The 137,987-nt window shown below is 43.0% G+C and overlaps 2 protein-coding genes and 1 pseudogene across 3 annotated transcripts in view; 2 read left to right on the forward strand and 1 right to left on the reverse strand.

Moving 5' to 3' along the window:
- Window positions 1-33,302, forward strand: part of LOC141128137 (multidrug and toxin extrusion protein 1-like) — a 228,124-nt gene extending 194,822 nt beyond the window's left edge. Inside the window, exons 14-17 of the mRNA XM_073615236.1 lie at window positions 6,213-6,342; window positions 8,862-8,956; window positions 26,911-26,974; window positions 29,462-33,302. Of these exons, the coding sequence (XP_073471337.1) occupies window positions 6,213-6,342; window positions 8,862-8,956; window positions 26,911-26,974; window positions 29,462-29,664 (492 nt within the window). The 3' untranslated portion in view covers window positions 29,665-33,302. The remainder of the gene's footprint in view (window positions 1-6,212; window positions 6,343-8,861; window positions 8,957-26,910; window positions 26,975-29,461) is intronic.
- Window positions 18,881-18,996, forward strand: LOC141130304 (5S ribosomal RNA; annotated as a pseudogene).
- Window positions 33,303-39,771: 6,469 nt separating the features above from the next.
- Window positions 39,772-119,261, reverse strand: ALDH3A2 (aldehyde dehydrogenase 3 family member A2). 2 transcript variants are annotated; one of them, XM_073615237.1, is made up of 12 exons: window positions 119,107-119,261; window positions 100,986-101,161; window positions 97,165-97,396; window positions 96,679-96,764; window positions 93,118-93,326; window positions 89,029-89,146; window positions 84,707-84,848; window positions 82,810-82,976; window positions 52,005-52,104; window positions 49,089-49,324; window positions 48,253-48,367; window positions 39,772-40,972 (listed from the first exon to the last, which is right to left on the reverse strand). In XM_073615237.1, exons 2-11 carry the CDS (start codon window positions 101,139-101,141, stop codon window positions 48,302-48,304), a joined length of 1,512 nt encoding a protein of 503 aa, XP_073471338.1. In that variant the 5' UTR covers window positions 101,142-101,161; window positions 119,107-119,261; the 3' UTR covers window positions 39,772-40,972; window positions 48,253-48,301. The 2 variants fall into 2 exon arrangements, with proteins under 2 accessions (XP_073471338.1, XP_073471339.1); XM_073615238.1 differs by lacking the exon at window positions 48,253-48,367 and having other exon boundaries at window positions 39,774-40,972.
- Window positions 119,262-137,987: the final 18,726 nt, after the last annotated feature.

The following is a 137,987-nucleotide window of genomic DNA, read 5'->3' on the forward strand; positions in this document are numbered from 1 at the left end:
CTATATATAAAAAATGTGAAAAATTATTATATGCAGTAAACACACACATATGACAATGATGTCAAATCAGTATAATAGATTACTAGCAAAGTTCGTTAGTGTAAAGGAAACAAAAAGAGTCCCCTGATAATTCTCCATGAGAATCTAATGAAAAATGGAAAGCAAGTACACCATGCAAAGTGAGCCTCCACCACCAAACGTATGCGCTTACCAGATGGGAAACGCAAATAAGCACATCTCAGGGTAGCCTCCAGGTAGAGCTGCAGGACAGTGGAGACAATCCTCTAGACACCCCTATGGATGGTGAGCATATGAGCTAGATCACGGTATGCTGTCTACGATCTCCCGCTGTGCAGCGTAGCTCCGACCAACCAGCAATCCAAATTATAAACATGCAAGTGGAAGAAGATGGAAAAAGTGGAAGAAGGGCAGTAAAGGAGCAAACGCCGGGCATTTGCTCCTTTACTACTGATGTTTTGTAAGTGTTTTTACCTCATTTTAAATAAATTTTTATATCGGAATTACACTATGGCTGCCCTTCTTCCACTTGCATGTTTATAATTTGGATTGCTGGTTGGTTGGAGCCACGCTGCACAGCGAGAGATCGTAGACAGCATACCGTGATCTAGCTCATATGCTCACCATCCATAGCAGTATCTAGAGGATTGTCTCCACTGCAGCTCTACCTGGAGGCTACCCTAAGATGTGCTTATTTGCGTTTCCCATCTGGTAAGCGCATACGTTTGGTGGTGGAGGCTCACTTTGATGGTGTACTTGCTTTCCATTTTTCATTAGAATCTCACGGAGAATTATCAGGGGACTCTTTTTGTTTCCTTTACACTAACGAACTTTGCTAGTAATCTATTATACTGATTTGACATCATTGTCATATGTGCGTGTTTACTGCACATAATAATTTTTCACATTTTTATATATAGCGCAGTTTTTTCTGTTTTCCTGTCTGTCGTGATTTTTTCACGTTTGAACTGCTTCTTAGTGGAGGGTTTTTTTATGATAGCGCGGTGATTTTTTGCTTGTTCTGTTTACCTTTTATTTTTACACTGTTTTTTTTTTTTTTTTAAATTGTCACTTTTATTACTATTACAAGGAATGTAAAAATCCCTTGTAATAGAAAAAAGCATGACAGCACCTCTTAAATATGAGATCTGGGGTCAAAAAGACCTCAGATCTCATATTTACACTAAAATGCAATAAGAAAAAAAACAAAAAAACAATATGTCATTTAAAAGAAATCATTTACAAAAATGGCCCTTTAAGAACTGTGGGCGGAAGTGACGTTTTGACGTCGCTTCCGACCAGCAATTGTATGGAGACGGGTGAGGGCCATCTTCCCCTCACTCATCTCCATACCAAGTAGGAGACAAGACCCGATCGCCTCCACCGCTGCCGACGGCTCCGGTAAACGGCGGAGGGCATCGGATCGCGGCGGGAGGGGGGCCCCTCTCCCACTGTTGATAAAAGTGATCTTGCGGTGAATCCGCTACAGAGACCACTTTTATCTTGTAGTGGACCGCCCGCTGAAGAAGAGGATACCGGGGTTATGGCAGCTAGCTGCTGCCATAACAACGATATCCTCCTTCAAACCACCAACATAAAACTGTGGCAGGCGGTCCGTAAGTGGTTAACTCGGCCATTGCAGAATATTCCACTTCTTTTCCTTCAAAAGCCCATGTGTTGCTTTTGAAGTGTGTTTTGGATCATTGTCCATCTGTACCGTGAAGCACCGTCCAATCAACTTTGCTGCATTTGGCTGAATCTGGGCTGACAGTATATCTCTAAACACTGCAGAATTCATCCAGCTGCTTCTGTCTTCTGTCACATTATCAATAAACACCAATGACCCGGTGCCACTGGAAGACAAGCATGCCCATGCCATCACACTGCCTCCACCATGTTTTACAGACGATGTGTGCTTTGGATCATGAGCTGTTCCAAGCCTTCTCCACACTTTTTTCTTCCCATCGTTCTGGTACAGATTCATCTTAGTTTCATGCGTCCAAAGAATGCTTTTCCAGAACTGATCTGGCTTTTTTAGATATGTTTTGGCAAAGTCTAATCTGGTGTTCCTATTCTTCAGGCTTATAAATAGTTTGCATCTTGTGGTGAACCCTTTGTATTTGCTCTCGTGAAGTCTTCTCTTGATTATAGACTTTTGACAATGATACGCCCACCTCCTGGATGTTGTGAATGGGTTTTTCTTTACCATAGAGAGTCCAGGCCTTTTCATGTTGCTCAGCTCGCCAGTGTGTTCTTCTTTCCTCAGAATGTACCAAACTGTTGATTTGGCACTCCTAATGTTGCTGCTATATCTCTGATGGATGTTTTATTTTTGAAGCCTTACAATGGCCTGTTTCACTTGCATGGACAGCTCCTTTGAACACATGATGTAGGTTCACAGCAGCAATAGATTCCAAATGCAAATACCTACTTAGAATCAACTTCAGTACTTTTACCTGCTTAATTGATGATGAAATAATGAAGGATTAGCCCACACCTGGCCATGAAACAGCTTTTGATTCAATTGTTCAATTACTTTTGGTCCCTTGAAAAAGGGGTGTGTGTGTGTGTGTGTGTGTGTGGAGGGGGGGGTATTCTTAAGAGCTGTAATTCTTAAACCCTTCCTCTGATTTGGATATACATACCCTCAAATTAAACCTGAGAGTGTGCACTTTCAGTCCATATCCATTATATAACTATAGCTTGAATATATTTTGGTAAATACCTGAAAAAGTAAAATTGTGCCTGTGTCCAAATATATATGGATCTAACTGTATGTAACATACTGTATACTGCTGTAAAATTGATGATGTTGAACTGATCATTCTGTTGTGTATTTACTGTAAAAATATTTGTATGGTCCTTCCTTGGATGCTATTAAAAAAAAAAAAAAAACACACACACAACTCTGTTCAGTTTATTTAGGGCAGCAATTTCTTTTGTTTACAAACGTTTTTTATTTATTTTTATTTTTTTTTGAAGAAGGTAAAATAAAAGAAAATTAAAAAAAAATCTTACAATTATGTAACAGTGTACATCATATAAATGATATCCAAAGAATGACATAAAAAAATAGAAATAAAGAACAATCCGAAGCATACAGTAAAAATATCATAGATAGGGTACATACAAAGGTATCAAGCTGTTAAGACATACCAGCAACCCTGATAGGGCAGCAATTTCAAGGTTCTTGAGGGAACAGTTTATGACACTGTTGGGGGTAGCTTTTAGTTAAAAAACTGAAAGAAGAAAAGAGTAGTTGAGGACTAATTTGGGAAGAAGAAGAGGAGAGAGAATGCAGAGAGGTTCAGTTCAGATGGGACCTATTCTATATTTCTACTGAATATGTCTGTGTATATGTATATACTGATACCTACTACTTTTTGAGTCAAAGTTCATGCTTTGCTGTTTCCTCCTTTCATGCTGGGTGTCTTACTTATCTGAGTATGTTGACATAACATATACAGTACGTTTTTAGGAAGCTTCATTACACTAGTAGTCGCCAAACTTTCTAACCTCACGGACCACTAAACTCACAATTTTGAATCCCACGGACCACTAACGTGAATTTTACATGCCTTATACATACAATGCTCCGGCTCTCTGCCCCTCTCCCCCTGGCTCACACTGCTGCCTTATACACACAATGCTTCGGCTCCCTACAACCCTCTGGCTTCCGCACTCTGCATCACACTGCTGCCTTACTCATCATTGGATCTCACCTCCTTATCCAGCCATGTGCTTGAGCTCAGTGCCCCCTCCTACAGTCTGTGATCAGCACTGCCATTGGAAGTCCCCTCCTTCTTCACCTCCCCCTCTCTGTACCACTCCTGGTGCTTCCCTCTGAGTTCACAGGAGCTGTACCTACAGAGGAGGCATTGAGTATTGACTGTCAGCTCTCATTGAGAACAACACTGGAAACAACATTGGGCAGTATACATCTGCCATGATGTTGATTTGCAGCAGAACCCCTGGGGACTAACAACATTTTCTCGTGGATGATCAGTGGTCCACAGACCACTGGTTGATCACCGCTGCATTAGACTACAGGGAAATGCAGATGTTTTGCTGTAGTCATGACACAGTCTAATTCTTTTAATTTCTTTAAAGATTATTGCAATGATATGGAGGAAGAGCAGTTATTACTAATCAGAAGTTACCATTAAAGTGTCACTAAACCCACATCATAATAAAACTATGAATAAATGGTGTATTACATGGTGTTCAAACTCGCTCAGTTACTATGAGATTAGTTTTCTGTATTCTGCAAAAAAAAATGGTTGATCCTGCTGCTCTCTATACCCCCTTCTGTCCCCAATTCAGGTAGGGATTTTGTAGCTGTGGGGGCAACTTTGCACATGCTCAGTTTTCAGTGAGTTTCTATCCTGAGCATTTCCTCCCTATCTGAGCAGCCCATGTGACTATAGAGTCACACATGTGCATGTGAGTGTATACACAGTGGTAAATGACAGCCAACTCCCTCCCTACTCCTCCATGCCCACTAACCAGCTAGATACAATGGAGACGGGATATTACATGTTGAATAATGGTGACTTCACCAGGGGTGTGGCAGCCTGTGACTGGCAGAAATCCGCTCACACCATGTTATTTCCACAAAATAATAAAGATTTAATTCCAAATATATATTTGTGTAGCGCCCTACTCCTATTGAGCAGATGCAGTTTTTAAAAAAATTTAAATTAGTTGAAGCTACAGTTTAGGCTCAACTTATTATTGCCTAAATTTTATGGTTTCTGTGTCAGATTGGCTGGACTATGAAGATTTCCATCTAACCATGGGTGGTGCTGTCATCATTGGTGGATCGGGAAATACAGTCTGGTCAAACACATTGACTACTCGTTGCTCAGAGGCTTTTCGGTGGGAGTGGTTCACACACCGGACATTTCCGGGTAGGGGTATTTAAGGCACAGACGCCATCTTTGTGGTTTTGTTTGTTTTGCTATCGGTTGGTCCACGCTTCCTGACCGCCCGGGCTCGGGGGTGGGGTGGCGCTCACCACCTCATGGCCCTCCTTGCCTGGGAGACTACGAATTCTTAAAGTTCTGCCTTGAGCTTGGCAGACCTAAGGCCTAGCTACTAAAGCAAGGATCAGAGTCTTGGTGGCCTATGGGTCGGCATGATGGTCTCTTTGCTGTCAGGCCTGCGGGAAGAAGCAAGGAACTGCAGTAACCAGGGGAGGACTCTTTGGGAGAGGACCGAGCTTAAGGCTCTTCTCAATATGGTATCTTGAGAAGAGCCTGGGAACTCAGAGACGCATCTTGGATTAGTACCACAGTCAGTTCTTTCAAGACTGTACGGTCTGTGGCAGAGACTGTTTATAGCATCCACAATTTGTTCACCCAGAATCATAAGGTCTGTGGCAGAGACTGTGTTCGAGCATTGCATCGGTTGCTAGGTCAGTGAGAGGGGCCTATCTGGTGATTGCTGAATCCAGCTGTGGAAGTGTTATTCGCTGGATGTAGAAATTATCTCCAACCGCAACGTCTAAGGTACCTGAATCCCTTTTCACCCTCTGTCTTTCTATTGCGTATGATGTTACTAAATAAAACTTGGGAAGAAAAAAAAAAGGACTAAGTGTTGGAGCCAGTGTTTCAATTGAACGAGTGATGAGGACCCCTAGGATGGACACTGAAAAGAAGGTAATGGTAAGCCCGAAAGAAAATAATTAGCAGTTGCTTTGGGGTGAAGAGATTAAAGTAATAATCTGATACCTTGGCACCCGGGTAACGCTACATTTGTATGACAATTTAAAACAATTTATTGATATTAATTATTTTTACTTTCTAAGCCCTCGTTCACATTCAAAGTAGCATCATTGTGAACCAGGACTAAAGGCTGTTTTTTTTAACATGTGACCAGCAGCAGAGGACTAGAAGCTTCTCCTGTTTTTTTTTCCCAGCAGACAGGCTGGAAAATAGTTGGGTTGTGTGACAGCTGTATATCAAATATTAAAAAGGTACTTAGATGGGTTTTTTTTATTAAAATAACTACAGTGCCATTATCCACATACAGAAATAGAAGGGACAGTGTAAATTAAACAGTGTGTGTATTGTATCAATTTAAATGTGCCACTTGTTGTATATGTATTTTATGGTCACTGCAAAAAACATAATGTATAATATATATTCCCTGATATAGCATTCCTTCAATTCTGTATGTTCTCTTTTGTACAGGCTGTTTTCAATGGACTGCTTAGAGGCATTGGGAAGCCAGAGATTGGGGCATTGGCACTTACTGTAGGTTACGGCCTGAGTTTTACAGTTGGTGTACCCATCATGTTTCCATTGAAACTAGGTATACAAGGTAATTAAAAAGTAATTTTATTAATTCTATTACAATTTTACTGTAACTTGCAGCGTTATTTAAGTGACTTGAAACTGTAAACTGGTATTGCTCATGTTCTTTTGTTAACATTTGGTTTTACTGATCAGAACAAAACATTTAAAGTCACTCCCTGGTAAATGTAGAATGGCAATGCGAGGATACAGACCAACAACAATAAATGAGTATCCTTATTCCTTATTAAATTAATTGTACAGTAAAACCTTGGTTTGAGAGTAGCTTAGTTTCAGAGTGTTTTGCAAGACAAGCAAAATTTTGTAATAAATTTTGACTTGATATACAAGCAATGTCTTGATATAAGAGTAGTGTCATGTGACAACTGAGTATAAAAGAGAAGAGAGGCGCCTCTAAGTGTAGCAATATGGTTACATTTAATGAAGGTACAACATTTAGCAACTCACATGATTGAGAATTCAAAGAGGCACATCTAAGTATGCAGACATCCGGGCTAAAGATGTTCACATAGACCATCCTCCCCCACATCATCGACATTGTTCCTTCTACGCTGCGCTCCACGAGTGCTTCAAGCCTCGCTTTCAGAACGCTCTACTGCAGGGTAGTCTTCCTGGTCATGATTGCAGACTGACAGCGGTGAGAGCCGGCGGTTCGGAGGGTAGTCTATGTAGACAGCTTTACCCCGGATGCCTGCATATTTAGATGTGCCTTTTTTAATCAACCATGTGAGTTGCTAAATGTTGTACCTTCATTAAATGTAACCATATTGCTACACTTAGGCTCGGTTCACACAGGGGCGTGTTGACTCTGGCCGCGACTTTGCGAGGCGACCTGGACACGACCTGAGGGCGACACCACAGCGCGACTTGGGGCGACTTCAAGTCGCCTCCAGGACAGGCGACTTTCCAGTGGCCAATCAAACAACAATCAGCTCTGTGGGAGGGAGAGGGGAGGGAAGGGTTTGCTTGAGAAAACCATCTTTTCTTCCTGTATTGTTGCTTCAGTTAAGACACAATCTGACTTTGGAGGCGACTTCCATTGAAATCAATGGGTACAAGTCGCCTAGAAGTCGTATTGAAGTAGTACAGGAACCTTTTCTGAAGTCGGAGCGACTTCAGTAGCGTACATTAAGACGGCTCTCATTAACTTGAATGCAATTTCTGATGTCAAGCGACTTGGGGCGACTTGAGGTCTGACAAGTCGGATCCCAAGTCACGGTAGTGTGAACCGAGCCTTAGAGGCACCTCTCTTCTCTTTTATACCCTGTAGATCCTGCTGGATTTTGCTTCTAATCCCCTTGTTGAGGCTGCCATTTGTGGATGGACATTTTATGGTTCCACAACTATCACATTGCTGAAATCTTTTTATATGGACTATAAACTGAAGGACCTATGAATAAATGGTTGTGGAACTAATCATTTGAGTTTCCATTATTTCTTATGGGGAAATTCGCTTTTATATACAAGTGCTTTGGATTACAAGTATGTTTCTCGAACAAATTATGCTCGCAATCCAAGGTTTTACTGTAAACCCTTGCATATACCCAGTGAAGTGACTAGCCTCAGGTGATATACAGAGATAAAGCAAATCTGTCTACATAAGTTGTACCTGTTTATCTGCCATGATCTCTTCTCTACAGCCTTCTAAAGCAAACATTTTACATAGCATTTCTCACCCAGAAATGACTGAGAGAGGTTCCATAGCTCTCAGATTGAAAGAAACTAATCAAGTGTCTTGAATAGCATATTGGCTTCAAGAAAGACTCATTTACAGCTATAAAAGTGTGAATCCAACACTGACAATAGGAATTCTGAAGTTTATTTCCAGCCAAGAGTTGGTCAAGAATATAGATGTAGTGTAAGAACAGCATGTTTAACTTCAAAGAGAGGAAATCATGCATGACTCAGGACATGCAGTACTTTTCCTAAATGAGGCATCAACAGAATGTGCCATACAGCATTAATTGGATACATAGGGGTTTATTTACTAAAGCTAGAGAGTGCAAAATTAGTCACAATTCTGCATAGAAACAATCAGCCTCCAGGTTTTATTGCCAAAGCTTAATTATACAAGCTGAGGTTAGAAGCTGATTGGTTTCTATGCAGAAATGTGACTAATTTCTAGTTTTAGTAAATAAACCCCATAATGTCCTTCAAAAATTGATTGCACTAATGATCATTTTAATCAGTAAATTATTGTTTTCACTTAAAAGGACTAAATCGGTCTTGGTGAAAATCAGAATCCAACCAAATCAGTCTTTTTCACTTGGATTAAACATTTCCAAGTGAAAGATTGCTCATAAAAATGAAATCTATGGTCAATGGATCATTTATCACAATGCACAAGAAAAATGGACATTTAATGGACTGTGAAAATGTGGGATTTACTTGTTGTAGTCCAAATGAAGAGGTCATGCATGTTGTATTGGTATATTTTGTCTATTATGTATGTTATGTATTCAGAAATATAACTGGAAATTCCCTTTTTTAAATTATGAAAGTAAAGGTTAATATTTACTTTAACAGGTTTTTGGATTGGAATGATTTCTGGGTTTGCTTGTATTGATCTCTTCTTTTCCATGTATTTCTGGAAAGTAAACTGGAACCTTGTGACAGAAAAGGTATTTATATTTTATAATCTTTACATGGTATTTAGAGAGAATTTGTATTAGAGACCTTCCAGTCTCTTAAAGGATAAGTTCACCTTTTGGTAAAAAATAATAATGCACATATTTTTGCAGAAAAAAAGTATTTTTATTAACCCCCTCCCCCAAAGGGACCTGCAGAGCATTGCACCTGTGATCAGTGGAACATAACCTGGTGTAATGTCAGGCTCCTGCAGACAACCCCTACAACTTTCAGCCTGTAACTCTGTATGGGCTGTCTGTTTGAAAGCTGCAGAGCTTGGAATGAACTATGGAAGCACTCTTCAGCGGCCTCACAGTTTATTGAGAACCACAGGCTGCCTGCTTGCCTGGCCTGTCAGTTTAGGTGGATGGCCATGTCTTGGTAGGTTTGCAGTTGCGCCATATTCTTTCCATTTTTGGATGATGATGATGATGATAACATTGCTAGATGAGATATTCAAAGCCTGTGATATGTTTTTATAACCTAACCCTGCTTTAAACTTCTCCACAATTTCAACCCTGACCTGTCTGGTGTGTTTCTTGGCCTTCATGATGCTGTTTGTTAACTAAGGTTCTCTAACAAACCTCTGAGGGGGTTCACAGAACAGCTGTATTTATACTGAGATTGAATTATACACAGGTGGACTCTAGTTACTAATTACAGTAGGTGACTTCTGAAGGCAGTTGGCTCCACTAGATTTTAGTTAGGGGTATCAGAGTAAAGGTGGCTGAATACAAATGCATGCCACACTTTTCACATATTTATTTGTAAAAAAAAATTGAAAACCATTTATCATTTTCCTTCCACTCTACAATTATGTGCCACTTTGTGTTGGTCTATCACATAGAATCCCCAACAAAAAAATTTACATTTTTGGTTGTAACATGACAAAATGTAGAAAATTTCAAGGGGTATGAATACTTTTTCAAGGCACTGTATATAAGATAAATTCTTAGGGCAGTGTAAAAAAAAATTCATATATTTTGTAGAGTACGATAGGATAAATATATATGTGGCTTCAGCTTCATTGTATTTCTCCTATCAATGCTCTTTACAAATAAACAGGCTCAATAATTATTAAGCAAAACCCTGGCTGCATCCATTTTGTCTTCCTACAGTGACTTGTGTATGTTTCAGCAGTGCCCTGGATTACACTGTATAAATACAATTCCCGTATTGGCCGCTCTTATACATTTCATTTCAAAAGTAGTTTTGAATATTGTTAAATCTGCAGCTTGCATTAACATAATATCTGTAGATCCTGCAGTTAAGGTCCTTGCTCCTGTCTGCCAGTTGTTCTGATACTCTGTCCTCCTGACATGTGCACTTCCAGTGGTGACCATAATCAGCCATGCCAATGCTCACTGTGCAAGCATGGTTCACTGCTGTCACCATAAGGAAACTTGCCTTCAGAAACACAATACAGCCATTGATAGAGTGTATGCATGTATACAGGAAGAAACTGCAAAGAAACTTAAGGAGATCAACAGCACTGTAATGCAAAAATGAGTGAAAAAAAGAAATAAAATTAAATTATTAAGTAATTATATATCCAGCACTATAACTGCAATCTGTATTAACTTAGAGGTCTATATATAAGAAAGTGTTGTGAATATCTCAGTATTTGAGCAAAAATCACAAATAATACCTGTAATGTTTGTAATATGTGTGAAATGTCAATTCATACTTGTTGCCCTTTGCAGGGCATCCTACTGACCTCTGTACACTACTCTACATCCTACTGACCTCAGTACACTGCCCTACATCCTACTGACCTCTCTACACTGCCCTACATACTACTGACCTCTGTACGCTGCCCTACATCCTACTGACCTCTGTACACTGCCCTACATCCTACTGACCTCTCTACACTGCCCTACATACTACTGACCTCTGTACGCTGCCCTACATCCTACTGACCTCTGTACACTGCCCTAAGTGCTACTGACCTCTGTACACTACTCTACATCCTACCGATCTCTGTACGCTGCCCTACATCCTACCGATCTCTGTACGCTGCCCCACATCCTACTGACCTCTGTACGCTGCCCTACATCCTACTGACCTCTGTACGCTGCCCTACATCCTACTGACCTCTGTACACTGCCCTACATACTACTGACCTCTGTACGCTGCCCTACATCCTATTGACCCTTGTACGCTGCCCTACATCCTACTGACCCCTGCACACTGCCCTACATCCTACTGACCTCTGTACGCTGCCCTACATCCTACTGACCCCTGCATACTGCCCTAAGTGCTACTGACCTCTGTACACTACTCTACATCCTACCGATCTCTGTACGCTCCCCTACATCCTACTGACCTCTGAACGCTGCCCTACATCCTATTGACCCTTGTACGCTGCCCTACATCCTACTGACCCCTGCACACTGCCCTAAGTGCTACTGACCTCTGTACACTACTCTACATCCGACCGATCTCTATACACTGCCCTACATCCTACTGACCTCTGTACGCTGCCCTACATCCTACTGACCTCTGTACGCTGCCCTACATCCTACTGACCTCTGTACGCTGCCCTACATACTACTGACCTCTGTATGCTGCCCTACATCCTACTGACCTCTGTACACTGCCCTACATACTACTGACCTCTGTACGCTGCCCTACATCCTACTGACCTCTGTACACTGCCCTACATACTACTGACCTCTGTACGCTGCCCTACATCCTACTGACCCCTGCACACTGCCCTACATCCTACTGACCTCTGTACGCTGCCCTACATCCTACTGACCCCTGCATACTGCCCTAAGTGCTACTGACCTCTGTACACTACTCTACATCCTACCGATCTCTGTACGCTCCCCTACATCCTATTGACCCTTGTACGCTGCCCTACATCCTATTGACCCTTGTACGCTGCCCTACATCCTACTGACCCCTGCACAGTGCCCTAAGTGCTACTGACCTCTGTACACTACTCTACATCCTACCGATCTCTGTACGCTGCCCTACATCCTACTGACCTCTGTACGCTGCCCTACATCCTATTGACCTCTGTACGCTGCCCTACATCCTACTGACCTCTGTACGCTGCCCTACATCCTATTGACCCTTGTACGCTGCCCTACATCCTACTGACCCCTGCACACTGCCCTAAGTGCTACTGACCTCTGTACACTACTCTACATCCTACCGATCTCTGTACGCTGCCCTACATCCTACCGATCTCTGTACACTGCCCTACATCCTACTGACCTCTGTACGCTGCCCTACATCCTACTGACCTCTGTACGCTGCCCTACATCCTACTGACCTCTGTACGCTGCCCTACATCCTACTGACTTCTGTACGCTGCCCTACATCCTACTGACCTCTGTACGCTGCCCTACATCCTACTGACCTCTGTAAGCTACTCTACATCCTACTGACCTCTGTACGCTACCCTACATCCTACTGCCCTAGCTACTAGTGCGCCCTGGACCCTGCCCTACATACTACTTACATTGGCCAGAAATTAGAGCAGCTAGCCAGGCCTGAAACTTGTCAAGAAAATCAGCCTGCAGTACCAGATGTTCTGCTTTCATAAAGAACTCCAGACTTGTAAGGGTTAACCAATTACTCCCCAGGCCTGAAATGTGAATGAAAGTGAATGCCAAGTTTCTCACTGAAGCTAATGTTTAAGGTAAATGTTGCAGAAAGGGAACAGATAAGTGTACTGCACTGAAACTCTTTACAGATCACTAAGGTCAGCGATGTATTTTTGTATTTGTAACATTGTATCATTATTGTACACACCTGAGCCTAAATCTCGATCCAGCTCTGTGCATTAGAGCAGAAGCTCTCTCCGATCACTCTCTCCTCATTGGCTCCAGCTGCTGTCAATTCCAGCCAGTGATGAAGGGGCGTGTCAGAGCTATACTCGGTGTGTCCCTATAGCAAGCAACTTTCTATGGTGGGCACTAGATGGGGGGGCGGGGGCAGGTGCACGGGGACCCGAGAAGAGAAGGATTGGGGCTGCTCTGTGCAAAACCATTACACAGAGCAGGTAAGTATGACATGTTTGTTATTTTAAAAAATAAAATGTGATCCTTTACAATCACTTGAAACAATCTGCTTCTAGCCACCACTTAATAGTGATGTTAGGAGGTAAGAGATCTGCTCTGCTTTGGGCTCGATGAGCAACTCCTCTTCCAAGGGCAGTAGCAAAGCAGAATGTATTCACAAAGCCAGGAGACTGAAGGCATATTGCTGGTTATAGGACTTCAGCAGTAGTGGCTGGTGTTTTTTTATGGGGGGGGGGGAGTGGCGCCAAACAACCACACCCCCCCCCAGGTGGCCGGCATTCCGGCACTTACCCCATCTAGGTGGCGGGCTGTGGGCAAGGTCTCTGGTATCCTCCAGTATGGCAGGCAGACCCCATCTAGGGTCTGAGGGCAGCGGCTCCGGTGTCCGCTCGTCCAGTGGCTTCCTCCATGCGTCTCCACTCTCTTCGTCCTAAGGATCGCCTGACGTTTTGGCCAATCAGGAAACGGGTTTCACGAGCCGCCTCCTAATTGGTGGCGAGGTGCGGGCAACGACTCCGGTGCCTGCTCCCTCACCGTCTTCCTCTATGGTTTCCACCGTACGTCTCCACTCTCTTCCTCCTAAGTACTAGGAATCCAATAGGATCGCCTGATGTTTTGGCCAATCAGGAAATGGGTTTCACGACCTGCCTTCACAACCTGCCTCCTAATTAGTGGGGAGGAAATTTAGTGTGAAAATAGTGACTATTCATTCACTATCGTCAGACAACTGGGTGGGATCGGGTGCAGTGCCAATATATTTATTGTATTTATTGGTGTATAACACTCACTTTTTCACCATGCAAATCGGGTGCAAATAGCATGTCCGTGTTATATGCCAATACTTCAATTTTAGCTGCCTCAAAGGGGACAGGGATGGGGGTGGGACGAGCTCCATCAGATTACATACAGTGAGAATCTCCTGTTTACTTGGTGGCCTCTGTAATAGGCTGCACTGATGGCAATAGTGAGGCTGCTGCATTGATGGCAATGGTGAGGCTGCTGCATTGATGGCAATGGTGAGGCTGCATTGATGTGGACTGGTGAGGCTGCATTGATGTGGACTGATGAGGCTGCATTGATGGCATTTGTGAGGCTGCAGATGGGTATTGATCAGGCTGCATTCATGGCAATGTTGAGGCTGCAGATGGACACTAACCCTTATTTTGCTTCAAAGTTCCTTATTTAAAATGTAAGTTTTTTTCCTGAAAATTCCCTCTTAAAATTAAAGTGCGTGTTATACGCCTGTGCGTGTTATATGCCGATAAATACGGTAATTTTTTTTTTTTTAGGCTAAAAAAGCATTAGTTATAATAAAAGTGCTATTATTCTTTAAATGTAATTAATGACTTTGATAGTAAAATTTATGAAACACCGGTCAGGTCATGAACAAATCTTAGACAACCTTTTTCTTCCATATTGCACAAATCCCACATGAACTTCATGAGCCATAAGAGATTATATATATATATATATATATATATATATATATATATATATATATATTTGCTACAATGTAAAGTAGTGAGTGTACACCTTGTATAACAGTGTAAATTTGCTGTCCCCTCAAAATAACTCAACACACAGCCATTAATATCTAAACCGCTGGCAACAAAACACCCCTATGTGAAAATGTCCAAATTGGTCCCAAAGTGTCAATATTTTGTGTAGCCACCATTATTTTCCAGCACAGCCTTAACCCTCTTAAACATGGAGTTCACCAGAGCTTCACGGGTTGCCACTGGCGTTCTCTTCCACTCCTCCATGACGACATAATGGAGCTGGTGGATGTTAGAGACCTTGCACTCCTCCACCTTCCATTTGAGGATGCCCCACAGAGGCTCAATAGAGTTTAAGTCTGGAGATATGCTTGCCCAGTCCATCACCTTTACCCTCAGCTTCTATAGCAAGGAAGTGGTTGTCTTGGAGGTGTGTTTGGGGTCGTTATCATGTTGGAATACTGCTCTGCAGCCAAGTCTCTGAAAGTAGGGGATCATGCTCTGCTTCAGTATGTCACAGTACATGTTGGCATTCATGGTTCCTTCAATGAACTGTAGCCCCCCAGTGCCGGCAGCACTCAGACCATGACACTCCCACCACCATGCTTGACTGTAGGCAAGACACACTTGTCTTTGTACTCTTTCACCTGATTGCCACCACACATGCTTGACACCATCTGAACCAAATAAGTTTATCTTGGTCTCATCAGACCACAGGACATGGTTCCAGTAATTCATGTTCTTAGTCTGCTTGTCTTCAGAAAACTGTTTGCGGGCTTTTTTGTGCATCATCTTTAGAAGAGGCTTCCTTCTGGGACGACAACTATGCAGACCAATTTGATGCAGTGTGCAGTGTATGGTCTGTTCACTGACAGGCTGACCCCCCCACCCCTTTAACTTCTGCAGCAATGCTGGCAGCACTCATACATCTTTTTCCCAAAGACAAGCTCTGGATATGATGCTGAGCACGTGCACTCAACTTCTTTGGTCGACCATGGCGAGGCCTGTTCTGAGTGAAATCTGTCCTGTTAAACCGCTGTATGGTCTTGGCCACTGTGCTGCAGCTCAGTTTCAGGGTCTTGGCAATCTTCTTATAGCCTAGGCCATCTTTATGTAGAGCAACAATTCTTTTTTCTTTAATCGTACATAACGGGACACAGAGCCATAGTAATTACTATGTGGGTTATAGTCCACCTTCAGGTGCTGGACACTGGCACACCCTAAACAGGAATTTGCCTCCCTATATAACCCCTCCCATACCGGGAGCATCTCAGTTTTTTCGCCAGTGTCTAAGGTGTTGGTCACGAGTGAAGATGTGCTGTGCAGAGCTCCACTGGAGCAATCCTTGCTGGGGCTAGCTATGCAGCCAAAACCATTCAAAGTGTCTTTTAGGCCAAATTGAATGGTACCTGGGCATCATGCCTGAAGAAAAGAGGTTTTGCTTGTAAACGCTTCTCTTTTTAGAGAGCTGGACCCCGGGATCCAGTACTTTTGGTATTAAGGCCATAAAGTTTTACTGGCGGGGTGCTATTACAGGTCCAGGATTGTGGGTTCCCCGAGGGTCCCCGGTTCCTGAAGGTTTGTTAACGGAACTCACCGTGAAGGGTGAAGATTGGGTCTGTTGTTTTTACCACAGAAAACCCTGCGGCGGGAAAGGTAAGTGGAGTTTTCTAAGGAATTTTTAAATTTTCTTATGAAATGTCTCCTTTAAAGTAAATGTTGTAAAAGTGTCACCACTGGGGGCTGAATGGAGCACGTGCCTTCACATGCTTTGCTCAGAGATCACACTGTCACAGAAGCAGCAGACTTTTTTTCCTCCGGCTAGCAGGCAGACCTCCGGTAAGTTTGGGGGGTTTTGCTTCCTCCAGACACCCCCACCTGGGCTGAACTCTTCCCCTCTTCATGAGGCTGAGCATAAGGGAGAACTGAAAAAAAAACTCCATTTGTGCTGGCTGCAAAATTGTCAGAGAGACATAAGAGCAAAGAGGAGCATGAAAGAGGTTTTGGTGACACAGGCATTTCCTATTTGACACATTTACTATTTGCATCAGGCTGAGCATTAATAGCAGTGGCTGGACTATTGCTCAAGCATTGGATGCAATTTCTTCTGGTAGTACCTCTGCTTTGTGCATCGGGCTAAGGTCAGAAAAAAAAAAAAAGAGCTAAAAGGGTCTCCCTCAAGCTCTGGAAAGCCTACTCATTTCTACAAATGGCATCCTCACCTGAGAGAGAGTGGCTGGTCAGAGTGAGCATCGAGGCCATGAAATGTTTGCAACTGTTTTCAACACTGCAGCCCCTGTTTATTGTACAAAAAAGATCTTTTTTCCTCAGCCATGATAGGTTTAAAAAAAAAAAAAAAAAAAGTTTAGCGACTTTAATCGCATCCCAGTATGGGTCAAAATGTGACAGGTTCTCTTCCATTGCCCAGGACCCTCAAACTGAAGAACTAAGGGTGGGAGAAGATGAATTCCCTCAGGGGACCATGGTGAGGCTGATGACTCCTCTTCTGAGGTGTCAAATGTGGGAGAATCAGCTGTTTCAATCTTAAGATCAATGGTGCAATTTCTTGCTGAATGGTCCGCTCCACATTTATGTACCCTTAACTGAGTGTTTTGGGTTCACTAAAGCCTCCTCAAGCTATGCATGCCTTTTTCTGTCCATTCATTGTTGGCAAAGCTTTTTTGTATCTGAGAGGATCACCCAGATAAGCATTATTTTCCCTCCTAAAAAGTTTTCACACTTTATCCTATGGTGGAGGAAATTCACTAAGTAGGGTATACCAGCAATTAATGCTGTTATATCCTCTGTGAATAATTGATTGACTTGTCCAGCAGACAATGCTCAAATCCTTAGGGATCCAATGGATAAAAAGTTGGAATTCCTTTTTAAAAAACAAAATAAGAAAAAAACACTTTTCTCTCTGGCAGATTGAATGTCTCAGCCTGCGCTGTCAGTAATTGCTTAATCGTTGAGAGACCAGTTTAAACAGGTGTTCAAGGTTATCCTGCTCAGCAGGTCCAGGATCTGGCAGCTTTATGTTTGCAATAGTTGCTTTGAGAGATTGTATCCTTCTGGCCTTGCGCCCTTCGCTAAGCACCATGCAGAAGCTCCTGACTAGTCTTCCTTTTGCGGTAAAATAGCTATTTGGGGATATTTGGTTAATACATCCAAAGAAATTCTGGTGGAAAAAGTACCCCTTTTGCCATTTAAGAAAAGGAGTGAATGTATTTTTGTTTTTAAAGCTCCTTCTTCTGCGCCAGGGGCATCAGCCTCCAGGCAGTCACGACGGTTTCCGCTGTCAGGTTCAAAAGGTAATCCTCAGGGTTAACCCCAGGGACAAAAGAGGTCTTGGAGGAGGAAACCTACAAGATGCTGAAGCCTCCTTATGAGGAGGCGCCTTCGCTCGCTCAATGGGGGGAATTCTTTTGCAGTTCTCAAGGATCTGGCAGGAAGAGTGTCAAGACGAATGGGGGACTTCCTCAATAGCTCCAAGGTACAAACTGGAGTTCCAAGAGTTCCCGTCTCCTCATTTTCTCAGATCAAATGTTTCTAAGGATTCAGAGAAAAAGAAGTTTTTCTCTCAAGCATTGGACCATCTTTTGGCAAAAAGTGATCATGGTGGCCCCCATGTAAGAGCAGAGGTTGGGGTTTGGTTAAATCCAAATGGACATTCTGGATCTCAAAAATCTAAATTCAATTCCTGAATATAATCACTCTTTTTCGCATGGAGTCAATCCAATCAGTTATCTCCATCCTACAAGGGGGAGAACTTCTGGCGTCAATCAACATCAAAGATGCATACCTTTATATGCCTTTGTCTTTTATTTCCTCGCTCACTAGTAATATCTACTTTTCAAGGTGGAAAATCTTCATTTTCAGTGTGTAGCTCTGCTTTCCGGTCTAGCTACAGCACCTTGAGTGTTTACAAAGGTTCTGGCCCCTCTTCTAGCCAGATTAAGGGCCCAAGGTATAACGAATATGGTTTACCTGGACGATCTGTTCTTGATAGTCCAGTCGGTAGCCCGCTTAGACCAAAGTATGGTCACCACATTCAACTACCTGGATTATCTAGGTCGTTTCTCAGCCTAGGAGAAATCTTCTTTAAAACCATGAAAAGGGCTAAGATACTTGGGTCTGATCATAGGTACACCCAGAAAAGGGTATTCTTGCCCCAGGCAAAGATCAGCGCTATAAAGGAACTGATTTAGGTGGTCGAAGCAAGATGAATTCTTCTATTCAACTTTGCATGAGGTTGTTGGGAAAGATGGTGGCTTCATTTGAGGCGGTTCCTTATGCTTAGTTTCATTCGAGACTGCTGCAAAACATTATCCTATCGGCTTGGAACAAAGGGTTCAAGCTCTAGATTTCCAATGTGTCTGACTCCAAAGCCTACGGCCACATCACCCTGAAAGCGCCCGATCTCGTCTGATCTTGGAGGCTAAGCAGGGTCGGGCCTGGTTACCACCCGGATGGACCACCTGGAAATACCAGGTACTGTAGGCTGGGTACGCCAGAGCCTCAGTTTGTGGTTAATATCCAAAAATCCGCAAAGGGGAAAATCCTTTCTTCAGTTACCATGGAAGTGGCCCAGATCAGAAATGACCTTGCCCATTATCATCCTTGAAATTCAGGCAGAGCACTTGGTTCTAAGGGCCTGAACGTTCAGTTTACAAGGGTTTCCTGTCAGGATTCCATCCAACTATGCCACAGCAATGGCCTATATTAATCACCAAGGGGGCACAAGAAGTTGTGCAGCCCAGAGAAAGGTGAATCATATCCTATCTTGCCCATTATCATCCTTGAAATTCAGGCAGAGTACTTGGTTCTAAGGGCCTGAACGTTCAGTTTACAAGGGTTTCCCGTCAGGATTCCATCCAACTATGCCACAGCAATGGCCTATATTAATCACCAAGGGGGCACAAGAAGTTGTGCAGCCCAGAGAAAGGTCGCCAGCAGTTGTTCCCAGGAAAATGGTTCCTTCAACCCAATATCTTCCTGTCAATATGTCAAAGATGGGGGATCCCAGACATAGATCTGTTTACGTCCAGGTTCAACAAAGAAATTGTTTTTGACACAAAGTTGTCAAAGGATCCGCTAGCATGTGGAACAGATGCCTTGCTATTCCCGTGGAATCGGTTCTCACTGATTTATGCATTCCCTCCTATTCTGCCTGCGTCCACGACTTCTTCGCAGGATCAAGCAGGAAGGGAAGTTGGTGATTCTTGTGGCCTCCAGCGGGGCCCAGGAAATCTTGGTATGCAGGGATCATAAAAATGACAGTAGGGGACCCATAGACCCTACCGCCACGGCTAGACCATCTTTCGCAAGGTCCAGTATTCCATCCTACTTTACAAATGCTAAATTTACCGGTTTGGCTATTAAGACCCACACTCTGAAGAAACATGGGCTGTCAGGTTCAGTGGTTTCTATCTTGATTGATGCAAGGGAGCCGGCCTCCATAATTATATATTATGGAGTCTGGGAAGCATATGTCTCCTGGTGTGAAACCAGGGGTTGCACCCCAGGAGATAGGTCAAAGGTAGAATCCTTGACTTTCTGCAGATGGGGTGAGAAATAAAGCTGGCCTTGAGTGCTTTCTAAGGACAGGTCTCGGCCTTATAGTTATTATTTCAATGACCACTTGCTTCACTTTCGTAACTTTATTCAGTGGGTAACACGGCTTAATCCCCGGTTAGGTCACCCCTGAACCCTTGGGACTTGAATTTTGTTTTTGGCGGCATTGCAAAACAGCCTTTTTTTGGACCAATACAACATATTCCCTTGGTCCTTTTTTTGATAAGGAAACTATTTTTTCTGGTAACCATATCTGCTGCAAGAAGGGTATCAGAATTGGCTGCTTTTTCTTGTAAAGAGCCATATTATTATTGTTCACAAGAATAAGGTAGTATGGTATCTTCATCCTAACTTTTTACTATCTAAACCAGGATATTATTATCTTCATTTTTTCCAGAACCCTGTTCTATGGAAGAAAAATCACTACATTCTCTTGATGTGGTGAGAGCAGTTTACTTAAAGACGACTGCTCAGATTCGGAAAACTGATGTTTTGTTCGTATCGCCTGAAGGTCCTAAAAGAGGACAGGAAGCATGGAAATCTACTATTCTAAATGGATTGGACAAGTAATCGTTCTAGCTTATGGTTTAAAGAGGTAGTTTCTACTCTCTCAAATCAAAATGGACTCCTTTAGGGCTGTTAGTGCTTCATGGGCAGTGCATCACCATGCCTCCATGGCGCAAATCTGCAAGGCCGCAACTTGGTCTTCAATCCATACATTTACCAGATTCTATCAGGTGGATGTAAAAAGACATGAGGATGTCGCCTTTGGGCGCAGTGTACTGCAGGCAGCAGTATAAGTCCTCTGATCTCATGGTTCCCTACTTTTGTTGTGTCTCCCTCCCCTCAGTTGGCATTGCTCTGGGACATCCCACATAGTAATTACTATGGCTCTGTGTCCTGTGATGTATAATTAAAGAAAATAGGATTTTTATAACAGTTTACCTGTAAAATCCTTTTCTTTTGAAGTACATCACCGGACACAGAGGTCCCACCCCTCTTTCTAGTATACACGTGTATTGCTTTGCTACAAAACTGAGATGCTCCCGTATGGGAGGGGTTATATAGGGAGGCAACTTCCTGTTTAGGGTGTGCCAGTGTCCAGCAACTGAAGGTGGACTATAACCCACATAGTAATTACTATGGCTCTGTGTCCCGTGATGTACTTCAAAAAAGGATTTTACAGGTAAGGTGTTATAAAAATCCTATTTTTAAGATCCTCAGAGTTCTTTGTCATGAGGTGCCATGTTGAACTTCCAGTGACCAGTATGACAGAGTGAGGGCGATAACACCAAATTTAACACACCTACTCCCCATTCACACCTGAGACCTTGTAACACTAGTGAGTCACATGACACCAGGGAGGGAAAATGGCTAATTGGGCCCGATTTGGACATTTTCACTTAGGGGTGTACTCACTTTTGTTGCCAGCGGTTTAGACATTAATGGCTGTGTGTTGAGTTATTTCGAGGGGACAGCAAATTGGCACTGTTATACAACCTGTACAATCACTACTTTACATTGTAGCAAAGTGTCATTTCTTCAGTGTTGTCACATGAAAAGATATAATAAAATATTTACAAAAATGTGAGGGGTGTACTCACTTTTGTGAGATACTGAATATATATATATATATAGATCTATATATATATATCTATATATATATCTATATATAGATATATATATAGATATATATATATATAGATCTATATATATAGATCTATATATATCTATATATAGATCTATATATAGATATATATAGATATATATATATATAAATAATCTGACACTATAGCACTATGCACTTCACACATCTGACAGCCACTAATGTTGGGGTACTTGGTAGCCTCTGTAATGTCCTGAAATACAAAATATGACTCAGTACTTGGTGGAAAAACCCTTGTTGGCAAGCACAGAGGTAAGACATCCCTTGTAGTTAGTGACCAGGTTTGCACACATCTCAGGAGAGATGTTAGTCCAGAGTTACTCTTTTTTACAGATCTTCTCTAAATCCTTAAGGTTTCTTGGCTGTCACTTGGCAACTCAAAGTTTCAGCTCCCTTCATACATTTTCTATACGATTATGGTCTGGAGACTCACTAGGTCACTCCATGACCTTAATGTGCTTCTTCTTGAGCCATTCCTTTGTTGCCTTGGTGGTATGTTTGGGGTCATTGTCATGCTGAAAGACCTATCCATGACCCATCTTCAGTGTTCTGGCTGAGGGAAGAAGGTTCTCATCCAAGATTTTACAATACATGGCCCCATCCATCGGTCCCTCAATGCGGCAAAGTCGGTTTGTACCTTAAGCAGAGAAACAGCCCCGAAGCATGATGTTTCCACCTCTGTGTTTTACTGTAGGGATGGTGTTCTTAGCGTCAGAGTCAGCATTTTTCTTCCTCCAAACACAGCAAGTCCCCCTCCTCAAGAAGGCACATGTACAGTGATGAATCAAAGAGTTAGCAAAGCACCAACACAGGATGGAACTGTGGGAGCCTAAGGTAGCGCAATGCCATGTCCTAAACGTCAATTAATTAAATAAACAAAGTGGGGAAAAATTGACTTTCCAGGCACCAATCATAGAAAATAAACAGTAACTTTTTATTAACAATTAATACATAGAGATAAAAAAAATTTAAAAAACTGTAAAATAATTGCAGTAGTAACTATACCTCTCCAATATGGATCATGAATGTCAGAATCATGCCATAATAGACATGTATGACTGTAATAGATTATAATATTCAAATAAGCTCTACATGTTTCGCAAAAATTGCTTCTTCAGGAGCTTGATAAACATTCTAAGGAGAGAAAGAAGCAATCAGTAATTGTAACAATTATAATGATGTATAACATGGGTATAAAGTCTCAAAATATGCATAGAACACCAAGACTGCACCCAGGGGCGGCCAACCACAGGGCATGCAATGTGTGCAGCAGGCAATATGCGGGGAGGTGCCAGATAGAAAACTAAAAACGTGTATCTATATAGAAGCACCAAGAAATAGGAGTAGACTATACACAGTAATAAGACAACCAGCACCACAACAGAATGGTATTGTGCAATTGAAAAGCACAGGGAGCCTATCTAGGCCTACCTTAACACAAGACATGGTTAAATAGAGGTTGTATCTATGAAGTATGACTGGGATCTTTAATTTTGGCTGAAAACTGTGCTTAGCGGCAATAAAGTGCCACCCAAAAAATATAAAAGTAACACTGGGAATAGCTCTATACAAAAGCAGTTCACAAAAGATGATAACTAATGGAAATCTTATCATTAGTCTCACCTGATAATTATATTTGGTATAGAAAAGAGATGCCAGGGCCAAAAAATGGACCAATATTAGGCCCAAAGAGATTACATCATAAGGGAGAAATAAAAATGGTGTTGCTGTAGCAGCACAGAAAGCACAAAAAGAGCTTCAAATCCACACCATCTGAAAAGATAGGAGTATCACCAATAAGTCCTTCAAAAGTCATAAAAGTGCCATCAGATACTAATTAGACAACATGGATACATACCAGACTAGAAAGGATTATAGAGTATGGATGAGTCCAGAACGGGATCAGCGTTTGGAGTGGTTGCCATGATATAAGCAGGGCCGTCTTAATAGCATCATGGGCCCCTGGGCAAAGTAATGCTCAGGGGGCCCTACAATGGAGACAGCGCAGGTAAACAGACATCAAGTAGGTAGGAGGCAGACAAGTGGAGGTTCCCCATTTTGGATGGAGCTTTGCAGTAACTACATGAACAATCATTCTGTACAGCAAAGAAACAGTGGGAAAATACTACATATATAAAGTAACAAAGCTGTTCTCTGCATATAATATATCTGCTAGACTGATGCCTCCCCAGCACTATGGCCCCTCTACACATAGATATATCCCCAGCACTCGGACCCCTCTACACCCTAGATATCCCCCCCAGCACTCTGACCCCTCTACATCCCAGATATCCCCCCAGCACTGTGACCCCTCTACATCCCAGCTATCCCCCCAGCACTGTGACCCCTCTACATCCCAGATATCCCCCCAGCACTCTGACCCCTCTATATCCCAGATATCCCCCCAGCACTGTGACCCCACTACATGCCAGATATCCCCCAGCACTGTTACCATATACCATAAGATACCCCTTGTATTCTGAACCCACTACATCCCTGATACCTCTAGCACTATAAAAAACACAAGCTACCCCAAGCATTGCGACCCCCATACACCCCAGACCCCCCCTCAGCATTGTTTTCCCCCATACACCCTTGATATCCCCCAGCACCATTATTCCATCCATGTAGGACCCCCTTTTCCAGTGGAGATACAGTACATGTAAACTTTTTGCTATGTGCCCACCTCCAGCACTGGACTCACCTATACCAATCAAGCAGGCAGAAGGAGGGGCGGAGGAGGGAGCATCCCTCCAGGCATTCCAAGCCCTTCGGTTCAAACGATGCTGGACAGCTGAGCTCACCATGACACCATCCGCAATGCTACTTCTGTAGGTGGGCTCTCAGTGCTGCCGGCTCAGAACTCCCACTCCAGCTCCTACCATGCAGCCTTCGAGTCATTCAAGCTGCATGGGGCGGGGTCAGAGCATCACTGGCGCTGCGGTCCTGCCCCTCCCTGCTGGCTGTGAAATAATAGGTATCATTCTGCACAACACGGCGCACCGCTGCCAGCCTGCCTCCCCTGTGTATCCATCACTCTCAGTGCCATCATGGGGCCCCCAATTTTGGGGCAATGTGGGCTCAAGGACCAGCTGCTTTGGGGAAAGTGCAGGGGACCCCATGCAGCTGGGGCACCTGGGCAGTGCCCAGGTGTGCCCACTCATTAAGACAGCCCTGGATATAAGGCTCAGATGGTTGCCTTATATGCACGTCCCAATCAGGTGTGCGGAGGGACTTCCACCTCACCTGACTCGGCCATAACAGGGTGCGTGCACAACACCACTCGGCCGCGCATGCGCAGTCCGCAAAAGCGGCATCGGCAGACAAGACCGAGCAGGGCGAGTGTCCCAGTGGGAACCGCAGGGCTGAGAGCTCCCTCAAGTGTGACCTCCGGAAATAGCAGTGCAAATAATGCACTGCATGGGTCAGCATGGAAATGCCCGGGACTGCTGGGTGCAATAGCGGCCAGCCAGGAACGACAGCTGAGGGGAGTAAACAAGCCCAGGCCCACAAACTCTGCAGAACTGTCCAATGGGATGAGAAAAGACTGCGGCTTACTGGCCGCAAATATGACCCGCAGTGCTAGCACGCCATGCAGAGCCAGTCCATCGGTGCCGTCAGGCAATCCCACGCATAGTAGAGACCAATTAACTAGAACAATGTAAAAAAGTAGAAACTACAGATATAATAAAATTTAACATATACATAATGTAAATAACTTGATACAGAAAAAACATTTGAAATAAAATTCGGACATTGAATACATAGGCAGGGAATGCCATAGACAGAAGGACATTATTACATTGATTTTTAGCATCAAACAGAAACGCCTGCAACTGCAGAAATCGCATCAGAGGGAGAGATAGATAGATAGATAGATAGATAGATAGATAGATAGATAGATAGATAGATAGATAGATAGATAGATAGATAGATAGATAGATAGATAGATAGAGAGCAACAATACAGGATAGCATATACAGTATATAGAAAAAGCAATCACTGTTGGTAAAGCTACCCAATGCCTTTACAGGAATGGGGATAAAAAAGGGGATAAAATGGGGATAAAATGGGGATAAAAAATGGGGATAAAAAAATGGGGATAAAAAAGTGCCACATTGGGCAGTTTAAATCTAAAGCCCATAGATACCCAAGGACAAAAGGTGGAGTGACCACATCAGTGGATCCCTTTTTCCTGGGTACCCTGCCCGCAGGTAGGGGCATAATGGCTCTTGGTAAGTTTGTCGTGTAAAGAAACAGCCCATTTGAAAACAATCTCAGGGCGATCACAGATGTATTTATTAAGAATTGGATCATCATGTAAGGTATGCTTTATTAAATGCCTTGCGTGAGAGCAATTTCGAATAACTACGCAGTAGGAGTCGCCCCCTCAGTAGATCTGCGTGGTATCTGAAATCGCTGTCACGGGTACAATTCCTTCTAAGTCTAATGTATTGGGTATAGGGAATGCTACGGATGAGTGTAGTAGGGCGTGCACTTGAGGAATGGAGGATAGTGTTCCCAGTAGTCTCCTTACGGTAGAGTGTAGTGGCTAGACAGTTGTCATGGTCTTTGAAAATTAGAAGATCAAGAAACTAAATTTTACGCAAATCACTGTTTACAGTAAATTTGAGATTGTATGTATTGTTGTTAGGAAGATCAACAAATCTGTCCACTGCTGGTTGTGTGCTGGTCCATACAATAAATATATTATCGATATACCTAAGCCACACCAATGCATGGCTGGTGTGGCTGGCTAGGGCCCCACACTGCAATGCATATCCTAACACTGAACTTCTCTTATTTGCTCCTTCTATTGGTCTGTTAAATAAACTGTGGAAAGTGTTTTGTTATTTGTTGTTTTGTTATTTCTGTTTCCTAATGCAGAAAAAGACCTTACAGAAAACTTGTGAGTTTATAACATCTGGTGCTACACATTACATGGATTTAGACATGCTTTATTAATCACACATCACCAGTTTCAATTTCAACTTATTCTCAGCACCTTTTGACTTGTTTTGCTACCATCCTTCATGATGGAGTATGGTCCAGAACTAATATCATTTAAACCAACACATTTCACCTGTAGGCTGACTTGTCATTGTTGCTTTCTTTCTTGATGTAAAATATTATTGTCAGTTTATATTTTACTATATCATACATTCTTTGCTTTTTAGGCTAAGGAACGTGTAGGCTTGAGAAAGAACCTTGGATATTTTGACCATAGTATTGATGCCACAGGTATGTAACTTTTGTAATATTTTGACACTGGCCAAATAAAAATATACATAACAAAGCATTTAAAGTAGAACTAAAGGCAAACCTTTTTTCCAATGTTGGATAGAGTAGCAGAGGGTTATAACCCCAGTCAGGATTTTTTTTGCCATCTGTGTCTCATCGGGGAGATTTCCCTTCATTTCTCAACCCATAGCCAAACAGGAAGTGAGAGGAAATCCCTCCAAAGTGATGGAATCCCTCGTTGTCAAAAGAACTAGCATACCAAGTGGAAGTTTTGTGCTCTCTTGCTTTTCCAGGGGCAACCCAAAATTTGGGATTTTCTTTTATTTTCACTTTTGAATATAATGGTAAGCAGGACAAACAGTATAGGTGTGCGTACGGGGTGTGCCTGGGCACACCCTAATCCAGAAGTGCATTTGTGAGGTCAGGCACTGATGTAGACGAGAAGGGGTGGCAGCATCAGTGCCTGACCTCATAAATGCGCTTCTGGAAGAATGGTCAAACATTCCCATAGACACTCCTAAACCTTGTGGACAGCCTTCCCAGAAGAGTTGAAGCTGTTATAGCTGCAAAGGGTGGGCCAACTCAATATTGAACCCTACAGACTAAGACTGGGGTGCCATCAAAGTTCATGTGTGTGTAAAGGCAGGCATCCCAATACTTTTTACAATATAGTGTATATTGCTCAATTGCAGCGCAGTTTGCATAGAAGCCTCAGGAATCCAGGGCCTAGTATTGCTATCTGGCAGGGGTGCCTGAAAAAAAAAACCCTGTTGAAGAAAATTACAAATGTTTTTGACATGTAAGACAGTATGATTGTCTTTCAAACCTGTGATTGGCTGCGGATTTAGAATGTCCTTATACTATACCAAATTTTTGTCCTTATACTATATCAAACTTGATCAATTTAATGTAAACAATGTTATATACATCAATGCTTTGTTACTGAGTTTATTATATACAGATATGGGAGAGCTATATCTTGTTCCATATACACATTTATGTTTAGTAGAGCAGCAGAGAGATACTGTGCATTATTTGCTAATTTTATTGATCACATTTTTTCAGTTCACTAAGTGCATTGTATTGCCATTTATTTTAAAGGGAACCCCAACACACATTTACTGTAGAAAAAATGTCCACAACACACAGATGTAAATGCTCTGTGGATTGTGGTGGACTGCATCGTCAAAAAATGTATTGCTCCTAAATACTGTACAGGAAAACGTTTGTGTTAAAGCACTAACAGTGGACCCTACATGTACAAGCCCACTGGCTTTATTGTAGATTTTGTATGGAAAAGTCAATTTAAAAAGAATATTGTATTGTTTGTGGTAAAATGCCAATGCCTCCTGTCTTGGAAAAAAAAACACCTTTTAGAATTTCAAAGAGAGCAGCAAATTGAGTTCAGGTAGTAGTAACAATTAACAACAAAAAAAAAGCATTCAATAATTATCCCTTTCATGTAGAAAAATACCAATCCCAAGCAGTCCCCCAGTTCACTCAATCAGGGTGAATGAATAAATTGCAAGTCCCGTCTGCCACAGTGGGGGACAGAATAGTTCCCAATACAACTGCAAATGATCACTGCACTCAGTCCAGTGACACTTCCTCCAGCTCTCCAACTGGAAACCTGTACAGAGGCATGGACAGAAAGCAGGAGGAAGTTTGCAGGAGCCTGACGTTGCACCCACGATCCATGATGATTGTGGGTGCAATGCTTTGCAGGCTCCTGTGAAAAAAAAAAATAAATGCACATTTTTTTTCTTGCAAAAACATGTACATTTATTGCTTTGTCTTTTGTGTTGTTTTTATAAAGGTGAACCTGGCCTTTAAAAGATGTAGCTTTCACTGGAAAACTAGTATTCTCGCTGGTGCTGTCCTCTGCAGACCCACCCTTCCAATCTTCAGCACCACTCCTCTTTCTGGTTGAATGCCACCCAGCCAGAGGTGAATTTTCATCACTGGAGCCTAGAGGCACACAACTTTTTGTCCTTCATAACAACTCTGAGTTGGGATCAATCCTTATATATTTTCTTGGCACATCTGACCCTGCATGCAATGTCATTCAATTTCCTTTTTATGAGCCCAAGCTATCATGGGCACATCCCCTGAGGAAGCATCATTACACCTACCTGGCCTATTGGTAACTATTCAAGGTGTTAAAAAACAGTTTCCTTTTAATTAATGCCTAATGAACGTGATATATTGTGCCATTCCAATATTGAGAATTTTTAAACTAACCCAATTTTGAGCTGCCTCTGAAGTAAAGATTTGCAAATTTGAGCGTGGTTTTGCATCCAATGTGGACTTTGTTGTGCTAGTCTAAACATATTCTGGTAGATTAGGGACAGAAATCCATGATTTGCATACATAGTTCAGCCTTGGTAGTGGAAGACATGCAAACAATAAGTATGTATTTCTGCCTTTTGCTTATTCTTTAATACTATCATAGATTATATAGTTAATGGTCTCCATTATTCCTGACAGATGACAAGGAACTGACCAACTATGCTGCCCTACATTCCAGCAGTAGTGAAATTGAGCTCCAACAAAAAGATACTCCTGATGTGGCAAAAGAGGACCGGCAAGCTTTGAAGTGGCTCATCATCCGACGGAGTTTAGAGGCACTTGCGGTTATTTCAACATTGTTTATTGGACTTATTATAAAATTCACTGTTAAACAGCACTAGCTGCAATCCCACCAGCAATAGTGCAGTTATGCATGCCATTCTGTATAGTAAGGGTCTTTTTACACTAGTGCTGTGCATTAAAAAAGATAAAAATGTATACACACTGACAACCATGGGATATATAACAGCTAAAGCTTGGCTGTTATATAATTCTTTGTGTCTGGGATCAAAACTAGGCTCTCTTTGACGCTACCTAATGAAGAAATAACAGGAAAACTCTGAGGCACCAATGGCCCAAAAAAAGAAAAAAAAAAAGTTTGGGAACCTTGCACATTTTTGCCTGCTGCTCTTTACTAATGCCTACATGAACTATGATATGGTTACTATACCCCTACTCTATGAACTTGGCTAATCTAGACCCCCACCCCATTTAATTCATTGTACACTTAGAATAATGTTGACTTTGTAAAGCTAACTGCAGCAACTTGTGTGCTTCTTTCCTTAAGACCCCTTTCACACTGGGGCCAACCCTGCGTTAGCAGTAAGGCGCTGCTCGTTTTAGCAGCGCTTTACCGCTGTTTAAGTGGCACTTTTTTGGCTGCAAGCGGGGCACTTTTAACTCCAAAAAAGGTGTTAAAGACTCCTGTGTTGCGGCGTTTCTGAATCGCTTTCCAGGCGCTTCGGAAGTGCTGCCCATTCATTGCAATGGGCAGGGACATTTTGGGAGCGCTGTATACAGCGCTCCCAAACCGCCCCAAAGATGCTGCTTGCAGGACCCATTGCAATGTATGGGAGTAAGTTTTCAGGCGCTTTACAGGCGTTATTTCTAGCGCTAAAACGCCTGAAAACTGCCTCAGTGTAAAAAGGGGTCTAATAAAGATGATTTTTTGTTGCAGTTTCCAGCAAGAGCTTATTCCATAGAGGTGACTAGTCATATATTTAAAATGCAGTGCAATATGAAAAATGCAGAGGTGTGCAAGTGCTTCTCATTTTCATACTAGCCATCCAGCAATATTGTTCCATAGTGTTGGAATACCCTTACTGCTTATGACTGGGTTCCCCCTTGTGGCTGTCTTCTAAACTACACACTTTTCAGGTCCTTTAGTACCTCCTGCGATCGCTAGAGAACCACTCTCTTGCATAAACTTGAGGTATACACTCATCACTTCATGCTGATGATCAACTGTTTAGTTGAAGATCGACAGGGTGTTCTCCTGAGCAAAACCTATTGGGACTGTTAAAGTGGCTCTAAAGCCTTAAAGTGTAAGTAAACCCCCCTATCGTTTTCAGCCAGGGAAGCAGCCATCTTAGCCTCTGTTTAATCTATAACTGCCATGATGCTGCACATGTGATCTGTTATGACACCAGCCATTGGATAGTTTGACAGTTTGGTTGAGAGCACAACCAATGGGAGTGTTACATTTCCGGCACGTGCTGGAAATGGAACTGTTTTATGGATGGGATTACTTCCACTTTAAGGTTTTTCACCTCAATGCATTACAGTGAAAAATTTTCTGTGCTGCAGCTTCTCCCCCTTTTTCTTGTGACCCACGGTTTGTTTAGTGTGCCGCTCAGGCTCGATCACTATGAGGAATAGTGTGAGTGATGCTACAACCACTGCAGGAGTGCCAGCAAAGGATGGAGCTCATCCCAGCTCCTGTAGTCAATGGAAGGAAGAGAGGAAAGATCCCTGGTGATGCACATCTACGGAGTCCTATGGTGGTATGAAATATAGAGAAGAGAGACCCCCGATGGGACTTTAAAGGCAGTAGGTAATAAGGTAATCAGTGTAAAAAATATCAAATTTTATTACAAAAGGTTAAAAAATAGTAGTCAGTTTGTACAATGGTCAATAAATACAATAAAGAATCACCATATAGAAAACGATATACAGTACTCTGAACTTGAACAGGGAACCCTAGGTTGGTCTCGTGTGGATATGGACCCGAATAACAAAGGTTCACCCAGCGATTCCCAACATGTTTCGGAGATGCAGGGTAGATTCCTTCATCAGGGAGAATAGAGAGAAAAGAGTAAAATCGTAGTGTATGGTTGCTTAGCAAGTAGAAATGGCAAATGACCCATAGGCATGCACCCCTTCACACTAACCATAACCATAGATGAGCCACCCATGTCCGCAAGTGGGGAATGGTGATTTGTTTCCCAGGACCTAATAGAAAGGGAAAAGTGGCTGACTGGTAAGCACTGCCCAAATGGTGAGGGGAAGAAAAAAAAAAAAAAATCGCTCACAAGGATCGCATATAGGCGCCCAACATTAACATAGCGCATAGCCTTGTGTGGGTCCCAGCATTTGAAGCTCAATGAGTGTGGTTTACCTCCCCATGACTAAGCTCCTTGGGGTGGAGTGAAACGAGCTGAGGGCATGGCCTGGTGGGAGCCCAGGCTCAGGTTGTCTCTCTCATACCACCATAGGAGTCTGTGGATGTGTGGCATCAGGGATCTTTCCTCTCTTCCCCTCTTTTTCTTACCTGACACCGATCCGATCCAGTGACGTGCACGAGCGCAGTGGCTCCAGCTACTGTCCCTCTCCCTCTCCTCATTGGACAGATTGATAGCAGCAGAAGCCATTGGCTCCCGCTGCTGTCAATCAAAAGCTGTGACACGGGAGCAGGGGGCTGCGCCGAGTCTCGCTGCCTGTGTCCTACAACGCAGCAGCGGGACTCAGGAGCGAGCCCTCACGGATGCCCCTATGTAAAGCAGCTTTCCAAGGGGGGCACCAGATTAAGAGGTGGGGCCTGGAGCCCCGGAAGGGGACCCCAGAAGAAGAGGATCGGGGCTGCTCTGTGCAAAACCATTGCACAGAGCAGGTAAGTATAGGCATCTTTGTTATCAAAAAAAAAAAAAAAAAAATCAAACGTTTACAACCACTTTAACCAATTGCTGACTGCGCTATATCTGAACGATGGCTACAGCGTGGCATGCTCATATGACGCCTACGTACTTTGTGACTGCAGTGTCTGGAGGACATTGGCTCTTTACCTCTATATGTGATCAGCAAGCAGCGGCTCTCTTTACCACGTGAGCAGATGTGTCCAATCACAGCTGATCACGGATATCAACAGAAGCGGGTTATAGGCATGCCTTTCCTCATGCTGACAGCATGAGGAGAAAAGAAGACAGCCGATAACTGGCTTCTCTCAAAGGGACATCTACACTGATAAACAGGGCACTGATTATCAATGTCCTGATCATCAGTGCAGTCCCAACCGTGTTCACCATTGTTGCCAATCAGTGCCCCCTACCAGTGCAGCCTCATCAGCACACATCAGTGAAAGAGAAAATTTACCTGTTTATAGCAAACTATGAAAGTTTTTTTTTTCAAAAATTTTTGGTCTTTATTTAGCAAAAAAAAAACCCAGGTGATTAAATACCACCAAAAGAAAGCTCTCTTTGTGTAAAAATAAATGCTAAAAATTTTGTTTGGGTACAGTGTTACATGACCACGCAATTGTCATTCAAAGTGTGACAGCGCTGAAGATTGGCCTGGGGAGGAAGGGGCTAAAAGTGCCCAGTGGGCAAGTGATTAACATACCGCTGTGAAATGACGACTATGAGACCATACTAAATGAGATATTGTTTTTACTGTGGAACATTTTACTTGTGTTATTCAATAAATTGTAATGATTTTAATAGTTTTGTCTGTCATTAAAAGCACCTTTAAAGTAAATTTACTTTAACTGGGATGTGGTGTGATTATGTGTTTCAATAGGTTCAACTACCCATACCTACTTGTATACCACAGTAACCTTGAACAGGAAGTCTGTACTGACGGATGTGAAGCAAATCAGTCTCAGAAAGAACAGCCAAGGCCAATATTTGACTCTTAACCATACTCAAGGCCACTCCCTCATCTACTTCTGATAGAAGGAAAGGCAGAATAGTACTGATGGGAAGTTCGAATCTTTTAAGTGAATCGTTTCATTTCGAACTACTCACTGAAATGAACCGATTCAATGAATCAATTCTTCAGTTCACTTGCCGAGTCTGCTGACAAGCAAGTGAACCAAAGCTCTGACTCAACCTTATTAAATGATTAGAATCAGAAGACCGATTCACAGAAGGTTGTCAGGTCCTGGGGACGTTTACTTGGATTTAGTTCCTTGGCTCAGAGCACAAGCCTATTGTGTCAGACCACAATTTGTCAGATTAACCAGTGTCATCAATTTTGATGACGCGCAAACACCTGTGTAAGGCTAGGTTTCCACTATTGCGACCTGAAAGTCATGTGTTTTTGCAGCGATTTTGATGCGACTTGAAACAGTGCCTGTGTATTCTTGAGGTCTATGGACCTCAAGTCGCTGTGACTTGAAGTTGCGCGGATATGAGCGGTACTCATTGGAAATCATGGGGGTACGACTTGTCATGCGACTTTGCAGTCCCAAGTCGCATGACAAGTCGCACTGGTGGAAACCGAGCCCAAATGAAAAGCGGATTTTTGTGCATGTGAACTGCATTCTGATCGGCCAACTTCACAGTTAACATTGGTAGCCATCAGAATTGTCTGTAGTCTTTACAGCGCATGCGCAGGAATAATGATCAGATTTTACTACCGCGGGTGAAGTACCCACAGTAGTAAAAATCCAAATGTTAAGCCCAGGTTCACACTGAGCTGCGGGAATGAAAGCGTGCGAGTTCAGCTGACCTTGCGCGCTTTCATTCCCACGTCAGTCCCAAATTCAGGGGGAATTCCAGAGACATCTGTGCGGGTTTTTGCACAGATGTCAATGGAAATCTCACCCAGAAATCACCAAAATTAGTATAGAAACTACTTTTAGAAATCGGTGCAGCGCCGCATATGCAGCGTCACACCGATTAGGACATGTCAAATTGCATCAATGTGAACCAGGGCTTAGGCTCCTTTCACACTTGTGCAACTTGAAAGTCGCGTGATTTTGACGTGACTTGACGCAATGCCTGTGCCTCTGCCTCAAGTCGCATGAAAATCACAGGGACTACTTTGAAGTTGGACAGATATGAACGGTACTCATTGGAAATCATGGGGTACGACTTGTCATGCGACTTTGCAGTCCCAAGTTGCACAAGGGTGAAAGGGGCCTCAGGCTGTACCTTATCACTGCTGCTACCTGATCATTGATTTAGTGTATTGTTCTACTGGTGGTGACTCATGGTTCTTTCAGTGTACTGTGTTCTAACAACTCATATGATTCTAGGACTCAGTAACTCATATGATTCTAGGACTCAGTAACTCATATGATTCTAGGACTCAGTAACTCATATGATTCTAGGATTCAGTAACTCATATGATTCTAGGACTCAGTAACCCATATGATTCTAGGACTCTATGTACTTTGTACTCTTGACTCAGAACTGTATCCAGTTCAGTGTGCTGTGAGCCGACCAATTGGTTGCAGGGAGGGTCTGAGCTCTCTCACTCTAGGTTCATATTATCAGACCTGCTATGCTATTGACTCCATAGTGAAATGTTTCAAACGGATCAGTTCAAATGAATCGATTCATCTAGTTCACTGAAAAGAATCGATTCAAAGTAACGATCTTTATAGAATAGGACTGACCACTGAGTCTCACACCAATAGAACTATATTTTCCAGGTTGAATTATACATTTTCCTTGAAGTTAGCCACTTTCATATAGACATGACCATAACCTTCAGAAACTAGCAAAAACTGGAGTCTGACTGACAGGGAGGGGTTATATCAGGGGAGGGGACACTTTTTCTTTTTTTTTGGTAGTGTCCAATCGCCTAAAAGGTGTCAGCATTACCCTATCGTTATGAATTTGAAGATACTCTACGTCCCAGAGGTATGAAAAAGAAAAAACTATTTGCTTGCGATCTGCATGAATGTAGGTTTAAAAGGTCCCCGATTCTGGAGAAAACACCTCACAACTCCTTGTAACTTTTCTCCTAACCAATCCAAGCAACGGTACATTGATTAGCAGGCTGTTTTTGTCTACAGCAGCTGTGGCCCCCCTTTTTTTTTTTTTGCTGAGATGGGCTTAAACAGACAGAGAAAATCATTTTTTCTTTCCTTATAATCACACCAACACATATGGCAGCTGAACCAAAGATAAGTGTAAATGACAAAACACATATATAACAAATAATAAATATATTGGATGTAAAGTGTGTGTAAATAATTAAAAAAAAAAATGTGTATATATATATATATATATATATATATATACACACACACATACACACACATAGGCGTAGCTTGTGGGCCCCGATGCAAACGTTGACCTGGCCCCCACCACCACCACCACTTCCATCGTGTGTGCAGATACACCCACCACACGCCAAGATACTCACAGTGGCTTAAGAGTTTAGAGTTCCCAGAGTTCCTCCTTACATTAGAGGACAGGTGTCACCGCTGGAGAATCAGAGGACAGGGATCACCGCTGGAGAATCAGAGGACAGAGACCCCTAGCAGGTCACTTGGCAGAGCTCCTTTCCCATCCCAGTACTGTATACAGCTCTCCCCCACACACTACACAGGGCTGGAATCACATTCCTTTACACACAGTCTATCAGCCCTTACAGGGTGTATCTGGCTTTTATGTTGCAGTTTTGACCTGTGAAATTCTCTGGTCGGAACGGCAGTGTAGTTGCAGTAGGCAGATACACCCTGTGCAGATCATGGCTGACTGGCTGTGTTGTAAAGGAATGTGATTTCAGCCCTGTGGAGGAGGAACAGTATAGAGTGCTGTGATGGGAAAGAAAATCAGCAGCCGGGCATAGCATGCAGGGTGGAGGGGGTGGTAAGGGTATTTTTTTGGGGGGGGGACACTTAAACCTGGGGGGGGCAAAGCCATGTGACATGAAATCTGGAGTCTGCAGCTCAGGCCTCCCCCTGAGGAGGTGTTAAGGGATTTGTTTTAGCAATTTCTAAAGGTTTCTCTGTCAGTGTTGGCAGGTGTTGGGGGAAGGTCACCTCCCGAAGGTGCATGTCTTTTCCCCAGTTGTCAGGGAAGTGGAGTAAGCAGACATCTCCGAGTGGGGGGTACAAAGAATCCCAGATAGTGACTAGAAGACACTGAGCGGTGTCATACCTCACCTGTAACATCCGTCCCATCGTGGCTACAGGACGGAACTCTTCTCCTCTTAACTCGCTGAGCTCGGTTACCATTCCATGTTGCCAGCACACAGCACAGACACTTCCCCATCCTGGGATGTTCTCACCCCATGCTCCTCTCCGTTTAGGAAATGGCTCACAACGTCTCCCCAGCCAATGAGAACAGAGGGGTGTGGACTGTAGAAGGCAAAGTGGAAGCCCAGTACTGGAGCGTAGCTGTGGGGCCCTAGGGCAGATCGGAGCTGGACTTTGTGGAGGATATGATAATATGACAGGGAGGCTGCAGGGGCCCACTGGAGCTAGGGGCGGGGTTGCAATTGTGACCCCTGCAACCCCTTATGCTACGCCCATGTATATATACAGTATCTCACAAAAGGGAGTACATCTCTCACATTTTTGTAAATATTTTATTATAACTTCATGTGACAACACTGAAGAAATGACACTTTGCTATAATGTAAAGTAGTGAGTGTACAGCTTGTATAACAGTGTAAATTTGCTGTCCTCACAAAACCTTCTCAACACGCAGCCGTTAATGTGTTAACCGCTGGCAGCAAAAGTGAGTACACCCCTAAGTGAAAATGTCCAAATTGGGTCCAATTAGCCATTTTCCCTCATTATGTCATGTGACTCTTTAGTGTTACAAGGTCTCAGGTGTGAATGGAGCACTTTGTGCCCAATTTGGACATGTCACTTAGGGGTGTACTCACTTTTGTTGCCAGCGGTTTAGACATTAATGGCTGTGTGTTGAGTTATTTTGAAAGGAGACAGCAAATGTACACTGTTATACAAGCTGTACACTCACTACTTTACATTGTAGCAAAGTGTCATTTCTTCAGTGTTGTCATATGAAAAGATATAATTAAAAATTTACAAAAATGTGAGGGGTGTACTCACTTTTGTGATTATAATTAATATATATATATATATATATATATATATATATATATATATATATATATATATATATATATATATATATATATATATAGAATTTGATTTGATGCATATTCACACCCCCAACCCATTTCATTTTTTACTCTAATTGTAACATTAATCACACATAAATGAAAACAGAGACAACCATAGTTGTGACAAACTTTACTTTGAAATTGTTAACAGCTTATAACAACAATCATTAGAAAACGCTCTTATTTATATTACATTGTAGTAAAACACTCTGGGTGTAGATGTTAAAATACATTTATATTCAATTAAGGTCATCAGGTTTATATTTTCATGAAGTTCATTGACAGCAGGAATGTTATATTGTTAGAGTACAAACAATTATGAATAATGACATTTCTTGTATTTATAGAGGAGTGGAAGTATTACTTCTCATTTTAATATGAAGATTCTTAGCTCACTTTTATAGTTAATTATTCAGCTTGGTTCATGGCTGGCTGGTTGAACCAGTCAACCTCCTACATAAAGTGATCTAGTTCAGTTCACCACTATAGCTATTTTATGCTCCCTGCAAAATTTCAGATTCATTTTACATTATGCAAAAAAAAAAAAAAAAAAAAAGGAGAGAGAGAGAACAGAAGCTCCATGACTGGAGGGCAAAGCTCAGTGAAAGATTTCACCAGCAGAATTCCCCTTAAGATGTGACAAGGCAGGTACACCATTCAACCTATCAATATGTATTCATAAACAAAATAAGTATTGGCTGGACTGACCCATGAGTAACATTTTAAATGCTATTGATAACCTGTGTTATCAATACAGGTTATAACTGAAGCATAGTAAACATTGTTTACTATGCTTCAGGTTGAGAATGAATAGGAAACCTCTGTACAGAGCACTTCCCGTTCATCTATTCTGTGCAGCCGAGGTGGCAGATAGAGGGGGGGGGGGGTGCACCTAAGCGCGCCCCCCCCCCAATCAGGATAAAAAACCATTAAAAAAACGTTAGAATAAAAAGAAAGTGCTACCGATTTTGTAGGTAGGTTTTTAGCAAAAATGACGCTTTAATAAACATCTGTACAATTATAGCGGGACCTAAAAAAATCAGTAGCCCCATCTTTTTATACTATTGCTTTCAGAAAATGCATGGATTGGGGGGGGGGGGTTTACAAACTATGAAAGCTGTAAGTGAAAAAAAATTTACAAAAAAAACAAATGGCAAAAAATTGCAAATGTGGTCTGACCACTGTGTAGGCCATCTTAAAGTGGTTGTAAACCTTACACATGAAATTTGAACAAAGCACATCCTTCTACACTTTGGACTTGTCTCTATCTAAAGCACTGAGTGTGATTTCTCTCTGCTGCCTTGTTCCTCTATTTATTGCATGAGTTACTTCTGCTTTTCCCGACAAAGAGATAATTGGTGAGGGGAAGTGTTCCAGCACATAGCCTGTGATTGACAGCCACAACTGTGCATGTTCTGTGTACTGTGAGGAGGGGGGGGGTGTCTCTTCCCTCCAATCAGGGCTCAGAGCTCTCCTCACTGAGCTCTGCAGTGTGAGACTTTAGATCCCCACCCCTTGCTTTACAGAGCTTGGAGATGCTGTGTAAAATGTGTGCTTTGGAAGACTGTAGAGAAGAGAGCTGTAGATAAACAGATACAACTTCTGTAGGAGGATTTGTTTCATCTGTGTGTATCACCTGAGGCCAGTCACTTCACTGGGTATATATAAGGGTTTACAGCCACTTTAAGCTATTTCTGAAATGGATACTGCTTATGAATTGGTTTATTTATCAAAAGTTCAAGGGACGAGCTCTTGAAGATTGGATTTCCAGGCATGGAACGCATCAAGATCAAGGTCCAACCTTCCTTCACAGGCTCACTCATTCAGACTACAAAGGTTGAAGAACTGGAGATTTTGAGATGCTACATACAGCAGTAATGTGTCTTGCTAATGTAGCAAAGGTCAGTGTAGGGCTAATAAGCAAATTCATTGCTTAACTAATAGTGGATGCATATGTGCAAGACCATGCAAAGAATAAGGATGGCATATATATATATATAATATATATATATATATATATATATATATATATATATATATATATATATATATATATATATATATATATATATACACACATACATACATACATACATACATACACACACACATATACATATACATATACATACACACACACACACACACACACACACACACACAGTAAGGCCCCTTTCACACTGGGGCGGTGGGGGCCTCGACGGTAAAACAGCGCTATTTTTAGCGCTGTTTTACCGTCGTTTTTGCAGCGGTATTCGGCCGCTAGCAGTGCGGCTCTAACCCCCGCTGGCGGCCTAAAAAGGGTTAAAACCGCTCGTACAGCGCGGCTATAGCCGCGGTATTGCCACGCTGTCCCATTGATTTCAATGGGCAGGAGCGGTTTAGGAGCGGTGAACACACCGCTCCTTCACCGCTCCAAAGATGCGGCTGACAGGACTTTTTTTACCGTCCTGCCAGCGCACCGCTTCAGTGTGAAAGCCCTCGGGCTTTCACACTGAACAAACAGCGGAGGCTGTTTAGGGGCGGTTTGCAGGCGGTATTTTTAGCACAATAATGCCTGCAAACCGCCCCAGTGTGAAAGGGGCCTAATACCTCAGATTGCAAGTAACACGGTTAACAAGTGTTTCGCAATACAAGCTACTTTTTTAAGATTCTGACTCGGTTTGCGAGCATTGTCTTGCAAAACGAGCAGGATTCCAGCCTTTGCGTTGTGCAGTACCGCATTTGGCCAGAGGTGCGGGGGGCGCCGGTGACATTCGGAGCCGCTCGGATGCACTCGGAGCCCCCCCCACCTCTGGCCACATGCGGTACTGCATACCATAGAAGTCACTGTGGAACAAATTATCTGAGTTTCCATTGACTTCTATGGGGAAACTCGCTTTGATATACGAGTGCTTTGGATTACAAGCATTCTTCTGGAACAAAATATGCTCGTAATCCAAGGTTCCACTGTACACACACACACACACACACACATCAGTAGCAGCCCTCAAGGAGCTTACCATCTAAGTTCCCTAACTTACATTCATGAATACACATACTAGGGCCCTGTGTAAATTCACCTTACCTGCCAGCATGTACTATAAACTAGAAAAGAACTATTAGGTGCACTGACCCTCCAAGGTTATCAGCAGGTCTGTAGGTGGTTATAAAAAGCATGTTAGACCAGACTATTAGAAGGTAAGGAAACCGTTCCACAGGAAACCATATTCATGTAAAAAAAAAAAATGCTCAATAAGTACTTCAGTAAAATGCATAGATTATCTGGAAATAAGCATGGATAGATGTCTTGGAAAATTCATATCCTGCTTCCTTTTAGAGTACCTGAAAAACAAAATACTTCTTTTAGAGAAATCAAATGAACTTAACACTGCACTTCTACCTTTAACCAAAAACAATAGAAGGTAGACGTCACTGCTGCTGGCCTAACAATGATCCATATACAGCAGGGGTAGGCAACCTGGGGCCCTCCAGCTATTGCAGAACTACAAGTCCCATCATGCCTCTGGGAGTAATTGTAACTGCCAGCCTTGCAATACCTCATGGGAAATGTAGTTCCACAACAACTGGCAAAATGTATACACATGAAAAATGCAGAGCTTCCAGTGCCAATACTATCCACAATTTCTAGTGTATTAAACGTGTCTCCTGACTGGCTATTGTAGTTCCTCCTGGCGACCTCTATGTCACTGTAGGACAGAATAGTGACATGGGAGTTGGAAGGAGAGACGCAGAAGCCCCCAACTGGAGACATGCTATGCCACACATTCAGAAGCATAGGGGTGTTGTCCTGAGCTCTAAGTGAGAGCGAAGTTATAGCACACCAGCTGTTAGGAGAGGAAAAAAAAAAAAATAAGGGTATTAACCAGTTCAGGTCCACCCAATAGCAGTTTTACTGCTACAGGGCAGCACCTGTGCGTCGAATCATGTATATATAAGTGATCTGGCTCCTCCGGGTAGGGGAGGCACATGATCACACACACACACACACACACACACACACCGGGAGCCCAGTGGCAGGTACCGTGGACTTGATACCTGCCGATTGTTCGGTACAGAGGTCTAAATCAAATAAGACATTCTGACTCCTGAAGATATCATGAATACCACACAGAGCAAAAGAACTAGAAGCAGCATATCTGTTCTTGAAAAAGTTGGTGGAAGAGCTTTTGAAATATTTCCATGGACCTACACCAATAGATTATCAAGAAATAACTTTTCCCCATGACAAAATGTTGTAAAGCTGCAAAAAGCAGGTACAGAGGTGCTATTTACCTTTCCAGGTCTTGTCAAGCTCTCCAAGACTCCTGAATCTAAAACCTCATGCACTTTGGACGTTTTGCCAACTAGACTCCTTTCCTTCTGGCAGTAGAGTTTTGGAAGAAAAAACGCTTGGCGCTTGTAAACTGTTTAGTGCTTGGGCGTTAATTCCATTGGCTAGAATAATTATTTATTCTGGCCATTGAAATTAATGATCAAGCCCTAAACGCGCCTAGGGCATTGATGCATTTACACACATTTAGGTGTTTTTTCAGCCAAAACTTTGTTGTTCCTGGATGCACTGGCTATGGGATTCCAAAAGCTCCTGTCCCCAAAATGTGTGCATGGACACATTGGCATTTTTTTTCATGCCTCTGCATGTTAGCCTGACTCCCCTGTGAGCAGTAAATTGTATATACTGTATTTTTATTTATGAAAATTGAGTTACCCTTTAAGAAACCCCTTTTTTCCTTTATTTACCAAACAGATGGACAAGTAACTTTACTATGAATCAAACATAGATTTGAGACCCTTAGATCATAGGATTTTGACCTATGAAAAAATGGCAGAACCAATACAGAGTAAAGCCAGTCAATCAAACTAAAATGTGCACATTTTCACATCAGAATGGCAGCCATTACATAGACTTCAAATAAGAAATTCTGACTCCTAAAGAAATCATTAATACCACACAGAACAAAAGAACTAAAAGCAGGATATTGGTTCTTGAAAAAATTGGTGGAAGAGCTTTTGAAATATTTGCATGGACCTACACCAATAGATTGGTGAAAAAATGTTGTAAAGTGGTAAAAAGCAGGTACAGAGGTGCTACATACCTTTCAAAGTCTTGTCAGGCTCTCAAAGACTCCTGAAACTAAAGCCTCATGCACACAGGATGTTTTGCTATCTCTCCTTGACTCCTTTCCTCCTGGCAGTAGAGTTTTGGCAAAACAAAAAAAAAACAAAAAAAAAAAAAACGCTTGATGCTTGTAAACTTATGTAACGTGTTTAGGAGCATCAAGCGATTGGGCGTTATTTCATTTAATTGGCCAAAATAATTTATTCCGGCCATTGAAATTAACAGACGCTCAAGTGCTAAAAGGTAGGGCTTAAATGTATTTACGCACATTTAGGGTTTTTTCTGTCAAAACTCTGCTGTTCCTGGATGCACTGGCTGTGGGCTTCTAAATGTTCCTGCCCCTAAACTCCTCTAAACACCTATGTGTGCATGGACACATTGGCATTTTTTTTTTCCTGCCTCTAAATGCCCCTGCTGTACAGTGTCATGCGATTCTGTGCATTGCGATAAAATGCAGCATGTCTGGATTGCAGTGTGACTGGGACACACAGGAAACAATGGTTTTCTGTGTGTCCTTGTAGTGACAGATGTTTTACAATGCAGTACCACAGCACAATGTGTGATTCAGCCCTTAATACAAACACTGATGCAGTGTACACACGGTTGGACTTTTCGACCGGACTTGTCCGACGGATTACGACGGACAATCCGATCGTGTGTGGGCTTCACCAGACCTTCAGCGGACTTTTCCAGTCGCAAATCTGACAGGACTTTAGATTTGGAACATGCTTCAAATCTTTACGTCGTAACTCCGCTGGACCCAGAAATCCGCTCGTCTGTGTGCTAGTCCGACGGACAAAAAACAACGCTAGGGCAGCTATTGGCTACTGGCTATCAACTTCCTTATTTTAGTCCGGTCGTACGTCATCACATACGAATCCGTCGGACTTTGGTGTGATCATGTGTAGGCAAGTCCGTTCGTTAAAAAGTCAGTCGAAAGTCCGCTGGAAAGTCTGTCGGACAAGTCCGGTCGAAAAGTCCGACCGTGTGTACGCGACCTGACTTTGAGAAGCAAAATCGAGAGCTGGAGAGCCCTTTTGGGACAGCCCAAAAGAACCTTTTGTTAATGAACTCACCTATCCTGCTAAGAACAAATAAAGAAGGGGAGAGTGGGTAGGCCTACTAGGAGGGGCTGCTAGAAGGTACATGCTGGCACCTAAGAATAACTGTTTTTTAATCATGTACTATAAAATCTTTACAACGTTTTTGTATGGAACAGTTTGCTGTAATGTGTATACAGTGCATCCAAAAAGTATTCAAAGTGCTTCACTTTTTCCACATTTTGTTATGTTACAGCCTTATTAGAAAATGGATTAAATTTAATCTTGTCCTCAAAATTGTACAAACAATACCCCATAATGACAACATGAAAGAAGTTTGTTTGAAATCTTTGCAAATTTATATATAAAAAAATATATAATCACATGTACAGAAGTATTCACAGCCTTTGCTCAATACTTTGTTGAAGCACCTTTGGCACCAATTACAGCAGCAAATCTTATTTAGTATGGTACTACGAGCTTGGTACACCTATTTTTGGGCAGTTTCCTACATTGTTCTTTGCAAAAAATGTTATTTTTATTCATTCTTTTTATTCACATTTATTTTTGATTATTATTGTTTATTTATTTCATTTCCTATTCTTCATGTATTTCATTTTAAATTTTATTACATTTACTTTTTCAATTGTTATTTTTCATTTATCAATTGTTATTTTGTTTTTGCAGGCTTTCATTTTGCGCCGTTCATGCTGTGGTTTTAGCATTTTTCAGTCATACTTTTTCTGCTGCGGTTACAGTGTTGTCCACTAGATGTCCTCAGTATGTGGCTGTGGATCTCTTTGTGCACTACCTGGCGGGTGGGCTCCATCCATCTGGGCCGAACATGCCGACGTATCTGTCAGGTGTCTCCATGGCCTACTTTTGGGGAGGAGCTCCTCCTTTACCCTGCCCGCACTGCAATTGCGGTTGTGGCCGGGGAAATCTAAGGTCGACAATGTCATTATGCCCCTGCGGGCGTGGCTATGCCACACGCCGTTGCCTCGGAAAAGCGTCCCAGGCCTGGCATAAGCTGCATTGTCAGCAGCTGATAATGTCAGGCCTCCAGCACTCCAACTGGGGCTTGGCTCCCCCAGTGTGAACATTATATAAGACAGCTCACACACACACTGCATATCAGTCTCATTGTTATGTTTTTTATTATAGGGCTAGGTTTGCCCACTCTGTATATGCAATGTACTATTAAAAGTGGCACAACTGCCTTTTAAAACTTTCTATATTGTTATTACTCCCATTTCTGCCTTTAAAGTCCAAGGGGATTATTCCAGTGCTATGCACATGCTATTCTCACATTGCTCTTTGCAGAACCTCTCGAGCTCCCATCAGGTTGGATGGGGAGCTTCGGTGCACAGCCATTTTCAGATCTCTCCAGAGATGTTTAATCGGGTTCAAGTCTGGGCTCTGGCTGGGCCACACAAGGACATTCACAGAGTTGTTCCGTAGCCACTCCTTTGTCATCTTGGCTGTGTGCTTAGGGTCATTGTCTGTTGGAAGATGAACCTTCGCCCCAGTCTGAGGTCCAGAGCATTCTGCAGCAGGTTTTCATCAACAATGTCTCTGTACACTGCTACATTCATCTTTCCCTCAATCCTGACTAGTCTCCCAGTTCCTGCCGCTGAAAAACATCCCTACAGCTTGATGCTGCCAGCACCATGCTTCACTGTAGGGATGGTATTGGCCAGGTAATGAGTGGTGCCTGATTTATTCTTGCCATTCAGGCCAAAGAGATCAATCTTTGTTTCATCAGACCAGAGAATTTTGTTTCTCATGGTCTGAGAGTCCTTCAAGTGCCTTTTGGCAAACTCCAGGTGGGCTGTCATGTGCCTTTTACTGAGGAGTGACTTCCGTCTGGCCACTCTACTATACAGGCCTTATTGGTGGAGTGTTGCAGAGATGGTTGTTCTTCTGGAAGGTTCTCCTCTCTCCACAGAAAAACACAGTCGCTCTGTCAGAGTGACCATCGGGTTCTTGGTCACCTCTCTGACTAAGGCCCTTCTCCCCCGATCGCTCAGTTGGCCGGGCAGCCCACTCTAGGAAGAGTCCTGGTGGTTCCAAACTTCTTCCATTTATGGATGATGGAGGCCACTATGCTCATTAAGACCTTCAATGCTGCAGACATTTTTCTGTACCCTTTTCCAGATCTGTGCCTCGATACAATCCTGTCTCGGAGGTCTACAGTCAATTCCTTGGACTTTATGGCTTTGTTTGTGCTCCGACATGCACTGTTAACTGTGGGTCCTTATACAGGTGTGTGCCTTTCCAAATGATCAGTGGAAACAAGATGCACCTGAGCTCAATTTTGAGTGTCATGGCAAAGGCTGTGAATATTTATCTACATGTGATTTTTCATTTTTAATAAATTTGCAAAGATTTCAAACAAATTTCTTTCACATTGTCATTATGGGTATTGCTTGTAGAATTTTGAGGAAAATAATGAATTTAATCCATTTTTGGAATAAGGCTGTAACGTAACAAAATGTGGAAAAAGTGAAGCGCTGTGAATGAACTGTACATCAGATAGTAAGGTCAAGAGTCTCATATTGATAGTAAAGCCTGAGTAAAAATATAGCTACTCCTGTCCTTGGAGAGCACAGCTACAAAGCAGTAATTGAACACAGTGACATTGAGCCAACCCTAGTTGTTTGATGTATGCGGAGAAGCAGCTTCTGTGGCAGAAAGTTACTTAAGCTGGCCATTGATGGTGCAATTTTCTTTCCTGTAACCACAGGTTGCAGGAGAGAAAATTGCTCCCGTGAAGTTGTGTTCTCCCAGCGGGTAGAACACAGTGATTATTGCTAGCAGTTATAGCCGCTGGCAAAAATCGTATGAAGAATCTGACAGAATGTCTGTATCCAAGCTGATTGATCAATCAACTCGGGTACAATCAGCCTGCCCATTAAATGGTTTGAATCTAGAGTCAAACTGTCTATGACCGGCTTTGAATGTACAGTGACGCCGCGTACACACGGGCAGACTTTTTGACCGGACTGGTCCAACAGACCGAGTCCGGCAGACAATCCGATCGTTTGTGGGCTTCATCGGACCTTCAGAGGACTTTTTCAGTCAAAAATCTGACGGACTTTAGATTTGAAACATGCTTCAAATCTTTCCAACGGACTCGAGTCTGGTCGAAAAATCCACTCGTCTGTATGCTAGTCCGACGGACGAAAACCCACGCTAGGGCAGCTATTGGCTACTGGCTATCAACTTCCTTATTTTAGACCGGTCGTACGTCATCACATACGAATCTGCCGGACTTTGGTGTGATCGTGTGTAGGCAAGTCCATTCGTTCAAAAGTCCATCAGAAGTCCGTCAAAAGTCCGTCGGACTAGTCCGGTCGAAAAATAAATTAGAAGGAAATACTTACTGTAATACATGCACCGTTAGTTTAAAGTATAACTAAAGGAAAAACTTTTTTTTTTTGGTTTTGAATAGAGTGGAGAGAGATCAGAACCCCTGTCAGGTTTTATTGCTGCCTGTGCCCCCGTTAGGGAGATTCTCTCCTCTCTATTTGTCCTGTTTACAATTATCCTTGAAAGTGATAGTACAGAAAACTCAAAATTTTGGGTTTTCCCCAGAAAAGTAACAGAGGGGAAATCTTCCAATGGAGACACTAGTTTTGGTGACCTGGGAGGTCCCCAAGGGATTCCTTTAATTTGCAGGGATTTCCCTTCACTTCCCGTTTGGCTTTGGGACAGGAAGTAAAAGGAAATCTCCGAAATGGGACACAGATGGTGGAAAAAAATTTTGACAGGGGTTATAACTCTGCCTTACTCTAAAATGAAAAAAAACATTTTGCCTATAGTTCTAATTTAAAAGCCAATGGTGTTATACTTTACAGAAACTAATCAAGAGCTCTTAAAAGTGGTTGTAAAGGCAGAAGGTTTTTTATCATAAATTCTATCTATGCATTAAGATAAAAAACCTGTGTGTAGCAGCCTCCCCAGCACCCCCCAATTACTTACCTGAGCCCCATCTCTCTCCAACGATGTTCAAGAGTGTCTAAGCTGTCTGGGACACTCCTCCTGATTGGCTGAGACACAGAAGCGGCGCCATTGGCTACCGTGGCTGTCAAAGTCAGTCAGCCAATCAGGGCAGAGAGGGGGCGGGCCAGGTCGGGGCTCAGTGTCTGAATGGATACACGGAGCTCTGATTCAGCTCGGGTGCCCCTATAGAGAGCTGCTGGCTGAGGGGGCACTCGATAGGAGGGAAGGGGCAGCAAAGAGGGACCCGAGAAGAGGAGGATCCGGGCTGCTCTGTGCAAAACCAACTACACAGACGAGGTAAGTATAACAAATTTGTTATTTTTTTTTTTGTTAAACGAGACGTTACAATCACTTGAAGCTACATATAGGGAGCTGCAAACCTGTAGCATAGAAAAAGCACAAAACACTGGGCATGCTCCCACTTATTGGGAACTGCATACCTTGCTGTATCAAAGAGTGCCGTTGCCTGTCATCTGCTACCCATCTTGTTTAAAACAGCCTCTGAAATGCCAGCACAAGCTGTATTCCTCTGCTTGTCAACTCCCAGCGGTATTTCTGAGAAAACCCAAAATGTCAACAAAAGTGTAAAGAATTATATATGTGCATAAAAAAGCAAATGATACTTATTCAAAGATACAAGCACCCCTGACAACAACCACATCTGGACATATCCCTGTGGCAGGCCTGTCATGGTCATCCCTCTGGTGTCGATTTTCTTTTGGATTGAAGTAGATTTTTCATATAACATATACAGTATAGCCTGAATGAGAGGTCTTTACACTCACTGCCATTTACCATGTTGTAGAACTGCAGTCTAAAGAAAATAAAGCCTAGTGCTGGCTTGGAGCAGCTTCTGCACAAAAAAGCATTTTAAGCGTAGCTAAACATAGTAGTTCCGCCAGTAACCTCATGTCAAGGGGTAACAACATTTATTCCCTGTACTGTATCCATGGAAAAGCATTGTTGTCATCCTAAGAAAGAATTTGGGTTTATTCGTTGATGAGATTTCTGGCAGGATTGGTATTTTTTTGCACTCATCTCACATATACTGTATTAAAAAATGCTGTATTAGATCAAAAGGGATAGAATAGGAAAACATCTTTGTTGGGGTTCATGTACCATTTAAGTTGGCAGGCTGCAGGCCATGTGGTTAGAAGCCTAGATTTTTAACTATCAAGATAGCCAGGCCACAAATGAAAGACTACAAAGACGTGTAAATATGGCATTCTTAGTAAAAGAGTTGTTACCCTTTTTCCAGAGAAATCTAAAATCTTACCTTTAAAATTACAGCTACCACCACAGCCACCAATGGGAGGAGCACAAGACCCAGTGTTTTCTTGCTGAACTTGGTTGCTAGTAGAAACTTGGCCCAATCCAATTTCTTCTGAGTATAAGGGGGATACCTGAGCTTGTTTGCACTTTCCATACCTAAAGACTTGATGAGGCATGACCGCTTATGGGAAAAGGTATCAAATGTGTGTTTGCCATGATAGCAACCCATGCCACTATGTCCTAAAATGTAAAGGGAATATATGAATGTATACTAATCACTACTGGCATTAATCAACAGCTCATATTGTTTAGTCCAGTAGCGCATAGATTTAATCTGTGACCTGGAACAAGTATACCAGTGGGCAAGCCAGATTATCTAGCTTCAATCCTTGTTCGGGTTTACGGACCCAATAAGTAGAATAGCCATGTGATAAAAATGTCAGTAGGGAACATGTCCAAAATGTTTCAGCAATAACAGCACATATACCTAGCTGCAAATTTCCCTGATTTGTAGATAAACTGCTAGCAACTTGACTATTTACAAAAACATCTTTTGCACTGTATGTTCTGTTATAGATTGAGTGCAGTATTTGGAACACTAGACTACTTTTCACGTTTACCAAGCAAACCCAGGATCAAAACTATAAGGTCAGTGAATTTATTTTTAGTTCTCGCTTAGGGTTATATATAATTTTTTTTATAGAAAATACAGTAGGTCCTGGTCAAAATTGTGCTTTGCAATGCACAGAGCATTAGCATCTGTACACTGTGGTGCATAATACAGCTTGGGTGCATTATAGCACACTGCACAGCTTGTTGTGGAATCTCATATTAGCCAATGTATTTCATATTGTATATATTGATTTGCATATATTTTATTGATAATAATTATTATTATTATTATTTATATTATTATATAGTAGTGGTTTTATCAATATTATTATTCAATAAGTAAAGCAACAATTATTAATCTTTAATAATGTATACTGTGTTTTCCAGATTTAGAAAGTCTTAATTTTTAAGTGTTGAACTTTAAATGACCTCTGCTTTATGACAAGTACTTGTAAACAGGTGTTCTCGAAAATGTATTAAGATAGTCTACTGGATGAAAGTTCATTAGAATAGATTCAAGTTATGTAGAATTGTCTCAGACAGATAAGAAAACAGGTGGTTAAAATAATTAGGTGGAATACAGGAAAGTTATGTACAGAACATTAATTAAAGCGTTTGTAAAGGTGTTTTTTTTTTTTTTTTAAAATAACAAACATGTTATACTTACCTTCACTGTGCAGCTCGTTCTGCACAGAGTGGCCCCGAACCTCGTCTTCTGGGGTCCCTCGGCGGCTGTTTCAGCTCCTCCCCGCAAGCATTCACCACCTTAATGCGAGTTCCCTCGCACGGTGGTGAGTGCTTGCGGGCGCGCTCCCGTGATACAGCCGGCGGCTATAGCCGCTCGCTGTATCACTCGGCCCCGCCCCCCGGCGCGCCGCGTCATCGGATGTGATTGACAGCAGCGCGAGCCAATGGCTGCGCTGCTTTCAATCTTTCCACTGCAGCCAATCAGCGGCCAGGGTGAGCGGAGGAACAGATGTCGGGAACGCGAAGCTGACTTTCGAGGCGTCAGGTAAGTAAAACGGGGGGCCTGGGGGCGGCGGTTCTGTCAGAAGTTTTTTCACCTTAATGCATAGAATGCATTAAGGTGAAAAAATTTTTACCTTTACAACCCCTTTAAGTTTGACAGGGTCAAACAAAGGTCTGCTTGTGCCCTCATTAAAACTGTTAAAATACATGCATATAGTGAAACATATAAAACATCTGGTGGGGTTATTGAAAGTTAATTGTCTCAATGTTGTATATCTGCAAATCCTTGAAGCTAGTTAAATCTTATCAAGATAAGGAGAGTTTGATAACACAGCTGGGTGCCAGACTGTCTCTATACAGGTGTTTTTAATTGGACAAAAACAGTTATAAATCACTTTAATGAACATATAGGAATTTTGGGAATAATTAAGTTTATCTGGTTGTAGAACAGGTGTCAGATTTATGGTTGGTTACTTTGACGTAGATCTTAGCGACCAATCATATGTAAGAGATATGTTAAGATAAAACTTGTAAAAGAGTATATAAATGCAAGCTCTGCAACTGTTAGACGGACAAGTCAGATAGGAGCTCATAAGGCTGAACTCTATGTATGCTGCCCTATTGCACGGGTCATAGAGGTCAGAACCAATGGGCAAGTATCTGTCCTAACTTGTCTCCTCGTACGAGTCAGAGAAGACTTCTTAACTTGTTCCAGAGTATGGTCTCAGGTGAATTTCCCTCACAAACTTGGTTGAGCTGGAACCCAGAACTCTGTGAGGAGACCAGACCACCGGCCAATTGGCTGGTCCCTATCAGGTGAGAGGTTCCCAAGAATTGGCAGTAAAGACCCATTCTGGTTCAAGGTAAGAACAATTCACAATTGTATCAATTGGGGTAGAGGATAAGAATATTTATATCTAATATGCATGCATGGTAAGAAACTGTATAAATTAGACCTGTATATTGTAATATTTTGAACATAAACCTGTATGTTATCAGCTGTTAATAAACCTGCATTGCTGAAGTTCTGCCTGGTTCAATACTTTACTATTCTACTTCAAGCTGCATGCAAGAAGAAAGTGTATGAGATGCTAATAGAACAATCATTGGCCTTGTTATGTAAATTACAATTTAAGGGAGAAAAGACCATGACTTCACCCAATTTTGAAAAATTGTCAACTAAAATTGACAAAATTACCTCAAAACAATTAAAGTTTTGGTTTACAGGCAAGGCATCGGTCTTAGCGATACGTTTGTAAGCTGATGTGCATACAGTCTAAGATGTTGCTACCAGCTATAGTTAAATATAGTAGCAACAAAAAATATAGCAAGTACTTACCAACACCTCCAAAAGGTAACGCAACAACTGTAAAATGCATAATGACATCATTGCCAGTTACTCCACCACTTGATGTTTGAGAAATCATCTTTTTAATGACCTGAAATAACAAAAAGATTTATTGTTAAAGCAATTGTGAAGCCAAAACATTTAAGTGGATAGAGTAGGGAAGAGTTATAACTGGACGGTTTGTTTTTTATTGTCTATGTCCCCTTGGGGGAGATTTCCCTTAAACTTCCTCCCCCTGAGATGCTACAGGAAGTGAAAGAAAATCAACAAAATTTCCCTCTTACACAATTGTCACACATGTGAACATGTGTCCTCTTCACTGGAAGATTTTACCACCTCTTGGCGTTAACTGTAAACTTTGTGATTTACCTTTACTTTCTGTCTCTGTAACAATGGTCACTAGGACAAATATAGAGATAAAAATAAAAATTTGACAAATCTTGCCCTACTCTATCAAACAGGACAAAAAAAAAAAAAGAGGAGGATTTTTTACTTATCTATAAAATCCCTTTCTTGGAGCACAGTACAGGACACAGGCTTTCATTAAAGCGATAGTAAAGCTTCATTAAAAAAAAAAAAAAAAAAAAAAAAGAATTAAAATAACAAACATACATGTTGTTATACTTACCTGCCCCATTCTTCTGGGCTCCCCCGTCAGCACTCCAGGCTCCTCCTCTTCGGCAAGTGCCCCTGTGGAATGCAGCTTTCCATGGGGACACCCGTGTGTGCTCGCTCCCGAGCCACCCTGCCTGCATCTATTGGCACATGCACACTGGCACACAGAATGTATGAAGGTGAAAAAAATGTAAGGCTTTAGAACTACTTTAATCACGACAATGGATTATATGCTGTCACCTTCAGGTGAGGATGATGGCAAACAAAGCTGCTTGGGACAGCACATATAACCCCTCCACTCCGAGCAATCCTTAGATTTTTCTTTTTATCAAGTAATAAGAATATGCCAGGACAGAGGGGAGGGTGACCTGTATCCTGTACTGACTCCGATAAAATAATTTTACAGGCAAGTCAAAAACTATTGTTTTTTAAGCGAACAGTACAGGACAGCCATTAATCAAGACTTTAGGACATTTCCAAGCAATACAACCAGGGGTGGCCTGTCCTTTAGAGGTGCCTGGATGCCCCCCCCCCTCTCTCCAGGCCACCCCCTATATGCAATGGATAGATTCATGCATAGCATGAATCTATCCATGGCTGCTGCGGCCACCCCCTATTCATGCGTCTGGCCCCTTTCAGGGCACCGGGCAGATGAATTACAGCGGCCAGGTTTTTTTTTTTTTTTTTTAAGCACCCGATTGGAGCCAGAGGCTCTAATAGGCTTCGAAATAGGGTGGGCTCGGGATGCAGGGAGTGAGACCAGAGCCCATCCAAGTGTGTTGCAACAGCGAATGAATATTCGCTGTTGCAACACTGATCCTCCTCCCGGCATCGGGAAGCAGGTCTGATACCCATCACCTTATTGGCTGAAAGGACAGGCGATCCTACTGGACGCCTAGGAGGAGGGGAGGAGATGCACGGCGGAAGCGAGAAGGAGAAGAGCCGCTGGCGGATGCCTGGATGCCCGGACACAGCCGATGCCTGGATGTAAAGCTAAAGTTTAACCAAAATTAATCTATAAAACTTTAGGTGACCTATCTTAACTGTGATGAAGTACATCATGAAGGGATGCCAACTCCACTTCCTGCTGCTGATCTTCCAGCACTCCAATGATTAATAGCTCCGTCTTCTGTAAGGCTGCATCAAACCTGCTCCTGGTAGGGAGCAGGATTCTTTTACAGATACGTACACTAGAAAACCAGCAACCAGAAAGCCAGCAAAAACCCAGTATACATGAGAGCATGGTGAAGGCCCCAAAAATGTATACACCACCCTAGGTGTTTGTGGAGGGTAAGCACACTACACTTCAACTTTAATGGACATGTGAAAAAAAGACAAGATTGCAGCCTTGCAAATCTGAGAAACCAAACGCCTAGTACTGAAAAGCCCAAGAGGTACAGACTGAATGTGTTGAGTAAGCTTTAGCACAAAAACTTTTCTGAATTCTGGAAGCAGCTGATTTTGCTGTAAGCACCTTAGTTTTCTTCTTACTAGGTAAGAGTGTATTAGGGTTGTCCCGATACCGATAGTAGCAGTACTTGTACTCGGGCAAATGCTCCCCATGCTTTACCCGATACCTGGACAGGAATCGGTGAGTGGGGTGCTTGTAACTCTCCCACACACGATCACCGCTGACTGTCACCGCATCCTCCTCCAGTCCCCCTCCATGCCCCCTCCGTTCTGCTGTCCCACTCCTTTCTTCCTCCGTATCCCCCTCCGTTCTGCTACTGTCCCCCTCCTTTCTTTCTCCGTGTCCCCCACTGTTCTGCTGCTGTCCCCCTCCGTGTCCCCCGCCGTTCTGCTGCTGTCCCCCTCCGTTCTGCTGCTGTCCCACTCCAGTTTTCCTCCGTGTCCCCCTCCATTCTGCTGTCCCTCTCCATGTCATCCTCCTTCCTTTGATTTATGAACAGAATCAGTGATCACTGACACTGTCCATTCACATAACTGAAAGGTTGTAATCTCCTGTGATTACGACGTCTCAGTTTATAAATGGAGAGGAGCCGCTGTCTTCTCTCCATTCATTTTCAGTGCAGCTGAGGCTGCAGAGAAAGGAACTGGGCAATCTCTATCCTCGGTCTCTTTCTCTGTCTCAAGGAGGAGATTTCAGGGGTCTATTAAGACCCCTGATATCTCAAAAAGCCCCCCAACAGGGCCGATTAAAAAAAAGTATTGCAATAAATAATAAAAAAAAAATGATTGTAAAAAATAATAAAAATTAAAATAAAAAACACAGACACCATCCACCCCCTCCCTCTCTAAAAAAAAAAAAAAAAAAAAAAAAAAAAAAAAGGAAAAAAAAGAAAGCATTGTAAAAAAAGAAAAAAAAGAAAATTGTAAAGACAATAAAAAAACACTGTCACGTGACATTAAAAAAAAAAGTATCGGTAATCAGTGTGGGTGAGTACTTGAAAAAAAGTATCGGTACTTGTACTCGGTCTTAAAAAAGCGGTATCGGGACAACCCTAGAGTGTACCCTTCTGCTTGTACCTTCTTTGACAAAAGGTGTCTAAAGACTTTCCAAAGAGTTGTTCTCTATCAATCTGAATCTATTCCAGACCAATTCCACAGACCAAGATGAATGTTGTATGTACCCGCCCTATCCACAACAATGCTCCGCGCTTAGAACGATATACCCAACAGTATATATAGCATATATATAAATGAACACATGAATGAATAAATAGCAGCCGTTTAAATAATAGGTAATATATATATAGGCAATAGTGAGTCAGTTAAGTCAATAGCATTCCTTCAGTATTGCAGCAGCGCTGTGTGATCCCAAAAAATAGGGTCCTTTTTTCCAATCAAGTTCATAAAGTGCGAAGACGGGAAACAGATGATAAAAATCCCCCTAGTCAATAATCTCGTGTTCTGTGAGGGTAGTTAATCCATCCCCCTAGCGATACACCACGTGCTGGGATCCCCAATGAAAAACTCACTCACCAGAAATTTAATCAATATGAGCCTTGATTAGTATTAGTTGGTCTGCACCAATTTCCAAATGACCACCAGATGTTAGTCTAATTCTCGGTAGTTCCAATGTGGGAGAAATAAATGTCCACATAGTGTGATACCGCTAAACACTTTTATTAAAACATTTAAACATTTCCCTTTAAAAACATGGATACCAGATAATCATTAGATAAGAGCAAAGAAAATTAAGTGCACTGTGCCTGTTGCGTCCTTCAATCCGACAGGGATGATAGGAGCGCTCACTGTGTGTAGTTACAGCTGTGCGCTTCCTGATTCCTCGGTCGATGGAGCGCATGCGTCACTTCCGGTGCGTCACGTCCCTGACGTTTCGTCCTATTCTGGACTTCTTCTGAGGGCGTGCCACACCAAACAGGAAGCCGGTATTTATGTGTGTGATGGGTGCAGCTACCAATCAGCAGAGCCTTAGGTCCGGGGAAGGTTATAGGTTCCCGCCCCCATGCTCAATACTGTCAGCAGTGGGAGAATCAGCCAACTCCGGTCCGTCCCTCCCCTAGCTTGCACTGAACACATCTATACCGTTTTTTTATGTGGAAGGTGACCCATTCATAAAAAACAAGTGCCTACAATGCTCAGATTCACCCAGTATGTGCGCTGCGATTATTGCTCCGCAGCGCAACCACCGGAACACCCACGGAAGCACTACAGACATTCCTTAAATTGCCATAAACATATTCTCTCCTATATAGTGCAATCGTCCACACCAGCATTACATAGCATTAATTCATCATGCCGAACCCTCTTTTAGCATAATGACATAATGTCTAAATGAATAAAATGCATAGTGATTTTTTGGATATACAAAATCCTATCTGGCCAAAAAGGTGAATTACATCTAAACCAGACAAAAAGTAAACTACATACTACTAACTGATGATTATACAAAAATGGTATATCTTAATTACATACAATAGATTGCACTTAGTAAATACATTTAAAAATGGTCTTACTGAAAACATGGCCAAAAAAGATTAAAAACGATCCTTAATAAAATGATCAGTGCTAATAAAAAACAATAAAAATCAATAATAGTACATCAAATGAAATTGGAAAGCGTTAGAGAGTGTTAAAGTGTATATATTGAATATCAAATAACACAGAAATTATATACCCCAAGTGTACCTAAGTGTCACTGATGAAGCAATTAATGTCGAGTTCTATATTGAGACCCTTGGGCGAAATCACATCCACAGAGTAAATCCACCGAGTTTCGCGTTTGGATAACTCCCGGATGCGATTTATGCCTCTCCAATAGAGTTCGAGGTGTTCTACCTCCCAAAATTCTAATCCTGTCGGATCCCTATTATGTTTTAATTTAAAATGCAGTGAGACGTTGTGATCCTTATAGCCTATTTTTATGTTGTGTATGTGTTCAGCTATTCTCACCCGCAATAGTCTTTTGGTGCGGCCTATATAAATTAGACCGCATGGACATTTTAATGCGTAAACTACAAAGGTACTATTGCATGTAATAAACTGTTTAATTTCAAAGCTGTGATTATTCAGTGGAGAATGGAAATTATCAACACCTCTAAGGGGTCTTGAGACCTCTCTGCAGGCTTTGCATTTCCTGCATGCAAAGAAGCCATTACGGTCCCAAAATGTCGGAGGACGCTTAGGAGGATCAATCACTTTTTTTACTATTCTGTCCCCAAAACTCATGGTTTTCCTATAGATAAATTGGGGTACAGGAGGTAGTACTGTGGTGAGTTTCTTATCCATCAAAAGTATGTGCCAGTGTCTTTTAAAGATTTCCTCCACTTCCTTGTATTGAACATGGAATTGGGAAATAAAACCCCATTCTTTATTCTGATTTGTTTGAATTTGTGATATCTCAGATCCTACTGGACGTATTTCTTGTAAACATGTGGATCTTGGTATTGTTGCCACTTCTTCAACCACTTTCTTCAACATTAACAGGTCATAACCTCTGGCTTCAAACCTATCTGTGAGGACTTTAGATTGGGCCAAGAACTGTGCATCTTCAGAGCAATTTCTTCTTACTCTCATAATCTGACCCTTCGGAATATTAAGGAGCCATAACGGATGATGACCACTTGAGATGGGCAAATAACTGTTCCTATCAGTTTTTTTGAAATAAACTTTTGTTTCTAGTTTATCGTTCACTCTATAAATGGTGACATCCAAAAAGTTTATTTCCTCTTTATGCCAGTCTGAAGTAAGCTTGATGTTGTTATTATTATTATTCAAGGACTATATGAATGTTTCCAATGAATCGGATGTGCCATCCCAAATAAAGAACAGGTCATCAATAAAACGCTTGTAAAATATTAATTCGGGCCTTTGTTCTCTGAAAATGGTCTTATCCTCCCACTCCGCCATAGATAAATTGGCGATGCTGGGTGCGAATTTCGCGCCCATCGCAACGCCTCTTTGTTGTGAGTAGAATGCACCGTCATACCAAAAATAATTATGACTAAGGCAAAAATCCAGGGCATTCCTTAGAAAAATCTTTTGGTTGTGGGGGAAATCTTCTCTTTGGCTAAGGGCCCAATTAAATGCTAATAAGGCATCATCATGCTGTATAATGGAGTAGAGAGAGGAAACATCAGCTGTAACCAAAATTGCCTGCACTCTTCCTAGCAAACTCACATTTTGCAAACGATTAAAAAAATTCTTAGTGTCCCTTATATATGAACGAGTTCTAATAACACTTTTATGCAAGAACCGGTCCAAATACTGGCCCATTCTGGCAGAGACCGAGTCAATGCTGTTGACAATGGGCCTAGCCGGAGGGTTGGAGGGGTCAGATTATGAGAGTAAGAAGAAGTTGCTCTGAAGATGCACAGTTCTTGGCCCAATCTAAAGTCCTCACAGATACTGTAGGTTTGAAGCCAGAGGTTGTGACCCATTAATATTGAAGAAAGTGGTTAAAGAAGTGGCAACAATACCAAGATCCACATGTTTACAAGAAATACGTCCAGTAGGATCTGAGATATCACAAATTCAAACAAATCAGAATAAAGAATGAGGTTTTCTCATAAAGAATGGAGGAAATCTTTAAAAGACACTGGCACATACTTTTGATGGATAAGAAACTCACCACAGTACTACCTCCTGTACCCCAATTTATCTATAGGAAAACCATGAGTTTTGGGGACAGAATAGTAAAAAAAGTGATTGATCCTCCTAAGCGTCCTCCGACATTTTGGGACCGTAATGGCTTCTTTGCATGCAGGAAATGCAAAGCCTGCAGAGAGGTCTCAAGACCCCTTAGAGGTGTTGATAATTTCCATTCTCCAGTGAATAATCGCAGCTTTGAAATTAAACAGTTTATTACAGTACCTTTGTAGTTTTTATGCATTAAAATGTCCATGCGGTCTAATTTATATAGGCCGCACCAAAAGACTATTGCGGGTGAGAATAGCTGAACATATACACAACATAAAAATAGGCTATAAGGATCACAACGTCTCACTGCATTTTAAATTAAAACATAATAGGGATCCGACAGGATTCGAATTTTGGGGGGTAGAACACCTCGAACCCTATTGGAGAGGCATAAATCACATCTGGGAGTTATCCAAACGCGAAACTCGGTGGATTTACTCTGTGGATGTGATTTCGCCCAAGGGTCTCAATATAGAACTTGACATTAATTGCTTCATCAGTGACACTTAGGTACACTTGGGGTATATAATTTCTGTGTTATTTGATATTCAATATATACACTTTAACACTCTCTAACGCTTTCCATTTTCATTTGATGTACTCTTATTGATTTTTATTGTTTTTTATTAGCAGTGATCATTTTATTAAGGATCGTTTTTAATCTTTTTTGGCCATGTTTTCAGTACGGCCATTTTTAAATGTATTTACTAAGTGCAATCTATTGTATGTAATTAAGATATACCATTTTTGTATAATCTTCAGTTAGTAGTATGTAGTGTACTTTTTGTCTGGTTTAGATGTAATTCACCTTTTTGGCCAGATAGGATTTTGTATATCCAAAAAAATCGCTATGCATTTTATTCTTTTAGACATTATGTCATTATGCTGAAAGAGGGTTCGGCATGATGAATTAATGCTATGTAATGCTGGTGTGGACGATTGCACTATATAGGAGAGAATATGTTTATGGCAATTTAAGGAATGTCTGTAGTGCTCCAGTGGGTGTTCCGGTGGTTGCGCTGCGGAGCAATCATCGCAGCGCACATACTGGGTGACTCTGAGCATTGTAGGCACTTGTTTTTTATGAATGGGTCACCTTCCACATAAAAAACCGGTATAGATGTGTTCAGTGCAAGCTAGGGGAGGGACGGACCGGAGTTGGCTGATTCTCCCACTGCTGACAGTATTGAGCATGGGGGCGGGAACCTATAACCTTCCCTGGACCTAAGGCTCTGCTGATTGGTAGCTGCACCCATCACACACATAAATACCGGCTTCCTGTTTGGTGTGGCACGCCCTCAGAAGAAGTCCGGGATAGGGCGAAACGTCAGGGACATGACGCACCGGAAGTGACGCATGCGCTCCATCGACCGAGGAATCAGGAAGCGCACAGCTGTAACTACACACAGTGAGCGCTCCTGTCATCCCTGTCGGATTGAAGGATGCAACAGGCACAGTGCACTTAAATTTTCTTTGCTCTTATCTAATGATTATCTGGTATCCATGTTTTTAAAGGGAAATGTTTGACCCTATTTATTGGGATCACACAGCGCTGCTGCAATACTGAAGGAATGCTATTGACTTAACTGACTCACTATTGCCTATAAATACACATCTCCACAGACCAGCCAAGAATTTTGGTGCAGAGAGCCCACCAAACCATCTACGCAGCAGTGCAAGGCTACTGGGAGGTGCTCCAATTTCTGGAGTACCGAAGGATCCTTCAGGATTAATCCGAGGTTGCACATCATGCTTTTGGTAGAGACTATGAGAGTTTGGCATACTGCCATAGAAATCACCAGCAGTTGTATGGCTAAGCTTGACAGAACCAAAAAGGCTTTATCCTCCACTGGGTGTTTGAAGACTGGGACATACTCAACCAGAACCAGTTAGAGATTTGTCGAGACAGGAAACAGACGGATCCACAACTGGAACTTACCACTTTGTGCTAAGCCTCCTGTGGGTAATGTTGAGCAATCCAGTTGGGAGGAGTATATACGATGTCTGGCTGCAGCCAGTTTTCGTACAGAACATCCTGTACTAAAAGGTGAACCAGAAAGGACTAAGTATGTTTTTTGGATGTGGGAAAAGATACTATACTGTTGAATCTAGGTGGCTCTAACTTCAAACAAGAGCATACCTTATCCACCAGAAACTTTTTTTTTAATCAAAACAAACTCTTTATTGAAAATAGAGACAAACAATTAACAATGCAATAAGTACCATAATTGAAAGATAAATGGTGACAGTTTCATACAGAGTAAATGTGACAGAATTACCAGCACATGTGATACCAAAAACACAAACAGTGGGTAATGGCAGTGATACATGGATAGTCATCGATAACACCTATAAATATAGATCGTATGCAGATCATCAAGTAGCAAGTATACAATGAATAGTGCATTGTACCCTTAAGGTAGATGTTTACAGAGTGGTTTATTCATCCACTACACATGTAGAGGTAATCTCTAAACCATCAATCCCATATCTTATGGTACTTATTCTCCTCCGAGGTGGGAAGAAGGCACAATAAGCACTGCTTAGGGCAAAGGGTTAGTGGGGAGCCCATTTGGTCATGTAGGAATTTGACCACTTGTGTCCAGTACCCTTGCATAACAAGACAAGACCTGTAAATGGTAAAAGGTGCCACTGATCTCACCACATCTGGGCCATGCTGGGTTGTAATTTGGCCGATATTTAGATAAACGGATAGGGGTTAGGTAGGACCTATTTAAAATGTGCAGGTGAGTGAAACAAAAAGTTTGGGATAACACTAAATTTACAGGTTTCTAAGGCCTCATGCACACTGCTGCTGGTAAACTGATGTTTAGGAGCAGTTGGGCATTTTTTTCAGCTGCCCCTGAACTCTCCTCTATGTTATCTTATCAGTACATGTACACAGGGTCGTTTCTAGGCAGTTGAGTTTAGAAGCATTTTTTGGAACACAAAAAAAATGGGTTCAGAAGTATATTCAAAAGCATTTGAAACGCCAAATGCCTGTAAACGCTGCTAAACGCGGTAACTCGCGTTTAGAAGCGTTTCGTTATCAGACTTTTTTCTTTTTTTTACAAGCGCTTCTAGATGCAAACGTGCCATGTAAACACGGCTAAACTGATGTTTTTAGGCGTCGGTTTCTAGCTATCAAGTTGATTTGTTAAGGAGAGGTTAAACAACATCCCGTGTACATGAAGCCTAAAACATAAACTTAATAGCTTCTCGTAGATTGGGAGAGATTAAGGGTGAATGCTCATCCTCCCTGGAGGAGTTCTTAAGACTCAGAAGATCCAATGTCCACTCCCTCATATTCTTCCTCCTCCTCATTGTCATTGGGAAGCAATGCTTCTGCTATGGATGAGTCAGACAAGCATTCAGCAGGGGTCAACCAACTGGTGATGCTTTTGCCTTGTGCATTCTGTGGGTTTTGTTCCAGCAGTGGGACAGAATGTCCCCATCTTGCAGCCAGAATACAATGCTGAATACTGTATGCACCTGTTACTACATACAGTTTATACAGCTCAGACAGCAGGCATCTGTTGGTGAACGTAATAGTTGGCTTGGACTAGCTTGTTCAAAACCAACTAGTGACTAGTGTACCAACTAGTGACAGAAAGCTGGCGTTCAGCTTAAGGGCACTTTCACACTGGGGCGAGGGGGGCTTTAGCGGTAAATATATTTGATATATATTATATAGTGTAATATTAGTGGCGCTTTTCGGCCGCTAGCGGGATGCTTTGAACCCCAGCTAGCAGCCGAATAAAGGGTTAAAAGCGCCCGCAAAGTGCCGCTACGGAAACGCTTTGCAGGAACTTCGGCAGCGCTGTCTATTGATTTCAATGGGCAGGAGTGGTGTATACACCTCTCCTCCACCACCCGAAAGATGCTGCTTGCAGGAATTTTTTTAACGTCCTGCCAGCGCAGCGCCCCAGTGTTTTAGACCAAAAGCACATGAAAAATGCCCCAGTGTGAAAGGGGTCTAATGGAAACCTGCGTCCTGAACTGCATACACACTTTAACAACAAAAATTAATAACTTCACGGGCTGCAATAAAAAGGCATTTTAAGTAATACATTAAGGTATTTAGCAAAAATGCCTTAGAGAGAACCTGACTGTCAAAATGCACTTTGTAAAAGGTCAGAACATGACATTTCTTAGCTGACTGGTGGTCACATTTTTCTGCATGTGGTAACTGTTTATGGAAAGAATTTACTAAAAAGCAGGATACTAGACCTGGTTTTCAGTGGCAGACTCCGATTTTGTGAGAAGAAAAATGGAAAATTGTATACTCACCTTTCCGTAATTTTCCTTTCCTGGTGCATCTTCAGGGCAGCATACATATGGGGTTTTGACTCCGCCCCCACAACCTGATAGGACTGGTTAACTATAAATCAAAGACAGACCTGGCTCACAGCATTCTCTGTAACTCTCACCATTTGGGTGGGTATCTATATGCTGCCATAAAGATGCACCAGGAAAGGAAAATTACGAAAAGGTGAGTATACAATTTTTCGTTTTCCTGGTGCATCATGGCAGCATACATATGGGGACTAACTCGCCATACGGGAGGGTGCAAGAAAAATCTTGTAATCATCAGTAGCGCAAGTATGCACCATGAATTTTTCCAAATTTTACTGTCGCGAGCCGGGTTCACCTATGAAAGTGTAATGAAGGTGTCCTGGGAGGACCATATTGCTGACTTGCAAATAACCTCAGGAGACACTCAGTGGTGAGCTGTCCACAGAGCTGGCACTGCCCTAGTTAAATGTGCTTTTAAGACCTCCAAAACAGGAAGGCCTTGAAGAGTAGGGTCTTTTAATTGTCTTAATCTAGGAGGTGACTGAACGTGTTGATGCTGACTGACCCTTCCTTAAGCCATGCTGGAACCAAGTACATATTTCAGCTTTCCTGAATGAAAGGGTAGCTGCCAAGCAGGTCACCAGCGTTAGCTCAACCTACAGGGGATGTGGTTCCCACTCAACCAAGACGGGAAATTGATTTCCTGGTTAAATTGGAAGGAGAAAGACACCCCATGGATAAAAGCAGTCTGGTGTTTTAGGACTATTCTGTTCTCTCCGGGTATAATGTTAAGTGAGGCTCCTTGAGTGCAAAGCCTGTAGTTCTGACATCCTTCTTCACAGAGGTTGTAGCAACCAGAAATACAGTCTTTAGGGTTTGCAGAGTGTAGTCAATTCTGTAGGATAGAAATGAGTCTTTGATAGAAATGGGGACCATAAGCAAGTTCCACATTGGGAACAATAATTTCCTGGGAGGCCTATAACTTCATGCAAGCCTTTTAAGAATTGCACTGAGCATACTTGACTTGGTAACCACTGCCTCTCAACTTCCATACCGTCAAAAGTAGTCTCTTGGAGCTGGATGGCAAAACTGTCCATGAGAGAGTGAATCCGTCATCACTGGAAGGGGCAGTGGTGATTCAATGCGTAAGAGTAGGAGAGAGAGAGCCAAGGATACTCCGGCACTGTTCTGCTGGAAGAGACTTCACTCCCAAAGTACCTTTGGCTTTCTCTATCAGAGGATGGAAATTCCCTTGAGGATGAATTGGGACAAGTAGGTGTCTGATAAACCTACAGGAGAATCCAGTCTCACAGATTCACGAATATTATAATTGATTGGAGGTTTTCCATCTTGCACGACTAACTTCCTGTTCTGCTTGTCAATTTTTTTTTTTTAAACTTTAGCACTGGGCACAGATTACCTGGTTTTCATTTTTTATTTTTGCTAGGAACAGGTGTGAACCGAATCCTCCAATGGGTAACTGGAACCTTCACGATTGCTCGTTTTTTTTTTTTTTTTCTATCCAGCTACAAACGGGAACAGAATTTTTTACTTTCCCATCAACTCTGGCAGCCTGGCTGACTGGAAGAGATTGAAAGGTGGACTTCCCACCTGTCAATGTTATATGATCGGTATGCTCATTGAATTATGCCCCTGCATGGGTGAGTTTGTCATGTTATACTTTTTCAATAAAAATTATTGTACCAGAAAGGCGGACCTCCCTTAAACTTCCGCCAATGTCACGCCAATATAGCTGATATGGCCCATTGATCATGAAGGTTTTCCCTCCAGGTGTGTGCATAGGCACCCCGTGGATTAGTGCACCCTTAAAAGGGACTTCCACTGTTCTCCTAAGACAGGAGCCTTAGAGCTTTAAGGCTTCAATAATGAAGATTGGGTACTTCTCCAGTTCGTTTACTAATCTTTTTCCCGGTCTGTAGGATCTTGCCTCCTGGTGTCTACTTGGGAGTCACCACCTGTATGCTGGACCTTTGAATTTTCTGTTTTTTGTCAGATGATATTCGCCCTGACCTGCTAATGGTCACCCTTGAGGTGGCTGTATCCTGTCTACTCCCAAATAGATTGGATCTGTGTTCTGGTGTCTTGCACCATTTTTTTTTTTTTTTGGCAGGATCCACCAACCATGGCTTCAGCCATAATGCACTCCTTGCCATGACCACAGGGAACACCGCTCTTGAAAAGCATCAATTAATGTCTGACACATCCACCACAGAGTATGCCGCCAATTTCAGCTCTTACAAAGCTGTTACCACCTTGTCTCTTCACTGCTTCCAGACGGGCTTATTTAAAGGGTTACACCACTTTTTTTTTTTTTCCAGGGCTGCAGTTTTCTGTAAATTGAAATTAAACATGAGAATGTGTACATAACACCCCCCTAAACATAATTTCCCAGAAGTCTGCACCAAGATAAAAGTCAGATTCCTTGGCATCTACCACAATAAAAATTTCATTTTTGATAAGATACTCCCAAAAGGGAATCACGTCTAAAGGGATGCAGACCCTGCCACTTTCCTCAGAGTCCTGCAGGTACAGCAGCTGGTTGACAATTATGAAACCACTCCCATTAAGACTCATTCAGCACATGGGCTGGTTATTGCTGGTGCGCCAGCACCTGCAGATGCTACAGTATGAAGTAGCACTTCAGATCTAGATCTAATTTTCGGACTAGAGCCTCCTTGAATGTGTCATGTCTTGCCAGCTACATTCATGATGCATCCATCATCGGAGAAGACTGCATCAGGTTGACCTCTAGCTTTTTCAGGGTATACAGTCTGTTGATAAGGGCATTTTTCTCTGACCCCTTTAATTCTTCCTGGATTAACTCTTCCAGTTGTTCAGTGAAGGAAATTAGTACTTTCTAACCTTGTGGAGAGTTTCTTCCACTTCAACCCAGGCAATTGCGTCCTTAGCGGTCCTTGCAAAAAATTAAAGTTACGTACCGGTAACGTCTTTTCCTGTAGTCTTTCAGGACAGCCACAATAGAGAGATAGTCTCCTCCCCTTCCTCTGGAAACACTGCGCCAGCCCATAAATTCTCTCCTCCCCTGCCGGACCTCAGTTCTTTCAAGAGTACCTCCGGCCAGCTGGGGAGACACAAGAACACATTAATAACATACCAATCAATATCATTACCATATTGCGTTCTGGTCTTTAATAAGACCCCCCCAAGCTTAGGGTGGGTAACTAGGGCTGTCCTGAAAGACTACAGGAAAAGACGTTACCGGTACATAACTTTAATTTTCCCTTTTCGTCATTTCAGGACAGCCACAATAGAGAGGATAATCGAGCACTTACCAATTAGGGTGGGACTACAGCTTGCAGAACTTTTCGCCCAAAAGCCTGCTCACCTGCCGCCACCAAGTCCACTCTGTAATGTCTAACGAAAGTGGAGTAGCTGGACCAGGTTGCTGCCTTGCATATTTGCTCTGGCGTTGCTCCAGCCTTCTCTGCCTGGGAAGTTGCCACTGCTCTGGTGGAGTGTGCCTTTATGCCTCTAGGGATCTCCTTCCCTGCTAAAGAATATGCCTGCCCAATAGCTAATCTAAGCCACCTGGCAATCGTGCGTCGGGACGCTCTGAGACCCTTTCTGGCCCCAGAAAACAAAATAAATAGAGAATCAGACTTCCTTATTGTTTTAGTCATCTCTAGGTATTGTAGGATACACCTCCTTACATCTAAAAAATGAAATTTCAGTTCCCTTTCACCTGAAGGATTGGGACAAAACGAGGGTAGGACTATTTCCTGGCTTCTGTGAAAGCCTGACGCCACTTTAGGCAAAAAAGCTGGATCAGTCTTAAGGACTATCCTGTCTGGCAAAATAACACAAAAAGGAGGTCTAATTGATAACGCCTCAATTTCGCTGACCCTCCTGGCAGTTGTCACTGCTACTAAAAATACTGTTTTTAGGGTAAGCTCCCTTAACAGGCACTTGTCCAATGGCTCAAAGGGATTTCCCGTAAGGCTCTGTAAAACCAGAGATAGGTCCCACCTGGGAAAGGGAGGACCCCTGGTAGGTCTCTGTCTTGACAGTGCCTTAAAGAATCTGACCACCCATGGATTGGTAGCCAGAGACTTCTCCAGATAAGCACTGAGTGCTGAAACCTGACTTTTAAGGGTACCTATAGATAAACCCTTGTCCGCTCCACACTGCAGAAACTCCAACACAGCTACGGGACTCTGCACCGAGAAGGAGTTTTCTATGCACCATTTGTTGAAAAGGAGCCAGACCTTTTTGTAAATCCTACGTGTCTCCTTTTTCCTACTGTTGAGGAGGGTAGAGATTAAGCTCTCCGAAAACCCCTTGGATCTTAATATGCCCTCCTCAGTAGCCAGGCCGCTAATTTCCACTGCTGCACCTGTGGGCAGAGGACTGGACCCTGTGACAGAAGATCCTTTCGAGGTGGAAGGAAAAGGGGCGGCTCCGCTGCTAACTGACTGAGGATTGAAAACCATGCCCTTTTCGGCCAATGTGGAGCTACTAGAATGAGAGAGGTGCTCTCTAGTTGAAACTTCCTCAGAACCGCCGGTAACAGCACCGGAGGAGGGAAGGCGTAGCATGTCCTGAAATGCCAATTCTGAGACAATGCGTCCACCCCCAGTGCTCCTTCCCCTGCATTTAGGGAGAAAAACCAGGGGGTTTTCGCGTTGTCTTTTGAAGCGAAAAGATCCACTTCCGGGGGTCCCCATTTCTTGGATATGAGATTGAAGACCTCCTGGTTGAGGGCCCAATCTCCTTCCTTTAGACTCCTCCGGCTGAGGAAATCTGCGATTATATTCCTCTCCCCTCTCCAAAAAACTGCTGAGAGTGAGAGGGTGTTGGACTCGGCCCAGCTTAGAATATCTTTTGCTAGGGCCAACAGACTTCCGCTCCTGGTGCCTCCCTGCTTGTTTATATAGGCCACGGTGGATGAGTTGTCCGACCGTACCTGTACATGGTGGCCCTGGAGTTCCTTTTTGAAAAATCTGAGGGCTAGGCCTACTGCCCTCAGCTCTTTCCAGTTGGAAGACCTTTGCAGTTCGTCGCCCTTCCATGTGCCCTGCGCTAGAAGGGATCCCAAATGTGCCCCCCAGCCTTTGCCACTTGCGTCCGTGGTTACGATCTGCGGGACTGGGATAAGCCACAGACGTCCCTGTGACAAGTTCACTTCCTTCCTCCACCACCAAAGAGATCTTTTTATTTGATGGGGAACCTGTACTAAGGTGTCTAGATCCCTCTGACTGTGGTCCCATACTCTTAGTACATATGACTGCAGGGGACGAAAATGTAATCCTGCCCACTGCACCGCTGGAAGAGTAGACGTTAGAAGGCCTAACGTTGACATTATGGACCTTTTTGACACCAGATGGTTGCACTGGAGGGAGAAAACTGCTCTGTCCAGCTTTAGAATCTTTTCCCTTGGAAGGAAAACTCTCAAAAGCGTAGTGTCCAGCAGGTATCCCGGGTACACAATGCGCTGTGAGGGAATGAGACTGGACTTTTCTAAGTTCAGCAGCCACCCCAACCCTGTTAGTACCCGCTTTGTAAGATCGAGGTCCTTGATCAACTGTTCTGGGGATACTGCAAATAGGAGCAGGTCGTCCAGATAGGCTATGACTGACACCCCCTGGAGTCGCAGGAAGGCCAACGCCTCTGCCAGTACCTTTGTGAATATGCGGGGCGAGGAGGATAGCCCGAAAGGCAGTGCTTGAAACTGTAGATGCAGTATTGTACCTTTCAGGTCTATTGCTAACCGGAGAAACTTTTGGGAGGTTTCTGCGATAGGGACGTGTAAATATGCGTCTCTGAGGTCCAGAGACACCATGTAACCGTTGTGTGGCAGCAGGGCCCTGACCGTAAAAATTGACTCCATGCGGAATCTTTTGTAGCAAATTGACCTGTTTAAGGGTTTTAAATTCAGAATCAACCTGAATTTCCCTGAGAGTTTTTTCACCACAAATACGTGGGAATAGAACCCCTCTCCTTCCTGCCCCTTTGGTACTCTGTGAACTACGTTCTGAATCTCCAGTTCCTTCAGGGCGTCTACCAAAGCTTCGGCCCTTGCTGTGCAGGTGGAAAGCTGCGTAACAAGGAACCTTTGCGGGGGGGGGGGGGGGCTTTGAGAATTCCAAGAGATACCCCCTTCTTATGACCCCCAGGATAAATCGATTGGGTGAGAGGGTCTCCCACTGTGGAAGGAAGGCCCCCAATCTTCCTCCCACCGTGCCTAGAGAGTCATTGATCTTTGCGGGCTTTCTCAGGAGGGCGAAAAATCGCCCCTCCTCTGCCCTTGCCTCTTTGGCCCCAAGTTTTCTTCCCTCGTTTGGGAGATTCCTTGCCTTTTTTCGGACGAAACCCCTTCCTTGCCTGAGCTGGGGCTTTCCGTTTAAGCGGAAAGGACTTCTTTTTGTCCGCTGTACGGTCTAAGACCGTCTCTAACCCAGGGCCAAAGAGTAGATCACCTGTCAGGGGTATCCCGCACAATTTGACTTTAGAGGCGGTGTCCCCCGGCCAAGTTTTCAGCCAGAGCGCTCTTCTGGCCGAATTTGCCAGCGCCGCTGATCTGGCCGACATACGGACTGACTCTGCCGAGGCGTCTGCAATGTATGCGATTCCTCGCAGAATCGTGGGGAACGAAGCTAGGATAGTTTCCTTGGCTGTGCCAGCTTCAATATGCTCCTGAATCTGGAAAAGCCAATGTTCTAAATTGCGGGCTACCACAGTAACAGCCATTTCTGGCTTTAAATTACCCACAGTTGAATCCCACGTCTTTTTTAGAAGTGAGTCTATCCTCTTGTCCATGACATCCGACAAGGAACCCATATCCTCGAATGCCAGGTCTGTGTGTCTAGAGACCTGAGAGAAGGCGGCGTCCAATTTGGGATTTTTATTCCAAATGGACCCTGGATCCTCTGAAAATGGGAACCTTCTTTTAAGGGAGCTAGAAAAAAAGGGTTTCCTCTCAGGATCCTGCCACTCCTTTTTAATCGTTTCCACCAGAACTTCATGTACTGGAAAAACTTTTCTTTTTTGGTCTCCCAAGCCCTTATACATAAGGTCATGGAGGGATAGGGGTTTCTTATCCTCGTGTATACCGAGGGTTGTATATATTGCCCCTAAGAGGTCTTCCACCTCATCCAGGGACAATTTATACCTGGAGATTTTTCTGGACTCCCCGTCCTGGTCTTCCCCTTCTGACTCCTCATGGGAGTCAGACGTGCCACTGTCCGGTTGCCTCAGCTCCACCTCGGAAGGGCCTGACATTTCCTCTGCCATAACTAAATTAGAAGATCTGGCAGGTGCAGAGCCCTGAGCATGAGGCGGGGTTGTATCCTGCTGAATGGGTTTAGAGGGAAGCTGAAACGTCTCAAAAAACGTTTTAAAGGATGAAAAGGTGGATGACAGCTCCTTCACAGAAGCTGCCAAACCAGACTGCTGTTCAGATTCCCTTTCCTTAACCAGGGAGTCTATGCATTCTTTACACAAAACCTTAGTCCATGCTTCCCCTAAACTGTCTCTGCAAGAGGCACACTTCTTTTTAGACATGAGTGGACTTTGTTTTTTCTGTAGATTTCTGAAATTACATACAAAAACCACATATTACATTCAGCATGTTTAAGTGGAAACAACCCTGGGAGTGTACCAGAACCACCTTAAGGGAACTGTGCACACCCCCCCACCCCCTGACCACCCAGGGGGTCTGCCCCCCCTCTAAGTAAGGAACCATACATGAGGAGGAGCAATCCTTAGATAGAGAGGACCCTTCCCCAGGGAACTCTTACCTTTGGAAGGCTGGAGATAGCGTCCGTATGAGTTGCAGCATCTGCCTCAGACATGACTGCAGGTGGTTGCCTGTGTAGAGTCTCACACTGTCTCCACGTGTAGCGACTCACTCCAGCCTGAGCCTGGCCCCCTATCAGCACCGCGACCCGGAACCGGAAGTCGCGGGTCAAAGGGAAAGCGTCCGCCCCCCCCCCCCCCCCCCACCGGAAATGACGTCACCCGTCGTCCGGCCCGCTGGTTCCAAATTTTGCGGCCTGTACAGAGTACAGGGAGAACGGACAGTCTCCATGCTGCGGCCCTATGGACGCGATAGGGGCCCCCCACGACCTGATGCTGCGCTCAGCAAGGAAGGGGTGGCTTCAGCTGCGGTAAGCACCGCCACTCTTTATCCTGGAAGCCCCTGCTTCCCTAGGGATGTTTCTTTAAAAAGAAAGGCCACAGTCTCCCTGACTGCACCCGGCCTGGTTCCTCTGTACAGTGTCTCCCCACCGGAGGAAACACTAATAACTGAGGTCCGGCAGGGGAGGAGAGAATTTATGGGCTGGCGCAGTGTTTCCAGAGGAAGGGGAGGAGACTATCTCTCTACTGTGGCTGTCCTGAAATGACGAAAAGGGAAAAAGTCTCTATTGGGCAATCTTCAAAGCTTGTGCAAGCTTTCCTATTTGGACACCACCTACTGGTTCTGGTTGGAAGTGCTAGGCAATTTATGCACTGTAGCTTGTCAATGACTTTCCACCACAAATGCAGCAACCATTAGGGCTGGTAATCTGTGCCATCTTGGAAATGGCAAACGCCCATAACACAGATAAAAGAAGTAAAAAACGGGGAGCAAACAAAATGAGAGGTGAGAAGGTGACAATGATCAATGTTGCCTGTATGTCTGTGCTTTGAACGGTGACTGTTCTGGCTTTTAGCAGGATCTCTTCACCTTGAGGTCCTTGCAGGGCTGTATAGTGCTTGCTCCAGGCAGATTTGACATACTAGCTTGGCAGGCAAATGACCTTCCACCACAAATGCAGAGACTATTAGGGCTGGTAACTTGTGATGTTTGTAAACGGGGAGCAATGATAATGAGGATAATGAGGAGTGAGATGATGAGTTGAATCAACATTGCCTCGATGTCTGTTCTTAGATGGTGACTTTGTCTTGACTGTCAGAAGGCTCCCTCCATCTTGTAGTCCTTACAGGACTATAGATATTGGCTCTCTTTTTCTCATTCTTCACTACTTACCTAATCCCTATACCTTAAAAGCAATGGGTGGTCTGGCTGGCTGGTCTGGCTGGACAGCAATTCCCATAGAAACAGAGCAAAGCAGCAGACTGAAATGAAAAACAGCATAAGCCAAGTCTCCACTATTGCGACCTGAAAGTCGCAAGATTTTGCTGCAACTTGAAGCAATGCCTGTGTATTCTTAAGGTCTATGAACAAAGATATGAACGGTACTCATTGGAAATCATGGGGTACGGCTTGTCATGCTACTTTGCATTGACAAGTCGCACTAGTGGAAACTGAGCCCAACACAGTGATCCCAGAGCAAGCATAGAAAAGGGGATAGGAAGAGCCCAGGTGAATGCCATAAAAAGGGAAAACATACCTGCAAACAATGACCACATAAGCATCCAGCATGCATGAGTAGAGAGCGCCACCATGTGTTGCCCAAAAATGCCATAAAACCATTTAGAACTCACATTTGCCATTAGCGATGATATCAGTGCCTGAGCATGATCAGATCACCATCCTGGAAAAGCTCTAACCAGGAAACACAGAGGCCGCATCACTTCCTGCCTCTCATGCTCAGAGTGTACTTGCACTGCTGTAGCCATCTTGGAAATGGCAAACGCCCATAACACAGATAAAAGAAGTAAAAAGCATATGGAAAGCAAAAGGAAACGCTGTCACTTACGTCAAAGCTTGTTTAAAGCTTTCTTTGAGAAGCCTGCACCACCAGAATGGGGCTCCAACCATCTACCGTGTTTCCCCGATAGTAAGACACCCCCGATTGTAAGACGTATCGGGAGTTTCAGAGGGGTCAGCTAATATAAGCCGTACCCCGAAAGTAAGACATATGTCTTACTTTCGGGGAAACACGGGGGGGATTTGCCTCCAGTGACGTGCGGTACAAAGAGTGGGGCTGGGGGTGCGGGCCGCTGGGGGTGCGGGTCTCTGTCCCCCTCCGTTCTCCCCCTTCGTTCCGCTTTCCTCCTCTGTGCCTCCCCGCTGTCCCCTCCGTTCCCCCCTCCTTCTCTGTCCCCCTCTGTTCTCCCCCTCCGTTCCGCTTTCCTCCTCTGTGCCTCCCCGCTGTCCCCTCCGTTCCCCCCTCCTTCTCTGTCCCCCTCTGTTCTCCCCCTCCGTTCCGCTTTCCTCCTCTGTGCCTCCCCGCTGTCCCCTCCGTTCCCCCCTCCTTCTCTGTCCCCCTCCGTTCTCCCCCTCCGTTCCTCCGTCCTCCCCCTCCTTCCTTTGTGAATAGACAGAGTCAGCTGACTCTGTCCATTCACATAACTGAAACATTGTAATCTCCTGTGATTACAATGTGTCAGTTTATGAATGGAGAGAAGCCGCTGTCTTCTCTCCATTCATTCTCAGTGCAGCTGAGGCTGCAGAGAAAGGGACTGGGGAATCTCTATCCTCTGTCTCTTTCTCTGTCTCAAGGGGGAGATATCAGAGGTCTGTTAAGACCCCTGATATCTCACCAAAGCCCCCCAACATATTTTCCCAATATAAGACATACCCCGAAAGTAAGACATAGTGGGGCTTTTAGGGATAAAAAGAAAGTAAGACACTGTCTTACTTTCGGGGAAACACGGTAGCTCATTTAGAGGCTGTACAGGAAGGACTTCTGCCCAGGAGAGGCTGAAATATGCCCCCCCAGACCACCAGAATGGGGCTCCAACCATATAGCTCTGTTTAGAGGCTGTACAGGAAGGACTTTCACCCAGGAGAGGCTGAACCTGGCTGGGGCGACAAGCGGTAAGGGATACCTCGCGACTCCAGTCTTGATCAGGTGAGGAAAAAAAGGAGAATGCTGTGAGCCGGGTCTGTGTTTGATTTATAGTTAACCAGTCCTATCAGGTTGTGGGGGCGGAGTCACAACCCCATATGTATGCTGCCATGATGCACCAGGAAAATAGGATTTTTATAACAGCTTACCTGTAAAATCCTTTTCTTTGAAGTACATCACGGGACACAGAGCCATAGTAGTTACTATGTGGGTTATAGAGCACCTTCAGGTGATGGACACTGGCACGCCCTAAGACAAAAAGTCCACTCCTTATATAACCCCTCCCACTACTGGGAGTACCTCAGTTTTGTAGCAAAGCAATACACGTGTAAACCAAGAAGGGAGGGACCTCTGTGTCCCGTGATGTACTTCAAAGAAAAGGATTTTACAGGTAAGCTGTTATAAAAATCCTATTTTCTTATCGTACACCACAGGACACAGAGCCATAGTAGTTACTATGTGGGATGTCCCATAGCAATGCCAACTGAAGGGAGGGAGACACAACAAAAGTAGGGCACTAAGAGACTAGAGGACTTATACTGCAGCCTGCAGTACACTGCGCCCAAAGGCGATATCCTCATGACCTTTTACATCTACTTGATAGAATCTGGTAAATGTATGGACTGAAGACCAAGTTGCGGCCTTGCAGATCTGAGCCATGGAGGCTTGGTGATGCACTGCCCAAGAAGCACTAACAGCCCTGGTGGAGTGCGCTTTAATATGAAAAGGAGGAATTTTTGTTTTTAAACCATAAGCTTGAACAATCACTTGACAAATCCATTTAGAAATAGTAGATTTCAACGCTGCCTGTCCTCTTTTAGGACCGTCTGGCAATACAAACAAAACATCTGTTTTACGAATCTGAGTGGTCACTTTCAGATAGACTCTGACCGCTCTCACCACATCAAGAGAATGTAGTGACTTTTCTTTCACAGAACGAGGTTCTGGAAAAAATGAAGGCAGAACAATATCCTGGTTTAAATGAAAACCTGACACTACCTTCGGTAGAAAATTAGGATGAGGCAGCAATACAACCTTATCCTTATAAAGTATAAGTGCAGCGCTAAGGTTGCAAAAAAAAGGAAGGTGATAAAGTTATATGTAATATAAACATATAAGTGACATAATAGCATAGAATTATATGTGATACAAACATGTAAGTGACGCCAAGTGGCTGGCATTGTTTATAAGTGCTTCTTGATCGGTCTTCCTTCAGCCGGCACATCGATCTCTCCCCGGATCCCCACCATGGGGCATCAGTCTGCAGCATTCCCGAGGAGGAGGAGGAGGAGGAGGAGGAGGGGGCACCTGAGCCGCACAAAGTTTCCACATTTCTTGAAACTCCTGAAGCCTTCAGTTAACATCCAATGACCATTTAAGGTTGACCGACTGACTGAGTTCCAGGACCTGCTGTCCCCCACTGGGTGGTTTGACCCAAACAAGCCTTGTTGACTTGGGTGGTATACGCCCCGCCAAGTCAATACCATCCGCTAAGCTTCCTCCCTCTTTCACGGTGGTGGCATTTGCTTTTATTTCCTCACTTCAAGTTTCCCAGTAATGTCAGGAATTCTGCCCATGTGCATTGGATCACAAACCTAATTGGACTGTATTTCATCATTCTGCTCAATGTGGACTTTTGGGTGTAGTGCAGTCACTACATTAGCACACTATATAATTTATTCACATTTATTATGATTGGAGTTTGTGCTATTATGTCACTTACATGTTTGTATCACATATAATTCTATGCTATTATGCCACTTATATGTTTATATTACATATAACTTTATCACCTTCCTTTTTTTGCAACCTTAGCGCTGCACTTATTATACTTTACATACTTATCGTACTTATACTCGAGTATAAGTCGTTCCGAGTATAAGTCGAGGCCCTAATTTACCACAAAAAAATGGGAAAAACTTATTGACCCGAGTATAAGACGAGGGTGAGAAATGCACAGCTACTGTAAGTGGAAAAGAGGGTCAACAATGCCCATTTGCAGCCTCACTGTGCCCATTTGCATGCCTCACTGTGCCCATTTGCAGCCATAGGTCCCCCGAACTTCAAACTTGGTAGTTAAGGGTTCCTAGATGCCCCCTAGCTGAAGCCAAAATTTGGGGTCTCTGAACCCAAAGGGTCCCAAAATGACATTGCTGCAGATGGACACAGTTGACCAAATTTGGGGCCCCGTATCTTGGGGCCACTTAGTGCTAAGAACCCCAAATTTGGTGTGCAAACCCAGTGAAACTAGCACCATAAAATATCCAAAGCTAGGGTTTCTAGCACCAAGTTGCCCCGAGATACAGGGCCTCAAAGTCGGTTCAGAAAATGTCAAGCACTTTTCTGCAGCAGAGAATGACATTTTCCGAACCGATTTTGGGGCCCCGTATCTCGGGGCGACTTAGTGCTACGAACTCCATCTTTGGATATGTTGTGGTACCAGTTCCACTGGGTTTTCACACCAAATTTGGGGTTCCTAGCACCAAGTGGTCCTGAGATACGGGGCCCCAAAGTCGGTTTGGAAAATGAAATTTTTTGCTGCAGAAAAGTGCTTGACTCGAGTATAAGTCGAGGGGGGCACTTTCAGCACAAAAAAAATGTGCTGAAAAACTCAACTTATACTCGAGTATATACGGTAGCTTTTTTGTCTACAGCCGTGCTGGCTGCTGGGTTGTGGAATCACAGCGCAGTATACACTTTTTAATATTCATAACCTTATGCTTATGAATAATAAAATATGGCTCTTTACAAAAAAAGAGCAGCCAACTCTGGTATTCTTCTTGCAGAAGATATATGGCAACCAAGAAAATTATTTTCCTCATCAAGAGGACCAAGGGAATCTCGAATTGGCTCAAAAGGCTGTTTCTGTAAAGCTGACAGGACTAAATTTAAGTCCCAAGAGTTCAGGGGTGACCTAACTGGGGGATTAATCCACGTTACCCCCTGAATAAAGTTACGAACCAGAGAGTGTGAAGCAAGTGGTCGTTGAAAAAATACCGATAAGGCTGACACCTGGCCCTTTATAGTACTCAATGCCAGCTTCATTTCTAATCCCATCTGTAGGAATTCAAGGATCCTACCTATGACATATTTTCCGGAGTCCCAACCCCTGGACTCACACCAAGAGACATATGCCTTCCAGATTCTATAGTATATGACTCTCCTAGCATTAACCAAAGTAGAAACTACTGAAGCTGACAGCCCACGGTCCTTTTAGAATGTGGGTCTCAATAGCCAAACCGTTAAATTTAGCGTTTGTAAGGTAGGATGGAATATCGGACCTTGCGAGAAAAGGTCTGGCCACAGTGGTAGGGTCCAAGGGCCCCCTACTGCCATCTTTATGATCTCTGCAAACCAAGATCTCCTGGGCCACGCTGGGGCCACCAGAATTACCTCCTTCCCTTCTTGCTTGATCCTGCGAAGAAGACGCGGAAGCAGCAGAACAGGAGGGAACGCATAGATCAATGAAAACTGATCCCACGGAAAGACCAAGACATCTGTTCCGTATGCCATCGGAACCCTTGTCCTTGACACAAAGTTGTCGATCTTCCTGTTGAACCTGGACGCAAACAGATCCACATCCGGAACTCCCTATTTCTGACAAATTGAAAGAAATATGTTGGGACGAAGGGACCATTCTCCCAGGAACAATTGTTGGTGATTTAAGTAGTCCCTGGAATGAAAATTGCTGATAAGCAAGGAATGTTGTTTTCTGCCCAAGAAATAATATGATTCACCTCTTTCTAGGCCGCACGACTTCTCGTGCCCCCTTGGTGACTGATATAAGCCACCGCTGTGGCATTGTCCGATTGGATTCTGACAGGACAATTCCGTAGTCTGAACGTCCAGGCCTCCAGGGCCAGGCGTACTGCCCGAATCTCTAGAATATTGATAGGTCATCTCTGATTTGGACCATTTCCCTTGGACAGACGCTTCTTCCAGGACTGCTCCCCAGCCCAGAAGGCTGGCATCTGTTGTTACCACCTTCCAGGTAACCGGTAGAAAGGATTTTCCTTTTTGAAGATTCTTGGTCATCAACCACCAATTGAGGCTCTGACGCACATTGGGGGATAAACGCATTGGGAAGTCGAGAGCTTGGACCTTCTTGTTCCAAGTTGACAGGATACTGTTTTGCAGCAGTCTTGAATGAAACCGTGCATAAGGAATGGCCTTGAAAGAAGCCAACATCTTTCCCAACAATTTCATGCAAAGTCGAACAGAACTATTCTTCTTTGTCTTGACCAACTGAATCAGTTCCTTTATAGAACTGATCCTTTCCTGGGGCAAGAACACCCTCTTCTGAGCTGTATCTATGATCAGCCCCAAGTACAGCAATCTCCTCGATGGTTTTAAAGAGGATTTCTCTATGTTGAGAATCCAACCTAGGTATTCCAGGTAGCTGACTGTGGTGACCAAAGTTTGGTTTAAGCGGGCTACCGAATAATCTATCAAGAGTAGATTGTCTAAGTAGGCTAGTATTGTTATACCTTTAGCCCTTAGCCTGGCTAAAGGAGGAGCCAGGACCTTTGTAAATACTCGAGGTGCAGTAGCTAGACCGAAAGGCAGAGCTACAAACTGGAAATGAAGATTTTCTACCTCGAAGTGTAGAAATTTCTGGTGAGCGGGAAAAATTGGCACATGGAGATAAGTATCCTTTATGTTGATTGACGCCAGAAGTTCTCCCCCTTGTAGGATGGAGACTACTCGTCGGATTAACTCAGTGCGAAAAGAACGGATATTTAAAAACCAGTTTAGATCTTTGAGATCTAAAATGGGCCTGACATCCCCGCTTGGCTTTGGAACTGTGAAGAGGTTTTAATAAAACCCCAAACCTTGCTCTTCCAGTGGGACCACCGATATTACTCTTTGAGACAAGAGATGATCCAAGGCTAGAAAGAGAGACTTCTTTTTCACTGGATCTCTGGGAACATTTGATCTGAGAAAACGAGAGGGGGGGGGGGGGGGGGGGGGGACTCTCGGAACTCTAATTTGTATCCTAGAGAAATTGAGGAAGCTACCCATCTGTCTTGATATTGTTCCTGCCAGATCCTTGAAAACTGTAGAAGCCTTCCCCCCACTCGAGCGAGCAGGGGTGCACCTTCACAAGGATTCTGTTTTGTGGGTTTCTTCCCCCAGGTCCTTTTTTGGCTCTGGGGCTGACCGAGGTTTACCTCTTGAACCTGATAGTGGAGGCCATTGAGACTGCCTGGAGGCTTATGCCCCTGGCACTGGAGAAGAAGCGCGATTAAAAGAAAAATACTTAAACTTCTTTTTAACCAGTAAAAGGGAACTGTTCCCGTTAGAAATTTTTTGGATATACTTATCCAGATCGTCTCCAAACAACCGTTCACCATGAAAAGGGAAAATGGCCAAGAGCTTTTTGCATGGCGCTTCGGCTGGCCAATTTTTCAACCATAGGATTCTACACACATGTACCAGCCCTAGCATGAGCCGTGAGGCTGGAGAATAGAATCTTTCATAGCGTCTACTGTGAAACACAACGCTTCTGATATCCCGGCCAACTCCTGGGCCTGCTGATCAGGATAACTTTGAGTACCTCTATAAACTGGTACTTTAAGGACTTAGATACCCCAATCACTGCCAGTGCAGGTTGAACATATATAGTTTTTAAAAAGGTACTCCAACTTCTTATGCGTTGGATCCTTTAACATGAGCATTGTCTACTGGACAAGTCAGATTTTTATTTAAAGATGATATAGCAGCGTCAATTGCTGGAATTCCTGACTTCTTATAAAACTCTTCCTCCATAGGATAAAGTATTGAAAACTTTTTTGGAGGAAAAAACTGTTTATCTGGGTGCTCCCACTCAGAATACATTAGCTTCCTTAGCCATGAATGAATAGGAAAAGAATGAACAGATTGGGGAGGCTTTAGTGAACCCAAACCAGAAGTGGGCTCATCGACCAACTGCGTTATTGGCAGTAAAAATGTGGAGCGGACCAATTCAGGGAGGGACTGTACCAACAATCTTTCCTGTGAACCTGACACTTCCATATCAGGTTCTTCAGAAGAGGAGACTTCAGCCTCTTCCTGGTCCTTTGAAAGGAATTTATCATCTCTTGCTCCTTGTTCCTCTGCAAGAGGGTCCTGAGCAATGGACAGGGACCTGCTGCTCTTAGTCCCACTCTGGGATGCAAGTAAAGCATCAATCTTTTGCTCCAAGCTTAAAATGGTTGAAGATAAAAAAAAAAACCTCCTTAGCGATATACACAGGGGCTGCAGTGTTAAGAGCAGCTGCAACCCTTGCCCCTCCTGATGACTCTGAGCAGCCATATTACTCTCAGGGGAGGATGCCATCTTTTTTGCGATGGTTCTAGGCTTTCGTGTGACTGTAGCAGTCCTTTTAGAGCCCTTTTTTGAGGTGTTTTTTCACCCCCCTTCCGACCATAGCCCAATGCACAAAGCAGAGGTACTACCAGAAGGAATGCATCCACTGCTTGAGCAATAATCCAGCCCTGTTGCTGCTATTAAAGCTCAGCCTGATTCAGTAGTAAATTTGTCAAAAGGAATGCCTGTGTCATCAAACCTCTTATATGCCACCTTTGCTCTTGTGTCCCTCCTGCAGCATGGAACAGCACAAATGGTGCCTTTTAAAACATACCCTCCCGTGCTGGACGTTGCAGGATGCCAATGCTGTGCTAAGCCCCACCCCCACGTCGTCTACGGCCCTTCCCCTCTTTTTTTTAAAAGAGCCCTTTCCCGCACGGGCTACTGATCCTATGGGGTCCACAGGGAGGAAGGAGAAATGGCGAGGGGGGGTCTGAAAGCCGCCGAGCGGCTTGCCGTTCACGCCTTTTTTTTTTTTTTTTTAAACTCTTGTGCAGCTCTTTCCCCAAGAAGAGGGGAAGAAAAAAAACGGCATAGGGGGCGTCTGATGAGGAGAGGGAACCCCCCTCAGACTTACCGGAGGTCTGCTGCTTGGCTGGAGGAAGAAGAACTGCTGCTTCCTAGACATAACGTGGGCTGAGAAGCATGAGACGGTAAGTGCTCAATACAGCCCCCAGTGGTGACACATAGGCATGACAACACTTACTAAATTTAACCGCTTGCCGCCCGCCGGCTGTCATATGATGGAGAAGGCGGCGCAGCTCTCGTTCTGGGAGGGCGTCATATGACGCCCTCGCCTTCCCTACCCACCAGGGGGCGCGCCGCCGCCGGCAATCACGCACGCCCCGCCGTGTCACTGGGCACCCGATGCGCGTGCCCGGCGGCCGCGATGTCCACTGGGCACGCGCGATTGCCCGGTAACACGGCAGGACATGGATCTGTGTGTGAAACACACAGATCCACGTCCTGTCAGAGAGGCGAGGAGACCGATCTGTGTTCTCAGTACAGAGCAACACAGATCGGTCTCCTCCCCTTGTGAGTCCCCTCCCCCTTCAGTTAGAAACATTCCCTAGGAACACAGTTAACCCCTCGATCACCCCCCTAGTGTTAACCCCTTCCCTGCCAGTCACATTTATACAGTAATCAGTGCATTTTTATAGCACGGATCGCTGTATAAATGTGAATGGTCCCAAAAATGTGTCAAAAGTGTCCGATGTGTCTGCCACAATATCGCAGTCACAATACAAATCGCAGATCACCGCCATGACTAGTAAAAAAATAAATAAATAATAAAAATGATATAAATGTATCCCCTATTTTGTAGACGCTATAACTTTTGCGTGAACCAATCAATATACGCTTATTGCAATTTTTTTTTACCATAAATATGTAGACGAATACATATCAGCCTAAACTGAGGAAAAAATTTGTTAAAAAAAAAAAAAAAAATGGATATTATAACAAAAAGTAAAAAATATTGTGTTTTTTTTTCAAACTTGTCCCTCTTCTTTTGTTTATAGCGCAAAAAATAAAAACCGCAGATGTGATCAAATACCAGCAAAATAATGCTCTATTTGTGGGGAAAAAATCATGAAAATTTCATTTGGGTACAGTGTTGTATGACCGCGCAATTGTCATTCAAAGTGTGACAGCGCTGAAAGCTAAAAAATGGCTTGGGCAGGAAGGGGGTCAAAATGCCCTGTATTGAGATGGTTAAAGGAGACATTTCATAAGAATTTTTTTTTTTTTTAATTTCTTAGAAAACTCCACTTACCTTTCCCGCCACAGGGTTCTCTGTGGTAAACCAACAGACCCAATCTTCACCCTTCACGGTGGGTTCCGTTAAACCTTCAGGAGCTGGGAATCCTCAAGGAAACCCACAATCCTGGACCTGCAATAGCACCACCGCCAGTAAAAACTTTATGGCCTTAATACCAAAAAGTACTGGATCCTGGGGTCCAGCTCTCTAAAAAGAGAAGTGTTACAGGCAAGACCTCGTTTCTTCGGATACGAGGCCCGGGTACCATTCAATTCGACCAAAAAGACACTTTGAATGGATCCGGCTATATGGCTAGCCCCAGCAAGGATTGCTCCAGAGGAGCTCAGCACAGCACATCTTTACTTGTGACCAACACCTTAGACACTGACGAAAAAACTGAGGTACTCCCGGTAGTGGGAGGGGTTATATAGGGAGTGCACTTTTTGTCTTAGTGTGTGCCAGTGTCCATCACCTGAAGGTGGCCTATAACCCACATAGTAACTACTATGGCTCTGTGTCCCATGATGTATGATAAGAAAGAAACTATTCACACACTAAAGCTCGCCATACATCATACAATTTTCTTATTCAATTTCCTGTAGATTTACCTTCAACTATGTAGTGCAAGGGACTACCACATCTTGTGCAGGCAGTAAGAGCAGCCACAGAATGACTCTGTACACATTACAACTTAGCAGCAACATCATACAACTTTTATTTAGCTGCTGCTGACTTTAAAACCATGCAAGTACATATATGCTTGGTTGTAGGCACATTTGGTCTTAAACAACCAAACTAACCCAGCAGTCTTTTGCATTTAAATATATTAAGATCTAATAGAAGAGCAATTTTTCTGGTAACTGAGCTGACTTCTTACCTTTTTGTCATTTGCAAATGCATACAGTGCAAGGGGCTTTTCTTTCTGGTTTATGAACTGAATGGCTTCATCTACATTTTGTACAGTTATAATAGGAAGGAGTGGGCCAAAAATCTCTTCCTGCATGACCTTAGAGTCTGCTTTAACATCAATCAGGACAGTTGGTTCTGGAAAAAAATAAGTCTTTATTCAATGTTTGAAATCTATATTTCTGTGTAAGTATTGGTTTTTGTAGCTTCCCACTTCATAAGTTGAAATGTATACACATGGTTCCAAAACATGGATATACACTATTATATTGGTTCCTCCCGGTACATTCAAGGGCAAAACAGAAATATATGTCAAAGTAGATTTGAAGTCACAGTTTGTAGTCAAGTTTATACAAACATGCTATGGTTCAAATCCAAATATCTTTTTTATTTATTTATTTAAAACAGCCAATAAATAGCTTTCTTCATTTTTTTACTCTAACCATGTGACTGAACATCCCTCTGTGCGCCGTGTGTGTGCCAGGGCAGTGGGAGGGGTGTAAACCACAGCCAAAAGCTAGCGCAGATCTCACAGACAACTTGATGCACTCTTTTTCTCTGAAATATTGATTTAGATTCAATACAGGAGCAATTATCAATCAAACACTTTCAGGCAAGATGAGAGCCATATACAGTATGTCTGTCATGTTGCAGATTGACAATGGGACTCTTCAGCCTGGAAGCATTCATTTGATGCCGACAAGGTTACCAAGATTAGGAGCCTGTGGGTGTCAATGTCACCCTAATGCAGGAAGCAGTAAAAAAAAAAAAAAAGCCTAGTATTGGGACGATAAACAGGTATTTTTCTAAATGTATAAAAACATACATCAAAATACTGCAATGCTATAATGCACAGGCAAAAGGGAAACTATTTTTTTTTTGTTAGGGTTCACATACATAGTGATCAGGGCTGACTAGCTACTAGTTCAATTCTAGACCTCATAGAGACATCGCTTTGCAAGCTCCAGCTACCAACTAGGAAACGAAAGTCTCACACCGTTTTACTGTATGTACCACCTTCTCTAGCAAGTAGAGGACAAGTGTAATTGCAAGAATATAGTGGGTTAGTTTGTTGTGCGAGCAGAACCTTTTCGAAAGCCTGGGTGGCATGACGGATGAAATGATGGAAATCGCAAAAATCTCTCCCCCTTATCTCTGGCCATGGTAGCAGCATACAGGCGTTTGATCAGACCAGATGAAATCCCCCTCCAAAATCCCAGTACTGATGCACTACTACACTACTTTTACCATTAAAAAAATTAAAATGTTAGTACAACCTCTTGCCAATTCAATTAAAGCGAGCAACAAGCTCCCAACCCTCAAACAGTAACGCACTTAGGCCCCATACTTATAACCTTTCCAAACGACATTCCTTCCACATCGAGACTTTTGTACCGCAACCTCTGATCCAACATATCAATTCCCCTATTTTCATGGTTGTGTCTAATCCTCAATTCTTCAAAAACCACTACAATCCATCCTCTTTGAGGGATGCAACCATATACAGTTCCAAAATAGTTATACATAAATCCAGGCTGGAGTCCAGCAATATTTAAAATGCTCTATCATGTGTGCTAATTATAATTAACATACTATCATTAACCCTCTGCTGCCACTTAACACATATGTCCAACAGCAGAGAGGGTGGGCTTTGCCTCCCACATGCATCCATGGACAGCAGAGAGTTTTGTCATAGACAGCTCTCAGCATGTAATCATGATCCAAAGTCAGTGGGACCAGCTCCTAATCATGTGACCACTGTGACAGCCAAACACAGCGGTCACGTGACTGGCCGATCTTTCCTGCCCCCTAGCTGTACAGACCTTAATAAAGGGATGTCAGGGTTGTGAGACAAGGGGTTAACTTACCAATATAGCAGGTATTCTCTTCATGTTGCCCTCCAATAGCAACCTTCTGTCCTTCTAACAAGGAAAGAATACGCTTGAAATGGCGCTTGTTAATGATCCGCTCATAATCTGGAGATTCCTTGGGGTTTTCTCCATAATATTCCTAAACAAGAAAAATGTATATAATTAACATAGTCAAAAAAAAGGGGGGGGGGGGAATCCTGATTTGTTGATCTATATTTAAATTGTTAGCCGAATTTAGTGAAGTGTTTGATATACTGTACCTCCTTTATTCTGTTCAGTATTATCAAAGTATTACTACATTTATATAAAAAAATTTAAAGTTATTGGACTTTTTGGGGTATACTGAGCAATACAGTAGTATTTGGAGCTTGAGGGTTGGTGCTTGGGGGTTTATGGAGCAGAAAAAGAGCGAAAATATTATAAAAAGGCTGTTGAAAAAAAAAAACAATCAAATCAGTACAATTTACTGTGAGAATTATAATTGCTGTTACCTAAAGTGATTTTACTTCCACCTACAAACAATATTATGTGCCAACAAACAGTGCTACGCTACTAAAATATCTTATAATATTACTAATCCGTAAAAAATAATAATATCATACAAATTGATATTGCGCTATTAAATGTGTACAAAACTATTAATGTGAAAAATCTTATAACAAAAGTTCATGTGAATAATGCTTGATTGGTGAATACATTTATAGCAGGATTTTCTTCAAACAGTGCAAACAAGGACGAGTGCTCTCTATCACCAGTTTCACAGGCCGCTCACCTCATAGCAGAGAAATATCAGCAGTTATCCCCTCTGGGGAAATGACGACACCTGGCAAACTTATGGATCACAGACCCCCTTAGATGAATGGCTCCTCAATAGTGTTCCAAGAACCCGGATCATCTTGCACAATGAATATCAGGATGGATATTAGGGATTCGCCTGGCAAGGCTGCTGCACAGCCACAGACTAAGTAAGAGGGTTGAGCAAGGCAGGCAAGTACCAAAAGCGCCTACAGAACGCAGGTGGAAAGGAAAAGGAAAGGAAAGGGAAAATAATCATCTAAGAAACCCTGGGAACAAGGGGATGGCGATCTTTCCCAATAAAAAATTGGCATCAAAGTAGCCCGGTACCAGGTCAAGCTCTAGAGAAGGGAAGGCAAGATAGGCTCCCTAGACCACAAAGGTTGGCATCTGCCACTGTGGAGAGGGTTGGGAAGGGCGCATCAGGTCTCACGACATGGTCTGAGCGCTAAAGCCAGGGAGGACATGCCATGCAAAACAAAGGAGCAGGGACTCTAGATTATGGAATGAACCTCCTCAAGTAACAGGAATTGGGTATTAGGAATTAGGGACCTCGGAGCAATAAACTACCCCTGAGTGGTCTCAAAGTAAAACCTGCAAAAGAGAAAAAAAAAAAAGTAAAAAAAACAAACAAAAAATAGTCTCATAAGAGGCAACTGAATAGCGCCAACATAAAGGCCACCAAGAAATGTATTTGTTTTTGTAGCATTAGGCACAGACAAGAATGTCATGCTGAAGGAGTCAGGATGGACCTTGGTACCTTGACAATTAAAAGTAAAGGAAAACAAAATCACATAAGGGTGTAGGCACAGCCTTTAAAAGGGAGAATGGAGAGCAGCAGCTGTCAGGTACCGGATGCCAGAAACAACGTTTAGGATGCCTATTCACTGCTTGGCTCAGCGGTTGAGAAAAAAACCCCGATAATCCAACTCCAGAAAAAGACATGGTGAAGGGGAAAATCCTAATCTTAACAGTAACAAAAGGCTTACAGGGGTCCATGGACGGGAGGAGTACAATCCATTAAAGCTGCCTTCCCTAGAAGGGAAGAAAGTCCCTGACTTGAGAGCTAGCCGCAGGTGTACAAGAGTTTTGGTAATGCCTAACTAAAGAGTAGCTAAAGTGGCTGGGTCAGAGGAGAAGTCATGGGAGCTCAACTACTGAAATAGTTTATGCCAATGCATCTTGATAGCCATTTCAAAGGAAAATGTGAACTTGGATAATGGGGTATGAACCCTCTCCTCTTGGTAGCTGCCACAATTAATTTATCAAGGGAATTGCCAAACAGAAGCTCACCCTTAAATCTTTCCTGCACTGGTTCAGTCACCCAAGCTTTATGCGCACATGCACAAAAAGTAAAGACAGACAATCTGGAGATCTGACAGATCACATTTTACATGGAGTCTACACAGAATAGTAGGGCAGATGACAAGAGCTGTAACTCTGAATAAAGATAAGGATTATCTATATCAGGAGAAAGCTTATCATGGATTTCTCCAGCCCTGGTAGCTATGGTTTGGGCAACCACTAAAGGTGACAATGGCAGGCTGTATAGCAGGGCCTGCCAGCGCGAATGTGGACTTCAGAAGACTGTCAAAATGCCTATCCACTGAATCTTCAAAAGAAGGGTTATCTTCAATAGAAATGCTGTGTCCACAGTGCCAGCAGACCATTTTGTGCTACATAAAATTCTTATCCATAGGATACGAGGCTTCCAAGTTGTTAGAAAAGGAAAAAAAACTGTTTGGCCAATCATATATATGGCCCAACTTACCTGATTCAGAGTAGGAAAGAGCTTTCTACAGAAGGCCCTCTTTTTAGTGCAGTTTTTAAACATATGGCGGCTATGCAGTGCTAGTCATATTCATATCTATCCGAAGACTAGTACACACCACCTCGATCAATGAATCCACAGTAACCAACATAGGGAAGTAAGGAAGTAATGTCTGTCAGTTTTGGTGGTGAAAAAGATTAAGCCGCCACCCCCCTAGGATTCTGACAAAGCAAGTGTGTCTGGCTATTCTGGTTTTAGAGTCAGAGGAAGGTGAACCGAAGTCTGCACACTAAGTGCAGAAGTAGCCATTTTATCTGTTATGGGTCAGATACAATGGCTGTAAATTCTGCCTTGGTCAAACAGGTCACCTTTGCAGGCCTGTAGAGGAGTCGGAATCAGGGGCATGAAGCAGTGTCAGTGTTAGACCTCTCTAGAACAAGGTAACTACTATCAACTTGAGAGAAATTTGGAGTATCCTCAGGGCCTGTGGTGAACTCACCACTGTCTGTCTCTGTCTTCCCTCAAAGAGTCTTCTAAGGACTATGTCACTAGCCAGAAAGGAACTACCGGTTGGGAGGTGAAAAAAGAACATCAGATTAGAAGAGGTATATGGTATAATTGCATTACTCATTGTCAATAGTGAGACAATAAAGTTAGGGAATAAAGTGAGACAATAAAGTTTGGGAAAAACACTAATGCCGCGTACACACAAGCGGATTTCTCGTCGTAAAAAGATATGGCGGCTTTTCCGACGGGATTCCGCTCAAGTTTGCCTTGCTAAAGTTCGCTGAGCTTACGACCGTCAAGAACGCGGTGATGTACAACACTAGGACGAGCCAAGAAAATTAAGTTCAATGCTTCCGAGCATGCATCGAATTGTTTCCGAGCATGCGTAGGAATTTTGCACGTCGAAATTGCCACAGACGATCGCATTTTCGCATAGGAACTTTTTCCGACCGAAAAATTGAGAGCATGCTCTCAATCTTTTGCTGGCTGGAATTCGGCCAGCAAAAGTCCGATGGAGCATACACACGGTCGCATTTTCCGACGAAAAAGTCTTTTGCGGGCCGAAATTCTGATCGTGTGTACGCAGCATTAGAGTGCCAGTCCCCACCTGTGCCGTATGAACCGATTGTGTACATAGCACTGCAGTATGTCTTGTAGAATAAGGTTGTGTTGTATAAGAGGGTACTGGGAAATCCTGTCTTATATTGTCCAGGCCACTGGTCTCATCCAATGTCCAGGCTTTGCCCATCACGATGGGCATACCCTCAAAGGGGTCTTCAGTGTTTGGGTACCATAAGACTAGACCAAGGCCATGGACCTGTATCACACTCTGGGGCTACCTAAATTGTTGCACCACAATGAAGGAGGTAAATAAATCTGGTGAAAAAAAAAATAGTAGGAAATTCTTTCCAAGTAGAAAAGGCGTCCATCACCTAAGAACATTAGCACAAAACTGGAGCCTCACAGAGGGAGCGGAATTATATGGAGACACAAAGGAGCGAACACAGTGAAACTTTTTGCCTTGTCCAATCATCAGATAGCAGCATATAATCCATGATCTATGAATTGATTACTGTGTCTCGCACAGTAAAAATGCACATTTTCAGTCGAGTGAAAAAAAAGATTAGAACTTTTGCTGTGCATGCCTTTATGTCCCGGTGAAAACTGCTTTCCCCTGTTTTTAAGCTCTGGATTCACTTATTCTTAACACCCAGATGATGGACCAGTCTTGTCCGCTTTTACTTACTTTTAGTGTTTCCTTGATTTTCTCAAGTAGATTACCTTGGATGGATTTCTCACACAGGATATAATCAGGAGCAATACAAGTCTGACCACAGTTCATAAATTTTCCCCAGGTTATACGTCTACAAAAAAAAAAAAAATCATAATAAAAAGTCAGCTCTGAAAGCAAAATTGAAAGACGTCACACAGACTTTTAAAGCCACTTTTCAAAGCAATGCCCTAAACTAGCATGTAACCTCTAGGTTTGGGAGTGTCAGTTTCTCTCTGACGCTTCTGAGATTAAAAGGTTCTTTTGTGACAGATCACCCATAAATATGCCAACTGAAACCAGAACAGCAGCTTTGCATCAACTGCATATTTCAGGATGTAACTACTAGGTGTTGCTACTGCAGCATATGTATTAGCTACCTAAAATTGAAAAATCAAATCTTTGAACTCACCTGCAGGACTGCATTTCCCAGCATTATAAAAACCTTTTAACTGGGTTCAAGTCCAGAACAAAATTTACAATTTGAATCTGTGGCAGTTCCACTTTTTTTTTATCCACGATATATAGTGCAATGTTTTTCAGATATAAGTGTAAGGTCTCATGTACACTGCTGCTGGTAAAACGGACTTTCAGAGGCGGTTGGCTGCTTTTTTCAGCTGCCCCAGAACTCATTCAATGTTATCTTATGTGTACATGTACACAGGTTTGTTTAATGTCGTTTTTAGGCAGTTGCGTTTAGAGGCTTTTCTTTGAAGGCAAAAAAATGAGTTCAGACCCCGAAGTTTCCGACGTTTCAGACGTCAAACGTGTCTAAACGCGGTACCGGCATTTAGCCACGCTTTCGTTTAAAAGCGTTTTTAAAAGGTGCCCTATTTTTTTTTTACAAAACGTAAAAATGATAGCAAATGATGAAAAAACACTAAACAAATATTTAAAATACTTGTAATTGCTTGCAATGCTTCATAGACCATTTATATACCCCTAATGAGCCCAAGATCTAATCCAATACACCACTAGCTGTACATACAGGTTGGAAAAATATCCTACAGACATGTGCTGCGCAATGAATGGATGAGTCCAGTAGCGTCGAAGTCTGGTCCTCGCACGCAATTTCCGACGTCTTTCTAGCCTCATCAACAGCAACGTCAGGAGCATTTCCTCACATATGCTCATTATGGGATCCATAGTAAAAGCACCGAAATTGAGGTAGATACAAGTACACTGCTCCTCTCTCAGCTGCTGCTACTCACTCTTGTCTCACAGAATGGCTGAAATTGTTAAATACTGTTTTTTGGGCTTTGGGAGGGTCTTATGATGTTATCTCAAATAAACACTCCTAGACGTGAACGCGGCTAAATGTGACTAAACGCGGCATGCAAATGCGTCTAAACGGGTATTTTTTAAACGCCGGTTTCATGCTGTCAAATAAATCGTTCAGAAGAAGTTGCCTCAGCGTCCCGTGTACATTAGGCCTAAGGTGTGGACGGAGGAATCTCCATTCCTGACTATTGTATTCTGATAACAGCAGCAAGCGTGGCTGTCTGAATACCGAAACAGTGACTGCAACTCATAGGGTGCAGTCCCTGTTCAGTTAACAATTTTCTATCTGATTTAGTCAATTTTTCAATAGAAGCTTGTAGCCAATCCTGCAGGAATCTTCTGACATTTGAGCTGTGTATAGCTAGCTTAAGAGATCATTTTGATATATTGTAAATAGTGTTATTAATGTGTATGATAAAGCTGAACTACACACAAAAAACTATATATACAAAGTGGAAATAAATAAATATATGGGGCATTTTTACTTCTGTCCATCCAGTCCTAAGATTTACACAGTCCCGTCACATAGCACACCCAGGTCAGGAGACAGACATATTTGCTTATTATATATGCAGGCTCTACCTCCTGATATGAATTGCTACACAAATAATGTGTGCTTTACTGCTTCTTTTTTACAATGCAACTCTAAAAGGCGGGTATAGATTCGAACAGCACACAGGGACCGGCCGAGATTCGAATCATCTATTGGCAGGCTTATTTGCACAACAACCACAACACATCTGCCTGGCTCCTTGTGCCCAGTCTGTGCATAGATTGCAAGCTGCATATCCACAGCCTGTTAATATTGCTAATGCCTAGCACGCACAATCAGAAAAACGGATGAAAAATACCGCTTTTGAATCTATCGTCCGATAACCTGATCGTTAGTACACAGCTTTCGAGAGCTGATTCCGACAGTTCATGCGAAATTATCTGAAGGGACAAACATTAAAATTGTTCTCGTACAATATCAGAACGTACAATTTTCATTAAATCAATACAGTATTTGTAGCCCTCAAAAAAAAAAAAAAAAAAAAAAAAAAAAAAAATCGGAAGACCAAGACCACGCATGCTCAGAAATGAAAGAATACATTACAATACAACACATTACATCCCTTCTGAAGTTGTATTCTGTTGTAATTTGTCGTAATCTGTTGTACGAGAATTTTCACAACTCTTTTTTTGAATCAAAGAACTTTTATTAAGAAAATAAGAGACATTTTAATATACAGACAGTCAATTGTTTAGCCACACAACCAGATTTAACAAGAAGTGGACATGGAAACCTCAAACATATCACAACATATGATCTTCATACTGGAATACCACTGCCCTGTCAGTAAGGGTTCATAAACTAGTTATAGTCACCCACCGACTCATTTCCATTAATATGATACCCCCCTTTAGCTAGCCCCATGTAGACAAAGGAACCCAGACTCAGAGGAAGCACTCTTAGTTAGAAAATACTTAATATTGCATTAGTCTGTGAAGAATAAGTTGTGAAGGCGCTACTCCTGGCGTGTCCAACCAACATTGCCATATATTTTGGAACATCTGTGGAGAGTTCCTATAAGTATTTTTTTTTCCCGAATAAGGATAGTATTGACCGACTGGATCCACTGCATGCATGTCGGAGTTTGATCAGACAGCCAAAATCTCGCATTTTGTTTTTTGGCAAGATATAAGAGCCAAATAAGGGCACAACTTTAGTAACCTCTTGATTTTCGATAGGAGACTAGCATGCAAAAAAAAAAACAGAAAACAAAAACGACAATCATTCGTCTGATAGTCTCATTGCATGTAGGAGACTTAAGGCAGGTAGTGTGTACAATTTCCATATCACAGATTGATAAGGAACAATTAGGCCTCATGCACACAGGGCGTTTGCCCATCTTTACTGGACACCTCTCCTACAGGCAGCAGCATTTTGGCACAAAAAAAAGCATGATGCATGTAAACGCACATAGACACCTTTAGGGCGTCAAGTGCTTGATTCATTTCATTGGTCATAATAATAATTTAAGCTGGCCACTGAAATGAATTAACTGCTGCTTGCTGCAGCTAGCATTACCACGCATTTACACGTGTCAAGCGTTTTTTTCTGCCAAGACACTGCTGCTCCTGCACGCACAGGCAGTGGGTTTTTTTCTGCTTCTATACACCTCTAAAAATGTATGTGTGCATGGACACAGTGGCCAACACGCAGAGGTGTTTAGAGGCAAAAAAAAAAAACAAACAACGGCCAGATGCCCCTAACAGTAGCATTAAAAACATCCAGTGTGTATGAGGCCCTAAAAAGTGTGGGCTCACACAAAAAGTACACTTACAGTTAAAATCTGCAAATAGTGACTTTCTGTAAAAGTCACCATTTGCATATCAAATGTCTACAATACCATTTGCACATTCCTCTCTTGCCATCTAAAATTACCTAGCCAATCATCACCCAACCATTAAAATCATAGGAGATAGCGCTTTTTAAATTGGCTTCTTTCTACAACAAAATATTGTTTGAAAAAGGACAAAGTGAGGGTTCTAACAAATAAAAAAAGACTAGCAAGTTATAAAAAGTTATAATAATTATTGCCAAGTGCTCAGTATGACAAACTGGACAAGGGTCATTACTGTATATTAAATTAGATGAACCCGATAACCATATGTGGACTACGACCCCAAAAGACAAGACATCAGTAGGTCGTCATGAAATGATTTTGCAAAAAATAGGAAGGGATGGCCTTCACAAAGCTACCCTTGATCTTTATTCTCCGGAGGAACACAAACACTCACCTGGCAGCAATGTCAATATCACAGTCTTTATCAATGTAACATGGACTCTTCCCTCCCAGCTCAAGGGTCACTGGAGTCAGATATTTAGCAGCTGCTGACATAATTATTTTGCCAACAGCGGTATTGCCCGTATAGAAAATGTGATCAAATCTTTCTGCAAGAAGCTCTGTTGTTTCTGGCACTCCGCCATTCACCACAGGGTACAGGTCCTTCAGGGAAAAGCAAAGATACAAGGAGACTAATGTAAACATAGAACTGATTTTTGCTGTGGAGATATCTCACACATACGGTCTTTCTTCTATAGTTACTATGAGGATTTTTTTTTTTTTTTTTTAAACAGGGCAACAAAAAAATGCTTTAAGAAATGTCAGGGGAATCATGTCTACAAATCTAAATATTTATCCAAATAAAGACATATGACTAAGCCCATGGACAGTGTGGGTGCTGTGCTGAGGTGGGACTGTTACCAAGAGTTCTGCTGCACCATAAAAGATGGTCTGTCTTCTGGATGATCAAAGGGATCTTGTTGTCTATTTAAAATTTTACACAATAATGCAGTCTGGCTCACTTTTGAGCCTACAGGTTAATTCAGCAAAGTCAAGGGCACTGGACATCTCGCTCCCCCCTGCACAACTTCAAACCATTCAACAAGACTTTCTGATATCGATGGGAGTGCTATAAAATCCTTGGGAGTCCACCAAATAACTACTCCACTCTCTTCCAAGCCATTTTTCCCCAACTCTTTCGGAACCTAAAGCTCTCTTGCAGAACTGGTCCAATTGTAACTGGTCTTGGCTGGGGCGTATTGCGGCCATAAAAAAAGACGCTCATACGCAAATTGTTATGCTTATTTCAAGTCTTGACAATTCCGATTCCCTCTTCAATGGTGCGTTCCATCCAAACTCAGGTGATGCACTTATTTGGCAGGGTGGGCAACCCAGAACCTCTAAGCAAGTTATGTACCAGACCAGATTGAAAGGAGGATTAGGCATCCCGAACATCTTGCAATGCTACCAGGCTGCACAACTAACTAAATATCAAGCAAGCTCTGAGACCCCACTTTGGGTTGACCTGGAAGCAGTGGACTGTGCTCCCCTATCTATTCATATTCTGCTGTGGCTACAACCCGGGAAAATTATTACTGCACCCCATTACACAACACTTGCTGCAGCTTTGGGATAGTATCAAGTATTCAGGAGGTCTGCTGTCACCTCATTTACTGCTGTTGTCCATCATCTGCAACCCTTCCATTCCCCCAGCATATGATACCCATGGGGATTTTGAACACTGGAGTAAATCAAAGACAACTCGCCCACACTCTCTATTGACCTCCAGAAGGTTCAAATCCTTCACTGACCTCCAAAAATCCTACCATTTACCATCAACTTAACTATTTCGATACTGGCAGGTTAAACACTACGTGATGTCGATTGTATGCCTTGAGGGAGCCCCTTAACTATAGCGCCATTCGAGTCTAAATGCAACAATGATCCCTACCCAGTAGGGCTGATCTCTCTACTCTATGGAATCCTAACCACCAACCAACTGACACAACCACTAAGCTATGTTGGTAAGACTTCCACATACACCTTGATCCTAAACACTGGGATCAAATTTCGGCTATCAGGAAACTTTGTTCTTGCAAAGATGCAGCAGTGGAAGCTAACAACAGTGTACTACTTCAGAGGTACATGGTTCCCACTAAGTTAGCCCACATTAATCCTATAACTTCCACTTTCTGCTTCCACGGCTGCTCAGAGGCGGGCTCTTTTATTCATACTTGGTGGACCTGCCCTGTAGTTCAGCGACTTTGGCGACAGGTATATGATCAGATTTAAACCCCTTTTTCAACCGCCCTCCTCTTTACTCTTCCTATTCTGGCTTACCCTCCCTCTTACACTGTTTATTGGTTCAAACCTATTAGGTATACTGCATATGTGGCCCCTATTACACTTTACATCATCTGTATCATACCTAATGTTAACTCCTATAAGTGATATTTTTTCTTCTTTAAAAATAACAAACATGTCATACTTAGCTGCTCTGTGCAGTGGTTTTGCATAGAGTAGCCCTGATCCTCCTCTTCTTGGTTTCCTCGCTGGTGCTCCTGGCCCCTCCCTCCTGCCAAGTGCCCCCTCAGTGCAAGCAGCTTGCAATAGGGGCACCCAAGCAGGCTCGCTCCCGAGCCCTGGCTCTGCATGTCCATTCACACACAGAGCCGAGACTTGGCCCTGCCCTCTTTCCTCATTAGCTTACTGGCTGTGGTTGACAGCAGTGGGAGCCAATGCCCCCCCCCCCCCCCGCTTCTGTCTCAGCTAATGATGAGCAAGAGTCCCAAGAGAGCCGAGGCTCTCGTGCACATTGCTGGATCGCAATGGGGCTCAGATAAGTTTTAGGGGGGCTGTTGCTGCACAGAGAAGGTTTTTTACCGTCATGCATAGAATGCATGACGGTAAAAAACCTTGAGCTTTTATAACCACTTTAATATCATTATGTGCTTAACGAAGCATTAGCTCTTATGGTGCTTCGTTGATGACTGCTTTACCTTTATTCGCATATGCCATGCATACAAAAACAATGGATTTGTTGATCTTTGGCATCTTTGTATTTATTAAAACGTAATACTTTGGTGGAATCACTCCCATTGGTGGAACCATTTGCTTTATTGTAGTGCAAAGTGGCTGGCAAAATCTTCACACCCAACACTTTTGGGTGTGTTAGATGAAGAAATCCCTGTTGTGCTCTGTGGATCTATGAGACCAGGTAGTGAAGGAAGGAGACCTGCAACCAGGCACAGCGCTGGATCATGGTCAGGTTTAGGTAAGTGTTTTGGGGGGGGGGGGGGGGGGGGTGTTGGGGGAACAGTTTTTTACCTTAATGCAGGGAATGCGCTAAGGCCGACCATGGTTCGAATATCGGCCGGTTCAGCAGCAACCGGCTGAGATTCTAACCATTAATGGGCAGGCTGAATGTACCTAGTTTATTGATTGATCAACTTTGGCTTCAACCAGCGCGCAGGATTCTCTTGCGACTATAATCATTGTCTTCTCCCGTCCGCATCGCCGGGAGAAGACAATTGATGATTTCCCTGTCAGCACTGTGGTTGCAGGCAAGAAATTTGCTTGTGTATGGCTGCATAAGGTAAAAAAAAATCTTAGACCTTAGGACCACTTAAAGTGAATGGCTTCAACTCCTTTATTAAATCAAACTCATATGTTTGAACATATCCATGGTTCAGATGTGTTAAAGAGCACAAAGATGAATAATGTGTCCTATTTATTCTTATGATCCTAAAAAGACACACACGTAGCGTCATACTACAAGACATGCATTGTTTTCAATGAATGCACTTCAGTGAAAAGCAGAGTTGTGTGCTATCTTTACTGGCTTTATTTCTTTTCATCACTACCCCAGTAATAAGCTATTCTGATTCGATCATTCAGCTTTGATTAGGGCATGAGTTCAGCTGCAAGAAAGTGACCTGGGCTGAGCAAACTGTGCACAACTCAAAACCGTAAAACCATGGTGCAATTCGTTTAACAAAAACATATAAAGACATACCTTATCCAAGTACCGAGGGATAATTTTCTCCAACAGTTTGGCTGTGTGTTCACTCACTTCAGAAGGTTTAATCACCACAGCATTACCTAAAAAAAAAAAAAAGGGGGGGGGGGGGGGGGGGGACATAAATAGTACTTGATTTCATGTACACGCTCACACAGATACACAGCAGAGCACTTTTCATTTACACAAAGCTTTGCAAAATGTATTTATCAGTTCCAGAATAAAACATCACGCTTGCAGTTTTCGCTCTGAATCTATGGACTATATGTAAAATGGTGTCTAGAAGGTGACTACCAGTTTAATTGAAGCTAGTTAAATACATTTTTGACTTCTGTGTTGGTGTTGTGGTACTGTTATTGTAGGTATGTAGGGGAAATTGAAAAAAAAAAAAAATTATTATACGCATATATACACACACACACACACACACACACACACACACACACACACACACACACACACACACACACAACATGTCTGTACCTGCTGCAATGGCACCCACCACAGGCTGCAAGCAAACCACAAGTGGGTAATTCCAAGCTCCAATGACCAGGACAACACCAAGGGGTTCAAAGTTGATGAACACTTCATCTGATATGGTCATTAAATTCTTTTTGACATGTTGGGGTGCTGCCCATTCAGGAAGATTATCAATAGCCGATTCAACTTCACCCAAGAGACCCATTATTTCATAGGAGTAAGCACTTAATTCATTCTAGAAATAAAAATACTGTTTAGTACATAAGGCCTTAATTATTTACATATGAGTATCGTCCATCATTTAAACCAGATTAGATATAAAGCATTACTTTTAGCGCCCTTCGATCTCAGCACTAACTTTTACAAGTCTTGATAAGGCAAGTTCACGCCTTTAGTGACTAGTTCTGTGTTAGGGTTAGGCTAGGGTATATAGACATTTTAAGGTTAGGCTAAAATCCTGTTTTAGGAATAATATTTGAGCTACTGCCCAAACTTTCTTTTAATTTTTGGAGGGAGCGAGAGAGCAAGAGCGAGAGCGAGCGAGCGCATAGGTTAAGGTCCAACTGGGGTTCTAACCCTTACTCTTTCTATCCTAAACAAACAAAAAAAAAGGGCTTTGGCTAGGCATACACTTTAAGGGTTACTTTAGAATTGATGGTTCTTTCTAGTAGTTCCAGGCTTACAGTAAAATGTTATTACTAATGCCCCGTACACACGGTCGGATTTTCCGATGGAAAATGTCCGATCGGAGCGTGTTGTCGGAAATTCCGACCGTGTGTGGGCTCCATCGGACATTTTCCATCGGATTTTCCAACACACAAAGTTGGAGAGCAGGAGATAAAATTTTCCGACAACAAAATCCGTTGTCGGAAATTCTGATCATGTGTACACAAATCCGACGGACAAAGTGCCACGCATGCTCAGAATAAATAAAGAGATGAAAGCTATTGGCCACTGCCCCGTTTATAGTCCCGACGTATGTGTTTTACGTCACCGCGTTTAGAACGATCGGATTTTCCGACAACTTTGTGTGACCGTGTGTATGCAAGACAAGTTTGAGCCAACATCTGTCGGAAAAAAATCCTAGGATTTTGTTGTCGGAATGTCCAAACAAAGTCCGACCGTGTGTACGGGGCATAAGAGTTCTGAACATTGGTGGGCACTGTTTAATTTTAACTGTAGTTTCTCCAAACACCAATGTACCACGGTAATTATTCCCATATGTATGCAGGATCCCAGGGTTTTAGGACTTTATTACAGTGGTACCTCTCAATCAATCTTCAACTACCCTATGCTGACTGATGCAAGGATTTGTAACAAATAAAACTATCCTTGACCAGCTACGAAAGATTGCTGGGGCTCAAAAGATCAGAGTACAAGTCTGACACACTCTACTATCATTCAAAGGTGCCTTTAGTACAGTAATTCTGCTAGGTGATGATTACCTTTTGTTCTGGCTGTAATTTTGCCATATTAAAATCAATTTTTGGATTTGCTCACGGTATGTAATGTACTTTATTTAGTTCCATAAAATTACACATTTCATGACTTTTAATCCATTAATCTAAAACACCAGAAGCAACACAACGTAAAACAGAATTAACATTTTTTATTCTTGCTGCAGGTGTTTTAGCAGGAACACCGCTTCTGTCTTCTATAAAAGAAATAAAATGTAGAGGCTAAAACCACAGCACAGGGAACAGATCTACAGTGAGGGGAAAAAAGTATTTGATCTCCTGCTGATTTTGTACATTTGTCCACTGACATAGGAATGATCAGTCTATAATTGTAATAGTAGGTTTATATTAACAGTGAGAGACAGAATAACAACAAAAAAATATCCAAAAACTTTATAAATTGATTTGCATTTTAATGAGTGAAATAAGTATTTTGTGAGTTAACTAAGTAATTTGACCCCTTCGCAAAACATGACTTAATACTTGGTGGCAAAACTCTTGTTGGCAATCACAGAGGTCAGACATTTCTTGTAGTTGGCCACCAGGTTTGCACACATCTCAGGAGAGATTTTGTTCCATTCCTCCTTGCAGAACCTCTCCAAGTTTCGAGGTTGACGTTTGGTAACTCGAACCTTCAGCTCCCTTCACATATTTTCTATGGGATTAAGGTCTGGGGACTTGCTAGGCCACTCAAGGACCTTAATGTGCTTCCTCTTGAGCAACTCCTTTGTTGCCTTGGCTGTGTGTTTTGGGTCATTGTCATGCTGGACAACCCATTTTTAATGCCCTGGCTGAGGGAAGGAGGTTCTCACCCAAGATTTGACGGTACACAACCCTGTCCATCATCCCTTTGATGCGGTGAAGTTGTCCTGTCCCCTTAGCAGAAAAACATCCCCAAAGCATGTTTCCACCTCCAAGTTTGACGGTGGGGATGGTGTTCTTGGGGTCATAGGCAGCATTCCTCCTCCTTCAAACATGGTGAGTTGAGTTGATGCCAAAGAGCTTGATTTTGGTATTATCTGATCACAACACTTTCACCTAGTTCTTCTCTGAATCATTCAGATGTTCATTAGCAAAACTTCAGACAGGCCTGTACATGTGCTTTCTTGAGCAGGGGACCTTGCCAGCGCTGCAGGATTTCAGTCCTTCATTACGTAGTGGGTTACAAATTGTTTTCATGGTGACTATCGCCCTAGCTGCCTTGAGATCATCGTTTAGATACATTTTCCAAAACAACAAGTTCATTTACAGTCACCAGGTTACTTACCTTCCCTATGCTAGCTTAATGCTCAGTTCAGCCATCAGGAGCTCACAGAAATGACTTGAAGCTAAACAAGACCAAACTCTCTTCAGTTCCAGCAGTCAATGAGATGACGGGCAAGTGAAGAGAAAAAATGTATAAACAGCTGGTGTGGCTCCCAAATAAAGTGAACCTGTTGGGGAAACTCAAAATGGAAATGTATTTGTGTTGAATCCAGAAAGACTAAAGATGCTCTGTTCCTGATTAACTGGGCAAAATTTATATCACTTGGTGGCACTGTCTCCACCATTCTGCCAGACATCCTTAGACTGAAATAAAGCAAAGGAGCTGGGTGGAAAATAGTCAACTTAATAGCAACTGCATCCAATCAGAATACAATAGCCAACAGAGGAAGATCTGTTCATCCACGCTGTGGATGAAGAAATCTGAAAGATTACTTTTGTTCAGCCTGGCTTTTGGCAGAGCAATTTTCTTTCCCACAACAAAGGGTCAATTCCCCCAACAACACAGTTGGTGTAGATGGGAGAATCCCACCAGTGGAGCCATTGTGTTCTCTCAGCGAGGGGGGCTGGGGAAGCCATTCCTGCCAGAACAGAGTGATTATTGCTAGCGGCTTTAACAGCTGCTAGCAATAACTGCATGTAAAATCTGACAGGCTGGTTGTACCCAAGTTGATCGGTCAACTTGGGTACAACCATCCTTCCCATACATGGTTTGAATCTTGGAATGTTCCTGCTGAACTGGCCGAGATTGGATGGCTTTAGAACTTTTCAGTCATTTAATGTACATTGTATCCCCATTTTGGAGATATTCCTTCAAGAAGGAAAGGTAAAAATATATGGTAGCAACTAATCAGAATAATTTCCTACTTGTCTGAGTACATGATCTGATTAGCTGCCGTGGGCATGGCACACTATTCTCTCAACCATTATTTTTAAGAGTGTGATGGAATATCTTCAGGTGTCTTTTTCACCGTACATGAATGCAAAATTGAACATGTAACACGCTCCAAACATTAAACATAGCATAAACAGGAACAAAATGGGTTAGGCAAAGGTCATCACTGCTATGCATTATGATGATGCACAGTAAAAGAAACCACATACCTTGTGCAAGTCTGCAATTAGGGCTTTCCGAATCTCAGCATCATTTTCAATAATCATCCGTTTTAAAGCCTGGAGCTGCTGAATACGGAAATCCAATGAGCGTGTTTTGCCGGTGTTAAATGCCTGCTTTGCTCTGTCCACAATCTGTTTCATCATGGTGCTCTGTGTGTGTAAGGCTAAAAGAGTGACAGAAAGCAATGAAGTACACATTTTATTGACAAAGAAAAATGTTTGCAATCATACTTGCCAAGTGGATGCAAAACAAGTATTATACATATAAAAAATAATACTAGTGCAGCACTTGTAGTTTTAAAAAAGATACAGTGCAATAAAAAAAATTAGTAAAATTATTGTGATATAGAAAACTGTTAATATGCACACAAATGACAAAATACAAATGCAACAGTAAATGAATAGTAAATGAATAGTAAATGCCATGCTCTGATCAATAAAAAAAAAAAAATAAGCAATGAATGATTAAAGTTCAAAAACTCCAAAATGTTCATAAATCAAAAAATGAACGAAAAAAAGTCCACCGAGAAAATTAAATCCTTAGGTGAAGATGAAGATAGACATGTGAAGGTACAGTAGAAAAAACGCTGGCCACTGGTTTGTGCAATCCACCACCTGAGAGTAAAATGGACATGCTTTACCAGAAATTGTGGACTCATATACTGGTTTGTAATGAGTCAACTAAGCATAAGTGAGGTAACACCTCAACCTTGTCTTGCTGTATCGAATGGATGATCTGTATACACCCTATCACTGGTTGAATGAGGAGGTTCAACTTTAACCGAACAAATTCCCAACGAACAGCAAACATCAGAAAGGAAGGCCGCTCCCGAACATGTATGAAGGGAATGAACGGCAACAGTGTAAAATTGTACAAAAGCGTTTTTTGCAATAAAAGGAGTAAACTCTGTCGGCTTGATAAGCACATATAAAATCCAAAGATGCATCAAGAAAGAGACTTCAACGGCTCATGAGCGTCAGACGTGTTTCGTCCTATTGGACATGATCTGGGGTGTCCTATCATCCTATTGGACATCATCTTCCCCAGATGATGTCCAATAGGACAAAACGCATTTGGTGACACTCGTGAGCCACTGCAGTCTCTTTCTTGATGCATCTTTGGATTGTATATGTGCTTATCAGGCTGACTTCTGTAAATGTACATCTGTTTTTACAATAAAAAGCTCTTATACAGTTTTACACTGTGTTGCCGTTTATTCCCTACATACATGTTCAGGGGCGGCCTTCCTTTCTGACGTTTGCTGTTCGTTGGGTATTTGTTCGGTTAAAGTGGAACCTCCTCATTCAACCAGTAATAGGGTGTATACAGACCATCCATCCAATACAGCAAGACAAGGTTGAGGTGTTACCTCACATATGCTTAGTTGACTCATTACAAACCAGTATATGAGTCCACAATTTCAGTTAAAGCATGCCCATTTTACTCTAAGGTGGTGGATTGCACAAACCAGTGGCCAGCGTTTTTTCTACTGTACCTTCACACGGCTATCTTCATCTATTTCATTTTCTTTTTTCGTACATTTTTTGATTTATGAACATTTTGGAGTTTTTGAACTTTAGTCATTCATTGCTTATTTTGTTTATTGATCAGAGCATGGTATTTACTATTCATTTACTGTTGCATTTGTATTTTGTCATTTGTGTGCATATCTTCTATGTCACAATATTTTTACTAATGTTTGTTTATTGCACTGTATCTTTTTTCAAACTACAAGAGCTGCACTATTTTTTTTATTTGTTTACACAATTTGTCTAGTGAGTGCCAGGTGCTTTCCATTATCTCAGAGCGCAGTTTTCTATTTTCCAAGTAGATTATACATGCCTAAATAAATAAAAAAAAAAAAAAGCAATGGAAAATAAAAATGTATGTGGCTCATGACATTACTAATTATGGCCAAGCCTTCAATTATGTTTTTTTACCTATATTCTGGACTGCAAATAGCTGCTACAGTTTATATGAACTACAATATGGCACCTTTAATTCAGTCAGCAATGAGTGTATGTACACATTTCTTGTGGTTTTCAATTCTGAGGCCGTATGACAAAGAATCTCATCCTGTATCATCAAACAGAGTCTTGTGATAATGTGCAACTACAGAGAAACTCTTTTTCTGTTTTCGGAATCTGTCAAAACACGATTTGGGAGATGCCCTTGCTGTCTTATTTTTGTAAGAGCTTGCAAGCTCTGGGCCTCTGATCTTCACTCAGGAGGGCTAGGTATTGCAGTATGATTTACTATATAGAATAGCTGCCTGTAGCTAAATGCGTCCTGGATTTGTGCATTGCTTAATCAGCAGAATGAATGCCTCTCCTGTGTGTACCACACCCTTATCACCTCCAAAACTGCCCTCATAGCCTATGATCTCTGACAAAGTAAACATCATCCTACCACACTCAGGAGAATCAGGGCATTTACACTGAGAAATGGGGGCAGAGATGTAATTGATGAGGAACAGCAGGTAGCGCACACACAGCTTCTGCTTTGATTTGTTACAGCAGAAACAAATCAGTGGGTGCTGGCCAATGGATGGCACCCGCCGACTGTCAAGGAGAGAGGCTGGATGGAGCTCTGCCAATGTAATCAATGCAGAGCTCCATCCTGACGGGGGGAGTGATGATTTTTTTCCCCTGCAAAGTAGGGAAAGAAAATCCATCACTTCCCTTAGTAAAAACACCACACACACAGTACACAAAAACAGTGGCTAGGCACATATTTAACCCTTTGATAGCCCCTTCCGAGCTATCATTAGTACAGTGACAGTGCATCTTTTAAGCACTGATCCCTGCCATTACTAGTAAAAAAAAAAAATAATAATAAAAATGCCATAAATCTATCCTCTATTTTGTAGATTCTATAACTTTTGTGCAAACCAATCAATATACGCTTATTGCATTTTTTTTTTTTTTTTTTTACCAAAATATGTAGAAGAATATATATCGGCCTAAACTGATGAAGAAATTCATTTTTTTTTATATATATATTTATTATAGCAAAAAGTACAAAATATTGTGTTTTTTTCAAAATTATCTTTTTTTTTCGTTTGTTTATAGTGCCAAAAATAAAAAACCGCAGAGGTGATCAAATACCACCAAAAGAAAGCTCTATTTGTGGAAAAAAAAATGGCCTACATTTTGTTTGAGTACAACATTGCACGACTGTGCAATTATCTGTTAAAGTGACGCAGTGCTGTATCGCAAAAAATGGCCTGGTCATTAAGGGGGCAAATCCTTCCGGGGCTGAAGTGGTTAAAGGAGCTGCAGGAATATATCTGGCAAGTACTGGCAGTGTGGTACATGTGACAACAATCTCCCATATTCTTCATACGTCTGGGCTATGGGGTAGAGTGGGAAGATGGAAGCCTTTTCTTATGAAGAAAAACATCCAAGCTGGGCTAAATTTTGCAACAAAAACACATCTGAAGTCTCCCAAAAGCATGTGGGAAAATGTGTTATAGTCTGACGAAACCAAGGTTGAACTTTTTTGCCATAATTTCAAGAGATACGTTTGGCGCAAAAACAACACTACACATCACCATACCCACAGTGAAGCATGGTAGTGGCAGCATCATGCTTTGGGGCTGTTTTTCTTCAGCTGGAACAGGGGCATTACTCAAGGTAGAGGGAATTATGGACAGTTCCAACTACCAGTCAATATTGTCACAAAACCTTCAGGCTTCTGCTAGAAAGCTGAACATGAAGAGGAACTTCATCTTTCAGCATGACAACGACCCAAAGCAACAAAGGCATGGCTTCACCAGAAGAAGATTAAAGTTTTGGAATGGCCCAGCCAGAGCCCAGACCTGAATTCCATTGAAAATCTGTGGGTGATCTGAAGAGGGCTGTGCATAGGGGATGCCCTCCCAATCTAGTCAAGATGTGCCATGCTGATAGACTCATATCCAAAAAGACTGAGTGCTGTAATAAAATCAAAAGGTGCTTCAACAAAGTATTAGTGTAAGGGTGTGCACACTTATGCAACCATATTATTATTTTAGTTTTTTATTTTTACTTCCTTCCACCTAAAAGATTACAGTTTGTTGTTCAACTGAGTTGTACAGTTTATAGGTCATGATAAGCCTAGTTCACACTGAATGCGTCTTTGAAATCGTGCGAGTTCAGCTGAATTTCAAACCGGCATTTCAGTCTGACTTCGAGGGGCGATTTGAGAGACATCTGTGCGGGTTCATGTACAGATGTCTATTGAAATCGCCTCCGAAGTTGCCAAAAGTAGTGCAAAAAAAGTGTAGACTTTTTTTTTTTATCCACTGCACTTGTACATTGTGGTGCACTGGCTCCTCCCTCCTCTCAGATTAATATGCTTAACATTTTTTAAGGCTGGGGAGGAAAGGGCTAGATCATACTGGCCATCCTCCAGCCATGAAATGAGGTGGGCTGTGTATGACTTGCTGGAGCATCTAACAAACAGAAAAGTGAAATTAAAGCAGTCATTTTTAGTAGAGAACAGAAGTCTGTACAACTGTGCAAGAATACTGGGGGAAATAGAGTTCAGTAACTTATGTTTACTTTTGGATAATTCATTCTAGGTAAGAAAAGAGTCATGCACAGTTTGATTTATTTTTCACTACAAAATAAAACTCGCCAACTCATCCACTAGACTGCAGCTCTCACCTTTCACACAGATTACACAAATAACTTAAAAAGTGATAAGATGCCCTTATCGTCTGTTATATTATAGACATTATCCAAAGTTCAAGATAAGTGTGATGAAGGTAGTATGATGAAAACCTCTGTTCCTCACTTTACCCACAAGCCAATGAGTTATTGAGTGGAAATTGACATGTGAATCTTCTGTTAAATAATACCAATGAGCCTTTAGGATTTAAATTTCCTTGTTTCTCTATATAGCTTTTAAATATTAGGCCTCGCTCACACGGGCATACTTAAGTGTACACCTGTGTGAGGGCCGCGTTTGTCTGCACAAGGATGCACAGGTGTTCCATGCATCCCTGTGCAGGCAGTCCCATTCATGTGTATTGGGATGTAGCCGCTGTTCCCAGTGCGACATCCATATGGGTGCGTGTCCCCAAAAACACACAGTCTGTGTTCAGGGACAGACACCTGCACCCACACAGCTGTCAGAGCAGTGGCACAGGGATGCGCAGACACCTGTGCAGGGCAGTCCCATTTACATCAATTGGGACTCAGTGGCTGCACCGACCCAGCCGCTGCTCCCAATCTGACATCCATGGGGATGTGTTCCCGAAAGCAGGCAAACAAGGTCTAAATGTAGATGGAGGAAGCCATATTTGCCCTTTACATATGTAGGCTCTGCTTCTTGCCTAGCAATATTGCATTGCATCTCTAATGAGATCTTAGCAGGAAAATACCAGCCTCAAAGTGTTTACATGTCTGTCGTAAGGGTCTTCATCTGAGTCCAACTGGCCACTGCCCCTTTATACCTTACACAGGGTTCGCAAGGACAGGTTGTGGCTGAGACTCTGACTACTTGCCCTAATAGTAAGACTAGTAAGCAAAGAAGAAGAAAGGCAGATTCTTGTTTTATAGGAATGGAGCATGCCAAGTGATCTCTGCCAGAATTAATACACTCACCTGCCAGCACCTTTAACCACTTGCCTACTGGGCCAATTCTAACGTTTCTCATATGCATGGAATTTCCAGCATTTTTTTTTGCTAGAAAATGACTTTGAACTTCCAAACATATATTTGATGAAAGCAGAGGCCCTGGAGAATGAAATGTTGGGTGTTGCAATTGTGTATGTTGCAGTAAATTTGCAGATCAGTTTATCAAATGCAAATTAAAAAAAAAAAAAAAACACTTTAAATGAATTTTAGTGCACAGAAATACAATACCCAATTTTTTGGTAAAATATAAAAGAGGGTGTTACATTGAGTAAATAGATACTCAATGGGGGTTATTTACTAAAGGCAAATCCACTTTTGCACTACAAGTGCAAAGTGAACTTGAAATTGCACTTGGAAGTGCAGTCGCTGTAGATCCGAGGGGGACATGCAAGGAAAATAAAAAAACAGCATTTTAGCTTGCCCATGATTGGACAATAAAATCAGCAGAGCTTCCCCTCATTTTAGATCTACCCCCTCAGATTTACAGCGACTGCACTTCCAAGTGCACTTTGCACTTAGTGCAAAGTGGATTTGCCTTTCGTAAATAACCCCCATTGTGTCATGCTATAAAACTGCACATGCCTGTGGAATGGTGACAAATGATAGTACATTAAATTATCCACAAACAATGCTTCAAAAGCTTTTACAGGTTACTAGTTTAGAGTTAAACATGAGCTCTGGTGCTAGAATTATTGCTCTCACTCTGACATTTGCAGTGTTACATATGCATGCTGGAATTACGTGTGTGTCCGCATTTGCGTAGAAGCATGGGGGGGGGGGTGATTTACATTTTTGTATTTAAAGGAGTTGCAAATGCAGAATTTTTTTTATCCTAATGCATTAAGATAACAAACCTTCTGTGTGTAGCAGCCTCCCCAGCATCCCCCAATTACTTAACCGAGCCCATCTCTCTCCAGCGATGTCCATGAATGTCTTAGCTGTCTGGGACTCTCCTCCTGATTGACTGAGACACAGCAACGGCGGCAGCATTGGCTCCCGCGGCTGTCAAAATCAGTTAGCCAATGAGAAGAGAGAAGGGGCGGGGCCGGGGCTCCATGTCTGAATAGGCACATGGAGCTGTGACTCGGCGCAGGTGCCCCTATAGCAAGCTGCTTGCTGTGGGGGCACTTGACAGGAGGAAGGGGCCAGGAGCAGTGAAGAGGTACCTGAGAAGAGGAGGATCTGGGCTGTTCTGTGCAAAACCACTGCAACAAAGCAGGTATAACAGGTTTGCTTTTTTTTTTTTTTTAACTGCTTCAGATCCGGGCCGTTGTAAAATGACGTCAACAGCGCGGATCTAAATTGCCGGGACGACGTCTATTGACGTCGTCCCGTGCATGAGCGGCCTGCGCGCCCCCTGCAGGGCGCGCGCGGCGCGCTCGGTGATCAGAGACTCGCCTGATCACAGATCAGAGTAAGGGGTTGGTCCCGACCCCTTACCACATGATCAGCTGTCAGCCAATGACAGCTGATCATGTGATGTAAACAGAGCCGGTAATCGGCTGTCAGCGCGAGGAGGGAAAAAAAAAACCCGATCACCGGCGGCCGTGATCGGGACATCAGTCCCGATCACGGCGATCTTCTGACACAAGGCAATAGGCAGCCGTGCTGCCTACCAGTGCCCACCAGCGTCACCCATCAGTGCCCACAGTGCCAACAATCAGCGCCACCCATCAGTGCCCACAGTGCTACCCATCAGTGCCCACAGTGCCACCCATCAGTGCCCACAGTGCCACCCATCAGTACCACCCATCAGCACCCACATCAGTGCCACCCATCAACACCCACATCAGTGCAACCTATCAGTGCCCATCAGTGTCACCTACCAGTGCCCATCAGTGCCACCCATCAGTGCCCCCCCATCCGTGCCACCCATTCGTGCCACCCATCCGTGCCACCCATCCGTGCCACCCATCCGTGCCACCCATCCGTGGCCATCAGTGCCGCCTTATCTGTCCCCATCAGTGCCGCCTTAACTGTGCCTATCAGTGCCACCTTAACTGTGCCCATCAGTGCCGCCTTATCTGTGCCTATCCATGCCCATCAGTGCAGCCTATCAGTGCCCACCAGTGCCACCTCATCAGCGCATATCAATGAAGGAAAAAAATTACCTGTTTGCAAAATTTTATAACAAACTATTAAACATGATTTTTTTTTTTTCAAAAATTTCCATCTTTTTTTGTTTGTTTAGCAAAAAATAAAAATCCCAGATGTGATCAAATACCACCAAAAGAAAGCTCTATTTGTGGGAAAAAAATGATAAAAATTTCATTTGGGTACAGTGTTGTATGACCGCAATTGTCATTCAAAGTGTGACAGCGCTGAAAGCTCAAAATTGGTCTGGGCAGGAGGGGGGTTGAAGTGCCCAGTAAGCAAGTTGTTAAACAAGACGTTACAATCACTTTAACTTTATTGCTATCACATGGGATGAACAACCCTTGTGATAGCCTGGGCCATGACAAGTCCTGTTTATGGAGAGATCTGGGGTTTCTCAGATCTCTCCTATGCCCTTTAAAGCATCCGATCAAACCAAGATCAGTTTGATCAGCTGCTTCACTAGCCGGTAATGGCCAGTGAACAGACAACTGAATCCGGAAGTGACAAAAAAAAAAAAAAGATCAGGGAACAGAAGTTCCTCCTGCTCCAGAGTATCCTTTCTAATGTGAAAAGGTTGGAAGGCAACAGTGGGAAGAGGAGGGGCCCCCTTCCGAGCCCCATAAAAGCTGCCCATTAGCTGCTAAAAAAAAAAAAAAATGACACCAGAATCATAGCTGCAGTCGCAGTCATGATCCTGGTATAACCACTTTCCGACAGGGCATATATAGACAGACGCTAGTGATTAAAGCAAACCTGTTATGGAAAAAAGAAACTCACAGCCACTGTTGACCCTTGCAGCTAAAAGTGCTAGTTGCAATGACAGACCCATATTCTTCGGTTTATGCACATTCCCACAGCCCTTGCCCCCTCCATAAATAATTATATCAGACGAGCTATTGACCAAGATTCACCAGGGAACCAGAGCCTACATGCCTTTACTAAAGTGGTTGTAAACCCTCACACATACCCAGTGAAGTGACTGGCCTCAGGTGATACAGTGATGAAACAACTGCTTCTACATAAGTTGTACCTGTTTATCTGCAGTCAGGGCCGGGACAAGGGGTGGGCAGGAAAGGCAGCTGCCCTGGGCACCATGAGGTGGGGGGAGGGATGAGAGAAGAAGATTTGTAACGGGCGATTTGTGCTAGAAGTGGTGATGTGGAGGGGGAGGGTATTTACGCTAGTAGGGATGATTGGGGGTATTTGTGCTAGGAGGGGAAATTTGGTGGGGGTGGGGGGATGATTATGAATGGGGTAAAAGGATGTGCACTTTTGCTGCCATGTAATGCTCATACATTTGGGGGGGGGGGGGCACAGTTCGGCATGTTTGCTCTGGGCTCTAGATGACCTTGTCCAGGCACTGTCTGCGGTCTTCTCTTCATCTCTTAAAAGTCCAGAGTTTTTAGAGTGATTGTAAAGTCTCATTTAAAAAAAAAAAAAAAAAAAAAAAAACACACACACACAATGGACCTGTTATACTTACCTCCTCTGTGCAGTTGGTTTTGCACAGAGCAGCCCGGATCCTCCTCTTCTCAGGTCCCTCTTTGCTGCTCCCGGCCCCTCCCTCCTATCGAGTACCCTCTCAGCCAGCAGCTTTCTATGGGGGCACCCGAGCCAAGTCAGAGCTCCGTGTATCCATTCAGACACAGAGCCCCGACCTGGCCCTGTCCTCTTTCTCCTCTTATTGACAGCCGCGGGAGCCAATGGCGCTGCTGCTGTGTCTCAGCCAATCAGGAATGTCCCAGACGGCTTAGACATTCATGGACATCGCTGGAGAGAGAAGGGGCTCAGATAAGCAATTAGGGGGTGCTGGGGAGGCTGCTACACACAGAAGGTTTTTTATCTTAATGCATTAAGATAAAAAACCTGCTTTTACAACTCCTTTAAAGCTTGTCTATGCTGTCAGAAAAATAGGTGTGGAGAGCTGAAATTGCACTCTGCAGAGCTCAGTAAAGGGGGGCTCTGACAGCTGATTGGAGGGAAGGGGCACGCCTCCCTTAACACAGCACACAAGAACAGAGCTGAGGCTGTCTGCTAGAGGTCCCGTCCCTGTCACTTTTTTTCTCTTGGTTTCAGGAAAACTTGTCGTCAGCAGTGATTCATGCTGATAGCAGAGGAATGAGGCAGCAGACAGAAATGAGACTTAGTGCTCCTAACTGAGACAAGTACACACTATAGAGGAATATGCTTTGTTCATATTTAATGTCTGAGGTTTACAGCCACTTTAAGCACTAGCCAACCTGCCGCCGTCATACCGCGGCAGGTTAGCTCTCCTGGGCAAATCGCTGTAGCTGTACGTCGGCCCTTTAAAAAGGCTAAGCAGGCGCACGCATGGGCGTCCGCACCATAAGGTAAGGGGGGTCAATTGCCCCCCCTGGAATCTTAAGAGTGTTGAAGTCCTTCAGAGTGAAGACACTTGACTTGCCCCCTGTGTTGCAATGGCTGCTGCGGCAGCCCTGGTCTTTTTTTTCAAAGCCTGCTGCTGGCCTGGGGGCTGGGGCTGCTCTCAGTCTTTTCCGACTACACATGCATCCGTCCCTCCCTCCTCACCCCTGGCCCGAGCATCAGATTGGCTCTGCCGCTCGGGCCTCTGCTTAACATCACCGTGACACTGACCCGGCTGTTCCGTGATTGGCTGCTGCCTCAGCCTGCCTCTGCCTTTGTAAATATGTTGTGCCTATGCGGATCTGGCCGGCGCCGGCTCCTCCCACAGGTCACAGGTGCGTGGCGTGCAGTGGCCGAGATGACAGAGAATACACTGCCTGGCTGCCAGTGCCTGTCCTGGGACTATCATTGAAGAACCACAGGTAACAGCAGTGCCTGTACAACGATACCACTGTGTACATCTTTTTGTATTGCAATACAACTGGAACTGTTGTGGCCATATTTTGATCTTGATGGAAACAGCTATACAAACTGTATTATACAGTTTGTATAGCTGTTTTCATCAAGATAAAAAGATGGCCAGAACACAATGGCAGCCCGTGCATTAAGGGCGCACAGGAGCGCCGCCCCCTCTCTCCTGCCACCCCTCTATCACCTATTGATAGATTCATGCATTGCATGAATCTTTCTGTGGCCGCCGCTGCCACCCCTTACTCAGGCGCCCGACCCCTTTTCGGGCGCAGGATGCCTGAATTACAGCGGCGGGGGGGTGTTTTTTAAGCACCTGATTAGAGCCATAGGCTCTAATAGGCATCAAAAATGACGACCTACAAGCGCCATGCCATCATATATTTTATTTTCCTTTGTTAACACCAAATGCAGATTCTACATGTGTTTTCTTTTTATAACTCACTTGTAGTGCCTTGATCATGTGTGTATGAATAATTTGGTGCATTCAATAGTGTAAACTTAAAAACAGATTAGAATTTGCTAATCAGACAATGGCAGCTTGATCCTTCTATTAAGCTTTTGCATCAGGTTTCTCAAACCTTTGCCTACCTGCCTGAGCTTTATGTGATAATGACTAAGCTCCTCCCCTTCATGACATTGTTGAAAAGGGACCGAGCATGGGTGTCCAAAAATTAAGCCCCCCCTGAAAAAAGTTCTGCGGACGCCCATAGGCACGCGCCACCGGGGCCTCGCGCATTCGCATGAGCGGATGTACGTGCCTGGCGGCCTCGATGTCTGCCGGGCACCCTCCAGAGAGATCTGTCAATGTAAACAGACAGATCCCCCGATCTGTCAGGGAGAGCAGAGAGGTCTGCTGTTTCTAGTGATTAGAAACAGCAAAGTCTCTTTACTCCCAGTCACTACACTGACCCCACAGTTAGGAACACCTCCCTAAAACACATTTAACCCCTTGATCGCCCCCCTAGTGTTAACACCTACCCTGCCAGTGACATTCATACAGTAATCAGTGGCAATTTTTAGCTCTGATCGCTGTATAAATGTCAATGGTTCCAAAAAAGTATCACTCTGTCTGCCGCAATGTCGCAGTCTTGCTAAAAATCGCAGATCACCGCCATTACTAGTAAAAAATAAAATATATATAATAATTAAAATGCCATAAATCTATCCCCTATTTTGTAGACGCTATAACTTTTGTGCAAACCAATCAATATACGCTTATTGCGATTTTTTTTACCCAAAAATATGTAGTAAAAAACATATTGGCCTAAACTGATGAATACATTTGTTTTGTTTTTTTTAATTAGGGGATATTTATTATAGCAAACAGTAAAAAAAAATATTTTTTTCAAAATTGTCGCCCTTTTTTTTGTTTGTAGCGCAAAAAAATAAAAACTGCAGAGGTGACCAAATACCCCCAAAAGAAAGTTCTATTTGTGGGAAAAAAAGGACATCAATTTTGTTTGGGTACAGCACCGCACGACCGCGCAATTGTCAGTTAAAGTGACGCAGTGCCGAATCGCAAAAAATGGCCTGGTCATTAAGGGGGCAAATCCTTCTGGGGCTGAAGTGGTTAAGTGTCTCTCCTGGTCCTGCGTGGTCTTATATAACCTAAGCTATGCATTACACTGCATGAAAACAGAAGAACATGGTGTCTTTTCACAGCTTGCCAAAGAGGGATTAAGAACAAATATCAGGTCAGTGCCTAAAGCAGAAAAAAAAGTACCAGTACTTTAAAGCATTGGGGTGGTGCAATAGGAATATATATAATATACACACACACACAGTATCTCACAAAACTGAGTACATCCCTCACATTTTTATAAATATTTTATTATATCTTTTCATGTGACAACACTAAAGAAATGACACTTTGCTACAATGTAAAGTAGTGAGTGTACAGCTTGTATAACAGTGTAAATTTGTTGTCCCCTCAAAATAACTCAACACACAGCCATTAATGTCTAAACCACTGGCAACAAAAGTGAGTACACCCCTAAGTGAAAATGTCCAAATTGGGCCCAATTAGCCATTTTCCCTTGGTGTCATGTGACTTGTTAGTGTTACAAGGTCTCAGTTGTAAATGAGGAGCAGGTGTGTTAAATTTGGTGTTATCACTCTCACTCTCTTATACTGGTCACTGGAAGTTCAACATGGCACCTCATGGCAAAGAACTCTCTGAGGATCTGAAAAAAAGAATTGTTGCTCTACAAAAAGATGGCCTAGGCCAGGGGTCCGAAACCTATGGCTCACAAGCCAGATGTGGCTCTTTTGATGGCTGCATCTGGCTCTCGCCTCTCAATCCGTGGATCGCGCAGTGTGCCGATCCGCGGATTGAGCCCATAGGACAGGCCTCTGCCTGCTTGTGTAGTGGTAAGCAAGCAGACAATTGTAGGGGGGATGTGGATATCACAGTGGGGGAGATGACGTGGATATCACAGTGGGGGAGATGACGTGGATATCACAGTGGGGGAGATGACGTGGATATCACAGTGGGGGAGATGACGACATTACACTTATAATTAATCGAAATTAGTCGATTAAAAAAAAATTGATTATTCAAACATGAAAAGTCGCATTAATGGTAAGAAGTACTTTATTCATCATTGTTTAGCAACAGCATAACAATGTTATTAAAAAGAATTCAGAGACTTATTGTACTTTAAAAGTGTTGGTCTTACATAAAATGCACAAATTTACTTGTATTTAGTTTTAAACATATTGTATGGCTCGCACGGAATTACATTATAAAATATGTGGTGTTCATGGCTCTCTCAGGCAAAAAGGTTCCTGTCCCCTGGCCTAGGCTATAAGAAGATTGCCAAGACCCTGAAACGAAGTTGCAGCATGGTGGCCAAGACCATACAGCAGTTTAACAGTACAGGTTCCATTTAGAACAGGCCTCGCCATGGTCGACCAAAGAAAATGAGTGCATGTGCTTAGCGTCATATCCAGAGGTTGTCTTTGGGAAATAAATGTATAAGTGCTGCCAGCATTGCTTCAGAGGTTGAAGGGATGGGGGGTCAGCCGGTCAGTGCTCAGACCATACGCCCCACATGACATCAAATTGGTCTGCATGGCTGTTGCATGGCTATTGTCCCAGAAGAAAGCCCACAAACAGTTTGCTGAAGACAAGCAGACTAAGGACATGGATTACTGGAACCATGTCCTGTGGTCTGATGAGACCAAGTTAAACTTATTTGATTCAGTTGGTGTCACGCGTGTGTGGTGGCAACCAGGTGACGACCACTGCCTTTTTGAAGAAGCTGAGGGTAAAGGTGATGGACTGACCAAGCATATCTCCAGACCTAAACCCTATTGAGCATCTGCGGGGCATCCTCTAACGGAAGGTGGAGGAGCGCAAGGTCTCCAACATTTACCAGTTCCGTGATGTCGTCATGGAGAACATCACGGAAAATGGAAAATATTGGTGGCCACACAAAATATTGACACTTTGGGCTCAATTTGGATGTTTTCACTTAGGGGTGTACTCACTTTTGTTGCCAGCAGTTTAGACATTAATGGCTGTGTGTTGAGTTACAGCAAATTTTCACTGTTATACTTGCTGTAACCTCACTAGTATAGATTGTAGCAAATTATAATTTCTTCAGTGTTGTCACATGAAAAGATAGAATAAAATATTTACATGTGAGGGGTGTACTCACTTTTGTGAGATACTGTATGTATATATATTTATTTACAGAACACGTTCGTGCTGAATAGAAATAACACGTTTGATTATATATTGTGTTTCAGGGCTTGTTCGCACCAGACCTCACACTAAAACTGGCTTGTGTCCATTGGGTGGGGACAGCGAAGTGTGGTGTGCACGACACATTACACGCTTTCTTTTTGCTTTCCTTCTTTTTTTAGCTGTAATTGTCAAAAAATAAATACCGCAGTGGGCTGCAGTGGTATGCGATTAGGTGAGTAAAAATAGGATTTTTTGTACTCACTGGGAAATCCTTTTCTCTGCTTTCATTGAAGTACACAGCGAAAATCTGAAATCTCCTGAAGGTGGCACTATAACCCATTGGTCAGAAATTCAAGATCTCTGCTGTGTTTTTCAATGAACAGAAGAGAAAATACAACAGTCTCCAATTTTGCACAATGCACTGCAACCTAACTCAACATATTGTTATGATGGGAAAAGGGCACACAGAAAATAGTTTTCTATGTTCCCCTGTGTTGCGCCAGCAGTCATTTGTAGAGCTCAATGGATATGGTGTGAATGAGCCCCAAATAATGCATTTTGAATGCATACCACCCTTTCTCTGCCAGGCATGCCTATTCTTCACCACGGGTATTCCTTGTCTTCTGTCCAGGGCTGTATTTAGAAAACACACAGCTCGTCTGAATTATGCCTTTTTTTAAAAAGCGTCACCTTTGTGTTATGCAATTATTTTAGTAATGCAATCAAAAGAGACATGAGGTCGGTTTTATGTGCAAAACAACTTTACAACTGTACTGACCACCATACAAGAGAAAGAAGAGACGGTTTCATATATCCTGAACTGTAACGAGCTTTCTGAATCGATCGTTTACTATTCCCTCTATAGTTCTCCTGCTGCATAAATGCATCCCTGTCAACTTGCAACAGAGATCAAGATCAAAAGTCCATGCAAGTAAAATGCTCTCTAAGGCCCCATTAAAACCTACATTATGCTAATAACAACTGGAAGCTTGAATCATCCACATGTAAAAATCTTTATTTGCCAAAGGGTAAGTACAGAGTAGAAAAGTTTACGCGTTTCTGCCCAAGTCATGGGCCGAAATGCATAAGAATTTTTACTCTGTACTTATCCTGTGGCAAATAAAATTTTTTACACGTGAATGATTCAAGCTTCCGGCTGCCTATTCCAGTTAATCCTACAGATTGAGTAAAAGGAAGACGTTCTCAGCCTGTGCACCGATACCTCACCTCCCTGTGTAAATCCCAGTGCCCCTTTTGTACGGATATGATGCGCTAATGCGCTTTTTTGTAAGACTGCTTAGGGCATCCCATTCCCTCAAAAAGACAAGCCAAAAGAAACATCCGCACCTCTTTAAACATTTTACAGTTTAGTACATTTTTTTTTTTTTTTTATACAGCGTGACAAAATGTGCATTTCCTAGGCCACTTTTAGAGTGTCAATAAAAATTAATGGCATTGCAAGCGTGACATGCATTTTTCAGACATTTCTGCGAGTGTTCCCGAAATTCGCAGTTGTGAACAGGGCCTTAGGTCTTGTTTACATGGGAAGGAGGGAGGCTGTAAAAATAGGCGCTTGAGAGATGGTTTTACCATTTCCCTCAAAAGTGGAGTTGCAAGTTAACATGTACAGCAGCCATACACTGCCACAGTGCAGCAAAATCAAAACCACAGGTTGCCCTTGGCAAACACGACCCATTCAAATGAATGGGGACTCACCACAACCATGTGTAATGCAGAGCTGTGGGCTTTCAATGGTTAACACAGGTGTTTAGGTGGTGACATACGATCTCTGACAAGCAATCCATGGGCAGCAATGACAGCCACACATGTAATCAAGCCCTTACACTCATCTGTGTCTCCTAGGCCAGTCAACATTTCCTTGAGTGTCAGATGCTGGGTTTCCCCACTACATGCTGTGGTTCCTTCCTCTGACCCTTACGTCAGTGCTGAGTCCTGTACTGGGGGGTTACAGGAAAGAACCACTGTACACAGGGAAAGGGAGAGACATCCTACACTCACATTAGTTCTTGTTCACATTTTTGCGTCTGCATATTCCGTTTGGGGCCAAAAATGCACTGTCACATCAAAAGAAGCGCCTGCACCTTTTTCCAACAGAAAAGGTGTCGGTTTGCCCCAGGTTGGCATTGTGTCCACCGTAGCCTTTGCGTTGGCAGAGCAGAGTAGGATTAGCCAGGAGGGATTGCTGTGATGCAGTTGGTCAGCTTAAAAATTTATAGCAATATGTGTGAACTAAAAAGCCCTGTTTTCAATTGCAAAGTTTGCTAAAAATTGTATACAGCAGTGCCCAGAGGGTTACATCAGTATTTCTAGCACCTTTTTCCAAGACGCACGGAACCACACTGCATAGGTGTGAAGAGGCTCCATAGACAATAACGGGATTCCTTCTGCATGATGACTGAAGTGCAATAAATCACACAGGTGTAAGGCTAGGTGCACACTTTGTGTGTGTTGGGAATGTGTGCATAATTGTGCGCTTTCCTAACATGTACAGAGACGTGGTGCTACCCTCCAGCAGACACACAGCAGTGGCGTTAATTCTTAATGGTACACCCACACATCTGATGACATGTGCTTTCGCACACGCCAAAACGCATGGTGCCGCAGCACTATGCGGATCAGCGCAGTGCGATTTTGAAACAGGGTCAGGCCAAATTCACACTTTCGCTTATTGGAATCGTGGGCAAAATCACGTGATTCTGCCTGCGATTGCAGAAGCGCGATGCCATTATTTTTTTAAAGTGAAGCTAAAGGCCCCCCAATATTGTAGGTGCTGACTTTTAATATTAGGACACTTACCTGTCCTGGGATCCCTTGATGTCAGCACCCCAGGTGATTTTTTAATCGGCTCTTGGGTGCTGCCGCCACCATTCCTTCCAAGAGAAACCAGCAGTGAAGCCTCGCAGCCTGTTCACGCATGCATGAAGCGTGCTGCGCTTTGAGAACGGCCTGGTGGCAGGTAGGAGGAGGGGGGCCGAACTTCCAGGGGACCTCGCTGCAGCAGGTACCCACTCCCCCCTGAAACGGAAAGGTGGCAAATGTGGCAGGGGGAGGAAGCAAACAAGCGAATCTTTCCCTTTTGGTTGGAGCTCCGCTTTAATGGCACCCCAAACGCGGTGCGTTTTTTTTTTTTTGCCATGATTGTCATGCGACAAAACATACAATGCCAAAGGCGCCTGGCTCAGTGCCAAAATTTGGCATGTGAGCTTCTTTGGCGCACCACAAAAACACAGCGTGGCAGCGTCACTCTGGTGGGAACGGTTGCCTTGGGGGACTTCTTTTCCACGTACAGCAGCCCATTCAAAACAATAAGCTGCCCTATACGCGACACGTGGGGCCGCATTGGAAAGGCGTGCGTGTTCTGTCGCAGCCTAGCCTAAACGCAGATTAGTGTTGCATGCCATGGATAGAGTTGCCACCTCACCCCCTTTAAACCCGAACACATATGAATTACACAGGTTCTGAGGCTAATTTAATGCAGATAAGGCACCAATTGAGTTTAATTACAATCTTAATAAGCCACAGAACCTGTGTAATTAATACGATGAGGTGGCAGCCCTAGCCATGGAAGATACTGCAGGCTACCAGAAAGGCGAGTGCCCTAGGCCCTTGTTTTTGCATGGACGTTTTATCTTGAAGCTGACAGGGTCGCTTTAGCCACACCTCCAGAAGAGATAAGCAAAATAATGATATTGGGGGAAAAGCTGAATAGTGCTGCTGGCCCTGCGGGGACATTCTAGTGCATCCAGTCACAGCGCCCCCCACAGTACAGGCGTCCCCCTGCTCTGAGCTCTCCCCAGCCTGAGGAGCCCTCCAGCTTACCTGCAGCCGACTTCTAAGCCTGATACCAGAAGACTGTACACTGACACCAGAGACAACGTTGTACTGTGCCCACCCCCTGCGATCACGTGACACACCCTGACAACACAGGCCAAAGTTGAGCAATGTTGTGTAATGTCTTCAGGCAGGAAATAGGACGAGCACAGGCTCTCCTGCTTCCAGGGCTCAGGAACTGCCCTTGCCTTCTGTAATGCAGAGTTCTACACAGCAATGCTGACAGACAGTGAAGGATACCACAAGCAGACAGGCAGCTATGTGCCTGGATTTAATACCTCTACACCAGTGATGATAGAGCCAACATAATGCATAGCTCCCAACTGTCCCTCATTTCCACGGACTGTCCCTGATTTGGAATAAAGTCCCTCATTTGGGTCTGATCTATCTAGTTATATATAAAAGGCAATATAAAAGGCACTTTTTATCTTTCAGAAAGTGTTTCCCAGTGCTAAACCTTTCATCCAATTTCTAAATGACTGCATTTATAAATTAAAAAGCCAATATAAAGGAAAAGTAGTAGTAAAAAAAGCACTAATCATTTTTTTTTATAATTCTCCTTTAAGGGGGAGTGACAAGGAGGTGTGTTCTATGCCTACATATTTTTGCTAATAGGTGTTCCTTGTTTCCGTCTCAAAAAGTTGGGAGGTATGATAATGTTGGTTACACCCTTATTTATTTATTACAGCTACAGAAATACCTCAGATTGCAAGTAACACGGTTTACGAGCGTTTCGCCATACGAGCTATTATTTTTTTAAAATCCTGACTCGGCTTGCGAGCGTTGTCTCACAAAACAAGCAGGATTCAAGCCACTGGGGTGTGCAGTATTGCTTTTGGCCAGAGGTGCGGGGGCGCCAGTGACACTCTGAGCCTCTCAGAAACACTCCGTTCCTGAGTGTTTCCGAGTCCCTTTGAGTGCATTTGAGCAATTCCAAGTGCTCTCCAAGTGTTTCCCAATGTCTCCGGCGGCCCTCCCCCTCCACCTCTGGTTACATGTGGTACTGCATACACTAGCAGTGCCACTGGTAGCTGCCATAACCCCAATATTTTTATTCATGGCGGGCGGTCCACTTTGGGATAAAAGTGGTCTCCGCAACGGATTCGCCGCAAGAACACTTTTATGGGCAGCGGGAGAGGTGCCCCCCACCTGCCGCGTCCCGGGCGTCTCCGCCGCTTACCAGAGCTGTTGAAGCAGCGGAGACGATCCGGTCCTGTGGCCTGATGGGCAGGAAGTCGAGTGAGGGCATGATGGCCCCCACTTGACTTTATGCTCTTGGAGGACCAGAGCGATGTCAAACGTCACTTCCGCCCAATACCCTTAAAGAGACATTTTTTTTTTAACCGCCTCCCGACCGCCGACCGTCAATTGACGGCCAGGCGGCGCGGCTCTCGTTGCGGGAGGGCGTCATATGACGTCCTCCCATTTAAACAGGGAATGCGCGCGATCGTGCGCGCGCATCCCTGTTCCTTCGGTGGCGGTGTGTCACGGAGACACCGCTCGCCACCGTGGGGGGTGAACAGCCATTGGACATGGCTGTTTACCACCTGATCGGCCGTGATGAAGTCACGGCCGATCACAGATAGGTCCACCCCATTGTGCATGGCGCACGCGCGCGATCGCGAGCGCGCTGCGCGTGCACGTCGGTGACGGAGTGTTCCCGGGAACACTACTCGTCACCGACGCCGGTAAACAGCCATTGGCTGGCTGTTTACCCATGTGATCGGCTGTGATCCATTCACAGCCGATCATAAATGTAAACACAGAGCGGTAACTAGCTGTTACCAGCTCTTCTCTCCTCACACACCGTTTCCAGTGTGAGGAGAGAAGAGCCAGAAGCAGTGAGTTACCGATCTGTGTTCTGTAGTGTCTGCACCAACACCACACCTGTCCCATCGCCCCCCCCAATTGTCATCTGTCACCCAACAGTCACCAGTGTCACCCAATAAAGTGCACCTGTCACATAAGGGACTGCCATCAGTGACCGTCAGCGGTGCTCCTGTCACCCATCACAAATCAGTGACCATCAGCGGTGCACCTGTCACCCGTCAGCCATCACCCGTCACCCATCAGTGACCGCCAGCCGTCACCCGTCACCCATCAGTGACCGCCAGCCGTCACCCGTCACCCATCAGTGACCGCCAGCCGTCACCCATCAGTGACCGCCAGCCATCACCCGTCACCCATCAGTGACCGCCAGCCATCACCCGTTACCCATCACCTGTCACCCATCAGTGACCGTCAGCCATCACCGATCACCTGTCACCTTTTAGTGACCGTCACCCATCACCAGAAAGTGTCCGTGGCCTGTCACCCATCAGTGACCATCGCCTGTCACACCGTCATCACCGATCAGTGAACGTCAGCTGCCACCTATCGCACAGCCCATCAGTGACCGTCACCTGCCACCTGTCACACCGCGTCATGTCCAAAAGAGTATACAGCAGTGAGGAGGCGTTCCAGATCCTCTCCATGACCGATGAGAGCAACGGGGAGTTCTCATCAGATTCCAATTTGGATTCTGATTTAAGTTCAGCATTTGAACCAAATAGTGAATCGACAAATGATTCGGAGGAAGAATGGGTCCCTCCCAAAAGGGCACGGCACTCTGGAAACCAGGATTATATTCCCAGGCCCAGTACCAGCGCTGCCACCACCAATAGGCCCCAGGAACAAATTCCCAGGCCCAGTACCAGCGCTGCCGCCAGCGTTAGGCCCCGGGAACAAATGCCCAGTACCAGCGCTGCCACCACCAATAGGCCCCAGGAACAAATTCCCAGGCCCAGTACCAGCGCTGCCGCCAGCGTTAGGCCCCGGGAACAAATGCCCAGTACCAGCGCTGCCACCACCAATAGGCCCCAGGAACAAATTCCCAGGCCCAGTACCAGCGCTGCCACCAGCGTTAGGCCCTGGGAACAATTGCCCAGTACCAGCGCTGCCGCCGGCGATAGGCCCCAGGAACAAATGCCCAGACCCAGTACCAGTCCTGCCACATCACGCCTGAGTACCAGCACAGGAAATTCCAATCCAACTACTGGAGTGTCACACCCCCCAAGAGCCAGGGCCTCTACATACATGCCAGATGGTCTTGCCAACCCAATATGGCTGCCTTCCAACTCGGCATCGCCAATTATTCCCCCGTTCACAGCACTGCCAGGTGTGCAGACCAACACCCAAAATTTCTCAGAGATTGATTTCTTTCATATGTTTTTGCCCGACACTATGCTGCAATTTATTGTGGACCAGACAAATTTGTATGCCCAGCAATATATTGCCAACAACCCCCAATCATCCTATGCCCGTCCTTTTGAGTGGAGAGATCTGAATTTGGAGGAGTTCAAAATGTTTATGGGCCTCACCCTAAACATGGGGATTACAAAAAAAAATGAAGGACATGCCTATTGGTCCACCCACCCCATCCACAATATGCCCATTTATTCTGCCCTAATGTCCAGGTCCCGATACAAGATGATAATGCGCTTTCTTCACTTCAGCGACAACACCCAGTGCCCTCCCCACAATCATCCAAATTACGACAAGTTATACAAGATTCGCCCACTGATAAATTTCTTTTCTCAACAATTTGCAGTACTCTATGTCCCCGATCAGAAAATTTGCGTCGATGAGTCCCTGGTACCCTTTTCAGGCCGGCTAGGAATAAAGCAGTATATTCCTAGCAAAAGGGCCAGATACGGAGTAAAGTTATACAAGCTATGTGAGAGAGCCACGGGATATTTGTATGCATTCCGCATATATGAAGGAAAAGATTCCCAGCTCCAGCCCCCTGAGTGCCCGGCCTACATGGGCACAACTGGAAAGATTGTATGGGACCTGGCATACCCACTTCTAAACAAAGGATATCACATTTACGTTGACAACTTTTACACCAGCCTGCCCCTTTTCAAACACTTATACATCGCAAAAACCCTGGCCTGTGGAACCTCCAGAAAAAATAGAAAGGGCTTCCCACAATCTTTAGTGAACAAAAAGCTGCGAAGGGGGGAAAGAGCATCATTGAGATGCAACGAAGTGCTGGCCTTGAGGTGGAAGGATAAGAGGGACGTGCACATGATGTCCACCATCCATGAAGACACTGCAATTGTGGTACAAAGAAGACAAGGTCCCATTGAAAAGCCAACATGTGTCCAAGATTATAATCTCTACATGGGGGGGGTAGATTTTAACGATCAAATGATTCAGCCCTATTTGTCAATCAGGAGGTCCCGATTCTGGTATAAGAAGGTAGCAATTTATCTCATCCATTTGGCCATTTACAATTCCTACGTAGTCTACACCAAATCCATTGAAAGCCCCGCCCCCTTCCTAAAATTCATAGAAGAAGTTGTCACGTCCCTCATCTATCACCAAAGATCCCCCCAAGAAGACCTTCGCTCTGAGGCTGTTTGCCGACTCCATGAGCGCCACTTCCTCTTCAGCATTCCACCATCTGAAGCAGGCCGAAGACGGCAAAAAAAATGTCGCGTGTGCACCAAAAGAGGATTTAGAAGAGATACCAGCTACCATTGTCCCCAGTGTCCCTCCCAACCTGGCCTTTGCATTGGTGAATGCTTCCAAATTTATCACACATCCATAAACTATTAGCCCATATTTTTAACCATTTCCCCATTTTCATCATCTGTGCTGACCATTTTCCATTCTTTCCCAAATAACCATGCCACTGCCTTCCATGTGAACTGACCCTGGCCTGTTTTTTGACTATGCCTCTGCCTACCGTTTGGACTGCTTTCATGTGAACTGACCCTGGCCTGTTTTGTGACTATGCCTCTGCCTACCGTTTGGACTGCCTCCACGTGAACTGACCCTGGCCTGTTTTATCAACTACTCTACTGCCTACCGCTTGGACTGCTTACATGTGAACCGACCCTGGCCTGTTTTATGGACTATGCTTTTGCCTACCGCTTGGACTGATCTGTTGCCCTGCTACTGTAGTACACAGGGGTCTCACATATGTGAGGGGCTCCAGAATTGTTTTTCTGGTTGGAGAAAACAATTATTTTTGTTTTCTCCGGGTTTCGGAATTAGGGTCTGGAGTCCGGAGGCTTCATAGAGATTTGGGTGGGTCGAAGCCACTACCCCTGTGCCCCTGTGCACAGGTCTTACCTGATTGTGGCCCTCAGCCTGCTGCTGACTTACTGCCACCATGCCCATGCCTGTCGCGGTACAATAATGAGTGTCTGCAGTTAACAGCGTACCAGGACCAATATTATGGCTGTGCTGGCTGTCTCTGCCTGGACAATTTCTATGGACTGTGCTGTGACGACTATAGACAATATTCCTGCCTGCTGCCTGGATAGTTAATATTGCTGTCGCTAAGCACCTCCCTGCCTGCTGCCTGGACCAGTGCTCTCCTCTGTGGATACTACTAAAAGCACAGGTAATGCTTTTTTTTACCCTTTCTGCAATAGAATTTATTTTGGATTGTAATTCTTGGTATGTGCATGCTATGTGTTAGAAATATGAAGGGTTTTCAAAAATGATAGGTTGCCAGGAAATTATATATGTCATTTATGCTCCTAGAACGCCTGATGGTGCTACTTTGATGTTGGGCCTCTGTATGTGGCCAGGCTGTGTAAAAGTCTCACACATGTGGTATCGCCATACTCAGGAGGAGTAGCAGAATGTATTTTGGGGTGTCATCTTTGCTACGTACATGCTATGTGTTGGAAATATCTGATAAATGGACAACTTTGTGTAAAAAAAAAATGCGTTTTCATTTTTTTCCACATTTTCCAAAAACTTTTGGAAAAAAATGAACCGTTCAAAAGACTCATTATGCCTCATAGATTATACGTTGGGGTGTTTGCTTTCCAAAATGGGGTCATTTTGGGTGCAATTCCATTGTCCTGATGCTCCAGGGCCTTCAAAAATGCAATAGGTGGTTGAGAAATGAGATGTGTCATTTATGCTCGTAGATCGCCTGATGGTGCTACTTCAATGTTGGGCCTTTGTATGTGGCCATGCTGTGTAAAAGTCTCACACATGTGGTATCGCTATACTCAGGAGGAGTAGCAGAATGTATTTTGGGTTGTCATCTTTGCTACGTACATGCTATGTGTTGGAAATATCTGATAAATAGACAACTTTGTGTAAAAAAAAATGTGTTTTTATTTTTTTCCACATTTTCCAAAAACTTCTGGAAAAAAATGAACCATTCAAAAGACTCATTATGCCTCATAGATTATACGTTGGGGTGTTTGCTTTCCAAAATGGGGTCATTTTGGGGGCAATTCCATTGTCCTGGTGCTCCAGGGCCTTCAAAAATGCAATAGGTGGTTGAGAAATGAGATGTTTCATTTATGCTCGTAGATCGCCTGATGGTGCTACTTCAATGTTGGGCCTTTGTATGTGGCCACGCTGTGTAAAAGTCTCACACATGTGGTATCGCTATACTCAGGAGGAGTAGCAGAATGTATTTTGGGGTGTCATCTTTGCTACGTACATGCTATGTGTTGGAAATATCTGATAAATGGACAACTTTGTGTAAAAAAAAAATGCGTTTTCATTTTTTTCCATATTTTCCAAAAACTTCTGGAAAAAAATGAACCGTTCAAAAGACTCATTATGCCTCATAGATTATACGTTGGGGTGTTTGCTTTCCAAAATGGGGTCATTTTGGGGGCAATTCCATTGTCCTGGTGCTCCAGGGCCTTCAAAAGTGTAATAGGTGGTTGAGAACTGAGATGTGTCATTTATGCTCGTAGAACGCATGGAGATGCTACTTCAATGTTGGGCCTTTGTATGTGGCCAGGCTGTGTAAAAGTCTCACACATGTGGTATCACCATACTCAGGAGGAGTAGCAGAATGTATTTTGGGGTGTCATCTTTGCTACGTACATGCTATGTGTTGGAAATATCTGATAAATGGACAACTTTGTGTAAAAAAAAATGCGTTTTCATTTTTTTCCACATTTTCCAAAAACTTCTGGAAAAAAATGAACCGTTCAAAAGACTCATTATGCCTCATAGATTATACGTTGGGGTGTTTGCTTTCCAAAATGGGGTCATTTTGGGAGCAATTCCATTGTTCTGGTGCTCCAGGGCCTTCAAAAGTGTAATAGGTGGTTGAGAACTGAGATGTGACATTTATGCTAGTAGAACGCATGGAGATGCTACTTCAATGTTGGGCCTTTGTATGTGGCCAGGCTGTGTAAAAGTCTCACACATGTGGTATCGCCATACTCAGGAGGAGTAGCATAATGTATTTTGGGGTGTCATCTTTGCTACGTACATGCTATGTGTTGGAAATATCTGATAAATGGACAACTTTGTGTAAAAAAAAATGTGTTTTCATTTTTTTCCACATTTTCCAAAAACTTCTGGAAAAAAATGAACCGTTCAAAAGACTCATTATGCCTCATAGATTATACGTTGGGGTGTTTGCTTTCCAAAATGGGGTCAGTTTGGGGGCAATTCTATTGTCCTGGTGCTCCAGGGCCTTCAAAACTGTAAATGGTGGTTGAGAAATGAGATGTGTCATTTAGGCTCGTAGAACGCATGAAGATGCTACTTCAATGTTCGGCCTTTGTATGTGGCCAGGCTGTGTAAAAGTCTCACACATGTGATATCGCCATACTCAGGAAGAGTAGCAGAATGTATTTTGGGGTGTAATTTGTTGTATGCATATGCTCTGAGAGAGAAATAACCTGTTAATATGACAATTTTGTAAAAAAAAAAAAAAAAAAAAAAAAATCTTCATTTTGCAAAGAATTGTGGGAAAAAATTACAACTTAAAAAAAATCACCATGCTACTTACTTAATACCTTGGAATGTCTACTTTCTAAAAAGGGGTCATTTAGGGGGTATTTGTACTTTTCTGACTTGTTAGTGTACCAAGAAATGAGATAGACCATCACTACATCTGTGTGATCAGATGTGATCAATTTTCAGTGATTGGCACCATAGTTTGTAGACTCTATAACTTTCACAAAGATCAAATAATTTACACTAATTTGGGTTATTTTTACCAAAGCTATGTAGCAGTATAAATTTTGGCCAAAATTTATGAAGAAAAATTACTAATTTGCAAAATTTTATGACAGAAACAAAGAAAAAGGCATTTTTTTCACAAAATTTACGGTCTTTTTTATTTATAGCACAAAAAATAAAAAACCCACTAGTGATTAAATACCACCAAAAGAAAGCTCTATTTGTGTGAAAAAAAGGACGCAAATTTCATATGGGTACAGTGTTGCACGACTGAGTAATTGTCATTCAAAGTGTGAGAGCGCTGAAAGCTGAAAATTGGTCTGGGCAGGAAGGGGGTGTAAGTGCACTGTATTGAGGTGGTTAAAAAGATATTTTTTAAATTTTTTTTGATGCTTTTGCTTTTGAGTGTAAATATGAGATCTGAGGTCTTTTTGACCCCAGATCTCACATTAAAGAGGTCCTGCCATGCTTTTTTTCTATTACAAGGGATGTTTACATTCCTTGTAATAGGAAGTGATCCAAAAAAAAATGTTTTAAAGGGACAGCATAAAAATAAAAAGTAAAATAAATAACTCTAAACTGGTAACCTGTAGAAATTTTTCACCGTCGCCTATGGAGATTTTGCCAACGTTTGTCGCCATTCCTCAAGCGGGCGCAATTTTGAAACATGACATGCTGGGTATCAATTTACTCAGTGTAACATTATCTTTCACAATATAGAAAAAAAAACTGGGCAAACTTTACTGTTTTTTTATTTTTTTATTCAAAAAAGTGTATTTTTTCCAAAAAAAGAAAATGCGTTTGTAAGATCTCTGCGCAAATACGGTGTGACATAAATTATTGCAACAATCTCCATTTTACTCTCTAGAGCAGTGATGGCGAACCTTGGCACCCCAGATGTTTTGGAACTACATTTCCCATGATCCTCATGCACTCCGCAGTGTAGTTGAGCATCATGGGAAATGTAGTTCCAAAACATCTGGGGTGCCAAGGTTCGCCATCACTGCTCTAGGGTGTCTGAAAAAAAAATATATATAAAAATATATAATGTTTGGGGGTTCTAAGTAATTTTCTAGCAAAAAAAAAAAATGATTGTAAACAAGTGTCAAAAATAGGCTTGGTCCTTAAGTGGTTCACCTCCACTCTATTCAAAACTAAAAAAAAAAGTTTTGCCTTTTTCTTTCAGTAAATTCTTCTCCCACTGATCTCTCCAGATAGAAAGGATCAATCTATAGCTGACAACCCATTCGATCAATACACTCCTTCGGACTCAGCTGATCACAGATTGGGGTAAAGGGCCAATCACAGCAGCCCTTTACCATGTGATCAGCTTTGTCCAATGACAGCTGATTATGGATGTAAACACAAGCCGTTTATTGGCTTTCTTTCCTCACACTGACAGCATGAGGAGAGGAGAGCTGATAACCAGCTTGTGTTAAAGGGACATCTACACTGATAATCAGGGCACTGATTATCAGTGCAGTTCCAACAGTATCCAACATTGCTGCCAATCAGTGCCCACCAGTGCGGCCAATCAGTGCTGCCACTCAGTGCCCATCAGTGTCACCTATCAGTGCCCATCAGTGCTGCCTATCAGTGCCGTCTATCAGAGGCCATCAGTGTCTCCTATCAGTGCAGCCTCATCAGTGCCTCCCATCAGTGCCACTTATCAGTGCCGCTTTGATTAGTGCCCACCAGTGCAGCCTCAGTGCACATCAGTGAAGGAGAAAAATTACCTGTTTGCAACATTTTAGAACAAATGATGAAACATGCTTTTTTTTCTCCAAAATTTTCAGTCTTTTTTCATTTGTTTAGCAAAAAATAAAAAAACCCTGTAGTGATTAACCTCTTGGCATCCGCACTATAGCCGAATGACGGCCACAGCGCGGACCTGAAATTCCGGAAGGCCGTCATATGACAGCCTCCCCTGTGCGCGCGCCCTGTGGAGCGCGCTGTGATCACCGAGTCACTGAGACTCGGGTCATCACCGATCCAAGTAAGGGGCCGCTCCTGGCCCCTTACCATGTGATAAGCTGTCAGCCAATGACAGCTGATCACATGATGTAAACAAAAGCTTGGTAATTGTTTTTTTTTCAGCGTGAGGAGAAAAAAAAGCCAATCACTGGCTCATCTGAAAGGGACATCGGTCCCGAAGAGGAAGAGGCAATTATGCCTCATCTGTTCCACCTGCTATTGCCACCTAACAGTGCCCACAGTGCCCACCAGTGCCACCTATCAATGCCCACAAGTGCCACCTATCAATGCCCACCACTGGTGCCAATCAGTGCCACCTAGCAGTGCTGCCTATCAGTATAACCCATCAGTGCCCATTATTGCCACCCATCACTGCCCATCACTGCCACCCATCAGTGCCCATCACTGCCACCTATCGGTGCCCATCAGTGCCCTTTCAAAAATTCTGTCTTTTTACATTTTTTTAACAAAAAATAAAAACCACAGAGGTGATCAAATACCACCAAAAGAAAGCTCTATTTGTGGGAAAATGATAAAAATTTTATTTGGGTACGATGTTGTATGACCGCACAATTGTCATTCAAAGTGCGTCAGCGCTGAAAGCTGAAAATTTGTCTGGACAGGAGGGGGGGGTTTAAGTGTCCAGTAAGCAAGTGGTTAAATAGAGAGCTGATAACCAGCTTGTGTTAAAGGGACATCTACACTGGTAATCAGGGCACTGATTATCAGTGCAGTCCTAACAGTGCCCACCAGCACTGCCAATCAGTGCCCACCAGTGCTGCCAATCAATGCTCATCAGTGCTGTCAATCAGTGCCCATCAGTGCCTCCTTATTAGTGCCGCCTATCAGTGCCCATCAGTGCCACCTATCAGTGCAGCCTCATGAGTGCCCACCAGTTCCACCTCATCAGTGCCACCTATCAGTGCAGCCTCAGTCATCAGCGCACATCAGTGGAGGAAAAAAATTACCTGTTTGCAAAATCTTATGACAAATTATGAAAAATGCTCTTTTTTTGTCAAAATTGTTGGTCTTTTTTCATTTGTTTAGCAAAAAATAAAAAACCCTGTGGTGATTAAATACCACCAAAAGAAACCTCTATTTGCGTAAAAAAAGTGATAAAAATTTCATATGGGTACAGTGTTGCAATTGACATTCAAACTGTGACAGTGCTGAAAGGTAAAAATCAGCCCGGGCAGGAAGGGGGTAAAAGTGCCCAGTAGGCAAGTGGTTAAACATTCAAAAGCCTGGTCTGAAGTTATTGTAAAGGGGTACATGGTGGTATCAAAGAAACAGGGCCTGTAAAGCACACACAGTTTTCCTGGGAAAAGCCATCACAAAGGGTTACTCAGCAAAGGAGTTGGCGGAATGTATGTACTTTGCTATGGGTAACCATGAACTGATGGGAATGTAATAGTAACCAGACAGCGAGTATTGGTACCAGGCATGGGTGACGGGTCCTCCAGTAGTGAGAGGGTCAGTGCTCTGGCTGCCTCCCAAGCGTTTGGTTCCCCAAATGCAATCGGGATGGAACCGGCAGTACAGAGACCCCAAGTACCTAGCCCCATGGTACGGGAAAGCTGAAGAAGTCAATTAAGTGCACACATGAGGTTCGTGCTTAGTGCACGTGGGGACCCCATTCTGTCACTGGGAGTGAGGTGGCAAAGGAAAGCTGGACTGGTGGAGTGGGACACAAGCTTAGCGGTTTCACAGAAAGGATCTGCATATTGCTACACAGCTGCACAAGGTGTATGGCTCCCTTCTACTCTGGAGTTCCACCCTAAGGTTGATCTTCACATGACCACGGTCTTGACTAGTCCTGGGCATTAGTACACAAGAAAGGTATCCCCATGTACAGGGCGAGTAGGCCCCACCCACAAACTGGTTAGACGTTCCCCATTGAAGAAGAGTCATTAGGACTCAATTACATGGGCATATGCGTATTTTCTGCACAGAATGCAGGTTCTTGTTGGCAGAGCTAACTTAACCACTTCAGCCCCGGAAGAATTTACCCACTTCCTGACCAGAGTACTTTTTGCGATTCGACACTACGTCGCTTTAACTGATAATTGCGCAGTCGTGCGACGTGGCTCCCAAACATAATTGACGTCCCTTTTTTCCCACAAATAGAGATTTCTTTTGGTGGTATTTGATAACCTCTGCGGTTTTTATTTTTTGCGCTATACACAAAAAATAGCGACAATTTTGAAAAAAAAAACGCATTATTTTTTACTTTTTGCTATAATAAATATCCCCCAAAAATATATAGAAAAACATATTTTTCCTCAGTTTTGGCCGATACGTATTCTTCTACATACTTTTGGTAAACAAAATCTCAATAAGCTTTTATTGATTGGTTTGCGCAAAAGTTATAGCGTCTACAAAATAGCGGATAGTTTTATGGCATTTTTATTGATTTTTTTTTTTTTTTTACTAGTAATGGCGGCAATCAGCGATTTTTATCGTGACTGCGATATTATGGCGGACACATCGGACAATTTTGACACATTTTTGGGACCATTGGCATTAATATAGCGATCAATGCTATAAAATTGCATTGATTACTGTAAAAATGTGACTGGCAGTGAAGGGGTTAACCATTAGGTGGCGCTGTACTGGTTTTTTCATCCTAGGTACATTGTTACACACATCCACCCCTGAAGAGCGAGCTGGAAACTAGTCGGGTAGTATGATGCCCGTGTACAATGACTGCCATTACATCTATGTACCAATATTTCTTGTTTATGTATCTTTTTTTAAATTGCCAACTGTTGGTGTTATCTATGCATGTAAACAATTTACCTTATACTGTATTTACTACTGTTATGTTTACTGGCGAAAACGGTACCCACTTCATTTAAAGTCTCGGGGCGAATCCTTCGTTTTATTGCCTCTTAGCTTCAGTCAATTCCAACATTGCAGCCTATGTAAGGCTCTTTGGTAGAGATGGCATAGTTCCAGAGCTCAGAGCTGGATCACTGCCTGGAGCAGAAGTGGAGCTGATAACATTTTTAAGATAAGCTCCAGAATTGGAGCTGAAATTAAAGTGATATTAAACCCAAAACCAAAAATGTAATATATTGCAGCTTACCAATAATTAAATGTGGTGGCTGAATTAGTTTTTATTTTTTAGGCTGTTTTGACTTGGTGATCTGCCAGTAACACACCTCCTGTATTAGAATGCCTGCACTCTGGAAAAAGGAGCACAGGGGCATCTTTAGACAGCAGCACTGTTAATCTGGGAGGAGGAGAGTGGTAGATGACTGTTGGGACATTTATAAAGACAGTATCACGTTTGAATAATTCCTTAAAGTGGTTGTAAACCTCAGGAATTAAATAGGAACAAAACATGTACTTCTATAGCGTGTGCTTGTCTCAATCCAGAACATTGAATGTCATCCCTGTCTGCTGCCTCCTTCCTCTGCTTTCTGCAAGAGTCACTTCTGACAAGTTTTCCTGACACCAAGAGGTAAATAGGTGATGGGGAGGGAGCGCCGAGCTCTCCTCATTGAGCTCTGCAGAGTGTAATTTCAGATCCCCGCCCCTTTGCTTTTCAGAGCTGAGAAAAGTTGTATAAATTCTGGATAGATGTAGAGAAGAGATTACTGCAGATAAACAGGTACAACTTATGTAGGAGGATTTGTTTAATCTCTGTGTATCACCTGAGGCCAGTCATTTCACTGGGCATATGTAAGGGTTTACAACCACTATAAAGGCTGTTCACAGTTCCTCAAACCAATATGGATGACCAGCCTTGACTTAAAGAAAACCAAAACAGTCAACAGGCCTTGACTTAGCTTAGCTACATATGAATAAATTATGCGTGTTTTTGAATTATTGGCCATTTTCAAAATGTTCCCACCAACAGTATGAAATGAGAGCCGCAATGCATTTGTGAACACAAGCAAAGAGCAAAAAAAAAACCAAACACACTTTTAGTCTTACAGCAAGGTAATATACATGCAAAAAAGTACAAGTTATCAGTTCCTTAAAACCAACATAGATGACCAGCCTTGACCCACAGCAAACCAAATCAGTCAACAGGCTGCCATAGATGGAGTGGCTTGAACTTTGGTATAATCTTCACTCCAGTGTCTGTGGATAAATAGGTACCTTGCTGTAAGTTCCATCCTATATATGACAGTAATTCCGCGCTTAGGAATAGGAAGAAAAGGGACTGCTGCCCCCCTAATAAATGAATATCACCGAAGTGATATCTAAAAATGGATAATAATCTAGGCAGGGGAATTGGCGCTGTCCAGCTATATGTGCATAGAAGAATATAAAACTTCTTTGAAAAATAAAATAAAACGGAAATACTTTTAAAAGTGGTGATGTGTGTGAACAATACGTGACAGGAGCTGTGGTGTACCAAGTACAAACAATACCCTTAGTAGATAATAATAAAGTGCAACGGGCTCCTAATAATAAAGAATGTGCCTTAATACCAATTTCTCAAATGCCCATGTGTGCGTGAAGAAATATACCCCAAATGTAAAGTGTGTAGAATACAACCAATATCCCTAGCAGAAAAAGCAATAAAGTGCAATAGGGCTTTTAGACAGATATGTAAATGTGCCTTGACCTCAAATAAATCAACTTCCAAATAAGTATAAAAAATTAATATAAATTATGCCCGCAAGTGGATGAACAATTGTGGCAATCTAAATAATATTGACAAGTCAGGTAGACAATTATAGCATAAAAAATGAAAGAAATCCCCAACAGGTGTGCATAAAAATGAAAATTAGAAATATATATAAAAAATGTGAAACATAAATATCCAAGTTCCAAGTCCCAGAGATGTGTCCTTATGATGGAAAAAACGTGATCTCCGCTTTAACTGATATAGTCCCCGTCCTCCACTACACCCCCACTCGTGCTTGCACTCACCGGACTACCTCACCCCTGCAGGGGTAAAGGCATGTGTGGAGAAATCCTGCGGTGGCGAGTCCAAGGAGCGTTCCTCCGTCCAGGGGTATAGTGTCCTCCTCTGGCCAAATCTGAACTATTGGGGCTAACTTCAGCAGGATAATTTGTAGAAGGAAAAGAAGGAGTCCAAATGCTCTGTAGAGTTTATGAAACCGTGGTATGGTCGAAAAGTAGACTGCTATAATTGTCTACCTGACTTGTCAATATTATTTAGATTGCCACAATTGTTCATCCACTTGCGGGCATAATTTATATTAATTTATATTAATTTATATTAATTTTTTATACTTATTTGGAAGTTGATTTATTTGAGGTCAAGGCACATTTACATATCTGTCTAAAAGCACTATTGCACTTTATTGCTTTTTCTGCTAGGGATATTGGTTGTATTCTACACACTTTACATTTGGGGTATATTTCTTCACGCACACATGGGCATTTGAGAAATTGGTATTAAGGCACATTCTTTATTATTAGGAGCCCGTTGCACTTTATTATTATCTACTAAGGGTATTGTTTGTACTTGGTACACCACAGCTCCTGTCACGTATTGTTCACACACATCACCACTTTTAAAAGTATTTCCGTTTTATTTTATTTTTCAAAGAAGTTTTATATTCTTCTATGCACATATAGCTGGACAGCGCCAATTCCCCTGTAAGTTCCATCCTACCACATGTAGACCTTTGTCTAGGACGTTGGTGAAGTACAACGTGAATATGCAGCTGAACATGGTAGAACCTTCCTGGGAAAATCAATCTGATTAAAATATACAGTAAAGCCTTTCTAAATTTTAAAATGTATTCCAAAACTGTTCATTTTTGATTTCTAAGTCATTTTTCCAAGTCTTGAACAATTTAGGACTTTGAAAGTCTTATGGGAGTTGCAAAACCTGCACTTCTGACTGACAACTTTTTGCAGACCTACAGTGCCTTGAAAAAGTATTCATACCCCTTGAAATTTTCCACATTTTGTCATGTTACAACCAAAAATGTAAATGTATTTTCTTGGGATTTTATGTGATAGACCAACACAAAGTGGCACATAATTGTGAAGTTGAAGGAAAATGATAAATTATTTTTTTTACAAATAAATATGTGAAAAGTGTGGCGTGCATTTGTATTTAGGGATGTCTCTACCAGCTTTTCAAATCTAGAGAGTGACATTTTTGCCCATTCTTCTTTACAAAATAGCTCAAGCTCTGTAAGATTGGATAGAGAGCGTCTGTGAACAGCAATTTTCAAGTCTTGCCACAGATTCTCAATTGGATTTAGGTCTGGAAATTAACTTGGCCGTTCTAACACATGAATATGCTTTGATCCAAACCATTCCATTGTAGCTCTGGCTGTATGTTTAGGGTCGTTGTCCTGCTGGAAGGTGAACCTCCCCCCAGTTTCAAGTCTTTTGCAGACTCTAACAGGTTTTCTTCTAAGATTGCCCTGTATTTGGCTCTATTCATCTTCCCATCAACTCTGATCAGCTTCCCTGTCCCTACTAAGGAAAAACATCCCACAATATGATGCTGCCACCACCATGTTTCAAGGTGGGGATGGTGTGTTCAGGGTGATGTGCAGTGTTCGTTTTCCGCCACATATAGCGTTTTGCTTTTAAGCCAAAAAGTTAAATTTTGGTCAATTCTTCCACGTGTTTGCTGTGTCCCCCACATGGCTTCTCACAAACTGCAAACAGGACTTCTTTGGCTTTCTTTCAACAATGGCTTTCTTCTTGCCACTCTTCCATAAAGGCCAGATTTGTGGAGTATACAACTAATGGTTATCCTGTGGACAGATTCTCCCACCTGAGCTGTGGATCTCTGCAGCTCCTCCAGCATTACCATGGGCCTCTTGGCTGCTTCTCTGATTAATGCTCTCCTTGCCCGGCCTGTCAGTTTAGGTGGATGGCAATGTCTTGGTAAGTTTGCAGTTGTGCCATACTCTTTCCATTTTCAGATGATGGATTGAACAGTGCTCCGTGAGATGTTCAAAGCTTGGGATATTTCTTTATAACCTAACCCTGCTTTAAACTTCTCCACAACTTTATCCCTGACCTGTCTGGTGTGGCCTTCATGATGCTGTTTGTTCACTAAAGTTCTCTAAAAAACCTCTGAGGGCTCCACAGATCAGGTGTATTTATACTAAAATTAAATTACACACAGGGGGATTCTATTTACTAATTAGGTGATTTCTGAAGGCAATTGTTTTCACTAGATTTTAGTTAAGAGTATCAGAGTAAAGGGGGCTGAATAAAAATGCATGCCACACTTTTCAGATATGTATTTGTAAAGAATGTTGAAAACCATTTATCATTTTCCTTCCACTTCGCAATTATGTGCCACTTTGTGTTGGTCTATCATAAAAAAATCCGAATGAAATACATTTACGTATTTGGTTGTGTTGGAAGGCAATTGGTTTAACATTTCTGGAGTTTTACTTCCTGGTTGATACAGCCAGGTGGCCTAAGTTGGAAGTTGCAAGTTGACCCAGCAGGGTGTTCTTAACAAGGAGTCATGAATGGGAATTCACGGCAGACCTCCTGAGGTGAGGTATAGGGGTAGAGGAAGACACCCTGGAGAGATGCAAATTCAAATGTCCTGTTACATAACATCAAAAGGCCAGCTGTCACTGAAGATGACCCAGGTCAAATAGCGGTGATTCATGGGCGAATGCTGCTCCTAGTGGACACTACAGCATGCTTTCTGGAGGATAGACAGATATTAAGAAGGACTGCCTCTTATCTCTTTTCCATTGGATAGAAGGCTAGATGGGTGTTGTGTATGGGTGGGATCTGAATGCATTTTAAAAGTACTCACTGAATGGAAAATCTCTCTCTTGCCATTTTGAGCCCAGCTGAAAGCTACTGAATACAGAGGAGGACCTTATGTAAAGTATCTTATATGTTCTTTTGTGTTATGTGCTCTGTAATATTTTCCCTTAGTGTTTTTGTGTTAGCATTCCTATTTTCTTGGGAAATAAAGAAGACCCTTGTTTATATAAGCAGTTTGTTTATTTTTAATAGCTAACCTTATTATTGTACTATCACCAGTAACTATACCAGAGCTTTGCCAGACAAGTTAACTATAGGAAAAGACAAGTTAATACATATTTATAATAAATAGGGGGAATTCAAAACCACCCTATATTTATTTCAGGTTGTAACATGACAAAATGTGGAAAATTTAAAGGGGTATTAATACTTTTTCAAAGCACTGTACAGTATTTAAGCCTGCAGAAAGCTGGTGCTCTGCCTAGTGGCTTAACATTAGATACCATGGTGGTATTTATTATATAAATATAAATATATATATATATTATATAGAAGTAATAAGTGAACAGTTTCCTGCCCTGCCCTGATCTTCTCCATGGGAATTTGGTAAAATAAATGCTGCTTCTGTGGGGATACTATGGGTGTCTTGTAGCCTATCCTGAGTGGGTGTGGCATTGCTTTCAAGTAGTACATTTTCCTGAAAATGCTGACCGGGAAATGCGTCGAAGTAACTACTTGCTCATTACATGTAAAAGCAAAAATATGTAGACATAATTTTTATTATATGGACTTCTGTCATCCATTGTTGGATTGTTTGTAATATTTGTGCTGACAATGTTTCAATTGTGTTTACTGATGGATGGATTTTAACGTAACATTAGTAATAATACAATAACTATTTTTATTTGTTATCTTACATATTCGTTTTGTGGCACCTGAAAAGCCCCACAATCCTTATTTGCTGTATTTTTAGGGCCCATTCACACCTGAGAATTTTTCAGCTCGTAAAACGCTCATCTCAAAATATTTATTTATTATTTATTTTCTTTTGTTGAGCTGTTTTTGTAACATACATGTATTAAGTCTTTCTTTCAATGTGCTTTAAATGCTACATTCAAGCTGTGGTACTTTTAGTATACAGTTATGTCCTCAAGTTACTATCCTGACACGTGCTCCAGTCCCTGCATGCAGAGAAATGCTCCCATAACAGGATATTACCACCTCCATACTTTTATATAGGAATGGTGTTATTTTTA

The sequence above is a fragment of the Aquarana catesbeiana genome, linkage group LG02, assembly GCF_042186555.1.
Source record: "Aquarana catesbeiana isolate 2022-GZ linkage group LG02, ASM4218655v1, whole genome shotgun sequence".
NCBI classification, from domain to species: Eukaryota; Metazoa; Chordata; class Amphibia; order Anura; family Ranidae; genus Aquarana; species Aquarana catesbeiana.

Bases quoted from the DNA above. Each gene is read 5' to 3' on its own strand.
- ALDH3A2 (XM_073615237.1), bottom strand. From the start codon at position 101,141: ATGATGAAACAGATTGTGGACAGAGCAAAGCAGGCATTTAACACCGGC. The intron at 82,977-84,706 runs GTAAGTTAACCC...ATTTTTTTCCAG, and splicing joins AGAGAATACCTGCTATATTG to AACCAACTGTCCTGATTGAT. The intron at 52,105-82,809 runs GTAAGAAGTCAG...TTGTTATTTCAG, and splicing joins CATTTGCAAATGACAAAAAG to GTCATTAAAAAGATGATTTC.